This window comes from Cryptomeria japonica, chromosome 4 (assembly GCF_030272615.1).
Source record: "Cryptomeria japonica chromosome 4, Sugi_1.0, whole genome shotgun sequence".
Taxonomy (NCBI): Eukaryota; Viridiplantae; Streptophyta; class Pinopsida; order Cupressales; family Cupressaceae; genus Cryptomeria; species Cryptomeria japonica.
The window spans coordinates 642,444,159-642,588,337 of record NC_081408.1 but is presented as its reverse complement, the minus strand read 5'-3'; the positions used below and the strand labels follow the sequence as shown (position 1 = coordinate 642,588,337).

General features: G+C 36.4%; 2 protein-coding genes across 3 annotated transcripts; one reads left to right on the top strand and one right to left on the bottom strand.

The window, feature by feature from the left end:
* The first annotated feature begins 40,529 nt into the window (after positions 1–40,529).
* LOC131047685 (SAC3 family protein A) lies at positions 40,530–120,393 on the top strand. 2 transcript variants are annotated; one of them, XM_057981481.2, is made up of 13 exons: positions 40,530–41,143; positions 42,154–43,059; positions 44,423–44,905; positions 50,116–50,217; positions 59,928–60,028; positions 73,392–73,566; positions 73,799–74,302; positions 74,457–74,597; positions 78,473–78,532; positions 100,296–100,426; positions 118,722–118,855; positions 118,964–119,193; positions 119,288–120,393. In XM_057981481.2, exons 1-13 carry the CDS (start codon positions 41,078–41,080, stop codon positions 119,381–119,383), a joined length of 3,129 nt encoding a protein of 1,042 aa, XP_057837464.2. In that variant the 5' UTR covers positions 40,530–41,077; the 3' UTR covers positions 119,384–120,393. The 2 variants fall into 2 exon arrangements, with proteins under 2 accessions (XP_057837464.2, XP_057837465.2); XM_057981482.2 differs by lacking the exon at positions 40,530–41,143 and having other exon boundaries at positions 42,293–42,556; positions 42,706–43,059.
* Positions 112,074–114,892, bottom strand: LOC131875505 (uncharacterized). The gene is made up of 4 exons (XM_059220015.1): positions 114,795–114,892; positions 113,850–114,458; positions 112,261–113,711; positions 112,074–112,151 (listed from the first exon to the last, which is right to left on the bottom strand). Exons 2-3 carry the CDS (start codon positions 114,434–114,436, stop codon positions 113,471–113,473), a joined length of 828 nt encoding a protein of 275 aa, XP_059075998.1. The 5' UTR covers positions 114,437–114,458; positions 114,795–114,892; the 3' UTR covers positions 112,074–112,151; positions 112,261–113,470.
* Positions 120,394–144,179: the final 23,786 nt, after the last annotated feature.

The window sequence follows — 144,179 nt, the reverse complement described above, 5'->3', positions numbered from 1 at the left end:
ATCGAATGAAAGAGGAAAATGTAGTTTATATACTTGTCAATTAGGGTTGATAGACTGATTTTCCCGACCTTAGGCCGACCAGGAAAGATAATTTTCCAATTTGCAAACAAAAAGACCCGAGACCCCATAGGAGACGGGCCCAAAATAGGGCCAGCGACCAGGGCGCTGGGCGCTCTGGTCCCACCTCCCGGGTCAGCAGGGTGCAAAGGAGGTTCAGGCCAGGGTGCAAGAAAATGCAGTTTTTGGTGTCATGAGCAAGTTTCGGGGTCTCCATTCAGGTTTAACGTTGCGTCACCATCATGAAGACCCAAATGCGGTTGAAATTGCAAGTGTCGCAATTTTAGGACGCTACATTTAACCCCCACTTTAGCGGGAGTATAAGCGTACGCTCATACTTCCAGTAAAGTACAAGGAAACAACATTGAAAAAACTTTCACCACGTCAAGGAGGCAAGATACACCAAGCCCCCAATGGACTAAGGATCTTACGACTTCGATTGACAAGGTAAAAGGGAAGATCACAAGGGAGAACCATGACTGTCAGTAGCAAGGTTCCCTCACTATGAGTCATGCAAGAAAGATATCAAAAATTTTCAAGGCAAAGCTAAATTTGTCAAGAAATTTTCAAGTATCCTGAAAAGATATGAACGGGATGTATGCCCCCCTACGTTAAAGCGATCACGCACGCCTCACCGGGGGTGATTACTTTAAGGTAGTGATACATATAAGAAAATGAAAAAGGGAAAGGAGCACGTTATCACAAGGATTTAGCCCCCAAGTGTGAGATAAGCCCAAGGATAATAGACACAAAACACAAAGCACGAGGTGACTTCGCTTTCCTCGGGGTCAGTATGCTGTATGATAATTCATGTATATCATATGTATGTATGCATAATTGTTCTTCATTCCCCAATCAAGGAAGGTCACCTAGAAGAAGGGAACACATGTGTCTTTTGAGTCAACATGAGAGAGATCGAGAGATCTCAATGCTTTGCATCGTCCTCAAGTAGACAACACTAAGGACAACAAATAGAAGAATGAGAGTAACACATAGAAGAAGTAACGAAAGAGAGGAGGAGAGAATCTGCTATGCTAATGAAACTAGTCTAGCACGTCATCTACCCCCCCATCTTGCTAATCAATGTTTCGGGAAGGCAGGGAACACGCTAGAGGAGGAACATCCAACACAGCAGATGGAGCTATCACAAGATCCAAACAAGGGCTATGTTCATATCCCAAGCCGCGGTGTTCTTGTCTAGGAGCTAGGATAAGTGCTTTAGAAAATTCGTTAGATAAATGGTTATCAATATCAACAAGTTCATATTCACTATCAGAATGAATAGGAGAAGTAGCATTTTCATCATGAATAACATTTTCATCTATATCATCATCAAGATTTATAAAAATAGGATCTTTAACTCGCACAGGATCAAGACCATCATGCATCTTATCTTTAGGAGATTTCGGCTCAATTTCTGGCTGAGGAGAAAATGGAATAATGCTTGTTGAAGGTGTTTTTGGGGATTGCAAAGTTTGAGCTCTAAGACGACGCTTTCGCCGGCGTTCACGTGCAGAACGATTTCGTCTGGTCTTAGTAGGAAGTTGAGAAGATTGAGGAGGAGGAATGTTCTCATCCTTATCACTTGGGTGTTTAGGTTGTGGTCTCTTAGGCTGAACAATAGGAGAAGAGGAAGGTCTCTTCTCTCCATAAGAGGAAGGAGGAGGAACTGCTCCATATAAAGGAGGAATATTTGGTTTTGGAAAGAGACCAAGTCCATCATGACGAGGAGGGATAGGTCTACTTTTAGGAAGTTTATTAATCATAGGCATAGTCACATCCATAGGGATGGGTTGGGAATCTTCTTGAGGAAAGACAATAGTTTTATCTTTCAAAGGAAGAACTTCCTTCTCAAGAATGATAGGAATGTCAAGTTTGGGTGTTCTAGGTTCACTTAGAGATAGGATCATATCTATTTTCCACTTTTGATAAGATTTGAAAAGATGATCACTTCGTGGAGGAAGAGATTGGAATTGTTTAGGCCAAAAGTAATCAAGAGGAATGCTAGAAGTTCTTTCAGCTGGTTTAAAGAGACTATGATTGATAGTAACAACTTCACCATTATGGGGAAATTTCAAACACTTGTGAATAGGAGAAGCGATAGCATTCATGGAAGATAGCCAAGGATAGCCTAGCTTCACACGAAATTGTTCGGATGATGGAATAATAGCAAAGTCCACATCAAGGGATTTGTTATGGACCTCAATAGGTAATGTAATAGAACCAATTGCAGGAGAAGAAAATGCATCAAATAGTTTCACAACCACATCTATTTTGTCATAGATAACTTGATTCAATTGCAAAGTAAAAACAAATTCTTTAGTAATGACATTAACCATACAAGAAGGATCAATAAGCACTCCACGGCAAGGTGTGTTCTTGACTTTTGCAACTATATATAAAGGACCATCAGGTGCCCTGATAGTTTCACTGGAATCAAATGTGATGGATGGTTCTTTAGGGATTTTCTGTTGCTCTACAAAGTTAATCACATTCGGAGTCATGGACACAAGATCATCAGGTGAGACAGAGGAATCAGTAGTATCAATCGCATTAGAGGTATGAGAAGGTAATGGATCAGTGAAAATCTGAAGATTTTGGTTAGGAGGAGCTACAGATGTATTGCCTTTATCATTCACTCCAGAAACAGAGATAGTATTATTATCAATCAAATCTTGAATTTTCCCCTTTAAAGCAAAACATTTTTCAGTATCATGCCCAGGTTGACGATGAAATTGACAAAAAGATTTGTTATCAAAATAAGGTGAAGTAATCTTTGCAGGATCAATTTGCCTTATAGGAGGAAGAGTAAGCACATTTTGTTCCAATAACTTATTCATAATACTATGCAATGATTCATTCAAAGGAGTAAACTTTCTTTCTCTCTTGAAAAACTTAGAAATAGGAGACACACCTGATGCTGCATTCACATTGTTGTTGATGATGTTTTCATTGAATTTAATGGACTCTCTGTTCGGTTTAAACTTCCCAAATGGTTGTTGACTACTATCACCCTTATCACTCAGAGTCATAGGATGTGATTGTTCCATTTGACTCACAGTCAGTTGATAATTGTGAAGAGTTGCGCACAACTGTTGGAAAGAAGTAAACTCAGAAAACAGGAGTTTTTCTCTAATGTCTTTTTATAAATTAGAAATAAAGATTCTTTGAATATCATTGTCAGACACTGAAAAAGAAATTTGAGCATACAAATGCTTATATCTACCAATGAAATCAGTCACTTTTTCTTTAACACCTTGTTTACAATGCATTAAATCAATCAAAGTAACTTTAGGACTTATATTGTTTTGAAATTGTTGAATGAAAGCATTTGCAAGTTGTTCGAAAGAAGTAATAGAATAGGAAGGCAACGAGCAATACCATTGGAGGGCTTTGTCTCTTAATGTTCTAGTAAACAATTTTGCAAGCAACCTTTGGTCATAAGCAAAATCAGTACATATTGTTTGAAAGGTCTTAACATGTGTTAGAGGATCACCCTTACCATTATAAAGCTCCAAATGCGGAATTTCAACATGTTTAGGGGGAATAGCTCGAACAATGTCAAGAGAAAGTGGACTCGCAACATCAAATGTGGGCACACTAAACTTAGATTGATTCATAGAGGCAATTTGTTGCTGTAAAGAAGAGACAGTTTGTGCAAGATTGTTAATGGTCGCTTCAGTCGAAGAGTTCATATTAGACGTGTTACATTGTGATGGAGGTGTTATGTTATTGAAAGAAGGTAGAGAGTAAGGTGGTGGGACACTATTTATAGTTAGTCATAGGAGATGATTGGACAGGAGGAACACTACAAGGAGGAATGGAAAACGAATTGCCCCCTTGTGTCATATTCATTTGTGGTGATATAATAGGAACACTCATTGAAGGAATGAATGAAGAAGTTGGATTGAATGAAGGAAGAGGGTTAATTGAAGAAGAGGGATTGCCCCTATGACTGGTGATCATAGGAGGAATGTCTTGTGTTGAAGTAGTCATTATGTTTGATGTAAAAGTAGGTATACTAGCAATAGGAGTCATCAAAGGAATAGAATGATTGTCTTGAGTAGGAGGTTGTGTATAACCTAAAGTTTCAGCACAACTTTTCATAGGCATCACATTTGAATCCACAATGTGTGCAATACCACGCAAAATATCAATTCCATTCTTATCACTTTGAAGCATATGTTTTAGACCCTCAATTAAAGGAAGAGCTTGACTATCAGGGTATTCTTGAGACATCCATTGTCGAAAATCGTCAAATCCAATTTTGAAAGTTGTTCTACAGAAACCTCATGGAGAGCTTCTTCATCATTAATAGGATTAGAGGAATTACCCATGTCCTCATTAAAAAGACCATTCAAATTAGGTTCCATCTCCTTAGTAATTAAACCTTGGAAGGACTTAATTCTAAGGCTTCGTCTAACGGGAATAGTGTAAGTAGGACTTATTGTTGTAAAACTCATGCACTAGAGAGAGAGAAGATTTTGAATTTTAGAGGTAGCAAATTTCAGTAAAACTAGCCAATCTTCTAGATTTAAGCTGTTAAATGCAATCATGACAGTCTCCCGAAATTTCGGAAAAAATGTCCGGGATGGTGGCGCTCGGAGTGCACACGGTCCTCGCAACTTTTTTTGAAATTTGCAGGGATGAAAGTTATGATGATTTTACAGCTACCTGAAAAAATTGAGTGATTTTACGATCTGTAGATAGGCCAAATTAAAGTTGCAATCTCAAAATTGAACCCTACCCAGATTGTCGAAAAATGCAAAATTTGAATTTTGAAAAAGAGAGGGAAACTGAAATTTTGAATTTTATGATTTTAGAGGGAATGTTAAGAGCAATGCAAGTTTTGAAATTTGAAAGCTGTCTCAATTTCACGCAAAATTCAATTCTGAAAGCGGAAATCAAAGTTGTTGTAATTAAGCACTTAATTTCAAAAGTCACAAATTGCAAGAATTTGAATAAAGCACTGAAATTTCGAATGAATGCCAACGCACTTTTCAGATTTAGGATAGTAAGAAACACAATTTTGACATGAATTTCAGTTTCGACAATTTTTGAATGATTAGAAGCCTCAATCCAAGCAATCACTAGACCAACTTTGACTGTAATTTTGAAGGTGTTAAAATTGATAAAATCAGCCAAAATTCTGGATTTTAGCAGGAAAATACAGTAAGATCTCGCTCCCGAAATTTCGAAAAAAATGTCAGGGATGATGGCACTCGGAGTGCACACGGTCCTCGCAACTTTTTTCCAAATTTTTAGGGATGAAAGATATTGTGATTTTATTGCGGAATCCAAAGTTACAGCCGATTTGGAGGTGTTTTGATTAGTGAAATTATCAGTCAAAGGTTGAATCAAGAGGGTTTCAAAAATTAGGGTTTTGACACTTAACCACTTAATTTTCAAAATTAAAGCACAAATATGAATTGATAATTTGTAATAGAAGGACAGATCTGAAACAAGCATTAACAATTAAACATTTCACAAGTTTAATTACTTAAAAAGAAAATTTAGGGTTTTTATGCAATTAACCTCTAAAATTTTGCAAAAGATCAAACATGGAAATGTAATCAAGGAATCCAATTTTCAGATCTAACTATGAATAATCAGAAAGGATGTTCACGTCAGGTTCACCAAAATGTAAAGCGGAAAAAAATCGAACCCTAGTCGTTCTCCCCTCCCCAACTCCGAGGAGGGAGAAGGGAGAGTCACTAGGGTTGATGGTTTTCACTTAGGAGAGACTTTACATTCAAAAGAGGGGTTGAAACCCACAAGATCCAATCCCATGCAATGCAAGATTAGATTCTATATGAGTTTCAAGGGTTGTGATAGCAAGGATACCCTCTTTTGTAAAGAATGTAGATAGAATGATTAAGCTAGGAATGCATAGAAAGTGAGAAAGATTCGCTTATAAACTGAGTTAGGGATATAGGATGAAGCTACGGACCTGGAATTAGCAGTAAAATGTCGAGACGGCGCTATCCTGCAAATTTGAACAAAAGTTGACGGGACGATGGCGCCCGGCGTGCACACGGTCCTCCGAAAAATCTGTGAAACAAAGGGGGATATGTTCGTCTCTGCACAAGGATTCCAGATCTTCAATTTCAGCCGCGTACCTGCAACCTACACACAGAAAAGCGAAGACGATTGGGGGGTTAGGGATTAGGGGTTTGCCCTTAGGTCAAACCCCGGTTTTGGAATTAACCAAGAAATGAGAAATGCTGTAAATGTAATGTAAAACAAGTACTAGTACCTTGTTGTAAGGATGTTTGTATCCTTATATGCGAAGGTATAGATGTTGTTGTTTGTTGTATGTTGTATGTTGTAGCATGTAATGTGTTGTAAGTGATCTCCTCTTCAATGGTTGAATCCTTGTCTTGAATGCAACCCTTAGCCTTGAATGAAGACTTAGAATGATCAATTGCTTGAAGGAATGCTTGAATGCTTGAATGCTTGAGTATAGTTTCCACGCTTTTTCCATCATATCGAATGAAAGAGGAAAATGTAGTTTATATACTTGTCAATTAGGGTTGATAGACTGATTTTCCCGACCTTAGGCCGACCAGGAAAGATAATTTTCCAATTTGCAAACAAAAAGACCCGAGACCCCATAGGAGACCGGGCCCAAAATAGGGCCAGCGACCAGGGCGCTGGGCGCCATGGTCCTGGGGGACTAGGGCGCTGGGCACCCTGGTCCTGAAGGACCAGGGCGCTGGGCGCTCTGGTCCCACCTCCCGGGTCAGCAGGGTGCAAAGGAGGTTCAGGCCAGGGTGCAAGAAAATGCAGTTTTTGGTGTCATGAGCAAGTTTCGGGGTCTCCATTCAGGTTTAGTGTTGTGTCGCCATCGTGAAGACCCAAATGCGGTCGAAATTGCAAGTGTCGCAATTTTAGGACGTTACAGTAGGTTTTGTGAAGATCTAAATGTTACCGGTTTATGTCTTTCACAGTCTCACTGTGTTTTACCAGTAGTGCTCTAATTTAGATCGGTGATCATGTTTACCAGTTAGTGTAGTCTTTGTAGTTTAAGTTGTTAGAGAAAGTTTTTACCTATACTGATTCACCCCTCCTCTCAGTATCTATTGAGCATTTACTGTTCATCATTATTCATTAGCTTGTGTTAACTTGCTATATCAAAATCTAGGAAAATAATGCTCAAGTCATCATGGTTTAATTATACCATTGATGTTTGCACTCACTTCCCACATTTCAAAAGTTCAATGATGACAAAAAGCAATAATCCAATAACTGGTCTAGTCATAGTTTGCATTTCATTGCATTTGCATTTAGCTTGTATTTCATTCTTACATGGGATCCTACAAGCTCATCTTATCCAAGGCTAAATATATCATAGGAATTAATGAAGCATCATGACAAGTGTATACACAATCAGACTGATGACTCATCTCTCTCATGATGTTGTCAACCTAGCCCAAATCTTATGTTATCCCCTCAACAAAACAACATCAGCAAATCTAATTGGTCCTGCACCTGATATCAATGAGTCTGTCAGTTCTTTATCTAATCAATCTTATCAATTTTGTCAATCGATTACATCTGATCTATCTGATTATGTCTTACACATGATGTATCTTTCCTGAAACTAGACATTCAGATCTAGTCTTATACAGGATGTATCCTTCTTGAAACCAGACGTACTAATCTAGTCTTATACAAGATAAATGCTTCCTGAAACCAGACGCTCTGATCAACTTTGTCTTATACAAAATGTATCCTTCTTGAAACTAGACTAAATCTCAATAAATATTATCATATCAAATCAAGCTTTATCAATCAATCAAAATTGTATCATCGAGATCAACGAACTCGCATTTTCATCAATCAACATTGTAGAAATCAAATCAATTCTAATCGAGACACCAATCTCGCAAATCTCAATTAATCTCTCGAGGGGGCATCATCATACCACAATCTATCAATCAAGGACTAAGGCATCCTATCAAACTAGTATCATCATCAGAAAGAATATTATTCTTTGAATCAATGCGTCATCACACCTCACTTCAAAGAGGGGCAAAATGTATACACTTAAAAATGGTCGGAAGATAATTAATTGAATAAGCAATTATTTAATTAATCTCCCTCCCCAATTTAATTAAATTCATTAGCAATTTGATTAAATTCTCCCATTCATCTACTTATTAATAAATCTAAGGATTTATTTAATATGTTCATTTAAATAATCCCCTTTGATTAATTAATTCAAATTAATTAATTCTCCCCATCAAATTCACTTCTTCTAAATCCTTTAATTAATTAAAACAAATCAAATTCATGAGTTGTTGAAATTAATTAGCCTTTTCCTATTATTTGAATTTTTAAATTCAAATTCTCCTAACTTCTAACCACTCCTAAACCTAACCCATTCCATCTAACCCCGTGTTTGCCTAACCTCATCCTAGCTTGCACATCCTAACCACCATGTCCCCTTTCCTTGAACACTTTGCCCTCTCATGAGCAAAGATTTGTGACACTTGTTACTAAGTGTTCCCTTTCATTCGACCTCTTCTAGAAGCTTCTTGACACTTGTCACCATAGAGATGGCATTGTCCCCTTTCATCCAACCTCTTTGCCAATCACCTCCAATTTAACTATTGATATCTTCAAATCAATCTTGACCGTTGATTCCTGCCACCTCACCCCTAGCCTTGGGAAATCCTATAAATATACCCCATTTTGGAGTTCAAAAGAACCTTGATTGATTCATCTCATTTGCATTCAAGCATTGTTACTATAGGCATCTAGCTTCTAGTTTATCATTTTAGCATTGTTATCATGTTCAAATTTAGATTAATTGCATCTTCATTCTAGCTTATTTTCTAGAATAATCATGAAATCATGTAGCTTAATCATGCTATCATTGCTAGATCATGCATCTTCATCATTTAAATCCTCCATTTAAGTGTAGTCAAGTCACTGGAATTTGCATAACCAAATCTGAGAGCAAAATTCATACTCGCATTTACTAGGAGGCAATAGATCGATTAGCTATGGTTTTATCTTTCGTTGATTAATTTTCTAACCATTACTTGTAATGATTTATTGAGTGTTTTGTGTTGCAGTTGCAGTTATAACAGGTACACACTTCACAAATACATGACACTTACCAATGATGGAGTCAAGGGTTACCTTAGTTTTGTCAATAGATTTTAGCTCCTGAATGGTTGCAACTCAAATAGCATAGACTGGTAGCAGGGTTCTCAAAACCTTACTAATCACTGTGGCATCTTCCATTTTACCAACAGCACTCTTGATCGCACCAACTATCTCTTTTATCCTTTGACCATATTGTTGTATATTCTCACCTTCAGCCATCTGCATGTCATCAAACTTTCCTCTTAAACTCTCTTCCTTGGCAATCTTCACATGTTCATCACCGCTATAAATCTCTTCAATTTTCTTCCATACCTCATATGTAGTCTCCACACCATGGACATCTACATACTCTATATTAGACAAAGAACTGGTAATAGCCTCCAGTGCTTGATTGTTTTCTTGTTGCTCTTTCTTCTAATCATTAGTCATAATCCCACTAGGTGCAACATATTGAGTACCAACATGTTCCCAATATTGACTTCCTAGACTCTTAATATAAATTTTCTTTCTATCACTCCATATTCTATAGTTCTCTCTATTAAACTTTGGACCTTCCTTCTTCATCATGTTCTACAAGATCTTTACCTCAAGTTGTTAGGCTTAAACCTTAGAGGACTTGAGAAGCTCTGATACCAATTGATAGTATGATGAAAGAATAAGGATTTGATCAACTACTGAGAGGGGGGGTGAATCAGTAGATAGAAAAACTAATATAAACTTTCACCAATCTCAAAATCAACCTCTCAAAGTAAAACCTTATTTTAGATTGTTGTCCGTTAACATGACATATCAAAGTGGATAAAGTAGTTAAGCAAATCAACCATAGTAAACATTCACAACTTGACATGATATTTTTGACGTGGAAACCCAAATGGGAAAAACCACGATGAGATGAGACTCACGAGTTAACTATATGAACTCTTCTAAAGTTCGCCATGTTAAGAACCAAGCCTGTTAAAGCTTTTACAAAAAGTCTCGTTAAGAACAAATCCTTTTAGGGACCACCCAGTTAAGGGATTGACTATAATGCCTTATTAGAAGCAATACCCTATGAGGAGTAACCTTGGTAGAGGATTTGAAATCCAAGCTAATGGACCACCTGGTTAGAGGATTTGAATAACACTAAGCTTGTTAGAGCTTACTCGGTTAGGGGATTTTATTGTTGTAATTGTTATAAAACAACAGGAGTTTGTTGATCTATTATAATAGCACTACACTTGCTTGTTCGAATCCTTTTGATGCTCCTATATGCCTTTACACAAACTGTAGATACATCATCTGGTTTGACAACCACACACTCAACTAAAAATTTGCCAACTCTAAAACAAAACAACTTATTGACCTTATAAACAAATCACTAGGTCAATAACACAACAAAAACCTAATTCTCTCATAGAGATTACAAACAAGTCGATTCAAGTATGACCGTTGGATTACATAACAATCTCTGCACATCATTCAAGATATCCTTGACCGCTCCTTGATCACCACTTCATCGAACCTAGTAACTCATCATGCGGTTTGCATTACATGCAATATACTACACTTGCTCATTCCCAAGATAAAAACATTTATCTCAACGTGCCAAAAAACACTTTGAAACTCTTCTCATCCAACATGCATACGTGTCATAATCATTACCGCTCATCATCAGATCATAAACCAATACAATAAACTTCATCGGTTAGGGTTTATCAAATCAACAAGTAGGGTTTACCGGTTCAACTCTCCAATACTTAGCAATATCGGTTCACTCCACAAACTCACCTACTGGTTACAGTTCCCTTCACTAGCTCTTCCTACCGGTTACAAAACAAAATTATAACAACATCATTACCGGTTACAATTGACATCAATGACAACATAACATTTCATTAATGCAATCTTCATGCAAATGCCAACAAGCGGTTTTAATTAAATAAATAAGATTTATTCAATTAAATGGTTAAAGGGGATTTAATCAAACCTTAGTTTAATTAATAGGTTAGGCTAGAAGAAATAGATTTTAATCAAGTGTTTGATTTGATTAATAGGCTAATAGGGATATTTATTAAACCTTAGTCTAATTAATAGATGAATAAATGATGATTAAATGAATAAAAATCATTTAATTAGTTGTGCAAGTTTTAGGTGTCTACATTTTGCCCCTCTTTGAAGAGACGTGTGACCACATGTTGATTCAAAGAAAAATATTTGATATGATGTCATTGCCAACATTGTCGATATGATGCCCCAGATATGAATAATTGATTTGATATGAAGCTAGTGTCGATATGAGACTGATATGAAATTGATATGGAGATTCGATATGATCTAAATGGAAGTTTAGTCCCCGCACTTGAAAATCCTCAAATCCCCACTTGATATGAAATTGATATAGAGATTCGATATGATATGATTTAGTCCTTTGGCAATGATCAAATCGGAGTTTTTATGTTGCTTTAACATATTTTTGATTGTATGCTCATATCTTTGCACCTGCAAAAGAGACACAAACACACCAATGGGACATTGTATTAGAGATCAAAATCAACAAAACATGTTACTTAATCTAAACCTCTCAAAATCGTTTCATTGTCCTCTATCTCCAAGGATCTTCGAGATTCAAGGTAGCCCTCACTTGGAAGAGCACTTGATCTTTAAGATGACAACCTATAGAACGAGATTTGAATGATGAACTAGAATCTAAATGGATGCAACTAATATCCTAGTTGATTAGAAGATCAAAACTATTGATATGAAGATGATATGCAAAATGGAGGTGTGTTTCCAAATTGAAGGATTAAATGATCTAATTAAGCTAAGATCAAGATGAAAATGTTATGGAAATGATATGCAATTAAGCTAAATGATTATTCTAACACATAATATAAATCTAAACATGATGAAATTAGGATGGCCTAAATGCTTGAGAGAGGCACAATGAGAGCTCCTTGATAACCTGCAAAAAAAACTATAATAAGGATGCATAAAGTGGATGGATCCTTATATTGAAGAAAGAGGCTCTATTTATAGCGAAAAAAGAGAAATGGATGGTTGAGATTGAGCAATCTCAATAAGGGATAGGATTGAAAGTTATCAATCCATGGGAGGAATTCAATCCAATCCCAAGTTGACAAATGTCACCTTGAGATGGCTTGAGAGGATGCTAAGTAAGCATTAGGGGTAACCTCAAGAGATGACATCATTAGATAGTGCCATTATCCAATGGAGCATGCTATTGTCCAAGAGGTAAACTCTTGTAAGTTGAGGGATGGCCAAAGGGACAACCATCATGGGCTAGGATGATGTCTTGTAAGAGGCATTAAATGCTCTTTGAATACTTTGGAGGTTAACTTGTTGAAAGTTAGATAACCTTACAAGTTTGGAAGACTCAACAAGTTATCTTGTTGAAGAAGGTAAAGTCTTAAATGCATTTAGAAGACTTATTTACAAATTTGGAGAAGTGACTCCCCCAAATTTAGGGATGTGACATGATTAGAAGAATTAGGCTAATTAATGAGGGGTTAGAGAGGTTCTAGAAGAATGTTAGCATGCCAATTGGAAATGTAGGAGAATGCAAGTGGAGGAAAATAGGTATTTTAGATAAAATAAAAAGATTTATTTTAGCCAAAAAAGGATGCAACTTGCATTTGTAGGATTTTGCAAGTGGGGGGACTATTCACAAATAAATAATGATTTATTTAAATGCAAAGGGATTTTGAATCAAATGTAAATTCAATTAAAAGGGAAAAGGGGTTTTAATTAAATAAATAATATTTATTCAATTAAATGGCTAAAGGGGATTTAATCAAACCTTAGTTTAATTAATAGGTTAGGCTAGAAGAAATGGATTTTAATCAAGTGTTTGATTTGATGAATAGGCTAATAGGGATATGAATTAAACCTTAGTCTAATTAATAGATGAATAAATGATGATTAGTTGTGCAAATTTTAGGTGTCTACACTAATTATTTTGAAGTTTCTACAGATATTTGTCAAATGTTTCAAAGAATTTTTATCAAAACAATTCTATTGCAAAATAATATTAAAGAGTTTTATTTTGAGAGACATATTTTCTCCATACACTTCAATTTTGCTTTTATGCTCCTCTAATCAACAAATGCATTTTTTGTTGCTTCATGCTTTTCCCAAAGATTATAAGCAAGTCTTTTTATATTTTCAAACTTCTTATTTATTAGGCATATCATCATATCCAACTTAACTTGTTTTAGGTTCTTGACAAGTTACTCTTTCCTTTTTCTTTTTTCTAGTACTTCCTTCTACAACTTTCTTTCTTCAACAATAGGTAATGGAAGTATCATCAGAGGCATAATACCTATACCAACATTCAATCCTTCATTTAATAATAATATTTCTTGCTTCAAACTATCATTCTCTACTACAAACTTCTTCATTGTTGCTTTTGTGAAATTTTTTGAGTGTGTTGTTAATTTAAAAGCATCAATTGGGTTAGTCTCCTCTAACCTATGGAGTAAAAGATTTCTCGTTATTTTTCTTGGGTCCTTAATCACATCTAGTCTTTTATTTAGAGAATAAAGTGATCAAACTGTTAGGGCTTTGGTGTTAGGATCAAAAGATGATCCAAATTATATGAAAAATTCTCCTTCTTCACTTAGCTTTAGGTCAATACCTTCATTTCTTCTGATCTTGTGGGCTAAGATATCCCAACTAGGTAAGAGCTTACAACCACTTTTCCTAACTCGTTGTCTTCCCCTTGTTAGAGTCATGTCTCACATTCTTTCTTGACACTCTCCCAATATTTTGTAATTGCTTTTTCTAGATTCCTAGGGGTGGCCTCTTTTAATTTCTTCTGGATTTATTCCCCCTTCATCCTCAAAATGAAGTCCCTAAATTCTTAAGTATTGATGAATACTTCATATTCCATAAATTTTGCATTGTCCTTCACTAGTACACCATTAGAGAGTTGGCCAGATGGATCAAAAGTGATATATAACTTCTCAACAAGAGGATCGAGTACCACAATCATAGGCTCCTGCATCACCTCTACATCATTTAGGGTGGGGTATCCCACTCAACACTTTCATCTATTGAGATTAGAAGCAAGGGATGGTTGAAGACAAACTTGATACACAAGTGTCACATATTTTGGGCTTTTTAGCCTTGCTTCCTACAATGATGTTGAAGGGGTACCTGTCGAAGGAATATTTGTACCTCTAATCGGTACATTAGAAAACAATTTTGGCTCATTTAACAACATGACTCTATCTCTTTATGTAGATACCTAAAAATGTCTCATTAATTCTACACTAACTATTCGTCTATTTAATTAAGTAATTCTGTAATTATTTGATTAAACTAACTATTTCTTCTAATCATCGCCCTTCAACACTTCTAATTATTCTATTTATGTTCTCAAATCATTTTAATTAGTTAACCCTATTTCAAATATTAATTAAATATTAATTATTTAATTAATTGGGATTTATTCCTTAGTTAAATAATCTTTATTATTTAATTAAGCTCATTTCTAATGTTTAAATAATTCTATTTAAATTAATTAACTTATTCCTCCAATTCCCCAAATTATAGTTCCAATTAATTTCATCCAATTTCATTTCATTTTCTCCCAAATTCGAATTTCACATAATTTCATCTAATTTCGTATTTTCAAACTCACATTTCCCTAAATGTGAATTTCAGTTTAATTTTATGTGCATTTCAGCATTCGAAAGTCCAAATTCAAATCCAAATTGAAAATAAAAATCAAATTCAATTTCAAATTCCTATAGCACATGCTAAATCAAAACCGATTGATCAAATTAGTTGTCTAATCAGTCAACTCACTTAACTCATCAATCATCCTTTTTAACTCAAAATCAACTTTTTATGACTAATCCATCAATTCAGTCATCTCCCTAGTCTATTTAGTTCACTAATAAATCAAATGAGTTTACTAATCCATCTATTTAGTTCACTCTCCAATCAATCTAGTTGACTACTCAATCAAATCAATTAACAACTCAATCAACTCTGTTAACTGATCAATCTAAATCAGTTGTCTCCCAATCAACACTTGAGTTCTATTTTTCACCCCCTTTGTGTTGAAAATCTATAAATTCAACCTCTTTGCACATTTCACTCTAGAATCAGAGAATCAAAAGAATCATAGTCTTCAAACAATTGTCTAATCTATGCAGGAATCTCAATGCAATGTTAGACACAATGCACCACTGAGAGGGGGAGGGGGTGAATCAATGGTTCTCAAATATTTTCTTCTAGACTTTCTTTTGTGGATGACACCAGTAGGTAAATCAAGCACAAGGCAGACTTACCGGTTAGTGCAGAAAACTAACTCAACCACACACACACAAGGAAACATCACATAACACCAGTATATACGAGGAAAACCCAATGTGGGAAAACCTCGATGAACAATGTTGTTGGAGTCTACTGCTCCAATCCAACCTCATAGTAAAATATGGTTACACAATTTAGGGCACCAACCCAAGGAGCTACAACCCCTAACAGATTTGTGGGCTACAACCCAAAGGAGCACCAACCCCTGCACTGAGCTACAACTCAATGTTCACAATGAAAACTTCAAATACATAAGTTATTATCATGTTACAAGTGAATCTTGCAACCTTAACACCTATCTGACTCTGTCGGTGAAATACTCTTCCCTTCTATCGACTCGCTCTTCTTCCTTCTCTGTACCTGTTGCTTATCTACTGGATTTTCATCTCACACTTTGTACATCACTGGTTTCACACTTTGCTTGTGTGGTCACTACCAATTCTTCTCTCCAACCGGTTGAAAGCTTAAACCAGATTCATTATCCCTCTCTTGTTCATTAAGCACTCAGTTGATCTTGTCTCTACTTGCAAAAGTCTATAACTTCACAATAATGCAATATTCACTTTCTTCAGCAGCTTGCAATCTCTTAGGCCATTTTGCTTATAGCCCAGATTTCCTGCCAAACACAAATTTTAAACTTAGGTGGTTAGGGTTTCTTCACCATCCTCGAGGCAAACCAAATCCAATCAAATCTTGCAAGATCTAATCCTTCTGACATCTAAATGCATATCTCTGTCATAGTCATGTTTCCTAGATCATGCCCTTTAATCTTGGTGATTTACTTTTTACTTCCTCAGCAAATCCTTCGGTAAGTCACAAAAGATTTGTCGGGTTGTTTCCTTCATCACCTCAATCTTCTCAATCTCTTAGTTGTCTTGTATTTGTCATCCAGACCTCGAGCCTTAACCCTCGGCAATCCTTCTACAACACGTCCTGTGATTTGAGTGACTTTTCATTAAAGTTGACCAACCCCTGCAACTACTCCATCATTGTACATTCTATCCTTATCCAACCATGGGTTTTCCATGTTGACTCCAGGTCAACGAACTATCAGCTTGTCACTACCAGTTAGTCAAGAGATAAACATCGACCAACCCACTTTACCGGTTTCACACTTGAGTCGGTTTACCAACCCTTTCGGTCTCAACCATTCTACCAGTTGCCTTGCCATATCTGCTCTCATCTTGAGTTGTTGATGGACCTCAAATTGGTCTCCAGACTGGTGAATCCTAAGTATGCTTATTCCTGCAATGAGGAGGTCTTCTACAACTGCACCTTGCTTATTCAACCGGTAGACTTTCATACCAGTTACCACTCTTGATGACATCATGTCATCATTCTTCTCAAGGCTCCATCTTCTTTCAGTCAGGTCAGATTCCTCTGCTTACATCTATGCATCCTTTTTTCCTGATCAAGGATGTTCCTTCCTCTACCAGTTTGTCAGAGTGACAACCACTTCAGACTTCCTCTGACTATTCCTCCGAGATGACTACAACTTCTTCCAGTGGGGTCTTGTTGTTCTGCAACCTCACAACATACTGGTTCTTTGTTCTCTTCCAGCGTTGAAGTGATTCAGATAACACTCTGCCTCCTCATCACAAGCAACCGCTCACAACACTTCTCCATCTCATCACACAATTCAGACACCAACTTTTGTATAGAATGACCTCTGATGTCATCTTCCTTTTCTTTACCGGTGTCGGTGTTCAGCAACACAAGGTGATATCCAAGATATCACATCTTGTATTCCTACCTAACATTGTTGCGCAAACATCTCTTCTACCGGTAAACATCCCATACCGGTTGACATCAATGACAACACAATGCCAACTATCTCCCCCTTTGGCATTGATGTCAACACTTGTAGTATCTGACATACTATAGAATCCTTCTCCCCTTTGACACAATGACAAAGGGTGCTGTCAGAATATTATTTCTTCTTGTATCCACCTGTCATTGACAAAAAACTTTCTCCCCCTTTATCTTCATTGGATGTAACACTTTCTTTGACACCACTTGTTATCTAGTCAGTGGTGGTTACATTTTCTCAGGTCACGGTACTTGAGATGGGGAACTTGATCATCAACTGACACCCATTGGTATAATATCAATTGTTGATATGTCAGTGAGTATTATTCTTCTGCTGATCAAACTGCAACATCTTGTAGATTCCATCTCCTTCTGTCTGGGCAGTTAGCATTCTTACCGATTCAAGCAAATCAGCTCTTCATCATAAGACTTTTCATGATGAGCACTTGAACTCCCCCTGAGTTATGCATCTCAGGTCCTCATCTTCAGTTAGGTGCACTACCAGAACTTCATTCTTCACCATAAGTTAGTTTAGCTTGTATGAGTGATCATCTGATGATCCTTCATCTCCATTATAACCAACATAGCTTAAGACATGATCCTGGATCTACATAATGCCAGATAATGTTATCATCATGCCAGAAAAACAACCTGGTTAGCCCAAAAGCATGCATGCCAGTATGAACAATCATGGGGCCAACATATGTCATTCAGGTCTTTTCCAATACCACCTGAGACATAAACTCAACATTCTCTGCCATCGGGGTTATTGCAATGATTTCCAACATCATTGTCTTGTATAACCTGTAAATACCTATTAGGATTCATACCGGTAACATCCTGTACATACCAATTAACATCATATTCCAATTGTTAACCTTTACTCATTGAATCCTGCTGAGGTGATCCATCACTAATCAATAGATGTGTAGTCAAGAAGACACCTACACACTCTTGTCATCTTCTTCCTTTATACCAGCAACAACATGATCTTCTTGTTGCCTTCATTACTGAGGGGGTGAATGATGATTCAATGTGCATTAATCCCCCTAGGATTTTGCATCTCCTTTAGGCTTTAGGAGATGTCACATGTGCCTTGGATGCATAGTGTCGATTCACAGTCTTCTTCCTCCACACCTGCTTGATCTCATTCTTCTTCCCCTTTTCAGTCTGGGAAACAAGGTTTGCCTTCTTCTGCAGATGGGACCTGTCTCTTTTTGATCCTTTATAATGACCAAAAGTGGTGCCATAGTATCACACAACATTCATCCCAACTTCATGTTTGGGGAATCTTCTAACATACCGGTTTGACCATCTCCTCCTGTTACTGCTTCTTTGACTAGCAACAGGAACCAATGAACCTCTTACTCTTCCCAGAACGTATCTCCTCTAGTTCCATGCAGATCCTTGCCTTCCATATGCTTTGTTTTCACATTTTCGCAGAGCATGGCCATTTTGCTATCCTCCATGTAGCTGCAAGTTCCTCTTCCTACACTCAAGTTCTCTATGACCAGATCCATTGAAGTTATGACAACCACTCTTTGCATAACTGGGAGACAGAACATGCATGTATCTATTTTTGGATACATTCTTCCTATAAGCATGTCTTCTTTGAGATCCTATATTATCCTTTCTAGATCTCATTCTACACTCTCTTACCTTATGATCATAAGCTTTACAGGTAAAGTAGTAACCGGTAAATGATTGCATATGACTTACTTGTTTGCATTGCAATGCATGAGGAGATCTTGTCGGTTTTACATCCCCATCTTTTCCTTTTCGAGAAGAGGCCCATGGTTGTTAATTCTGATCATCTCTTCTATTTTATCTCTTCTTCTTCTCCCACACATGCTTCTCCTTGTGAGTAGTAGCATTTCTTTGCCCTCTGCCAGTGTGAGGTCTCTTTTGTTGCTTCCTCTTCCTCCTGCTTCTGGTGAGATTTTCTTCCACCATCTTCTCCTCACTTCTAGGCTTTGTGTGAGGGTACCTTCCTACAACATTGATCTCCATCTTTATCTGCAAGTCCACACCGGTTGTGGTCAGGTCAATCTTCTTCTGAGGAGCACATCTAACTGGTGAGCTCTCCTCTTTGTTTTCTTCAAGCAGCCACTGAAGTTTTCTATCTTTTATCTCTAGTTGCGAGGCTATATCTTCACACCGACGTACCTTGGTGTCTTTTGCCCGAGCCTTCAACTCTGAGATGCATTTCTCTAATTCTTCAAGGCATTTGACTAACTGGTTTTGTTCCACAATAGCAGCATTCTTAACTAGCTTGTATTCTCTTTTAACTCTATTGAGTTCTTCAAATGTATTTACAAGCTCTCCTTCAAGGTCAACTTCTTCTTCTCCCTCATCATCAAAAGAGACCAGATGGCAAGATCTTTCTGCCATGTCTTCCTCTTCATTATCATTACTGCTTAACATATCTTGTTGAGGAGAGGTGGTTGCCCAGCCACTTTCAGATTCTTGGGCCACCAGAAGTTGAGCACCTTCTATTTCACTGTTGCGGCAACAAGAAGATCCATCTTCCTCATTCAGATGAATATGAGATGTATCTCTCATATTTCCTTCAAATACAGGATCTACTGTTGAGGGTTCATTTCCATAAAGCTTCTTCAATCTTTCCCATAAGCTCTTTGTTGTCTTACACCTATCAACCTGTGAAGAGACATCACCACTGAGTGCACTGAAAATAGCCTGCATGGCTTATTCATTGCACAAGTTTCTTCTTTCTTCTACACATCCCGTAGGAAAACTGATTTTTCTAGGGAGACCATCAACTAATGACATCCATACGTCGAACCCTAAAGAGGATAAGAAAACTTCCATTCTAGAAAATCCAAATAAAAAAAATTGAGCCATCAAAAACTGAAGCATAAGTAGATGTTGCACAAACCATTGTGTCCATAGGCCCAAATCTACCCAAGTTAGAGAACACTCTTTTAAGTGGGAACCTAAGCTCTGATACCAATTGTTAGACACAATGCACCACTGAGAGGGGGAAGGGGTGAATCAGTAGTTCTCAAATATTTTCTTCTAGACTTTCTTTTGTAGATGACACTGGTAGGTAAATCAAGCACAAGGTAGACTTACCAGTTAGTGCAGAAAATTAACTCAACCACACACACACAAGGAAACATCACATGACACTAGTATATACGAGGAAAACCCAATGTGGGAAAAACCTCGATGAGCAATGTTGTTGGAGTCTACTGCTCCAATCCAACCTCACGGTAAAACGTGGTTACACAGTTGAGGACACCAACCCAAGGAGCTACAACCCCTGACTTTAGGGCACCGACCCAAGGAGCTACAACCCCTAATAGATTTGTGGGCTACAACCCAAAGGAGCACCAATCCCTGCACTGAGCTACAACTCAGTGTTCACAATGCAAACTTCAAATACATAATTTATTATCATGTTACAAGTGAATCTTGCATCCATAACACCTATTTGACTCTATCGGTGAAATACTCTTCCCTTCTACCGACTCACTCTTCTTCCTGCTCTGCAGCTGCTGCTTATCTACTGGATTTTCATCTCACACTTTGTACATCACTGGTTTCACACTTTGCTTGTGTGATCGCTACTGGTTCTTCTCTCCAATCGGTTGAAAGCTTCAACCAGATTCACTATCCCTCTCTTGCTTGTTGAGCACTCGGCTGATCTTGTCTCTACTTGTAGAAGTCTATAACTTCGCAATAATGCAATATTCACTTTCTTCAGCAGCTTACAATCTCTTAGGCCATTTTTCTTATAGTCGAGATTTCCCACCAAATGCAAATTCAAAACTCAAGTGGTTAGGGTTTCTTCACCATCCTTGAGGCAAACCAAATCCAATCAGATCTTGCAAGATCTGGTCCTTCTGACATCTGAATGCATATCTCTGCCATAGTCATGTTTCCTCGATCATGCCCTTTAATCTTGGTGATTTTCTTTTTACTTCCTCAGCAAATCCTTCGGTAAGTCACAAAAGATGTATCGGATTGTTTCCTTCATTGCCTCGATCTTCTCAATCTCTTAGTTGTCTTGTAGTTGTCATCCAGACCTTGAGCCTCAACCCTCGACAATCCTTCTGCAACACATCCCATGATTTGAGTGTCTTTTCATTAAAGTTGACCAACCCCTGCAACTACTCCATCGTTATACATTTTATCCTTATCCAACCACAAGTTTGCCATGTTGACTCCAACTCAATGAACTGCATGCTTGTCACTACCAATCAGTCAAGAGATAAACACCGACCAACCCACTTTACCGGTTCGCCAACCCTTCCGGTCTCAACCATTCTACCAGTTGCCTTGTCATATCTGCTCTCATCTTGAGTTGTCGATGGACCTCTCAAACCGGTCCCTAGACTGGTGAATCCTAAGTATGCTTATTCCTGCAATGAGGAGGTCTTCTACACTTGCACCTTGCTTATTTAACTGGTAGACTTTCATAACGGTTACCACTCTTGATGAAATCATGTCATCATTCTTCTCAAGGCTCCATCTTCTTTCAGTTAGGTCATATTCATATTCTTACATCTATGCATCCTTTTTTCCTGATCAAGGATGTTCCTTCCTCTACCAGTTTGTCAGAGTGACAGCCACTTCAGACATCCTCTGACTATTCCTCCAAGATGACTGCAACTTCTTCTGGTGGGATCTTGTTGTTCTGCAACCTCACAACATACTGGTTCTTTGTTCTCTTCCAATGTTGAAGTGATTCAGATAACACTCTAGCTCCTCATCACAAGAAACCGCTCACAATACTTCTCCATCTCATCACACAAGTCAGACACTAGCTTGTGTACAGAATGACCTCTGATGTCATCTTCCTTTCCTTTACCGGTGTTCAACAACACAAGGTGATATCCAAGATATCACATCCTGTATTCCTACATAACATTGTTGCACATACATCTCTTCTACCGGTAAACATCCCATACCGGTTGACATCAATGACAACACAATGCCAACATGCAATACCTGAGAGCCACCTACAAGCATAATTTAGAGAAGAGCAATGGAAGCCACGATGCAGGATGAGGGAGTTTCATTTATTTGAATTTATTCTTATCTTGTGTTAATTTCTATTGGTTTATGTTTGAAATTGCTTTGATACTTAAGGATTTGGTGATTTGTCCTTATTTCCTATTTCTGCATTAATGATTTTTAAGCATGAAACACTTTCCACAAGATCATCAATTTCCATGGAAGCACCCCTATAAAAAAGATCACCCTCCTTTCTCAACCTCTTTGTCTTCTAAATCCTTTCCATAGATCTTTTTTCTGGTTGACATGGCCCATGTTATTGCAATTTCTCAATACGTCTTCTAGAATGGATAATTCATGCCCATAAGCACCAATCTTATAAAATGTTCTAGCATTGTATATAAACTACTTTAGATCAAACATCCTTCCCACTACAAGTGGCAACTTGAATAATCAAGTTTTGCATTAGCAAGCTCATACCCTTCCTTAGAAATAACCCTAAGATAATAAAAGCAATAATACTAAGCATGAAATATGCCTTTTTATCTTTTTTGAAATGAAGCCTATCAAATTCATTTAATTGTCTCACAATTTATAAAAATAAAACTCACTAGGCACTGTCCTTGGTAATATGTGAGGGGCACCCTCAAATCCATAAACCTTGATTATGGTGTAGCCTTCATAGAGGTACCAATCTCCCCAATTATGGTCAATTTTCACCATTTTATAATTGTCCTTGGGTCTTAATAATCTCGTGATTGTATTAGATATACTCCAATTTGTGGGGTAGCCAAGACCTTTATATATGTCCTTGAAAAAGAATTCTTCAAAATACATGTAGGTTTTGTGAGGGAATCCATTGTCCCAAATGAATGTCCATTCTTGGACTTGGAGAAATCTACCTTATCTATTGTTGTCAACTCGAATGGTGGCTACCATATATTCATTTCCCATCCTCTATATAACAATATGTGACGTAGTAGAGAATACCATTTGAAGTACAGAATTGAATTGTCCTTCTTGACACTAGCTAAGGCTTTATTTATCTTTTCTTCCAATTATGTTTCATAGTAAAAAGGCCTTTTATTCTCATAACTTTGTACATCTATAGTAAGTACCATCAAATCCACAGGCACAAACGTAGGGGCATCAAATCCCTACAACTCATAGACTGCAAAATAGGTCTTCTCAAATATTCCTCAAATATGTCATAACTAAAAGGTGGCTTTTCATTCTTTGCAAACTTCTAAAACTTATAATATTTATGTGTCCTATGAGCTGGAAGACATTTGAGTTATAATCAAACTCATGTATTTCATATTCCTTGTTGAAAGATCCCAAATCAATGGGCATTTCAAAGTTAGGCTTAGGCCCAAAGACCTGACAGATATATTCCTTAGTTAATTTAACCATTGGATCACCCTCTCATGTGTAAATTATTTTCTTTTTCATGCACATAATTTTGTGGTAGAACTCTAACCAGTTCTACATTTACAAAAATATTAGGCACGACTAGCTTGGCCAACCCTAGTCTCCATGGAATGTAGACATTGTTAAATATATGAGCAACTGAGAGGGGGTTGAATCAGTTGATAACTTAAATATTTCTTTAATTTATTTCATAGATACAAAATAACCAATAGAATTAATGAAAGCAAATATAACATGAAAACTCATACATAAAACAGATCACATAATGAACACTAGATATAATGTGGAAAACCCAAGAAGGGAAAAACCATAGAGAATGTTAGTTCTCAATATATAAGACCGTTTAATGTTATTTTTACAAAGGGTGGCTCATTGCTAGAAAGGCTCACTATCGGAGGTCTCACTGCCCAGAAAGGCTCACTGTCGGAGGGCACACTACCCATAAAGGCTCAAAACTGAAGAAAGAAGAAAGAAAAGAGAATCCACCATTGAAACATGAACTGCAATACCAGAACTACTTTTGGTGCCTCTCAACAAGACACTTCGCATATCAACATCAATTGCATTTTTCTTTTCATTCTTGCACATCTTCCATATCTCAACACAATTAGATCATCTTCTTATATATACTATCTCTGGGAAATATAATCATCTAAGTTGGCCAAATAGAGATTTGAAATAGGTCATCACTAAACATTTCAGTGGTGGGAAGGAATGAGAAGTAGACCATACCACAATGCACTTCATTGATCCGATCAACACGTTACATCCATCACAAATATCAGACCCAAATCATGACTCATACATTACACAAATGCCACTGCTCATCCTCTAATTCTGATCATCCTCCAATTCCAGATTGAACCAAATACAAAATAACACTACCAATCTTAGCAAAACTAAGAATGAAACAAAGATACTCATGAATACAATTGATCAATACTATATTTGGTAAATAGAGAAATTTGGATCGCCATAATCATAAACAATTAGCACTAAATATAAACTATATAATATCTTTCAGAGCAGCAGATATTCCGAGAACACATATTCTGAATCACCAACTCCCAAAACAATATGTTGACATCAATTAAAATCATTAATGAGAACCATCAACATCACATTTGCAATAGATATGAATCTTCTTGAAAATTTTCCTAAAGTGGCACTTGAACAAGGAATGTCCATCAATTGCCAATATGCTCCCCTTTCAATTACATTGAATGCCTTCGAGTCTATCATCTTGAATACCTCACAAACCATTGCAAAAAACCCTCTTCCTTTTTATTATTTTTGCTGGTAGTTTACCCTTGACATATTCCTTAGATGAACTTGTTATTTTGATACTAGTTTTTTTTTTCAAATTTCACTCAATACAGGTTTTGCAAAAAAGCCCTAATCCTTTATATGAATAATTATACAATTTCTATCATTTCTCATCAAAGCTAGGGTTCTACTTCAATTTTATCAACAAATCTAGCCTCTTTATGTCCCAAAGAAAAAAATTAACAACCCCAATATTAGAAGAAAAGCCATAGATCACTTACTCGTTGTTTGACACCAAAGTCCACTTGATTATTCTACCAAAATCCTTCCTAGTTCACAAAAAATATCAAAATTCTATCTTCTTTGATCTCCTTGATATTTGAGAATTTCTTTGTTGCTCGAATTGTGAAAAAGAATCGTCAAAATCTAATTAAATCAGCCTCAATTGGCACCATAAATACCAACTCATGTAAACATTTAAACTGTTAGTGAACCATTGACAATTTTCCTCGTTGTTGATCTCAAAGATCTACGATTATCGATCATGTTCAAATTTCTTTGGATGAGTACCTTTTTTAATTTTCCATATTCCACCACATAGCCATTCTGTTGAATCACTGGAACCCTTTTGATGCTTCCATGAACTCTAAAGCTTCTACAAAAACACATGACTTTTCCCTCAAGTCCATCTTGGTACCCTTCACTATGTCACTAAGACAAGAATTATTCCAACGAACATCTTATAATGCTATATTTTTATGTATTTTTTACTGTGTTGGTTTTCAAATGAATCTCTATGTTCTATAATACATATTACCATTGGCATAATAATTTGTCATCTCCATTTATTAACCAATTAACTCCCTAAAATGGGCTATGTGGATAATAATGGCTTGTGACAAGAATTACACTGCATATGGAGAAATGATTGATGCTAAGGAAGGACTACAAAACAAACATGTTACCAAGATATCACAAAGACCTCATCAACCTGCCCATGGTTTTACTTAGACTACCAACTATTAGATTCATTTGATGCATTCTTTTTCACTCTTGTAAAAGACCCTACAATAAAGTTTATACTACTAATATAAGACCCTTGAGACCCAATACAAACTCCTTTAGCCTTTCAAAAAATCTAGACAACACACTAGCACAAGGATCTTTCACTTGTTTATTGTAGGAAACTACCCTCCAGGCCTATTATGAACACTTCACACCTAATTGACTCAAAGTATCTCAATTAAAGTCTTATAAAACCATCCACAACACCATTAGGGGTCCCTTGCAACGTCGATACTATTGTTCAACCCAAAGAAGGTGTTTTTTGACCATACCTTCTTCTTTTCATTAGCTTGTAGACTGTTACATTGAGTTTTCAAAGCTTCTGATAAAGATAATCTTTTAAAGTAAATAATTACACCATTTCCTTGTGAGGCATTTAATATCATGTATGTACAAACCTTCCCACCAATTTTCATGATTTTCCAACAATGGGAAGACAAGATATTAAAATAAACATGTCCACTATAAACCCTATATAGGGTTTTGGATTGTTCTTACAAAAGTGGTTATAACATGTAGATCTTAGTGAAATCACTTTGAACCAAACGAAATATTTTCTTAAGACATAGGAATAACTTTTCCAATTTGTTTTAGGTCTACACCCTTCCGTACAGGGCATGCAACATGTTTATTTTGGACTGTTCATGGGAAAAACTAGTCAAAGAGAAGCCCATGGTAAAAATGCTATATCTTACTCAAAACCTAAAAAAATGCATGAAACTAATTGAATTATAAATATGAGAGGCAGGTCCATCTTTTCCAATCACGTGCATGTTAGTACCAGATCGTACAAGTTTATACAACACTCATTTTTAGACTATTACACATAAAGAATACAGAAAATACAGTCTAGTAACTTTCCAAACAAGGTTCTTTTCATTCCCAATCACTTATGTCTTTCTTTTAGTTTACATGCTTATTTTCATTAGGTTACATCTCTCTAACTACTCTCAAATCGATTACCTCTTATCTTTTCAAAAAATGCTAAAATGTATACACTTTTGTTTACAACTTAGCAACTTTTCACCTAACTCAATTCTCAAACATGAAAAGGTACAAACCAAGACCCATATGATCTACATGGTCTCCCAATGTCTTATTGTAGACAAAATAAATCCAAAAATAAGGTTGAGGAACAAAACCCAACTCTTTTCAAGCCAAAATTGCATTAGGAAGTTCAAATTGGATTTGGGCGGGAAACTCCTTTTTGAATTCCTACACTCAATGACCCAACTTAACCTATTGAAATGGACCTCAATTATCCTCTAAGACCTATTCCAACCCCAATAATGGCCTTTAACATCAAAATGTATACTACAATGCATCACCAAGGGATGCTCTTGCATCATACTCCCCAGGAGAAAAAAAGAACTTGGGTTCCACCTGAGAGAAGAGCTACAATAGTCATTTGTACTTTGTGGCAAACTGAATATGGTCTTAATTCTAAAATATCCTCTTTGTTTCACTTTGAATTTCCTCCCTTAGAATGGTTTTTTCCTTTATTTTCCCACCCATTCCATCATTAAGTGAACTCTCCATCCCTTCCAATGATATCGGTATCCCTTTGCTTGCTTGTTGCTGCGTAGAAATTTGATTTGTTGCATCATCCTATTTGTGTTTCATAAGCTCAAATTTTTTTCCTTTAATAGCTTCCCCATCCCTTATGAAGTATAATTATTCAAGCTCTTGCATGTATTGATGCTAAAGTTGTTGGATTTATCTTCTTTCACTCGTACCTCCTTCTTCATGAGGTAACACAACCGATATCTTATCACACTCTAGACCTATACTTACTACTTTAGGTTGCATATTAGAGTGTATACTCATTGCATAAGGTCTCATACCTTCATTAAAATCTTCAAGTGAATTAATTATTGCCTTACTCAAACTAATTTCTTCAATTCTAGTTGCTTGCATGATTATCTCCTTTAGGTATTGTAGTCCGACTTGCTTTTTCAAGGGTCCACGAGACTGATTGTGTTGGCTTCCTTGGACTACAACATCATATGGTTGACACATGCACATATCATAACCCTATTTTTTTATTGGTGGAAGGCCTACAATCAATTCATTTTTACCTCCACACTCTTCTTCTTGGAGTAGCGAGACTATCTCATTCACAAACATTATTCTCAACTGCATATTAGACCTTGTATTTTCCTTATAAGATCTTATATCTTTAACTAAAAGGATACATACCAAGTTACTTCCTTCATCTATCCTCTCCATGCTATGAAATTGTATTAGTTTATGCTTTCTTTCATTTTTATACTTGAGATGAATCCCCCATGGCAACTCATCAACTCTTCCTACTATCATAATAGTCTTAGGGCTAATCATCACTGCAAAACCCATCTTTTCCTCTTCCTTTGTCTTTAGAAACTCATTTTCACCTAGTAATATCACACTTGAGCCAATCTTTTGGTCTTTATCTTCCTCTTTCAAAGGTGATAAGGTGTAAGAGACTCCATCCTTCTCTATAACATATTCATTCTCCCTACCATCATGCATTGTTTTTCTATCACATTTGTATGGTCTACCACGTAGCATATTGCACACATCCATAGGGATGATATCACACAAAACCTTGTCCTTATATCTCCCTATTTGGAACTCTACCCAACATTTTTCATTGACTAGTTAACACTTGTTGTCCTTTATTCAACCATGAGGCTTTGTAAGGTGTGGAATGTGGTGACTTTTTCACGTTCAACTTTTCTACCATCTCAACAACAACTAAGTTATTAGTGCTACTGAAATCAATGATAAATTAGCAACACTTATCATGGCATTTGAAAATAGTCTTGAATAGAGACTTTCTTTATGGTGGCTCCTTCTCCATGGGAACCTTGATCAATGTTCTCCTTATTAGAAAATATTCTCCTACTTCTGGCTCCTTTGTTTGCGGGGAAGAGTTTACACTTTCTTCATCTCCTCCTTGAGAAAATTGAGTCCTTTCATTTCTAAAAGTGGTAGTAGATTTCTCTTTTGGATACTCCCAAGCGTGGTGACCAGAAGACTTGTTACACTTATAACATTTTCCTATGAATCCATTGTATCCTTCTCTTTGCCCAAATCTACCCTTGAAGTTAGACCTTCTTCCTGTAAAATCCCCTCTTGAAATTGGTGCTTGTTCTTTTGAGATTCTTGACTCACCTTGTTCTCGTTGTGATTGTCCTCTATCATCATATGAACCTATTTCTCTAAAATTCCTTCCCCTACCTCTGCCTATCTTCTCTTATATTCTTTCAACTTCTCTTCAACCTTCATGGCTAGTTGATAGCATTCCTTAAGTATCCTAGGGCTTGTGAGACTCAATTCATCTTATAGGCTATATTTCAACCTATTAAGGTATCTCGCAACCTTATCAACATCATCCTCGAGGTGACCTAATCTGATGCTCACCATGTAGAATTCTTTAGTGCATTCTTTCACATCCATGTCCTTTTGCTTTAGGTTCTGGAACTTCCTATGCAATTGAGTAGTGTAGTCACTAGGAAGAATTTACCATTCAACTTGGCAACCATCATATCCCAAGTAATGATCTTGGCTTTTCCCTTCTTTCTTATTACTTCCTACACATCATCCCACCATAGGGATGCATGACCTTTCAACTTGGTTCTAGCCAACTTCACTTGTTGCTCTTCAGGCACCTCCTCAAACTCAAAGTGCTTGTCTAACTCCCCTATTCAATCAAGGCCATCTTCACCATTCAAGCTACCTACATACACTGCAATATTCATCTTCACCTTGGACTCACCCTTGACTTCTTTCAACAATATTTCCATCCTCGATTCATCAATATCCCTCTCATTTGGAGGTTCTTCTTGGAGTGGATTTTCCTCAACCAACCCTCTTCTTGGTCACTCATGTCTCCTGTGACCACTCCTCTTCTTTGATTGGTTTCTACTTCTACGAGTCTTGCTTCAAGGATAGTCCTCATCTCCCTCATTTCTCTAACAAAGGCTTCTAAAAAATGTGTGGCTATTCTCTTTGCCACCCTATCAACTGCATTCACTCTTGGAGGCATTCTTGATTCTTGATCCTGATTGTATTTATTGGATTTGATACCAATAATGATGCAAAGGAAGGATTGCAAAGCAAATATGTTAACCAAGATCTCATAAAGACCTCATCAACCTACCCATGGTTTTACTTGGACTCCCAACTATTAGGTTCATTTGATGCATTCTTTTGCACTCTTGTAAAAGTCCCTAAAATCAAGTTTAGAGTACTATTATAAGACCCTTTAGACCCAAAACAAACCCCCTTATCCTTTCAAACAATGTAGATAACACATTAGCACAAGGATCTTTCACTTGTTTATTGTAGGAAACTATTGGTGTAAATAATTATTCATCATGGATATTATTACACCTTACTTAAGTTTACTTAGGAAATGCATTTCATAGTAGTTTGGGTATGAGACACTTGGGTGTTTGTGCCACATTGGGATAGTGTGTGTAGGAGAAATTCCACCTTTTATGGTGTTGATCTTGTTGTTACACTCCACATTCAGTGGGCGATCCACCTCATGTGTTATATTATATTGTTTCTCCTACCTACCCATACCTATTTCCTACCTACCCTTGTTTCTTATTGAGACACATGTCATGTTTGTGTGCTCACATATACATATAGTCTTGCCTATATAAGCAGGCTCGTATTCATTGTATGTATCAATTAACGATCCAGTTGATCAGTATTTTCATCTTGATATAATATAGTTTATTTCTATCATATATTTTGTCTCTCTTATTTGTGCTTTCCATTGCCTCTTGATCTTGGCAAAATCTCACATGGTATTAGAGCCATTAGAGTGTCATTGGTTTGCTAATTGAGAGAAATTTGATGTTATTTGGGGTTTGTATTTTGGATCTTTCTATTGTAGGTTTTTATTGAAGCTTGATGGGTCAAATCTGAGGTCATCATTGGATTTAGGTGGTCCAAGAAAGCCAATTTTGCCTTTTGTTTCATCAAAATCAGACTTTGGAGGCCAAATCTAGAGGCATTTGAAGTTTGACATTGCGGCGGAAATTTTCCAGAAATTATAATTTTGCAGGCATTTTTCAAATAGTGACATCTCACTCATCCAGACTCGTTTTTTTGAGCAATGTTTTTTGTTTTGGGGTAGAATTTCATGATTTGTACAGTGGTGCAGGAGTTTTCTGATTTTTGGATACAGGTTTTCGGAACTCGATTTTTACAACTTTGGAGGCTTTGTTTGGGCTCATATGGACTCCTTTTCAGGTGCCATTTTTTTTGAAATTGCATATTTTTTCATCTACTTTCATAATCTGCCATCTGTTTGCAATGATTTTATATATAAATTGTACTTTCAATATTTGGCCATTTTTGGCATATTTGGTACTTGTATTTTGCTTGGATCTCAGTTTAGATCACTAGCAGTATTTGTTGAAGTCTCTTAGATCTCATTTTAAGAAGTTGTAAATTGAAATCAGAAGTCCACTTTGCATTGTTTTGCAAGTGGCCCATTGTATACGCACTAAGTATAAAGTGTCAAAATCACCATTTTGGGGGGATTTCTTGATTGAGTATTTTGGGGGGGTGTCTTGTGTGATTGTGCCTCTCTCTATCTTGTGTTTTTTCATTTTGGTGCTATGGGTTCTCCTAAATTTCCACTTTTAACTCCTCATAATTATGCATCGTGGAAAATTAAGGCATGGAGTAAAATAATGGAAAAATGACTCATTCATTATGTAAATGATACTATTACATCACCACTTGATCCTAAGGCTGATCCTAATGCTCAAATTGAATGGCTTACTAAGAATGCTATGGCACTTGGAACTCTTAGAAAGTATGTATCAGATGACCTCATTTTCACATTGATAAGTGTACAACAATTAAAGAGGCTTGGGATATTTTTAAGAAATTGTATGGTCAAGTTGATGAGATTAAGGGCTACAAGCTTGATAGTGAACTCACAACTTTGGATCCCAAGGATTTTGATACAATCCAAGATTATGTCACAAAAGTAACTGAGCTAAGAGCAAAGCTAAAGGATTGTGGAATTGACAGAAAAGATGCTCAATTGGTTTATAACTTGTTGGACAAGCTTCCTTCAGAGTATGCAACCTTTGTATCTAGCTTTCACACCCATAGGTTAGCTCAAGGTTCCTCATACACTTCTCCCTCGTTTGATTCATTCATGGAGATGTTGATACTTGAGCAATCTAAGTTGACCACAATGGGGATTCTAAAATCTTCAAAGTCACAAGCTTTGCTGGCTAACAAAGGGAATCAAAGTAATCAACGAAAATGCAAGAATCAAAAGCAACTTAAGTCAAAACAACAACAAGATGGAGCACAATCTTCCTCTCCACAACAAGGCGATTCACCATTCTCACCTAAGAGGAAATCATACAAGGATAATCTTTTTTTGTGGATATTGCAAGAAGTCAGGACACGATGAACATCATTGTTATAAGAAGGATATTGATGAGTTGAAGAATCTTCTTAAGGAGAATAGAATCAACCTACCTTCTAGAATGTCTACATCGGCTTCTTCTTCCAAGGATAAAGGAAAGGATCACTCTTTTAGGATAGATAAAGGAAAGGGACAAGCTCTTTGTGCTACTACAAGTCATGATTCAGGGAGATGGCTTCTAAATTCAGGGGCTTCTCATCATATGGCATCTTCGCAATCTATGTTTTCTACATTTGAGCCTTGCCACATGCCATAAATTTTGATGGGCAATCATACATACATGAATGTGATTGGGAAAGGATGTATTGCCATTGGGGATAACTCCTTCGATGATGTGTTGTGTGTACCCCACTTGACAAATAATCTTCTTTCCATCTATCAAATCACACATGGGGAAACTAGGAAAACTGTGGAGTTCACACCCGATTCAATTATCATTAGAGACTTAGAGAGTGGAGCTATCATTATGACTGGGGTGGTTGATCATGCATCTCGGTTGTACTCTTTTTCAGATTTTGGTCCTATTGATAAGGCTGGTTCTTCCTATGTTGATGATTCAGATTTTGAGGAGAACTTTGGGCATTTGAACTTGGGGATTCTCACATGTGACCCCATTCTTGAGCCTTGCATTTCATCTCCTTCTATTGATATCACACCACCTATTGCACCTAATGATGCAACTAGTGCGATAGTTTCACCTTCTTATGATTTAGTGCAGCAGGATATTACATGTCTTCCAGCTTCAGTTGATTGGGATGCCTACTTGACAGACATTGCAGGTTTGTTTGTGGACTCCTACATTGCAAATTTGGGAGACACCATTGATGACATTCATCTTCTCTTTGATGAAGATGATCCTTCTTTGATTGTTGCGAGGGATCACTCTGACCTTCTTGTGCATTCTCTACATGATCAATCTTTAGAGGTTGACATGATTGTGGATACTTTTGTACAACACTTGGAGGAGGTCTCTTTATCTTTCGAGGAGACATATGAGTCTTTGGATATTGTTCTACATTCATCTCCACTAGATCTTGGAGTGCCTTTTCAGCAGTGTGGCACAATTTACCACCTTTGGAGGGGGTATCTTTCAGCATCGACATGGGGACACTTAAGCAGCTTTCAGAGATTTCAATCATCATGAGGTTTTTTCATACATATTCCCTTCATGACTGGGAAGACTTCATGGATACACCTTTGGTTTTGTTTCTTCCTAAGGGGAGGAATGTTGTTCGACGTTTGTGGAGTAGTTTCTTCATACATCGAGCTTCTATCATTGGTGCAGATACGACATTGAGGGGGGGCTACCTAGCTTCTCTTCTTCTTCTTCTCTCATATGGGGGGGACTTTTTCCTCACATGGGGTTTTGTCCTTCACATACTTATATGAGAGTTCTTTGTATATGGTTTTCATCTCTCTTTTGGGGGAGGGTTTTTTCCCATTGGGTTTTTCTCTCTTTCCCCACTTTGTGAGAGATTTCATTGCATTGGTTTGCATGCATTTGCATTTGTACATGGGTACCTCACATGGCCTAGTAGTCGGGACCCATCTTGCATTGCTTAGTTGCATTGTAGACTTAAGTGCATTCCCCTAAGTTGCACTTAAGGGGGGGTGTTGGTGTAAATAATTATTCATCATGGATATTATTACACCTTACTTAAGTTTACTTAGGAAATGCATTTCATAGTAGTTTGGTATGAGATACTTGGGTGTTTGTGCCACATTGGGATAGTGTGTGTAGGAGAAATTCCACCTTTTATGGTGTTGATCTTGTTGTTACACTCCACATTCAGTGGGTGATCCACCTCATGTGGAATATTATATTGTTTCTCCTACCTACCCTTGTTTCTTATTGAGCCACATGTCATGTTTGTGTGCTCACATATCCATATAGTCTTGCCTATATAAGCAGGCTCATATTCATTGTATGTATCTATTGATGATCCAGTTGATCAGTATTTTCATCTTGATAGAATACAGTTTATTTCTGTCATATATTTTTTCTCTCTTATTTGTGCTTTCCATTGCCTCTTGATCTTGGCAAAATCTCACAGAAACTGCCCTCTAGGCCTATTGTGAAAACTTCACACCTACTTGACTCAAACCATCTCAAGTAAAGGCTTATCAAACTATCCCCAATACCCTGAGGGGTCCCTTGCAATATTTATACTACTATTCAACCCAAAGAAGGTGTTATTTGACCAAACTCTCTTCTTCTCACTAGCTTCTAAACTGTTACACTAAGTTTTCAAACCTTTTGATAAATATAACTTTTGTAAAACAAAGAATTATGCCATTTCCTTTTGATTCATTGAAGACCATGCATTTACAAACCTTCCCAACAATTTTCATGATTTTTTAACAATGGGAAGACAAGATATTAAATAAACATGTCCACTAGAAACCCTAGGTAGGGTTTTGGACTATTATTTTAAAATTGGCTATAACTTATGCAAATCTTAGTAAAATCACTCGAACCAAAAGAAATAGTTTCTTAAGACATAGGGCTTAATTTTCCAATTGGTTCCAGGCCTTCCTCCTCTAGTATAGGATCGTACAACATGTTTCTTTTGAACTGTTCATAGGAAAAACCAATCAAAAGAGTAGCCCATATTGGTAAAAATGTTATATCTTAATCAAAACGTAACAAAAAAACATGAAACTAATTCATTAGAAAGATAAGAGGCAGCCCCAACTTTTCCAACCACATACAAAGTCCATACCAAATCGTACAAACCCCTATAATGCTTGTTTTCAGACTATTACATAGGAAAATGCAGAAAATACAGTCTAGTAACTATCCAATCAAGGTTCTTTTCATTCCCAATCACTTATTTTGTCTTTTTACAAGTATACATGCTTGTTTTCATCAACTTACATCCCTCTAACTACTCTCTAACTGATTACCACTTATCTTTCTCAAAATGCTAAAATGTATGCACTTTTGTTTACAACTTAGCAACTTTTCACCTAACTCAATTCTCAAACATGAAAAAGTACAACCCAAGACCCATATGGTCTACATAGTCTCCCAATGTCTTATTGTGCACAAAAAAATCCAAATCTAAGGTTGAGGAACAAACCTCAACTCTTTACAAGCCAAAATTGCAATAAGAAGTTCAAATTGTATTTGGGCGAGAAACTCCAATTTTTGAATTCCTAGACTCAATGACTCGACTTAACCCATTGAAATGGAACTCAAGGATCCTCTAAGACCTATGCCAACTCAAAACATGACCTTGAACATCAAAATGCATACTATAATGCATCACTAAGGGATGCTCTTGCATCAATAATGTTATTTTAAACCTAGTCTATTCAATCTATTTTTAAATCAATTTATGAGAAGTTTTCTGAATGGAGGCATCATACCATTACTTATATATGTTATTAGTAGGTGAATCAGTTATCTAATAGTTACAAGGTGACAAGAGGTAGCTGGCTTATGCACCAACTAGAGAAATAAACATAATAATAATGAAGTCGTCATAACGTGGGCTAGAAATATATCAAATCAATGCCATATGGCTACGATTAATTTGATATGATAAAATGAATTCGTTGTTATCAAATAAATCGACCTTCATGGCTAGCTATATTGTGGTACATATAGAATTAACACAATGCCTAATTTACTAATCATAGCATGAACATGTCATTTTGTGATAAAGGATTAAACATTTGATTGAACGTACATAAGACATACATTATAAGGTAAGGTTGGGTTCTCAAACAAATCAGCCTCCATAGTTAAATCAAGGTATAGTAAATAAGACAATACAAACTACTTTTAATAGCTACATATACATATATATTCATCATGCAAGTATGTATACAAGAATGAAATTATTATTTATTGACATTGAGTGTTCATTTCTCAACATGTAATCAAATAACAATATCTATATCAAAGAGAGTTGTCACATTCCTATCATCAAAGCAAAGGTATACATAGGCACAAACATGGTATGCAAGTTTAATCTCATTCTCATATAATGCAATAATGTTAGTATGCAAGCATCATCAAACTTTTAGACACATCCATTGTAAATCATCCAAAAATGCAATTGCCACATGAAATGAAGTGGTGTGTGTTAGAGTAATTAGGACATTTATCTAATTATTTATTAATTAGTTCCTTTGATTGTTTTTTCACTTAAGCTAAAATTAGGTTCCTTTTGCTATCTATAGTTTGCTTTTCTTGCTTTAGTTCTAGATGTATTTAGCTTAATTTAGCTCTTATTTTGCATTTCTTTAGTTCTCCTAATTTTAGCATTAGGATTTGCACCTAGGGATCCATTCATCCTTTATAAGGATTTTTCATTCAATTGTGCAATAATATAGAATTCTCTAGTTGTTATAGAGCCTACAATCTTTGCTTGATCTCTTTTGTGTGATAGGTGTTTTGCTTGCAAATGAGTCTTGTCTCCTATGATTGATCATCAACTTCCACATGGCATCAGAGCATCATATTTGTCAAGTTCCTATACGTGCATACTTGAGGGATCCAACTTGAGGTGAATTTTATGTGCACTTTGGGCTCAAACGGAGGTTGCCATTGTGTTTGTAGCCTCTCAAAACCCTAAGATAGACTATTGTTTCGTCAAAATCCAAGTAGTTGAAATTTTGAGTCAATTTAGCTTAAGGCAAAAAATCAAAGCAAAATTTGAGGGTAGCTAGAAAATTTGGACATATTGGAGCAAAACGAAGGTCACCATTGCACTCAAGAGGTCCAAGAACCCTAAAATTGCCTATCAATTTGTCAAAACAAAGATTGAGCAAATTTGAGGCATTATTTTTTGGGGCATAAAAATCCATGTCGTATTGTATGGATCCTTATGGACATATGGCAATTTGTAGCCAATTTTATTTGAAAAAATCATAGGAAAAAATATTTTATCACCCTTTTTCTAATTTCAATTTTTTTTCATTGATATCATTTGGGTTCAAATTTTTAAAAAGGCTCATTTTAAAAAAAAAAGTCAAATTAAAGAAGGGGCATACTCTTTTTTGCAAAAGAGTATCTTTTTGATAGTAGTTGATGTCATCATTGCATCAACCTATTTTGGCAGTTCCACTAAATTTACCAGAGTTATATTTTTAGCCCTCTTTTGCCCTAAAAACCTACCTCCAGTTTTTTGTCCATAACTTCGTCATACAAAGTCAAAATTGGGCAAATGAGATGTCATCAAAAAGCTAGTTATAGCAACAATCTTCTTAAGGTGGTCGTTTGATCATATTTTGCAACAATTTCCATACCAGGTCTCCAAAGTGAGCCTTCAATTTTGCGCTCTTGGGGCCATATCTTGCACATCCAAAATCCGTTTTTTGACTTCCACACATCGTCAGAAATCTCTAAGAGTCCTCTATTAAGATCTGCAATAATTTTTTCTAGAATATTTATTAGGTACTTAGTAATCTCAATTTTTAGATGATGTCTTAATTTTGTGATTTCTCAGCCTATACAAGTGCAAAAGGGTTCATTTTTCTTATTGTTGGGGGTAGAATCCCCATCCTTCAGATTATTATATTGCTCTAACCATAGCCTAATTACAAATCCTTCTATTGAGAAACTCATCCCTCATAGCTATCATAGCTAGAAGACTACAATGATTAAATTGCTTTGGTTAGGGGTTTATGGTCTTGTTTAGATGAGACCCAACCCACTTTGACTCATGAGATTGAGATCATTCAGCGTAGGGATAAGATGGGTCAGGCTATGGGTTTGATTGGACTACATGTTTCAGATAGTCTCCAATTCTATATTTATTCTTGCATAACTTTGAGGGTTATGTGGCTCAAATTTGAGCAATTTTTTAGGGGTATTAATAAGTTTTGTGCACTTCAACTTGAGACAGATTTGACATCATTGACACCTAATTCATTTCCTTCTATTAAGAGCTTTCTAAATAAATTCAAATCCATCAGATCATAGTTGCAGGGTTGTGGCAAGCAGAAGATTGATAAGGAGTGCATCTTCCTGATTTTGTTCAAGCCTCAAGGCCAATTTCAATTCTTTGTTTCATCATTCTATTCCACAATGGACATGCTTTGGGTATTGCATTCACTATGTCTCCATTTGAGGTGTTTTGTGAGCTCTTGGCATGGGAGTAGGCCAAGATCTCATAACTTGATTCAATTTTTGGGCCAAAATCTCAAGCATTAGTTGCTCAGACTCCACCTATAAGAAAACAAAAGAAGAATAAGTACATTAAGATCAAGAGTTGGGATTGAAGTAAACAAATGCTTAAAAGTTTAAATAATAAATAATGATACCTAGCTCTAGTTTGGTGTTGAATTTAATTTTGTTAGGCGTCGACTATTGATTTTCCCTTGTACTAAAAAATTATGATCAACTACTCAAGTTCATTAAAATTTGTTAAAAAATATATTTGGTCACTTTTGTAAAAGTAATTTATGCAATTGCATAACTTAAAGTGCATATATCTAATGCTTTTGCACAACTTTAAAACTGTAACACAAATCTAATACGTTCTAGTTTATAGTCATGCAATATGTATTAAAATATAGATGTCATATGAATAATACTTTGATAATTATTGATGTGTGCAAAGGTGCTCTTTAATGTGCCCAAGATTGTAGATGTTGAAATATATTAGAGTTAGTCATTAAATACAACTACATGGTGGTAAATGAAACATAGCGAAAACAAAGAGGACCAAGATTACAATGTGAAATTTAAAAGTTAAATAATTGTTATTTTTGCAAATCACATATTTTTCTTAAATCACTTTGCAATTTTTTAATTTTGACCTTGGACAAAAAACGAGGACAAGAAATGAACAATATTGAAGATCAAAGTTTATTCTCAAGAATTAGAATAAATGAAAAACCATGGTTCAAATTATCTTTCCACTCCCAACAAAATTTACACCATTTATACATTCATTATTATATAAAGAATAACCAAATAAAATTAACATATGATAAGGAAAAAAAGTAAAATATACACCATTACATACAAAATAAGTTCTTAATCCACCCTCCACAAGATTCCAATTTTGTTAGTAATAGTATATGGAGACAAATCTTTGCTACACTTAAAAAAGAGTGACTGTGGGAATGTGAAGGCAATAATAAAATATAAGAACTTTAACATCCACAATGCTAAAGATAGCTTATATGATAATAGACCCTATATTTCAAGCTTTTAGATTTGTAGAATGACCTAGGAAGCTTGATGATGAGCTACCCAATTTTCGTAACTTTTTTCTCTTTGAACAAATCTTGGAGATCTTTTAGTGAAGTATCCGCTAAAATGTTTGCATACTTGAATTGAATATCATAGTAAGATTCTTACAATTCAATTAAGAACTAGCTCACACTAGCTTTGAAGTGAAATTGGGAGGTGGATGATGCCTAAAAAACAATGGGAGGGAAAAAATTATATCTTTCGGCATTTTCTACCTCCCTGTTTCACTTCAAAGATGGTGTGAGCTAGTTCTTAATTGAATTATAAGATTCTTTATTCTCCATGTATATTTGCCACTACATAAACCTTTTATTTATGATCATAAATATAATTAAATTCATTTAGATAATATTTTTTTCTTAATGATTTTCTCACATAAACTTAAACAATTTATCTACAACAAAAACCTTAATAATCTTTAAAAAAGTTTGAAGGTCGACACTATGCACCATTTATTTGACAAGGATAAGATCGACCGGATTACTAGCCTTCTAGTCAAAATCCAAAATAGAAAATCTGACATCAAAAGAAATATGAAAATAGTTTAAAACTTAATTCTCTCGATAGACCTCATAGAAATCATTAAAATCAATAATTCATTCATTTATTAAAGCATTGATTGGTCTTTACCCCTTCATTAAGTTCTACTTCTACCTATCTGCCCTTTTTACTTAAAAAGAAAATGAAAACGGGAACATCTTTTGACCACACTATTTTTACCTAAATTTCCCAATAAGTAGTTTTTTTGATTTGGCCGATTGATCGGAAAGTCAAGTCTTCGATATTATATACATATGATGCTGAGAAAAAGACGATTAACTGAGAAAACAAGTCTACAATATAAATACTTATGATGGTAAAATAATTAAATCCGTGAGGAAGGGTACGATAAATTTCTGTCATATGCCAAAATCTCCAGTTTTCCGAATTTTTTCCGACAGGAAAAATGCCATAGCTTGGAGAATTTCATTTCATTTCATGTCGCCTCCTCCCATGGACGGTTAAGCTTTTGGCAAAATCCCTTTCCCGTACAATAGATTTCTTTTAGCAAGGGAAAAAAAAAAAAAAAAGAAAAAAAAGAAAAAAAAACTTAACCTGCAAATGTATATAAGCAGAAATTTCAGTTGCATTTAAATTGTATTGCTGATTGGGTGGATCCAAAGGCATTGCCATTCGATCATTCTCCGATTTAATTTCAATCTTTATTTTGTGCCTTGCTCAACCTGAACCGACATTTAGCGCAAGTCAATCAGGGCACTCTTTCGAATATTCAGACAGATTTCACATTAAGCGGAGGGTTTTAATATCCGTGTTTACATTAGTGTGTATAGATTGTGTGTTTGTTTTAGTTGCAGGATGCACTGAAAATGGCAACCGCATCAGTGGCCGCTTTTGGAGCAACAGACGATAGACAAAATGTTCGGGGTTTTGAGGTATGTGCTTCAAATTAAATTTGGTTTCTTTTCAATTTGTTTTGTTCTGCGGCGAATTCGTCGATGGCGAACCAATCCGTTCTTTGCTTTTTGTTCAGTGAAAAAAGGCTTTTTCCACCAACAACTTTTAGCTAACCTAGCGCTTACGAAGCGTTTTAATTTTCTATCTCAAATACAAATCTCTAAACAATATGGTTATGTGATTATTTTTCCCCATCTGTTGTCCAAATGGGAACGTTAAATCAGTAAACATATGGAAAATCCCTCTACTGTACGTAGGTTCACGTAATTAGATCATTTGAATTTGGCACGAAATATTTCCTTGAGTATTTTGATCTCGAGTATTAGTGTGATTCAAGGTCAGGGCTTCTTTTTACTCTGCTACAGGGAGAGAAATCTACTTCTTACTTTCTGTAAATCCACAACCTGGATATTTCAAGAAAACTGACTTTGTAGGATTCTTTTGTTGCGTTTTATGAGATAACATGAACATTAAAACCATTAGAATATTTTTTTGTTTATCCTCCAGTTGTTAGGGATTTCCTTTTAAGCGTCAAGTTGTTAGGGTTTCTGTTGGGTACGCTTCATAATACAAATGTGAGGATTTGTTTTAAAGGAGATTAGAGGAGATTAGGTCCATAATCCTGACTTAATTATTTGGATCAGAACAACTGCACAGATAAATTGGATTTTATCTTCTGTTTGATGATTTAGAAGAGCTCTGATAATTGGTACCTTTTGTGATAAACGGTGTCTGCTAATGCTTTTGTGTGAACCTTTTTCTGTCTTTCACAAGGACATGTTTGTAGTAATTAGTATCGTTGATTTTTTTTGTTTGGGAAATTTCAGTTTGTAACATTGGCAAAATATGGTTACAATAGAAATATGTAGAATTTATTTGTTAAATTCACAATTACAGATTGTGCTTCTAATTAAATATAATATGTGATGCCTAGTATGCCACCTTGCTATTGATTTTTCCGTAACAGAATATTTCACTGAATCTGCAGCAAGGAGGGCAAGCTGTTCAGTCAAGCCAAGGGCAAGGATCTGGCGACACACTTTTGCCTCCTGCACCTCTTTTACATCCACCCATACCGTCGGGGCATGCCACAATGCCATGGAATTCATCACATCAAATGGATAGCAGCTCTGGAGTAGACAGTTCTAACATTCCAAATACAAGTTACTATCATCAGCAACAACCTTATCAGCACAATGCCATACCTAGTGCGCAAGACAGTCAAGCAGTTGCTAGTTCTTCTTCACCATCTGCCTCATCAAGCATACCATTAGAAAATGGATATGCTGGTGGTTATAGTGGATACACATCATCATACCCAAGTGCCTACAATCACTATCCATATGGGAACCCAAGTTACCCGGGTTACAATTATGGCTATCAGCAGCAAGGTAACCATCCTTACTCTCAGAATGTGGGAGCCTATCAAAATTCTGGTCCTTCATATCAGCCTAATAACTCGTTTCACAATGCAAGCTCATATACAGAGCCACCATATTATCAGAGCAACCCAACTTATTACAATGCTGATGTTTATCAGAACTCCGAAGGGTACCAGAGCACAGGCTTGAGTGGCCATGCAAGTTCATGGAGTGACAATGGTTATGGAAATTATGGGGGCTATCCAAATTATCCAGGTTTCACACCATCTGATCAGACTCAAGTGGATTACCAACAATGGGAAGAGTATTATAGACATTCAGGATCTGATGTCAGTTGTGCCCCTGGAACAGAATCCATTGTTAGTGGTAGCAAAAGTACTCCACCTTCTTTGGATTGTCCAATTCCAGGAGTAAGCAATAGTTCTGCCCCAATCACCCAACCACCTCCACCTGGTACGCAACAATCTTGGCAATCCAATATCAAATCTTACTGTGAGGCTCCATTGTCGCAGGTATGGTGGTAATCTTTCTTATAGTTTTTCTTATTTCATTGTGCACTATCCATTCACTGGGCAGAAGCTTTATTGTTTTACAACTGGGCTTTGACATAAACATTCGATCCTTGTAGTTGTAAGCATGGTTGGTAATCTATAACTGAGGACACAATACATTCATAATCCGAGGGTCTGGGTCTTTATGTGAATTGATTATTTTTTTTTGCATGAGATTATGATGCATTCTTTTGTAGTTTGTGTTAACATTTGCTTTGGATCTAGATAGCATGTTATCGTTGCTTAAATTTAAATTGAAGGGCCTAAGGTCTGCAGCAGTAGAGTCAATGTCTTTCCTTGTCAAGTTTGTTGTGTTTTGTTTTTAAGTGCTTTTTGATCATTATCAAAAAAAATGAAAGCATTCTTTTCTCTTGGTGTGATGTGACTGCTTATATTTATTTGCATCAAGTTACAAATAAAATGTCACTTTAACCAATTGAAATAAATAATATACAATATCTCATAATTATGGTCTTTTTATTCAACTGAGAGCAACTATGTCCAGTAACATTGCAATATTTATATTTTCAAAAACTCAAGGTTACATTTCTTGTTTTTATTTTTGTGATGTTAAGAGGAGTTAGGTGCGCAACTACAATTAAGTTGTTGCATTTTAGTGAATCTGGGCAACACTGTACGTACTTTTGGTATGTGGCAATATTCTCCTACCATACCGGCTCAAAGATGACTGTGTTTTTCTAGAGTTCTACAAATCAATAGTTAGTTTGTTGAGCATACTGCTATATCTCTTACATAACCGTTTTCTCTTGAGTATTGTCTTATCAAACAAGTTCTATCTTATTACAGTCAAGCGATTTTCCTCAATTATATCACGAATAGTTAAGATTATCCAACACATTTGCTATGCTAAACATTTGATTGTTGAACGTGTTGTTGGATGGAGGTAAAATTTTCTGTTATTTTGATAGTTGTGTATTGATTTTTTCACGAACATAAAGATATATTTTTTTTGATCTATAAGATCTTTGTAGGAAGACATTTTGTCAAATCTTTTTGGGATGAACTGTGTGGAAGCTAATCTGTGTCTTATGTGCAATGTTTTGAAGATAGAGCTAGCTCACTCCAAACGTCAGATTAAAGCATGATTAGCTTCTGTGCAGTTCATTTAGAGAAGATTTCATATAGAAAATTCCAAAGATGTAGTTACCTATCAATTTATGATGTATATGAATCCATTTTTTGATGCACTGTTGTTTCTTCTAGTGTCACTGATATCTCAAATATTTTGCCTCTAACTCTCAATTTTACATGCCACTATAACACTGGTATCATCCTACTGTCAATTTTTTATTTCTATGTACAGAATGTAAGCTCTGTTGGAGTAGTGGAACATGGCTATGGTGTCAAGGATTCAACCACAATCAGCAGCTACCAAAGTGAACAATATAATCAGCCAGGAGCTCTTCATTTTCAGCAGGTGCCACACAGACCCTATTTTCAACAGCCTTTGCAATTGCAAGTTCCTCAGTATCATCAGGTGCAAGAGAAGGAACATACATTAGCATCTCAGGGGCAAAAGGCACAAACCCTTACAACAGTTTATCAGGCTTCTCAGAATTTGACATCCTCAGTACAACCGATGTCAAGTTCTCAAAAAAAGATCGGCAAGCTTCAAATTCCAACAAATCCAAAAATAGCACCAAACTCAGCCTTCGGATTGAAAGATGTGGCTAAGAAGAATGCACAAGGAGCATCTCCAAGCCCCAAACCGGCATACACTAGTGTTAATGTAAAATCTATAAATCAGAAGGCATCATCAAATGATGTGGCTGATGCTATGCTCAAGGTAAATAAGTTCTTGTCAAGACAATTATTTTCATTTGATGTGCTAGAATAATGCTTTGCCTTTTGGTTGACCTATTGTGATGCAAACATAGTGATCCCTGATTGGAATAGACAGCTATGAAATTCAGAGTAATGGCTCCCAGACAGCTTTTGAATTTTCACTCTTAACAATTGGGTTTATGGCTGTGGGCAATGTTTTATGGTTTTGGTTTGAGATTTCATGGTATTCAAATGGTTGCCATAAAATTGATTTTCCATTTGCATCTAGTGTTTAAAGTTAGCTGAAGTTCAAATTTGCATTTTTGCCCATACTTTTCTTGATCTTAATTCGACAGTGCATTTGAAGTATTTGTTCTTTAATTTATAGTTAGAACTTTTGTATGGATCAGCCCCCAGTTGCTGTTAGGAATCTTCTATTGTCGTCTATGTTTTAGAAATTGGCATTGAAGTGGAGGAGAACTATTTATTTCCTTGTTCCTCATCTTTGAGTGGGATTCTTTTTTCTAAACAACAAATGTATCTGAAGTTCTCCTGTACTGTCCTTGTCCACTTCAGTGATTGTTGCGTGTTGACTATAGAAGATATCACGAGGCTAAATAAATTATTCAAACAAATTCACAGTGAATAAAGAGTAATTGCAAAGTTGTTAACACAAAAAAGTAAATTTAATCTAATTTGTACAATGTTCAATATAAAAGTTTCAACAATGCAACAAAGAAGAAGATCTGACCTCAAAAATGAAAGTAGTAATATATATAACTAAATTCTCAACAGGTGAATAAGGATGAAGGATTTGACTCAAAAGAAATGCAATCCAAATGTTTGAACTTATGTCCGTTTATATATGTTGCCATTTTTCGTGTGGATCCTTGATTGGGTTTGCATATATTTTTTGAGGTTGGGTTTGATTTGAGTTCTTCAATACCAAAAATTTATAAAAAATCATAAATATATAAATATTATATCTAAAAATAAAAATAACTACATAGCATACATTTAATAAAAATTGATAAGGAAGTTTGGAGAAGGGGGCACATAAGATAAGGAGAGAGACCATGATCTTAGGGCATAGAGTGTGTGGGCAGAGGTGCAGCCAAGAGACTAGGAACAATATTGAGGGCCAAGAGGATAGCAGGCCATGTACAGGCCACTGAGGAACACAATAGGGTAAAGAGAACAATGCCCCAGTGATGGCAGAAAGTGCCAAGAAGAGGAAGCAGTGCCTGAGACTGGTTGGATACCATGGAGAAAGAGAGAGGAGGCTACACAATTGCTGCTGGCAACGCGATCATGTGTGGAGGCTTGGAGAGCCAAGTTGTGCATAGCAGAACTAAGCAGGCCACACAAAAGGAATGTGAAGATCATGTGTGGAAGACAAGAAGTGGCAGACATAGTCTGTATTGTGTTGAGAACCAAGAGTAAGAGAGAAAGAACAGGGGAAGCATGAGTCCCTGAATGTCTGCATGTAATGAATGAAAAGCTGAATTATGTAATAAAAGTTTCATTTTGTTTGCTGTTCAAATGTTGTCATGGGTCAAATGTGTAATGTATGCACGAGTAAAAATTAAATTGCTAAAAGGGTTTCATTTTATATTGTGCTTGCTTGCTGTGGGTATTTGAATCTAGCTGCAAGTGGTTTTGCAGCAAAGAAAAGCTTCATTGTGTGGCTGTGGCTGAAAGTGTGTTGCTGCAGGTTGTGGTAGCCATTAGGGATTAGGCTATGAGTTGTTGTGGGTTGTCCTGTAGCATAAGGGAAACCCTATTGCTTTTGCTTTCTGCGTGTGTGGTTTCTGGGCTGTGTATCATCAGTGTGTTACCAGAGTGTCTACCCAAGTGGTATACCACCATTAGTAATTTGGTTTGGGTTTGGTTATGGCAGTTGACTGATTTCTTCCCCTAGTTCGTTAAATTTGGGTTTATTTGTACAAACAAAATTGAGTACAGAACATGGTTGATCATTGATAACTGATAAGTCAATTTTATATATTAAAGATGAGTTTAAAAGTTTGCATCGTTTAGTAATTAGTAGAAATGGAGTTTTCGGTGAGGAATGGGTTGTGGGAATTCTAGTTTTCCTTTTGTTTGTTTGCTGTTAGTAACTTAAGAGTCACTTTGTAGGGTTAATCAGGGTTAACTTTGTTAGGAATTGGATGCAGAAAATATCAATTAAATGCAAATAAAGATTAAACAAAGGAATGAAAAACACAGAAATATAACAGTGAAGGGACAATTTTTAACGTGGTTCACCCAAACTCGGGCTACATCCACCAAACATAGAGTCCAATATTATTATCTAGCAAATCGAATTGATTACAACCAGCAATCCCTTGCAACTCAATACTGCTGCAAAATGCTACAAAAAACTCAACGGAAAACCCTAATTTTTAGCCATTTTATCAACACTTATGTTTGTAACAAAAAATAGGGTTAGAATATGTCAGCCAATAGAAAAATAACTCTCGACGCCTTTATAAAATAATAAAAGTTGTACTCCCGTCACTAGGCAGAAGCTTATCTGTGTACTCCCGTCTTGAGGGCGCTGCCTCCAAACCCCCGTTGAATAATTTGGGGGGAAACTGTGCTGATACAAGTGGGGAAAATTTAACCTCCGAGTCTGATTAGGTTCCATATAACAACAATCTTAGGTTTCTTTACCTTTTTGCTGTGGGTTTTGCTGGGTTTGTTGGGGTTCTATCCGGGGTGAAACCAGGCCATATCTGGACTGGGACCTTCGTTATACCTGGGATGGATCCACATGGCTTAAGCAGTATCTGCAGCAAACTCAGGTCACATCTGGACTGGGATCCATAATCAATCTTGGTTCAGCCTGGGTGCATGAAGAACCCAGTATTACAACAAAAATGTAATGATTAGGGTTAGAGAATGAAATAATTTTGAATAATCAAGCTCCGTGTGAACACTACAATATGATTCTAGTAGACTTAACGAAATATAAACTCCTAAATGGGTTTATACTTTATACCAGCACTGTTTAGAAGTTTAGAATGGTCTGGTTAGAAGTTTTTTAACCAACAATTTGTCTTAACCAGAAGGTCCATGTCAAGTTGTTGAACTAAAACTTCCTTAATGGTTTTCGAGTTGAAATATTGAAAGTGTCTTTTATATGAGTTAAGCCTTTTGATTTTATAATTTATCTATCTCACTGATGTTTATGGATTTTGTCATTTTTAGAATTTGTAATTGGAATAAGGTTCTGAATCTATCTTTAGTGCTTTTTATAGGATTCTTTGTAGGGGTTGCCTCAATATTCTGCGTCTCTGATTCCATGCATAATTCTCTGACTATGATAAACTAGAGTTAACAGTTACATGGGCAATGGTTGAAAGTCTGTGCTTCTTGTCTCTACATGGGCATGGGTTCAAGTTCTATGCTTGTTGTCTCTTATTAAGCATTTTGAAATTCGCTCAGAGGCCCCAGGGAGGAGACATACATTGGATATCCAAGACTCATACTACAAAAGGCACTTTTTCAAACCATTGTAAGTCATAATTTTGAGAAGCTTTGACATCCTACCTGTCTCTTTGGAGCTCATGCTAAAATTTCACACATCTAATACTTTGTGCACCCCTCTATCGTTTGGTGTCACACATCTAATACCTTGTGCAGCTTTTCATTGCTGCTCCTCAATACCATTAGGGTCTCCACTCCCAAACACCCACTAGTTATTGGGATCTTGTGTCATATAAGAAATTTGATTAGAATGAGGGGTCTGGGAGTGGAATTACCCAAATGAAGTTAAAGTCGTCAACTTTTTTTTTCGTGTAATTCTACGGTTTTCTTGTTGCTGAGTCCGAGTCCAAGTTTTCATACTTTGGTAGTTCTGTTATAATCCCCTCCCATCTGGAAGTTCATTATGTGATGAAACAAGAGAAAAATCCTTTGGTGTTTGTAGTGTCATTGGTTTCTATGAAATCCCTGATTTTTTTGGGTATGTATCTTACAGCAAATTAGAATGATTTTTTTTTATTTCCTTGAAGTGCATCAGATTTTGAAATTTTTGTTTGAAGTTTGATGGCATAGAATGGAAGTGCTCTCTCCAGAAAATCCAAACTCTGACAGGTGAGGAAGACGCCAAAGTAAAACTGTAGTAAATTCTCTGGTGCATGAATGGGTAAAGGGCAGTAGTTTGTGAAATGGTTAAGTTTTTACAAATTGTTACGTTCATTTTTTTTGGAAAGGGGTAAGTGCTCTCCCTCTTTCTCTCTCTCACACACACAGCCACATACCACAAACACGTATAGAGACACAATTATTTATATTATACATACAATATCTGTGCACTCCTATGAAGGTCATGTTCAAAACAGTAGGGGAGTAGGCTTGTGTGCCTTGAAAAACAATGTGTAAATTTACTGGAAAAAAGCAGCCCCCTAATGTAATGCTTACATAAGGGATGCCTCACACATTGATTTGGTGCTTTGTTTGATGGTGACCTAAAAGAATTACCTTTGTCCTTTACGCAAATTTACTGCATATGTGACAAATACCTATGGGTTTATTTTGTTTACTCTGATAAATTTTGGAAACAAAGAGAAAGAAGTCAGGGAACGCCTGTCTGGGATTTTCTAGTATAGCAAACAGTTGTCACAAAAGTTTCATAAGCTCACAAATACCTAGCTGAGATTTCTAATGGCAAATACCTATGGTTTTATTCTGTTTACTCTGATAAATTTTGAAAACAAAGAGAAAGAAGTCAGGGAATGCCTTTCTGGGATTTCTTGTCTAGAAAACAGTTCTCACAAAAGTTTCTTAAGCTCACAAATACCCAGCTTAGATTTCTCATGACTCATTGAGAACATTGAGAACACATAAAAAAACTTATCAGTTTCCGAAATGAATTTCCTTTCAAGGTGGATGTTTCTTGTTATAATAGATGGCAACTTTTGGGAGTAGCTTATCGTTGGCTATAACATATGATTAAAAGTAGAGCAATTTGATAAATAATTACCATCTTAAGTAATAAATAATCATGACAATGCGACTAATAAGTGTACTCATTAAGTGTTTTCTAAATGATGATTCCAACTTTAACATTTGACAACAGTTTTGTAGCTTAAAAGAGAGTGAAGAAAAGTTTCACTCCAATTTCTTGTTTCCTTCCCTTGAATTTAGCCGTTACTTTCATCTTTCATTATTGGATATTGGCATTACATTTGTCATTGGGTAAAATGTTTTATTTTGTTTATGCAGCCAGGCATGTTTCCTCCTTCTTTATTTCATTATGTTGAAAGGGCTTTGGCTCGTTGTAAAGATGAAGCCCAAAAGACTGCTTGTCAAGATATAATGAAACAGGTGATATGCCCACCTTCCTTTTCAGTTTTATTTGATAGTTATAGTTCATATTGTATACTCTGTAATTATTTTTTGTTGTCTTTCTATTTTTCATACTTTTTTAGAAAATACTTTCTTATGATTTCATACTGTTATTTTTTAGGTTTAGTGTTCTGCTTCTTGTGCTTGGTTATTTTCATTTGAGGGCTTATCTCAAGAATCAGAACATCCAATGACAAATATGATTTCTTTTTTAAACTTGGATTTGGTAGTTCTGTAAATTAATATTGTTATGTTTGCATCATGAAAGGAAAGAATGCAAATAATAGTTTGAAGATTCCAAGTAAGAAAATATCTGATTTTAAGTTGTTATGCTTATAGTAGATGATGTCTTGAGTAAGCATCTTTTTCTGTGTGCAAGTCAATGTGTTCTTAATGGCAACTAGAACATTTTAGCAACAAATCTCAACTTTGTTACAGACTAAATAAAGGGTGTTACTGATAAATAAAGCTTAGGTTGCATGCCTACATTTCTTTTCTGTTTCTGTGATGGCTTCTCTGTAATTACACTTATCTAGCATCACTATTTCAACATGTTAAACGATGACTGTAATGTCCCCAATTTGAAAGGTGACAATTAATTAAATTGATTTTTATTAAGTTGTCAAAAATAAATAAAATACCCAATGATGACTTAATATTAATTTATTCAATTTAATAAACAATAAAATTATATCATAATGTCACTTTATTAAATAAAAAGTTTTTCAAATGTGGTCGGCCTAATATTCTAGAAGCTTCTTGGAGTTCTTTATAAGGAGATTGGAGGGAGGAAGTAAGGCATGCTTGGATTAGATATTTGATGAACTTTTGAGGATGGAAACCCTTAGAGTTGAAGGCGCGGATGGAAACCCATTCCTTCCCATGGAGTGTTTGCAAAGCAGCAGGCACTATTGAGTAAATTTGTGAAGTCTCCTTTGGAGATAAATTTGATGACAGTTCACGAAGTGGAGTTTTTGCCAGGTTGAGGTATTTGGTATTGAAATGTTATTTGAAAAAAAGATATTATATTCTCAATATTGCCATTGCCGTATTGCTTCTTGATTCCGATATATTACAGTGATTGAAAAAATAATATTTGTTGCAAAGAGTCTTTGTTGTGGTTTGATTTGTGATTAATGAATATTTGGCGAAGGGAAGAATTAGAGTTTCAGTTCAAATAATATTATTCTGAATATTATTTGGCAAAGAGTTTTGTGGGGCCCGATTCATATTTGGTATAATCACTATTAAATCTCCTTTGGTGTTGCCGTGGAAAATAAAGAGGGGAGCCAGGAATATCATTCTGAGCATAAAGATTTTCATCCGCCACAAATGTTTATTTGAGCTGTTTTAATAAGGAGTCTATTGGGTTGTGCCGCCTTCCATACTTGGAGCGGATATTTCATTTCTGATTGCAGGTCAGGTATCAGGGGTCTTTGCAGAACACACCAAGTCTGTGGAAGCTTTGCTTTTGCCTTCCAACGCAAGCAGTATTGGTCATCTCTGTCAGGTGATTGGAGTCCAGACATCATAAAATTCGGCCATCGCTGCACTCGCCACAGGCTTAAAGATATATTGGGTGGTTCCAGGTTAATCACTTATAAGTCTGCTAAATATTTTAGCAAATGTATTCACACCAGTAAGGTCTCATGATGTTAGATATCTCTATTGGGCAAGCAATCTGTTAGAAGTTACTATCTGTATATTTCTGCTACCGGATCATTATGTAATTGTTGAACTAAGGCCTGGGATGAAATACATACATTATTCTGAGTTATTAATCTGAACTCATGATGGGCTCTGTTTATAAGATCTGAGTTACTTGACATTCTCATCATGAAATTTGTTCTTGATTGGGAAATAATTATGTGCATATAAAATTTATGTGTTCATAAAGTTCATATCTTGAAGTCGGCATCTTTCAATGACATGTGCATCGATACAAGAACACATATGGCAGATACAATTTGGAAGGTATGTCTTAATTTATGTCTATAAGGTGACTTGCAAATATCACAATAATCTTTGGAAAGACATGGTCAAAATACAAAATTTTGTAATCATTAATTAACAGTATTACAAATTGACTTGGACAAGGTTATGGTGTTCTATCACATTTCCTATGTATGTAAGTACAACTTGAGTGGTCTTGATGGTAAAAGTGTGTACTGTATATTGAGGTCACATGTTTAAATTCAAAGGGGGTGGAGTTGGAGTTGTTCTTCTTAATGAACAACATATAATATATTAGGTAAACCAAAAAAACCCATAGAAGCAAATATCATTCTTGGGAATTTCTTGGCATCTTAAAAGATAAAGATATTTTCAATTTTTCAGTATATCATTGGAAAAATACTGGAAAAATATTGGGAACCCAAAAAAATGCAGTAAAATTAAAAGAGAGATAATGAAAGTAAACAAAAATGTACATCATTAATTGATCACAGTACTGATAAGGATTCTTCGGACACCGTACTAATCAAGAATGTATAGGTCACAATAATGACAAAATGCTACTGATCAGTAATCATAAGAAGATTACTAATCACAAAAGGAGTTATGTCAAAAGGCAATAATGATAACAACAATCTCAATGGATGCGACCTTATCAACAGCTGATCTGTAACAATGAAAATTCCCAAACAATTACTTCAATCATATAACTATTTTACAAATGTATTAACAACAACAATATCCATTGATGAGTAGAAATGATCGCTAGTCAATGACAGCACTGACATTCGTGACAGTAATAATGACAAGTCAAAGGATAGCATAATCATTTGACAGTTTTGTCTAGTAATGACCATGTTCATGAATCATGAATAATGACATCAGTGTTTGCTGTTATCAAATGCAACTGTCATAGTCACTAATCACAATAATGACAACAATGTTCTTGTTGTGACGTATTCACACATTGCCCCATTGCAAATGGGGACCCTTGCTTTTTGCTTTCTAGGGTTTGTTTTCTTGGCTTAGTCTTTTAGGTTCTTGGCTATTAATCTTTGCATTGGAGAGTTTCTAGAGAGCTCATTGGGATAGCAGGGTCTGCTTGAATTTAAGTGGGTCAGTAGGTGGTCTAGGTCAGGGTCTCTTTGAAAGCCTCCCCTTGGTTAGGCCTGGGTCTTGTTGCTAGGGTCGAGTCTTGATTGAGCTTAAGGAGGTCTTTGTGTCATGCTAGGAGTCTTGATTTTTGAGACCTATGTCATTGAGTTAAGGAAGTGAATGGAGGTCTGTGAGTATGTGTTCTCAAGGATTCTTCCCTTTGAGGGTTTGAGATTGGTCCAATTAATGAATGATGAAGTTCTTTTACTTCTAGGCATTGATTGATGTGAAACTGACCTATTTATCCTTAGAAAATTCCTAACAACCAAGCCTAGACTTGAAAACTTGAGAGTTGAATGAGGAATTTGAGTGATAGTGTCAATTTCGCTCCTGACCCTTCCAAAGGGACATGAGCGAATTCTTCCTTAGTTCTCTTTGCCCTCCTATTTTGGATGAAACCTTGCTTTCTAGTCATGATTGATGAGACGATGATCTATCTAGGCCTTGAGAATGAATTGAAACCTAGCCTTGGAAAGATAAGAATTTGAGCTTCAGAAGCAAAATTCGCTCCTGACCCTTCCAAAGGGTCTAGAGCGAATTTCCTTAGATCTCCTAACTTAGATCAAAAAACCTTGCTCCTACGCCTTGACTGAGTGAGGAATGACCTATCTATGCCTTGTGAGCAAGTTGGAATGAGATGGGATGAGGAAATTGAGCCTAAAACATCAATTTCGCTCCTGATCCTTCCAAAGGGTCCAGAGCGAAATTCCTAGAGGGGTATGTACCTTCCAAGGGTACACAAGCGAACTTGTCAATAGTTGCTCTTTGACTCCAAATTTGAGCAAGGAAAACCCTTAGGATGCCTTCCTAGCATGGACCAAGGTCAAAACAAAAGTAAAATGAAGGATAAATTGAGTGAAAATATGAAGTTCGTCCCTGACCCTCTCAAAGGGTCCAGAGCGAATTTTATCTAAGCTCCTGACCCTTCCAAAGGGTCTAGAGCGAAATCCTTCAAGGGACCTCTTATCTCACTCAAAGAATTGAACGAAACCCATTTCAAGTAGATTTGAGGGCGAATTGACTTGGTTGTGATAGAAGAAAGGTGGAAAAGACGAGTCCAAGGCAAGTTGAGTATGAATAGAGTCTAGAGAAGCAAATTTCGCTCCTGACCCTTCCAAAGGGTCCAGAGCGAAATCCTTAGAAGGACTCCCTATTTTGCCTAATGCACAGAAGGATCTTGTTTTAAGCTAAATTGATGGTGAATTGACTTGATCATGGTAAGATGAGGTTTGATAAGTTAAGTTCAAGGCAAAGTAATGATGAATGGAAGATGAATGGCGTCAAAGGAAGAATTTCGCTTCTGACCCTTCTAAAGGGTCCAGAGCGAATTTTCCTAAACACCTATTTACTCCTTGTTTGAGATCAAGATCTTCGTTCCTATGGCGTGGTTGAGAGAGGGTTGATGTATACTTGTCTTGAGAAGTGAATTGAAGGAAAGGAAATGATGAATTTGAGGCTAAATGACAAATTTCGCTCCTGACCCTTGGAGAGGGTCCAAAGCGAATTTCATTATAGGTCCTGTCCTTGGAGAGGGTCCAGAGCGAATTTCATTGTAGGTCCTGTCCTTGGAGAGGGTCCAGAGCGAAATTAATCCTAATACCTTCTTGTTGATGATTTAAGGTAAGAAATGCCATGTTAGAATCAATATATATCATGTATTTGTAATCATCTTTTGTTTGTTTGCAGGTCAATAAAATCAAGTTGGAGGAAGATCAGGCTAGGACAAGGGCGACCTCTTTGAGTTTCATCATCGTCAAGGATGCTTCAAATGTGTGAGAGAAGACTCAAAGTGCTAAAGACTTCAAGTGTTTAACAGTTGCAAGCAATGGAGCTAACCATACTCAAGGACTTCATTATACCACATTAAGAGATCACAAAATGTCAGAGGAACGGTCTTACAAACATTTCAAGGCGATATGAGCTACCAGAGAAGGAGTGACTTGACCATGACTTCCTATCACTCTTATGCAAAAACAAGAAGTCTTATCAAATTCAAGAGAGCCAAGGAAAGATACATCGTTCCTCAAGTACATCAAGGACAAAGGAGGATCGACCAAGGTCATCACAGAGCAAGTACCAGACAAGGTGGCATCCCAGTCACTATTCCTCCAATCAGAAGACTCCACATCAGAGTGTCCAGATTCAGTGAACCACACTTATGCACGGAGACACAAACTCCGGTGTACCTACCCCTGTTTCCTATTGGTTCTCACATATTGAATGTAATTTTCTCATTGGCTAAAGGAGTTTGTTATAACAAACCCTAATTAGGGTTTTCATCTTGTAATCTGAGCCATTGATTGTAAATCAATCTGAGCCATTGAAATGTAAAGAGCTCACTAAATAAAGCTTTGGCTCTTCATTTGTAAAGGCTAATAGTTAGTTAATAGTGGTTACAGTAGCTAATAGTCAATAAGTTAATAGTCAATAGAACAAAAGTTAGAGTAGAGTAGGAGGAGAAGGCAAGAAATTGTTGCCTTAATTGTAAAAGATTCCATTTTCATTGAAGATATGGTGAAATATGTTGTCCCTTTGCAATGTGCATGGTTTCTTGTTGAATCTTCATATTAGATGGTAGATAATTAGATTGAATGGAGAAAAATTGTTGAATCCACTCATGTGGAATCCACCTAGTCCATACCAGTAGCCTCTTACTGATTGTAAGGGCACCCTGCGTGGTCAACTAGCATTGAATGAGCTTAATCTCGAATTGTTATGTGTCTGTTGTTCATGCATTAACTTGAATGGTGATCCTTGTTTGATGGTGTATCGATTTGAACATATTCGAAGCATCCCTTAGAAGATTGCATTGAGTTGGTGTCGGATTGTTCAACTTGACGGTGAGACCTAACCCAATAGGACTCCACCTAGTCGTTCATCTATCTTCTTGCATTCTAGGTCATAGATTAGACTCTCTAAACCTTACACCTTTTGCTATTTCTTTATTCTCCTTGGTGAGTAGTTAGGACTTGAGTTTTAGCAAATCAAGCATTCAGGCATACAAATGTAAGTCCCCTTGTGATTCCAGCAAAATCACATCACACCAACAGAGCTTATCCACATGTAGAGACCCTACATACAAGAACCTTGGAGTTATTTCGATTGATTCAGCATTCGAATAACTTTGTTCAAGAGAGGATAAGATACCTTGGTATTTTATTTTGTATTCGCATGTGCATGAAAAACACATCAACAGTTCCGTATTCACCAGGTTTTCGAACTCAATTATACCAGGTGTCTTCACAATTGTAGATAACCATGTTTATTTCTGAAATAATGATGGCAGCAATTGATGTTGTCCCTTGGCAACTGATGTGACAGCTATTTATTAATGTCAGCTGGAATTTTTAACGACTACTTACACTTTTCAAGGTGTATAACTTGTTTATAAAAGTTTGATAGACTTATAAAGCACTGAGAGGGGGGGTGAATCAGTGACAACAAAACCAATATCACTTGAAACATAGACTGGTAAAGATAGTTGACCAGTTTACTTAATACTATGCATGCAATCCAAAATGATATAAAAACATCCACAACAAGTAAAACATCCACCATAACACAAGTGTTTATACATGGAAAACCCAACTGGGAAAAACCACGGTGAGATGGGACTCACAAGTTAACTATCTATAGAAATAGGTAACTGATCGGTTAAGGTCTACAAAGTGCTCTGCTAGGAGCGAATCATGTTAAAGATCCCAATGCCCTGTTAGGAGCTATACCTTGTTAAAGGTAGTACCCTGTTAGGAGTAACCTCGATAGAGGATTTCAAACCCAAACTAATGGATCACCTGGTTAGAGGATTTGTACAATGAAGCTTGTTAGAGCTTACTTGGTTAGGGGATTTAACTATTGTATTGATTAGAAAACAACAGGTGGTGTGATCTAAAAATAGCACATCTTGCTTGTATAGATCCCCTTTTGCTCACTTAATACTGCATCACCGACGTACTCTGCAACTCCTTTGATAAATCGCATCAACACATCACTTGTATCTCGCATCATGAAAATAGTTCATCACAATGTCAATATATAGACATTAGATCTCATGTCGGCTCAACAATTTCAACGCAATTTCCTAGGTGCAGTGTATCTGGACAATCTTGCATAACACATCACACATTACCGCCAAATCTGTCGGTTAGGGATAACTCATCACGACCGGTGATAACTCATCACACAATCAGTGAAACTGGTTGGAACACCGATTATGGTTAAGAGTTAATCACTTCCAACTCATAGACGGATTGTCCTCCATTTGCTTCCTTGTTGATCTCCGTTGAATCTCCAAGCTGGTATCATGTCATTCCTGCATATACCAGTTGTCTACATATATTGGTTAGACACCTTCAAACCGATTGGACTTCTCTATACAAATGATACCGGTTTTGCAATATAAAGACTTATGAGTAGTACCGGATAGTCTTAACTAAGATGACAATGACAATGTGAACATATGTGTGTGTATACATGTGCCATCAATGACAACACATAAAGTCATCTATTACAAAAATCATCATCAAGCCAACAAAGTTCTCTAGTAGAATGACCAAAAACTTGCAGATCTGATGCTTATATAGAAAAAAAACTAATTTACTGTGATATTACTAGTGACATATTACCAATAATTTATATTGGTGAAAATTTTGGTCAAAGATATTTTGAAAAAGTTGCATTTTAAGAAAATGTTAGGACCCTGTTGAGAAAAGATATATCAGAATATATCATGATATTTTAAAGTTATCTGCTTATATGGAAAATACAATCTCTTTGTGGAGTTCTTGCGTGGGGAGAGGGGGGTCTTATACACCAATTTGGTGTCTCGTTTGGTGGTGACCTAAAAGATTATCTTTACTCTTTTTTAACTCTTGATATACCATTTGTAGTGATTCTTTTGCGACAATGTCTTATGCAGGCTTCCTTCTAAATGCTTGAGTACTTTAAGTCTATCATGTTACATCTTTATTATATCATGTATGGAAGTTCTCTATGTTCCACAAAGCCTCAGAATGTGGTGACAGGTCTTGGGGATGGGGGGATGAATGGCTTAGATTTGGGAATGACAACTAATAGGAGTTAAGTGGCAAAGTCCCCAGCGAGGTTGAGGGGCAGCATCACCAAGCCCGAGTTAAGGCCTTTGAAACTGCAAAAATCTTCATGTATGGAAGTTGTCTATGTTCCACAAAGTCTTAAGGATGTGGTGACAGGAATTGGGGATGGGGGGATGAGTGGCTTAGATTTGTGAATGACAACTAATAGGGGTTTGGTGGCAAAGCCCCCAATGGGGTTGAGGGGCTGCCCCACCAAGCCCAAATTAAGGCCTTTGAAACCACACAAATCTTCATGGCACACCATTTTTGCACTCAAGTGATGAAGAGTTGGTTAATGTTCTCAGTTATGTTTTGCCCTCACTTTTCCTATCCTAATATTCTCACTCTTGCAGCCTTTACTTTGGAGCTTGCTGTTGCAACTTGCGTTTTTGCATTCTTGCTCAATGCCATTAAAACTTTATATTGATTTGATGCATAGTTCCAGAACTCGCTAGGACTCTCTAAGTCTTGGCGAGTCCCGAGTCGAGTGACCCTAGCCAAATCTCAGGGGCTCGGGACTCTCCAAGAACTCGCTCTAGGCAAGACTCACTAGAAACTACCTTTCTGCCGAGTCCTACCGAGTTTTTGCTAAGCCCTGAGTCAGGTCAGCCGTGCCGAGTCCGATTTGAAGTGAGGCTGGGATCTTAATTTATTACTTTTTGTGAGTGCTTAGGATGTGGGTGGGGTCCATAAATCATTGGGATTAGGATTAGGGTTAGTCATTCAAATATTAAAAACAAACCTGATTTTCTTTATTTTCTTTTTCAGCTTTTTGACTTAGGGACAACTGGGAGTTTTTGGTGCATTTGAGGGATGTTGGCAAGTTCCCTAAGGGTCCTAGGGATGTCCTAGCATCTCCTTGTAATCCCCAAAACAGGAGTACATCCCAAAAATGTCTCTCTTTAAGGGGAACCACCTAGAAATGTATTGTCTTTGAGGGAGACATCTTGGAAACATCCCTTGATAGGCAGCAATGGTGGCAGAATGTCGGGTGGATGTTTCCTAGGAGTACCTGCATCCTAGGGATGTCCCCATCCTAGAAATGGGGACATCCGTATGGAACATTGGAATTTTTTTTATTTGGCTACAATGTATTGTACATGCTTCATTAATGGCATTAATTTATGACTTTTCCTTGTTCTTCTGTAAAGGTATTATTTTTTACTGGAAAAAATTGCTCACAGTAAGCTTTTTGGGACCTTAGAAGGATCATCTATCAATTCTTAGTTTTATAAACCATGGTGGGTGCTTTGCAGTTCAATTACTTGAGTGATTATTCCATCTGATTTAAACATTGTTGTGGTCTACAGTTGACAAGGTTTCATGCAATAACTAATTTCTTGTTTGCTTTGGGTAGCTTTGTTATTTTAATATTTATATTAATTTCTGTCATTTTGTTAGCTAGTTGAAATTTGAGCAGAGTCTTGGGTATTTTCTGCATGGTTGTTTTTCCTATCTTCTTGATGAAATAGTTTTCTGCCTCAACAGATGATTACAAAAGCTTCTGCGGATGGTTCACTATTTACAAGAGATTGGGACACAGAGCCACTATTTCCTCTACCGAGTTCAAACATGGTAGCAAGCATGGAGTATGACATTCCCTTTCCTTCCTTTTTGACTTCCACATAGACTTCTTCTTGAACTAATGTGATGATATATTTTCTTATATAATGGAGACTGCTCAGATTTAACTTGAAAACAACAATTAACTATTTAATTGTAAAGCACTTCATGCAATCAGAGATCTTTGGTGTGTCGTAATGACGTCCTATTCTGGAGAATAAATCAAGGAAATGCTGATTTGTTCTTTAAGAATCCTCCTTAAAATTTATATATTTTGAAGGGACTTGTTTAGAATTTAGAAAGTATTGTTAAGTAAGGTTTTGAAGATCTGAGATTTGTGCAGTGCATGTTTGTTTGCCTTATTTCTGGATAAATCTGTATCAAGATTTTTTCTAGATAAAACCATATGGAAGTATATTATTTGTTCTAATTCTGCAAAAGATGTTTAAACTAACATGCTAATAGAATACTAAGCTAGAATGCTTATCCCTTTTATTTCTTGTTTTTTTTTCATGGTAAAAAGTACCAATATTAATTTCTTTTGGCACAATGTGTTCATCTGAAAATTTGGTGTTTGATTAACCAAGTTGTTGTAGATAATTGGTACCTCAAATTCATTTCATTTAATTTCCAACTGAGGCAATTACATAGTAGAAACAATAACTAAACCGTGCAATGTTTCACTTTCTGTGATGATTTTATTTTGATACATGAGTACTTTGCAAGACACCTGAGATTGTCTACAAGAAGTTTTACTTTTTTTTAAGCTTGAATATACTAGACAAAAGGTTGCAGATATGGCTGTTTGAAACATGTGTTGCATGATGGCCATTGGACCTTGAGCAGGCATTGCATGTTTAAGGATTAACCATAATTTCATCGAAAATATTTCTTTGTCAAAATGCCAAAAAGAACTCATTATCGTCTTTTCTGCGTGTTTTGATTAACAAGTCATTTCTATACATTGAGATGGTATAATGTAGTTTTGCTGATTCATATGTTATGACTTTAAATGTGGTCTTAAACATTACAATTTCAGTACTTTTAGTTGAGGATAGCCACACATTAATATATGAGTTAAAAATGGGCCATTTCTGCTTGTTTCCAATTACTGTTTTAATTAATAATAAATGCATATAGGTTCTGTTGATTTTTGTAAGCAAGCAATTATTATATTTGTATTGACATTTTCAGGGTCAGTCAGCAATGACTATTTTGGATGGAGTTTAAGATCTCTGCCATATTCTCATTTGACCTGCAAAACTGAATTTCGACTTTCATATCTTGTACCCTTTCATGCAATGATGCTTCAGTTATATTTGTTTTGTCTTTGCATGAAATACTGGATTCTCACTTAATTGTATTGTAGCACCATTGTCACAAAAATCATTGTAGGATTTTTTGTTCTTCTCCTAGATTTTGCAAAACTCTTAACCAAGCCGCTTGTGCACATGATCTTGTTCATGCAACATTCATCTTCTATACTTGATTATGCAATTGCATGCTACTTCTTTGAACTCCATGTAGCCAATCCACTTTCTAAAACAATGCCTTGCTGTCTTTTTTTATATCATAATTTTGCTAATTTGCATCGGAGTAGTCAAACAACAAAGTAATACATAAATTGAATAATAATGGATTCCATGATTCCTTGTTTCTTCACATGCTTGAGTATTCTCTATGTTGCTTGTAGATGCTTTTTGTAATGTCCCCTTTTCAATCAATTCGTGTTTATGGGACAAAAGTCCATTTCCCATCTACAGCAAGCAAAGCCAAGGCCTAAGAATGGTTCATTACCATCCCCTTGATGTTTGCCAATGTGTTAGAAGCTCCAAGGGCCCCCAAAATTATAACTGTGGGGTGTTTTCTAGTCACGTTTCTAAGTGTTTGCAGGTTGTTGGACTCTCGTAGTATATCATTTTGACATACCTTTTTGTCTAAGTGTGATTTCTTAGTCCTTGCCAGACTTCGAGAGTTCACCATCGTAGCATGCCCTTCTGGTTGACTTTTCTTTTCCTTTATGTTGTCAGAGTATTTGACTTATCCATCCAAGCATATCTCATGACCATCCCTTGCCTTAATTACTTTTTCAAGCTGGGCTCTTAGAGTTGTCTATCATCACTCTATCCTATCATTCCTTTAATCCAAACCCCGCTCTTTCCTTTGTCTAGTTGGGGTTTCGGACTTGTCCTTATTGTTGTGTCTCTTTCTTGAACTTTATCTCTGACCACTGATAAGAGTCATGAAGTGTCTTCGACTGCCAAAATGTGATTCTCGCCATTTTTGATTGTTCATCTTACGTACCTCTCAGCATGACCCTTAAATGCGATTAATGCCAGATTTGATTGTGCAACTTCGTTAGAAGGGATTTTGCCATTCGAAAAACATTGTTTAATTAAGGGGCGTGGATTGACTTGTACTTGTAGCGTGGGAAGATGAGGATGACCATGCTTCATTCATGTGGTGGTTGCATCCTTAGTTTCTTGGGATCTTGGTGTAAACTTTAGCCATTGCTTGAGGGATCTTGTACTAGTTGTTGATTCCAAAAGATATAGAGTGTGAATGCATTTATTGACAATCATGCATTATTTTTCTACACTAGCAAACCCTAACCAAAATTTTTCTTTTAAGTATTTGTATTCAACTGATTATATTTGAGGATTAGAGGACGAAAACACTTTGATTTCATGGATTGGAGGATGAAACCCCTTCAACCTTCTAGAAGAATCTTATTCAGAGTTCATGACTAAGCTTTCATGGTGGCACATCTCAACTTCATTGTGTCTGTGATTTCCAGTGAGTTATTGTAGATCCCCAACACAACTTTTACAACTATGTGCTATTATTGGAGTGTTATTGCAAACTAAGCAATGTAGTCATAGTTTATTGTTACGATTGGGTAGCCATTGTTAATATTTTCATTGTAGCTGTTGTATTCAAATTGATTATTGCTGTTATAGTAGCATTTTGAGCATAATGTAATGAAGCTCAAAATAATGAAAGGCTTTGCATTTGATTTTACATCCTCAGAAACATGATTTGCAATTTGGGTATTCGGAATTAGTATGCGTATGTGAACAATGGTTTAGGGAATTTCTGAATTTGTTAAAACCCGAAATTGAAGTTAGCCTTTATGGTGTCAATGAATGCAAAGTTATGTTTACAGAATGAGTTTTATGTCTAGAGAAATGTTAAATTTATCGTTTATCTTATTTGTGAACCTGATTTGTAAAATTAGGTTTTCAAGGTTATTATGCAAATGTGGAGATAATATTTTAGGCTTGTGCTATATTAGGGTAAGTTAGTAAATAAGAAATTTATCTATAGTATCAGAACATATCATTTAAAATCTATGTTTGCAGAGGATATTAAATAATATTGAAATTAATATCCATTGGGGATATTATAGTTGTATTAGAGCATTGTTAAAATTTGTATACTTGAAGCTTATTTGCCAAAGATATACATTGGGGACATTACAGCTTTCTATAGGTTCACTCATATACCTTGAAATCAATGATATTGCAAACATAATATCTAGCCTTGTACTTATCAAATGCATTAAGCTCCCAACCATACTTTGTTTATTCCATCTTCTTTTGGTGATCCATCTTTCATCGATTTTTCTCTATATGCAATTGGTGCATGGAGTCTTTTATAATTTAGCATATGAAATTTCTTCAACATATCTTGCACAAGTTTAGCTTGAAAAATAAAGATCCTACCATGAGGTTTCTGTATCTCCATTCCAAGAAAGTGCTGCATAAGGCCCGAATCATTCATTTCAAATTCTTTCATTATTGCCTCTTTGAAGTTTTCTTTATCTTGTTTGAGCTTCTTGAATAGATTAGGTCATCAACATATAGACATACATAAATTGTATCAATACCTTCCTTCTTGAAATATGGTGTAGGTTTTCTCGCTTCTCACATATACATTTGCTAAGAACCATGTATCTATTCTTGAATATCTTGCTCTTGGTGCTTGTGTTAAACATAGAGTGCTTTCTTCAATTAGAATCCTTCTTTGCCTTCTCACTCAGATCCTTGTGGCTGATGCACATACCCTTTCTTTTAAATGTAAAATTTTTAAAATGCACTCTTCACACTTTCCATCCATTTTTTAGTTGCTGATTGTTGACAAACAAGAATAACTTCTACAAGTGTCTGCAAATTTGAAATTTGTTTCTTAAACAAGGATTACCAAAAGATTAAATTATGTGATTGCACAAATCAATAATGAGAAATAGATCAATAAACTATATCAACGTAGGATTTATGTGGAGAAACCTTTTTGGGAAAAAATCTCCACACTAGAAAGATGACAACCATGTATTAATCTTCAAGTATGAAATACTTGCACACATCGACATTTTTTTTCATTATGACAACACTCTAGTCATACATGTGTACATATAATATAATATCATTATATAATCACTATCTCATGTTTCAAATTTATAGAGAAATAGAAGAGGAACACCGCAAATGGTTTTCCAAAAACAATGTACCACCAACCCATGGTAAAATGCAAAAAATTTCACATCTAAATGAAGAGGCTCCTTTGACAATAGTAAATGCAACTCCCAATGAGCCATGAATTACAGAAAATAACCTCCATACTAATAGATGGCATCTTTGACTTGTGACTCCATAATGGGCCATATCACAATGTAGGTGTCCAAAATCATCACCCATCTTAAATGGGATCCACCAAAATTTTTTAAGATGCTCCACTACTCAATTCTCATGCCCAAGCTGAGAGGTCTGCAAAATATAGGCTTGTAAACACCTTTATCAGTTCCATTTCATGAATGCATATAATAACTAATGTCAAGATTTTCAAGAAACTTAAATTATAAATTAATTTCTAATTGCCCTACATGTCCAAGGACACTTTCAAATGGAAGCGACTAATCTCCACATAAAATGGCATTCCGTACGATTTTCAAAATGTGCAAAACACAACGGATTTGGACGAAATTTTCAGCATGAAGATCCCCATTGCTGTAAAAAATGCAAAAAATTGCACAAAACATCGTCATGTTTTGCACGTCTGGGGATTTTTAAATTTTTTCTTTCAGTGCCATTTTATGTGGAGATTAGCCTGTTCCCTTTCAAATAGTGTTGGAGACACGTGAATAAATGATTGCAAGGTATGGCACGTTTTTTCTGCCATTCTCCCACTTAACATTATACTTTGCAAATGCATCCATATGTAAAATAAAAAACAATTAAGCACAAGTATTAAGGCCCATGGCTCTCTTGCATTAAGAGAACCTATACATGGTTATTGATTTCATAAGCAAATTTTGCAATATTATCTAGAGTGTCAACCTTCTCTAACAAGATCTTATCATTCTCAACTGTTTCTTGCACAAAGTGAATTGTAAATCAACATGCTTAGTTCGAGCATGATGCATAGGAATTTTGGTCAAACAAATAGCATTTTGATATATCTGATTTGAATAATCTTGCAATCAACATGAATACCTATACTTTGTCTTTGTTATCAAATTGCCTCCTTAGAGGCATGTGCAGCAGCAATATACTTTGCTTTTGTAGTGGACAAAGCAATCGTGGGCTGCCTTTTACTCAACCAACTCTCTGTACCTCCAAATAGAGAGAAAACATAGTCATTAAATGGACTTTGAGTATCCAAGTCACCTATGTAGCCTACATAAACAAATCCTTGTATGTCCAATGACTTGTTTACCTCATTAGTACCATGATAACACAAATATCTATGTACCCTCTTTATGAAAATCTATTGCTTTCTACCAAGGTTAGACATGCTCAAAATTCTCATTGCTTGGGTAGTAGTTGGTCTTGTGCCAATCATTGCATACATCAAACTACCAACAACATTAGCATAAGGCATGTTAAACTTTACATCAAAAACATCATTATATTTAGAACACATATCTAAACAAGTTTAGCACCAATTGGAAATGGAATACTCATTAGCTTACAATCATGGTATTGAATCATTGCAAAATGATTTCCCCATATTTGAAATGGCAATTGATTGAATGGATTGCAAAGGAGATGAAAGCTCCTTAAATAAACAATTGCAAATGATGTTTCTAAAATAGAAACCATCATGAACGAAAGCTAGAATAGAAAGTTTCTAAAACTAACTAAACTAACTTAAATACATAAATGACCATTATATGCTAAATATTAACAATATTACTTTAATATCCTCCCTTAATGGTCATTCTACTAACTGTTGAGACATGGACCAGCTAGGACTCGAACCTAGGATCTTTCCTACGCTGCTGGAGTGCTCTACCATTGAGCTACTGGCCCCTCTTGGACCAATCCATCGTCGGTCTGGGTGTGGCTTATTTCCAACACCAACACCCCCCCTTAAGCCACACCTCTCGTGTGCTTGGGGCTCCTAGCCTAGACCTGGCTCTGATACCATGTTGAGACATGGACCAGCTAGGACTCGAACCTAGGACCTTTCATATGCTGTTGGAGTGCTCTACCATTGAGCTACTGGCCCCTCTTGGACCAGTCCATCGTCGGTCCGGGTGTGGCTTATTTCCAACACTAACACTAACTACACCAAGTTGCCCCCTAAATTTCACAAACTTGTTTGGGCTTAGAGATTGATCTTCAGTTGGAACTTGCAACAACATGGATCCATCTTCAACAAGCTGTTGTATGAAGTGACAATGGAGTTCTACATCCGTTCGCTTGTTAAAGATTGGATTCTTGGCAAGTTTTAGCACCCTTTGGTTGTCACAAAACAAGGGTGAGATGCCATGATTGATGTAGACACTGATCGTCTTATCTTCAGTCGAGATGTTGTCTTTGATGAAGAACGATGACCGTTTTAGCTTTCCTCGTCTAAGGGTGAGATGTCCGTCTTCCATTTGGTTCGCCTGATGGGAGGGATGATGCAGATTTTGAATTTGATGATGCATTGCCTGAATTTCCTCTGGATGATGCTAATCTTCCACCTGTACCTGTTCCACCTCCCGTTCTACCTCCAGTTCCAGTTATTCCTCTTGCATTTGATGTTGGTTCTTCTACTCTCCAGCCTAAATGGTGGGCTAAGACCATCAATGATCTTTGTCTTGATTAGCTCAGTGAGGGTAGATCGTCCAGGAACAAGAGCAAACAACAGGTATACAGTAAATTTTGCTCTCATGGCCAACATTCATAGTATTTATGAGCCTTAGACATATGCAGAGGCAAAAGGGATTCCAGAGTGGGAACATGCAATGGACGCAAAATTCCAGAGTCTTCTGAAAAACAACACCTGGGTTCTCTCTGATCTTCCTCTACGGAAGAAGCCCATTAGCTGCAAATGGGTATATAAGGTCAAGTATCATGCAGATGGTACCTTAGATAAATACAAGACCAGATTGGTTGCTTGAGGATTCACACAGTTGGAGGGCATTGATTATGAGGAGACTTTTGCTCCTATTGCCAAGATGAGTACCATTTGTCTTCTTCTTGCTATTGCAGCTCAGTTTGGATGGAAAGTCTATTAGATGGATGTTACGAGTGCCTTTCTCAACGGTGAGTTGCAGGAAGAAGTCTACATGATGCAACCTCCTGGTTTCAAGGTTGTTGGCAAAGAACATCAAGTATGTAGACTCATGAAAGCACTCTATGGACTCAAACATGCTCCTTGAGCATGGTATATCAAGATTGATCAGTACTTAGTTGCTCATGGTTTTCAGCGTTGCCCTTTTGATAGTAATCTAGTAATTTGTATATCAAGCACTCTGGTGATGATGTTCTCTTTCTTGTTGTCTATGTGGATGACTTGATCATTATTGACAGTTCAGCCCATTTGATTGCAGAAATCAAACAAGACCTGGGCAAGGTTTTGGATATGACGGATTTGGGGCTTCTCCATTATTTTTTTGGTGTTGAGGTTTGGCAGATTGATGATAGCATTTTTATTTCTCAGTCTAAGTATGCCAGGAACTTGCTTGACAAGTTTCGAATGCAAGATTGTAAACCTGCTTCCATGCCTATGGAGACATGACTGAACTTGTCAGCCAAGTTTGATTCTCCTCCTGTAGATGAAACAATGTTCAAGCAACTAGTGGGTAGTTTCATCTATCTCACCTCCACTAGACCCGATTTTAGTTTTGCAATGCGCTACATTTCACGCTTCATGACAGACCCCAAGGCTGATCATTGGGTAGCAGCGAAGTGTGTGTTGTGTTATGTGAAGGGCACTTCTAACTATGGACTTCTTTACATTGGGAGTCACGATCCTAGACTCAGTGGTTTTACAGATTCAGATTGGGAAGTTCAGTTGATGACACGAAATCAACCTCTAGGTATGTGTTTAGTTTGGGATCTAGTGCAGTCACATGGACTAGTAAAAAGCAGCAGACAATGGCTCTCTCCTCAACAGAAGTAGAGAATCGAGGAGCAGTTAAGGCAGCTTGTGAGGCAGTTTGGCTTCGCCGGATGCTTGCGGATCTGCAAATATTTCAAGCAGGTCCGACTCCCTTGTTCTGTGATAATCAAGGAGTTCTCAAACTTGCCAAGAATCCCATCTTCCCTGAAAGAACCAAGCATGTGGAAACTCATTGCCATTTTATTCAGAAGCTTGTTGAAGACGACTCAGTTCAGTTGCACTATGTTCCAACTGCGGATCAGACTGCAGACATTCTTACCAAGTCTCTCAGCCCAGATAAGTTTGCTAAATTCAGGGGGCAGCTTGTTGTTGTTGACAAATTGACCATTAAGAGAGGGTATTATAATAATATTATTTATTATTATTTAATGGTCAATTATGTAAATATTGTAATTTTAGTTTCTTTCTATTTTACGATTGTTTCTTTTTAGAAACATTGTTGTTGTAATTCTATATAATGATCTTTTTGATCATTTGTAAATACAATTAAGTTTTTACCAATTACTTCTTATAATAGGTCCTCAAGCAAAATATTGTGAAAATTTTGTGAAAATGGCATCCCTGTCTTCAAGTTAGTCTCATTCTCTTCATCAAAATATATACATGAATTATAACATATAAGTTTAAGAAAGGAAAGCACTTTGAGTTATATTTCATGTATATATTGGCGGGATGTTCTAGAGTGGTTTAAGATGTCTAGGAGTTATAATGTAGATTCTAGGTTTTAGAAGATTTATAAATTTTCAGACCTAGTCAAATTTCAGTAATCAACAAGCTTCTATCAGCATTCTATCACTCTCTCTATCCCACTCTCTTTATCTCCCACGAACTTTAGACCTATCTCTCTCCCTATCACTCTTCCTCTATCCCCTCTCTCTACCTTTCTTTATCTTACCATCTTCTCTATCCCCCAAGATCTAGACCTATCTCTCAATGTCTCTCACTCCAACCCCCAGACCCGTGTAGGGGTGCTACCCTCAATCTTGTTTTTGTGTAGCTCCCCAAACTCCCATCAAACTATAAGTCTAAGCAAGTAGTAGGGCAACGATGAATCATGATAAAAAAACTCTACGTAATGCATATCCCTTGTTGCAAATCTCTGCATATTCATAGTCAAAGCCACAATCAAGACCCCTGCAAGGGGCAGTATGCATATCCCTTGTTGCAAATCTCTGCATATTCATAGTCAAAGCCACAATCAAGACCCCTTCAAGGGGCACTGCCCCTTGACCCCAAACCTCCACCCACCATTCCTATTTTTTATGCCATCATTTCCATGTTTTTTTTGTTTATTAGTTAAAAACTTTAAATTTCACGTAGTATACCAAAGTTTCATTTTCAATCCTTATACTTATTCTTGGTTTGCACTTTGCCCCCAAAGTTCCAAAGCTCTGCCCACCATTGTTAATGTTCAAATTTCAAATTTTCAATGCAATCGTTTTCATGTTTTTAATGTTTATTAGTGTAAACTTTACATAGTGTGGCGAAGTTTCATGTACAGTTCTTATCCTTATTCTTACACATCTTTTTATAGCTAATTTTTTGAGTACTATATGTATTTGTGCTAACCCCCTGCTGCTGTCCCTGTCCCTGCGTCCCTGCGTAAACTCTGTGGAACAATGATATAGCATGACAATGAATGTTGGATGATGTCTGTAGGAGTCTGCATGCCAACCACATTCCGAAAAGAATTTTTTTTTGTACTTCTCATACTATGACAAATACACCTTTGAATACCATATCAAGAATTTTGAAATTCATAATTTTTTTGAACAATGTAATAAGAAATCCAAATTATTGCTGTTAGTGTTAATTGTTATATAATTTATATCATCAACTATGAATTTGAATCCTGATATATTTATTGGTGTTATACTACAGTCATTGCTGCCACTGCTGTCATGAAAAAATTTAATCGCTGTTAACTGTCATGATAGATTCAACAGTCCATTTTTAATTGTTATGAACTATTTTTTTTTAACATAATAAAAATTTGCTTTTTTGTAGGGGATGCCTAGCTGTCCTTGGGTCAGGGTATTTTTGAGACGTTCCCAATCGCCTTGGGGATGGCTAGGCATCCCCTACATTTTTCCTGCCGTCTCTGATTTTGGGGACACGTTCCAGGACGCTTCTGGATTTCCTCAGATTCTGGGGAACAGCTACGGGATGTCCCCTAACATCCCCCCGTCCCCAAACGCCTCATGGGATTGGGATGGGAGTTTGAGGCATTCCCATGTAAAGATTTTTAGCTTTTTCTTTTTGATCCCAAGCTATTTCATTACTTACCATTTCTTTTCCTTTCCTAAAATGATTTGCATAGACTTCAACAAATATAGTATCTGGTAATATACTGCTTTCCCTATCTTGAGGGGAATAAAACTTGTTTAGTGTAAATAATCATGAGTTACTTTTTGCATCCAATTTATGACGTATCTCATCATCTATGTGAACATAAGTTAAGCAACCAAACACTATAAAATGTGCTACTATGGGCTTTCTCCCATATCAAGCTTCGTAGAATGTCCAGAACATATGGTCCATACTCTTTGCTTGCAACATATGTTCTTTCTTTATGTCACTCCATTTTGCTCCAGTGTATATGGTGCTTTTAATTCTCTTGATTCTATTCCGTGCACAAAATTCATTAAATTATTTTGAACAAAATTCATTGTTTCTATATGTTCTTTAACACTTTATATATCTTTCTCTTTCTTTTTCTACGATAGCCTTAAATGTCATGAATGCTTCGACTGCATCGCTCTTATTCTGAAAAAAAAATCCATATGTATCTAGTAAAAACATCAATAAATGTAATCTGTTATTTGTATACTTGTGCTTGTCTTGGATGTAGAACCACACAAATCTTGAGTGAATAAGCTCCAATGGCTGATTTTCTCTCCATTCACTTTCATTAAATCTGGTTCTTTGGTGTTTTGAAGTACAGAACCCTTGCACACTTAGTTTCCCTTTGCTTGAATTTATGGTAGCCTATCATATTTCTTTGATATGACATAGACCGTAGTTTGAGGACCCTCTAAGGACTCTCCAGACTCCCGAGTCCAGTTGCCATTGACTCCCGAGGTGAGTCCGGAAGAGTTCTGGGGAGTACACGTCCAAGGCTCCCCCCAGGACTCTCCGAGTCCCAGACTCAAGCTTCAAATGGCACTAATCTTCATGCCTATTGTAAGTGAATGCCTGGTTTGACTTACTAGGAATATATCTCACTAAGTCTATATATTGGCCCTGCATGCCATTATATTGTTCTGTTTTGACATATTACTGTGCCACTATTGTCTGGTGTTCACTTTTGCTAATTGTGCCTAGTCAAGGCGCTGTACACATCACCAGAATGGATAGACAACCAGTTGCTTCACCTTTGCTTAGTTGTACTAAATGGTTTGTAAATTCTAAATATAGATCTTACTTTCCACATGGCACTAACCTTTATGCCTATAGGAAGTAAAAGCAGAATACAATTTAATAAGGAACATATCTCATCAAGTCACTATGTATTGATCTTGTGTGCCATTAAATTGCTCTGTTCCAACATATTACAGTGCAGCTATTGGCTGGTGTTCACATTTGCTAATAATTGGCCTAGTCTTATCACCAACAATTTCTTTTACAAAATCGTATCTTTGCAGGTAGCTGCCTTCTTGATATTAGTCAATGTCACAAAATTTTGTGTTGACAGGATCGATCAGCAAGAGTCATAAATTTGAAACTTTCTCTGTACATTTAATTTTTATCTATTGACATAATGTAATTTTTAACTGGTACAACTACAACTTTACTTTCCAAGACATAGATTTATCTCTAGTGGATTCTGTGTGTTTAGTGATGACATATTTGTTGTATAATTACAAGTTATTGTTTTTAATAAGCAATCCAAGTATATGCCCACAGTACATTAAGAGGTGGTTCACAGGAGTGATTCATAGCACTGGTCAGAACCTTACAAGGTTTTGTCTCTCTGAACTACTCTTTTAAGCATGTTTCACCAATTTATAAGAGTTCTAATCCATGACTTGCTTAAAAAATACAAGTAGAGAAGACATTATTACCCTTTGATTCATTATATATGTATTGCCATTGATCCTATGAATGGATAAACTCAACCCATAACTTTTTATTGAATTACTTTTCCAATTATGAGTTATTACTGTTTAAATGAAATAGGGTTTACCTGATTACGGAAAGGAAAATACTGACTATGAAAAAAACATTCTCACTGGAAAATTGCAGTTTAATATCTCAACCACCTACATTTAATGAAAGCATCTGTAAAATTTGTAATGATGTAGAAAAATTTCTGAGGTCTTGCATACCATTTACAGTGAATAAAAATTCATGTTTCTTATCTGTCTGTCTCTGTCCATTTCTTATGGTACTTTTTGCGAAGCTCCTTTTGGTTTCCTCGTGTACTCTTTTTTTTATCTGTTGCTGTAAGGGGATCAAGTCATTGTTAAGCTGCGAAATATAAGATTGTAAATTTTTTTGAACATTTAGGTTGCTAGCAACTTTTAAATGTGCAGCCTTGTATTTTCTTACTTGTATTTCCTGGACTAACATTGTTAATTGGGTGGAAACGATTGTCCAAAATGTTAATAATTTCTCTTTCTTTACACTTTTCTATACTAAAAATTAGTAGTTGACATGGATTATATTGGGTGTCACAAAAATGTTACGTGGTATAGTGCTTAATCCTTAGGACACATTTTTCAAATTTCATTTGCTTGAAATTGACAGTGAAATATCTGGATTTCTGTATACACAATTTATGCCTTCTGCATTCTCATATCTCCTGATTGAGGTTGTGGTTGAAGCTGGAATGATGTTTTGAGTTAATGAATTTTTAAAACAAGTAAGGATAAGATTAGTTTATCTTTTGAATTTTATAACTAGAAGACTTTGGACCACTTATAGAACTCTCTTAAACACTTCATTTTGTCTTTAGACTCTTGATTTCTGATTGTAACTCTTGGCATGTGTCAGAAATATGCAGTGCTCTTTGACGGTAGGTTCATTGCAAAAATCTGAAAACAGCCATGGAAAGCGTTTCAAGAGCCGATGGGAGCCTGTTGTTGAAGAGAAACTAGAGAAGAAACATGTTCTGGCTGTAAATCATGAGTTTATCAAGGAGGACGTATTGAAAGAGGGCCAGAGTAAGGTAATTTCTTTTTATCATGTTGGTGTTGTATAGAATTTCTGAGATAGCATGACCATTTTCATTTCCATGGCTTTTACTGTTGTGAAGAATATTCTCCTTACAGATGGGATTCTTTGCAATTTTAATGAATTGTATGCACACTGGTCATCTTTGTACACATTTATTCATAAAGATTATGTTTAATTTTATTGCTTTCCTAGTAGATTAGATTAAATGATATTGCATGGCACAGATGATGCAAACATCCCTAGCCAAATGGAATACTATGAATGGAGTGTGGAACAAGTCCAAGCAATTACAACTGCAGGAGCAGTTTGATTCAAGCAAAATGCCTATGAGGCCATCAAAGAAGGCACGGAAAGTGGTTGATCAAGCTGCTGGTGGATGTGGGGATAATCTCAGTGATAATGAAGAGGAGGCTGGACAAGGAGGGCATTGTTTTGGTTCTAGAGAGTTGGCTGATACGCTAGAAGAAGAAAAACGGAGAGAAAGTAGGAGTAGACGCTTCGATAAGGGAAATGGGAGCAACATTACAAGTAGACAGCCTGGAATTACTGTGAGTGGAGCTGTAAGTGCTGCAAGAACTGCAAGTGCTTTACTGCTGGCAAGAAACTATGGAGATGCTGGTGGAAGAGCAGTGGAAGACATTGACTGGGATTCATTAACAGTAAAGGGGACATGCCAAGAGATAGAGAAACGCTATTTGCGGCTTACGTCTGCACCTGATCCAAACACTGTAATAGCCTCTTTTTGAGTTGCATCAGTTTTTGTCTTTTTATATTAAATTTCCTGTTTTCTAACAGTTTTGCAGCCAAGGATGTCCATTTTAGGTGTTTAGTTTCATTATATTATACTAATTACTTATGTTGGTTATACTCTATTCCTTACAGGTGAGACCTGAAGAAGTGTTGCAAGAAGCTTTGGCCATGGTGCAAAGTTCAACAAAGAACTATTTATATAAATGTGATCAGTTGAAGTCAATTCGTCAAGATCTTACAGTACAGCGTATTAGAAATGAATTTACAGCAAGGGTCAGTATGAGACTTGTATTCAAATTCTTTATGCTAGATATAGCATGCTGCAAATTAATGGTATTCCTTAGTTTTAGCTTCAATGCTTTTGATTGATAACATGGTAATTAGACTAGAGAAATGTCTATGAACATCTGTGATATTGTGTACTCAGCTGGTAACTCTTAGGATGAAAATCACCCCATAAATGGATTTTTGTTTCCAGTTTATTTAACATTGACTGTCTAAGAGGCTATTTTCATTTTCTGTCAAAACGTTTTAGGGCATGGATGTTGCAAGCAAGATAGAGGGATTACCCCCAGGGTCTGTCCCAAATCTTTGCTCTATCTTGATTTGATCTGCATGTTGCTGTTCAGTTTGCATCTGCAAATTACCTTTGTTTCTGAAAATGCATTAGGCAGTAATGATGTTGATGTATTTTGAATTTTGGTTTGTAGCTGATTATATTGTGTTATCTTTTAAGTTTTGGTGCTTCAATGCCTTGTGTTCATAGTGTGGGTGTGGGAATGAAGTAGGCGAGGAATGAGGACAACCAAAAGAAGTACCATATTCGTTCATAATTTTCAACATATGCAATTGTAAATCATATTTGTATGGTAGATTGTGGTATACTCAAACTGGATGGTCACCTCTCTACATATTTCCCTTTGATTAGAGTTATTTCAAACAACTCTCTCTTGTGCAGCATTGGCTTGATATCATTTTCATTTACAATTAGGTGGTGTTTTTGCAACATATCAAATCATATGATGTTTAATCATGATTCAACTATGTAACTTTGAGTCCATTTAATCGACCCATATTTCATGAGTAGTGGTTCACATGAAACCATCTCTCATGAGAATGAATGGTCTACTTAGCACTCATTGCATCTAGGTGATGCTCATAGGGGTGAAGCATCAAGACTTCTTGGAGGTGAACCTATCTCTCATGAGCATGAATGGTCCACTTAGCATTCATTGCATGTAAGTGATGCTCACAAGGGTGAAGCATTGTGACTTCTTGGGAACATGAATGTTTGACTTAGCATTCATTACGTTTAGGTGATGCTCACATGAGCAAAGCATTGGGACTTCTTATAACCTATTGCAACCCTTACATTTAATGATGGAATCAGATGAAAAAAAGTAATGATAGAACTATAGTAGGGGTGTGTGAAAAGTGAGATACGACTTGTGGTATCACAACACAAGGTCCACTCTAGGGACTTCAAAGGAAGCTACTTTATGTTGTGATTTTCAAGAAGGCCACCTTTTTATAGATAAACTCAATTTGCATCAGGGCTTTTATTGGGCATCACACTTTTGGTTAATCTCTATTGGCCTAGCTAGCTTGTCACAACTCTCATATAATCCACAATTGATTCATATAGAAATGTAGTGTTGAGTCATGTATTGTGTACCTTCTTTCATGATGGTCATAATGGATGGAAGTAGTGGCAATCTATCTTTTGTGTAGGGAAGATTGGTCTAGTAAAATAGTAGCTTATGAAAGGGATAAATAGTTTGTTTAGGAGAGGATACAAATACATAGTCTTGGGGTGTACAGCTTAGAGTACCATTGTTGTTATGACAAAACCACAAACATAGGTTCTTTTTGTTACTTCTTAGTCTCTAGTGATAGCACTTACAAGAAATGCATTAATTGTTTTAATTAAGGAAGAGATCCATAGGTTAGGGTCATGCCATGGTGGAATGGTCATATGCTAGTGAAAAGCCACTCTTTCGACATTGAAGGATATTCCTTGTTTGGATACATGCTTCACTTGGGTAGATATATGTTTGATCCCTTGTTATGACTGATTGAATCACAGCAATGCCTGATCTCCTTGGCATCAATTGATTGTGCTTATTAATGTGAAAACAAGTTGACTATGGCTTCTCACATTTCAAGCATGTTTCTCCCCCTCCATCTCTTCCTTGGCAAACAATTTCCCAAGTTTGAGTGATATAAGGTGAATAGGCTAAGTCCTTTTGGGCCCATCAATTCCAAAAAACCCAAAACCGGCATGACCAACTTGAGTGAGCAAGAGAGTAGTAGGTACAACCCCAAAGGCATATTGTAGGTTCAAGTTTCAACTATAAGTAGGAGGTGTGCCTTTCCCCAACTCTTCTCGACTCTTTATTCAATGAATTTGTTTAATGATGGAAGCCTTGATGCTTTGCACATGTGAGCATTTATGGTTGCAGTAAGTCTTGATGCTTCATCTTGGTGAGTAAATGGACCATTCATGCTCATGAGAGATGGATGATGCTTCACCCTTGTGAACATCACCTAGATGCAAGGAGTGCTGTTGATGCTTCACCCCTATGAGCATCTCAATGAGTGCTCTTGTGAAGTCCTGATGCTCCACTCGGTGAGCATCACTTAGATGTAATAAGTGCTAATTGGAGAATACATTCTCATAAGATATGGGTTCTTGTGAACTAGTACTCATGAAATTTGGGTAAATGAGTTCAACTCAAAAATTACGTTGTCGAATCTTGATAAAACATCATAATAATGACTAATAGAATCTGCGACCTTTCCTTCTTGTTTTTCAAGCCACAGACTTGCTTTCTGATTTAGCTGGATCTTAGATGTCTGATTTGATATAATTTATAAAGTCATAAAAGACTATTACTCAGAACTTGTAGATATGTATGCAAGGATTGTTGTGTGACAGTGGCAGCTAGCGTATCTCTTTTATGAATGATCTCGTGTCTATTTGGGTATGGTGCAAATTTAAATCCTCCCCTTACATGGGGCCAGATACACTATGTGAGAGAGACACCCAACTCTCTTTTCCGCCGTGTCTCCATCAACACAATACAATACATGATCTGCTCATATCTAAAGTATATATTCATGGAAGCATTGTGCTTAACAAGATTTGTCACAATGCACATGGTGTGGCAGACAGAAGTTCATGCCAAAGCAAGACATCCAAAACATAAGGGAGGTTGAGGTGAGCCAAAATTTGTGTCAGGTTACTTGCAGGAAATCTTTGCAATTCTTGAACTGTTACGAAAATTGTTTGTCAACAATTGGACTGTTAATTTGTCCAAGGATCCAAGCATGCAGGTGCTTGTTATCATCTGATATTATCCCAAGTACAGATTCAGTTGCAATATGGCTTATGGTATTGAAAGTAAATTAAATCCACTTAAACTTTTTAGTTGTATTTTCTTATCTATATTCATCTCTATTGTCATTGTCAATGTAATGAACATTATAAGTACTTGGTCTGACTAATCCTGGACAATGTTCTATCCAACCAAACCTGGGTATATTTTTTACATTAATATAATTTAAAAACGGAAAAAAGTTTAAAGCTAAGAGCATTTAAAACAAAAGTTTATCAAAATAAATTCCTATACACCAATTTATTTGTATTTTTAATTTTTTTAGTGAAGTCAAAATGCGATTTTGAATATTTAGATTTTTCCAAACCAAAACTAACTTGTTTTGAAATTCCAAACCTCCAAACCTTTTCTTCCTCTTAAACACATCAAATTTTTAGCATTTTGTTATTTTAATAGAATAATCTCAATAATGAATTGCCTTTACTTTACCTTGGGAATCTTCACCGAGGGTCAGTTTTAAAATTGACCCTCATGGTTGCTAGATGCAGTTAAGTATTATCAGTAAATTTTATTTTAGGTCTCTAAGAAATCTCATTACTTCAAACAAGATATGCCAATACACAGCTTGGAAGCATTGCTAGAAATGATGGCTCGTTTTAAATTATTTGATAATCCATTTTGATATGTCATGGTAGTCGATGGAAATATTGCTGTGGCATTGATGATCACATACAACATTCTGAAATTATAGAGATTAATTTTAGATCAATCTTGGGAAATTGACGCACCATATTTTGTATAATCATACAGGTTTATGAAACTCATGCACGATTAGCCCTGGAGGCTGGAGATATGTCAGAATTCAACCAGGTATGACCTACTGAATTATGTAGCCTGTGTTGATTTTTGTTACTTTTCCTGTATTACTGTTTTTAGTAATATCACTCAGTTTCATGGTTTAATTGTTATGTGAGCATAACATGCCTTGCATTTATCTTTTGGAAGTGCATAATTTTAGTCAATGAACTGGAATTTGATTGAAAAAGAAATTCTGAAATTGATAACTTAATCTGAAATAGAGAAATTTCATAACTTTTTCACGTGATGGGATATTTTTGATTGCTTCTAATAGAAGAATATGTGGTCCTAATTTGTTTCATGCAACTTTCAAGTGTCCTGAACATTCAAAGTTTCAAGCTCACAGTGTGTTTATGAAATCAGAATAAAACAAGGTCACCAGGAGACGGGGCTACTTGGAGCCTCCGGAAACTGGTACCGGTACCGGTACGGCTAATTTTCAAAAATAGGAGATGGGGGTACCTGGAGATGCCAATAATATAATTCAATAATCTCCAAAAAAATATCATGACATAGAACTTTGAAAACAAGAACAGTGGCAAAGTTTAACATTAACTCTAAAGTTTAAATACACAAATCAAAATGTCAAATGTCATTGTGTCAAAGAGTCAAAGATCTCAAAACTCACACTACATATCATATTGAAATTCAAAAATATTGATAGTTTGATGCTGGTACACAAACAAAAAACAAAATCAGAAATCTATAGTCTACTCTTCAATCTTTTAATCATCCATATCAAGGTCCTCAGCTATGATGCTCTCTAGACAATCATCACTCTCAAACTTAGGTTCCTCTGATGGTAGTAGAACTTGGGTAATTCATAAAGGCCATATGTTTCAACCGCTTCATCCATGATGGCTGCTGAATGATAGAAAACAATGTTTTTATTTTGTTTTTGACCTTTTCATGCGCCTTTGGTCAGAGGAGATGCGTGGGTGATGACTAGAAACCTGGTGGGAGATGGGGAGACAGCAAGAGATGTGGAAGTGAAGTCTCCGGCTTAAAATTAAGACTCAAGAAGCACGAAAAGTCTCCAAGACGCATCTCAGGTGGGGAGATGCGTCTCCAGGTTACAGAGAAATAAAATAATTTCCTTTGAATCTGCAGCCAAAAAAACATCTGTGATAGAAATTCCTTGGCAAGATCAAATAAATATAAATCGATGGCATGCTTAAAGTTCATTTTGGGAAAGTTCTATTGATTCTTTGGGTTTTGAAACTTATAGGAATTCAAAGTTTTACATTTTTATTAGAAATTAATTCACTGTCTAATTTTATAATACAAGATGCCCGACATCATCATATTTATCTTTTTTTGTAATTTATTGATTCTTTTGGTAAATTAATCCGATTTTACAATGTTTTGTACTTAAGTAGCCAGTCGTGTACCCAATCAAGTATAGTTTTGGTTTGGAGATAGGGCTGTCGTGGGAGCGGCTAGGGCAGATTCATACCATCTTGAGTTCCATGTGGGTACACCTACCCGCTCTTTGTTGTCACACGTTCCTTATGGATATGCCTGCCACATACCCCTAGGAAACTTGGGGTGGCAGGGCTGCACTCTGGCCACTCTTGTGGCGCTCTTGCAGTCAACAAGCTGGTTTAAAAAAATAAAATATGGCAAAAATGAAAAGGAGCATTTCATAAACATTGAAACACAAAAATCCCTAAAAAGTGCCTAAAACCTAAAACACACTTATTATGTTTGTTGTTTGACAAACACAGATAGTAAACCTATTTCACACAAGCTCATTCTTGTTATGCGATTTTTACATTTTGGAAGATGTTTTTCTTTCGAAGGAAAATGATCACAAAGTGCTTAGGGGACAAATATACCTTGCATGGAGGAGGTTAGGTATGTAGTTTAACAAAGTCTTTTAGTTTTTAACAAATTTTTTTCTAAATTTTTTTTTTCGGTAATAATTTATGTTTTATTGATATTCAAAAATAAAGTTCGCATAACATGTCTAACAAGTATCTGAACCAAAAAAAGGGCAAAATTGCCAACCCGATAACAACCCTACCAAAAATGCCATTACAAGACTACTCCACCATCCTGCCCAATTACATAAAAAAAACTGGCTAAACCAAGTCTAAAAAAATGCCAATCCAGAAAGGACACGTCACCACCAAAAAACGGAAAGCACCAACTCACTGGACTTTTCGCTGACGATTGTTCCTCACCACCCTGGCCTCTCTGTTCTCCATCGCCCTCGTCGGTCTAGGATGCAGCACCCGTCTCTGCCCATGCTCGGCCTCTGCCTTGGCCTGCGCAATGAAAACCTCCAGCACTTTAATCAAATAGCTTCAAAGCGTCCCATCCCCTTCTAGCCTCCTGCCTGCGGTGAAATTTACACATTCCCCTTGCCCATCGAAGAAAGAGGAATAAACCTGCATTGCCACCATTCTCTTCGGCCTCCAATCCCTCATGAGCATCAAACCCCACACCCGACACCTCCCATTCCATAATTGAGTCCATCCCTACCAGAAAATCTTCATGGACGATTGTCTGCATCACCTTCTTTATTGTAGCCGTGTCTTCTTCCAGCTCCAAACCTCAAGCCATGATAAGGGAGAAAACATCCATCTTTGTTTTAAACCTGAATTTGAGTTGACTGAAAGGCCCCCCGACCACAATTGCCTCACTCTGGGCTAACAATTCATCTAAAGATTTGAACATCTTTTGCATTTGACCCATGGTGATCTCCCCGAAGAAAGAGTAAACTCGTCTCCTGCTTCGAAGAGTGAAGTTGGCCTCCATGCTCGCCCCACTTCCCACTTCACCACCTCTCAAATTATATCTGTAAACTTCTCAGAGCTCTGCTGCAACTACAGTTATCTTCTCAATGAAACCTCGAGAAGGAAGGGAATGAAATAAATGCCAACTCATAAAACTAAAGAAACATCATTAACAAGCAAATCCGCTATGACATCGTACACTCAGTCCGCTATGACATTAATGTACGCCACCTGCTCCCTCCTCAAAGCAGACATTTCAAAAATCTTCCCATCTAAAATCACCCACTGCATTAAATGTGAGAGCCCACTTGGAAAGAATATCTGCCTCAACATTGCCAGTTCGTTAACATGGCTTAATTGGAAATACTCAAAATACTTCATCTCTTCGAGGGTTTTGTAGATCCAACCTTGTAAATGCCATGCCTCAATTCCTTTCTTCATTAATGCCAGAATGATAATCAGAGAATCTCCCTCTAAATGCACTTTTCTTGCGCTTAACATCTCACACATCCTAACGGCTAATAGCATTGCCGTTGCTTCAGCCAAATTATTTGAACCGTCCACCAACCTCTGAGCACCAATAGCCAAAGTTTCACCCTTCCAATTCCTCACAATAACCCCTGCCCTTGAAGGTCTTGGGTTGCCTTTAGAAGCCTTGTCAAAATTCACTTTCCACCATCCCTCCAATGGTCTCTCCCATTCAACAATCGAATGATCTTGGTTGGTAAAAGGGTTTATGGTAACAAGTGAGAATCGAACCGGAGTTGATGCGTAGCACCGGGATCATTAGCCTAACACTACGCCTCACGACTCGTCTTCACACCAACTCGGCTACTCATGCACCCTTAATTTTTTTCTAAATTTTGATGAGCTTTAAGTTGAAAAATATGATTTTTTTGGAAAAAAAAACAAGCTTCAAAATTATTCAAAATGTTTTTTGGTGTTTGTTTTGGACTTTTATTTGTTTATGCATATTGTAGGGTTGTTTTTTGTTTTTAAAATTATTAAATTTGCAGTGTTCCATGGAGGTTTAGGATGGGCAGACTCAGGGATGGGGGGACAAAGGGCCTAAGTTGGTGGGGGGGGGGGGAAGGGGGGTGATGCTGCTATACATATAGTACTTGAAAAACTAGTTATGAAAATATGATTACGAGTAGCATGAAAATATCATAAAGATGATTATTTAAAATGTAGTGAAGGGCACATAAAACCAAATAAAATTAGGTTTAAATTAGGGTAGATAAAACCAAAAAAATTTAAATATAAAAACACACTTTTTTTGACACCCAGGGACGAGAGACTTCCAGTTGGTCCCAAGATGCTCGAGGGATGCTTGGGTGTCCCCGAGATGTCTAGACATCCTTGACATCTCTAAACATCTTGGTGGTGGTTGCAGGACGGTGGGGGGATGCCTCACCCTCGTTCCTGCATCCCGGAGAGGTTGCTGTCCCAGAATCGTGGGGGCTAGTGGGGAAATGCATCCCCGTGTTTCACTGAAATTTTGTAATTTTTATGACAACAAATTGCAATCTATTTGGAATAGTCACTAGTGTAAGTTCAGTGGGTCTTGAAGCAAACAAACAATTTGAATATGATCAAGCATCTCATCTATGGAAATATGTTACGGTGCTTGAACAACTTCCAAGAGGTTGGTCTTTTATTTGGAATTTTAACTAGTGGGTGTTAATTTTAGTACTTTCAGATTGAATAAAACTCAGAAAATCAGAATTAGTTTTAACTAGGTTAATTAAATTTATTGTTTTCCAGATTTAAGCATAGTAAAGGAAATGAATGCATAAAGACAAAGCGCAGTTACCCTGGGAAAACCTCCTAGGAGGAAAAACCTAGCCAGAAAAGATCCTCAGATCTGATTATGGTTTTGAATTCAACTGATAATTACACACTTATCTGGAGTATAGATGTTGTAGTCACAAGGAAGATGACATAGAAGTCTACACAATTAGTTTGCTAATGGAGATCATGATTTGCAGTCCTCCTAATCAGATTTGCTGTGTGTAACAAGGGTAGCAGCACCTTTCAAGTAGTTCGCAGTCCTTCTATAGGGTTTGTTTGGGCCTTCAATGGAGTTCTCTATCTCTTGGTGGTGATCTGCTGCCTTTGATGAAGTTCTCTGTCTTCTATTAATGATCTGCTGCACTTTAATGTAGTTCGCTGTTATCAACTGCCTTGAATATATATTTTGCATCTTCTTGCAAAACTGAATGAATGATGTTATGTGAAGTATATGCTTTATTTATAGGAGTAGTAATAGTTCTTAATCATGTCGGCCTTCTTTGCAAATTAAACATATTAATTTATTTAATTCCTTTTAAGCGAATTGGATAGGGTCGGCCCTATCATGGAGGCGAGTTGGGTTTGGATGTAGCGTGGAGACCTTTTAGGTGGAGCCGAGAGGTTTGGGCCTAGCCCTATATGTTGGAGGCGGATTCCAATGTTGCCCAAGGCAATTGGAATCCGCTAGCCCTAATTACAAACAACACTGCCTCTTAATTAGGGAAGAGAATCATAACCATAATCTTCCATCTTGCACACAAGCAAGTATGAAACTACATAATCATGATCTTCCAACTTGCACACAAGCATAGACTGGATCCACCTTACATTGCCCGCAGAGGGTGGAGAGGATCTTTTCTACCATCTTACATTGCCCGCAGAGGATGGTCAACAATTACACTAATACCATCTTACATTGCCCACAGAGGATGGTTTAACAATTACACTTCTCTCTGAGAAGTTTTACAATACCATCTTACATTGCCCGCAGAGGATGGTTAATAATTACACTTCTCCTTGAGAAGTTTACAATACCACCTTACATTGCCTGCAGAGGGTGGTTTAACATTTACAATACCATCTTACATTGCCCGTAGAGGATGGTTAATTATTATACTTCTCCTTGAGAAGTTTTGTAATACCACCTTACATTGCCTGCAGAGGGTGGTTTGATACAACACATCGTATTATTGAGATTGAGACTCCCTTTCAATTAGGGTTTCATTTTCCATAATACCAAGTCTGTCCCTGAAGTACGGAAACTTCACTTTGGATAGAGGCTTGGTAAGAATATCTGCAACCTGCTCATCAGTGCGGATATACTTCAGCTGAATAGCACCTCTTTGCACCATGTCTCGAATGAAATGATAGTGAGTTTCCACATGTTTTGACTTGTCATGAAACACTGGGTTGATGGACATCTTAATACAACTCTGGTTATCACAGTGAATAACTGTAGGATCCCAAGCTTGACCAAACAGCTCTGCAAGAAGCTTGCAAAGCCACACTGCTTCTTTAGAAGCTACACTTGCTGCAATATACTCAGCTTCAGCAGTACTCAATGCCACTGAGGATTGTTTCCTGCAAGCCCAAGAGATTACTGCGAATCCCAAGCTAAAACAAATACCGGAGGTGCTTTTCCTGTCTTTGACGCTTCCAGCCCAGTCTGCATCAAAATAACCTTCCAAGGTTATTGGAGTGTTAAGTGGATACTTCAGCCCAAAACCAACTGTGCCTCGCAAGTATCTTAGGATATGCTTGGCTGCAACAAGATGAACATGTTTGGGCAAGCTCATAAACTGGCTGAGAGCATTCACAGCAAAACATATATCTGGTCTAGTGTTAACTAGATACATCAAAGAACCAATCAACTGCCGGTACTCGGATGGATCTGCAAATTCAGAGTTAGTTGCAGAAACACTTAACTTCTTTAAGTTAGATTCCATAGGAGTAGACATGGGTTTACAATCCATCATTCTAAATCTTTTCAAAATGTCAATAGCATACTTTCCTTGACTTAGAAAAATTTCGTTAGATCTTTGCCATACTTCTAGACCTAGGAAATAATGCATTAGACCTAAATCTTTCATTTCAAATTCTGAAGCTAGTTCTTTCTTGCATCTAATAATAAGTTCATCTTTACCAGTAAGAAATAAGTCATCCACATAAAGAACTAGAATTAGCATTTCATCATTGGCTACCTTAAAGTATATGTTAGAGTCAGCATCATTTTTACAAAACCCTAGACTTAGCAAGTATTTATCAATTCTTTCATACCAAGCACGAGGAGCTTGTTTAAGACCATACAGAGCTTTCTTTAACTTGCACACATGGGTTAATCTATCCTGAATCTCATAACCCTCAGGTTGCTCAATATAGACTTCTTCCTCAATGACACCATTGAGGAAGGCAGTCTTAACATCCATCTGATGTAGTTTCCAACCCCTAGCAGCAGCAATGACTATTATGGTTCTAATAAAAGTATATCTAGCAACAGAAGCAAATGTTTCTTCATAGTCTATGCCTTCCTTTTGAGAAAAACCACGAGCTACAAATCTAGCCTTATATTTTTCAATACTACCATCAGCATTATGTTTAATTTTAAATAACCATTTAGAGGAAACAACAGATTTACCTTTGGGTTTGGGCACAATGTCCCACACATCATTCTTGATGATTGACTGATATTCTTCATCCATAGCAAGCTTCCAGGCGTGATGACTTAAGGCTTTTTCAACGCTGCAAGGTTCAATTTCAATGAGATTACACATCAAAGAAACGTAGTTGGAGAATACCTGAGGTCTCTTAGCTTCATGGAAGGTGCCTCTGGGAGCAACAAATCTTTCAGCTTCTTGAATGGTGTTCCTTACCCAGAGAGGCCCCCTTTTGGTAATGACAATGTCACTAGGAATATCAGTGGGATTCATGGGTTCTGGAGGGTCATCATGATCATCTTGAGGAGGAGGTTGAACTTGCTCCCTCTGAATCTCAGGGTTAGAATCAACATTTATATTTTGATTGTCATTAGCTTCATCAATAACACAAGAACCTTTCGATTTCTTAAAAGCAATGTCTTCTTCAAATGTAACATCCCTACTTACCTCAACGTACCTTTGACCTGGGATGAGAATCATGAATGCCTTGGAGGATTCACTGTATCCAACTAGCATGCCTTTCTTTCCGGAGGGTTCCAACTTTGATCGCTTTTCCTTGGGCACATGAACATACACGAGACTTCCAAAGATTCTGAGGTGACTAATGTCTGGTTTGGATCCTATGAAGGCTTCTTCCGGGGTCATTTTCTTTAGGACACGATGAGGACATCTATTCTGGATATACACTGCTGTTCTAGAAGCCTTAGCCCATAGAAAGATCTGCAAGTCTTGATCGTGGATCATAGCCTTTGCAGCTTCCATAATAGTCCTATTCTTTCTTTCAGCAACACTATTTTGTTGAGGGTTGTATGGTACACAAAATTCCCTCTTAATTCCTGACTCAACACAAAAATCATAAAAGCTACCGGAGGTGTACTCACCTCCATTGTCAGATCTTAAGCATTTAATTCTTTTACTAGAGGAGTTTTCAGTTAATGCTTTAAACTCTTTAAATTTACTTAAGACTTCATCAGATTCTTTAGATTTCAAGAAGTAGATCCAAGTTTTCCTAGAAAAATCATCTATGAAGATTACGTAATACAGAAATCCACTAGGAGATGCTATAGACATGGAACCACATAAATCAGAGTGAACAAGTTCTAGTTTGTCTTTAGCTCTATTTTCACTTTTATGAAATGGACTTTTAACATTTTTGCCTATAGCACAACCTTTACAAGTGTTATCATGAATTTGACTAAGTTTAGGCATACCTTTGACTAATCTTTCAAGAGATGGAAGGGCTTGATAATGCAAATGTCCAAGTCTTCTATGCCATAACTCACAAGATTCCGGAGCCTCATTAATGAGGGCTTGAATAGGGTTAGTAGAGAGCTTATAAAGACTATCATATCTATGACCAATTATACGAGCAGATTTAAAATTAGCTTTCTTTGGCCAAGCAAGGACTTTTCCCTCAGAAAATGCAATTTGATAACCTTTATCTTCTAAAGCAGAAATGGAAATTAGATTTCTTTTAATTCCAGGAACAAACAAGATATCACTGAGGTGCAAGGAAATACCAGAATCTAAATTCAGGGAAGTAGAGCCAGAACCTTTTATCGAATAACGAGCGTCATCACCAATTACCACGTGAAGGCTGGTATCCTTTTCAACTAAGCCTAAAAGGTGATCGCAGTAACCTGTAATGTGTCTGGAGGCACCACTGTCAATCAACCATGTATTGCTATCTGAAGGATCACTGCTAGATAGAGCGGAGATGAATAAGAAGTCATCATTTTGTTTTGAGACTTCATTTAGGTTGGCTTCACTTTGGTTAGGGTTATTCTGACATTCTTTAGCATAGTGACCAAATTTGTCACATCTAAAGCATCTGACACGTGAGGTATCTCTTGGTTTCTTCCAAGGGTGTTGGGAACTAAATGATCTGAAATCCTTATTTCTTTTTGGATAAGGTTTCTTCCAATTTCCCCCTTTTTTGCATTGAGCTGCAAGCATGAGATGATCATCTACATGGGGACTTTTGGTTTGCCCCCTTGTGATGAGGCGAGACTCTTCTTGAATGCAATCATTCTTAAGGCGATCAAGGGAAGGCAACTCAGTCTTGCCACTGATAGTTTGGATAAATGACTCCCATGAGTGAGGTAGGCCATTTAGGGCAATCATGACAAGGTCTTTGTCTTCCAGGTTATGGCCAATTAAACCTAGCTGATTCTTTAATTCTGAAATTCTCATGAAGTAGGAAATAACAGAATCTTCTTTAGCCATTTTGATATTAAGTAGTTGCTGTTTTAAAGTAATTGCCCTACTGAGATTGTTAATTTCATATGTACCTTGTAAATGGCTGAACATTTCCCTTGCAGTGGTAAATGAGGCAATATAGGTGACTAGGTGGTCTTTGACTGAATCAATGAGAATCTTCTTGGCCTTGACAACATCCTTTTTGAATTGTTTTAGTTCAGCAACATCCATAGGCTCAGTTAGCTCTTTCGCTTCTATGAATTGGAGAAGATCTTCTTCCTCTAAGGCCAACTTGATTCGAACTTTCCATGCAGTGAAATTGAGATTCCCATCAAGCCTATCTTCAACTTTCAGCCCCATTGACCTGATCTGCAAAAGCTACATCAATCTGGAAATAAAGGTGTACCGAATTTTAAATCTGAAGATTTATCTAACCTATAGCTCTGATACCATGTTAATTTTAGTACTTTCAGATTGAATAAAACTCAGAAAATTAGAATTAGTTTTAACTAGGTTAATTAAATTTATTGTTTTCCAGATTTAAGCATAGTAAAGGAAATGAATGCATAAAGACAAAGCACAGTTACCCTGGGAAAACCTCCTAGGAGGAAAAACCCAGCCAGAAAAGATCCTCAGATCTGATTATGGTTTTGAATTCAACTGATAATTACACACTTATCTGGAGTATAGATGTTGCAGTCACAAGGAAGATGACATAGAAGTCTACACAATTAGTTTGCTGATGGAGATCATGATTTGCAGTCCTCCTCATTAGACTTGCTGTGTGTAACAAGGGTAGCAACACCTTTCAAGTAGTTCGCAGTCCTTCTATAGGGTTTGTTTGGGCCTTCAATGGAGTTCTCTATCTCTTGGTGGTGATCTGCTGCCTTTGATGAAGTTCGCTGTCTTCTATTAATGATTTGCTGCACTTTAATGTAGTTCGTTGTTATCAACTGCCTTGAATATATATTTCGCTTCCTTAGAATATATTTCGCACCTTCTTGCAAAACTGAATGAATGATGTTATGAGAAGTATATGCTTTATTTATAGGAGTAGTAATAGTTCTTAATCATGTCGGCCTTCTTTGCAAATTAAACATATTAATTTATTTAATTCCTTTTAAGCGAATTGGATAGGGTCGGCCCTATCATGGAGGCGAGTTGGGTTTGGATGTAGCGTGGAGACCTTTTAGGTGGAGCCGAGTGTTATTGGGCCTGGCCCTATATGTTGGAGGTGGATTCCAATGTTGCCCAAGGCAATTGGAATCCGCCAGCCCTAATTACAAACAACAGTGGGGTCCAGTTTAAGAGCACATATAGTTGAGTGAAAGTTCACTTATCTGTGCTAAAGTGGCCGTGGAATTAAAATATGGCATTCATCAGGGAACAAGAAAAAGTTGATGCCATGAGTGAGAGACCATAATTAAAAGCTCATCCTTTATCAAAGGAAACATCATTTAAGCCGCTTATAGATATTGCCAACATATTTTCTTGGAGACATCCTCTATCCGAGAAGATCCATCTCCTCGCAAAATAGGCCCATTGGTTAAGGTATTTCAAATTGAAACAAGAAACATTTCACTTGCTTGTTGCATTTACGTGAATGGTCTTCCTTTCAACTTGGTGAGATCACCACATTGGGGGCAATTGGTGGTGACAATCAATAATGCACTTTTTGGTTACATAATTCTTGGGTATGAAAAAGTGTGCATCACATTATTGCAAAAGATTTTCTTTTTTTAGAGACATCACTCAAAACAGTCAGGGATTCTTGGATAGAAACATGATTCTCCATTATTTTCGAGGGTGAAAGCAATATATACCATCATATGTCACAAGACATTTTATTTATGTCATATATATTTACATTCTAATGTGTTATTAATTTGCTTTTACACAACATTAGGTTGTTGGGACTCAAAGATTAATACAATCATTTTGAGATGACTTGTGAAGGTGAAATAGACATTGGGTGCTATGGTCATTAGTCACCAATGGAGTATTTGGAAGCAATTGAATTCAAGGAGGGCCTAATTGGTCAAGTCATTGAGCCTAGATGATGATTGATGGGCTTGTGTGGCCTATGTCTTGAGTTTCAACAAGCCTATCATGAGTATGATCAGGTTTGTTGGTACATATTGGCCATGTTATGGGGGAAATCTATGATGTCATTAACTCCATGATAGAAAAAATAAAGGTCATAATCTAAGTTGCCGGTTCGGGTTCGAAGAACCCGGTACGCCGGTACGACAAAATTTTGAAAAGGGGTTTGGGTTCGTTTGGGTTCGTTAGTACAAAAACATGTAAATTTTTTTTATATATATATATATTTTGATATTTGTGAAGCCTATAAGCATGAATTAAAATATGCATGTCACATAGCATCATATGAACAACAAAACAAACATAAACTTGTAATCATAGCATCATGATCATACCATAATTGATAATAGCATCATATACATCAAGTTTAATATCAAAATGACAAAATATTCAAATATCATTGTTTCAACTTTCAACAATATAAACTTAAAGTTTAATCATCAAATGGATCATCTAATTCTTCATCCTCCTCCTCCTCCTCCTCCTCATTGACATTGACATTACATGAGCCAATGCCACTTGCACTTGCACTATAAGTTGGCTCAATTTCCGAGTCATCAAGTGTCAATGCAAGAAGCTGAGAAGCAGGAGCATCCAAATCAGTATGCTCTGGCTCTATATCCCACATCTTTGTTTCCCCTTGTGTGTAGTCATGTTGTTTGTGTGAAAGAAGACGTAGGTTGGAATGCACATATACTAAATTTTCCGCTCTTTTTGATAGCAGCCTATTGCGCTTTACTGAGTGGATGAAAGAGTATGTGCTCCAATTTCTTTCTGAAGCAGATGAACTAGCAACCTATGAAGACAAAGTAAACAATTAAAGTTATACATTAATAAAAATAAAATTACTAGCAACCTATGAAGACAAAGTAAACTATAAATAAACTAAAACTTGTAAATTTAAAATTTTAATTAATTAAACTTACTTGTGATAAAACTTTTATAGCGAGGGGTTGTAGGTGTTGGAAGCATGTGCCATGGAAGTACCACCAGCTATGAGCATCTTTCTTGGATCTATGACGAAGTGCATCAACACTTAGACCATTCCCATTTGCGAATTCTATGAACTCATTTGTAACAACATCTCGCAAATCATCATCGGGATATAGTCTAAGAAATGCTGCCTTATACCCATCAGATACTTCTAGATCTCTCCATGGTGGAATCCTTCCTGGTTTATCAAGAAATTGATTGCTATAGTACTTAGGTGTCAAGGCATAGGCAAGAAGGTGCAAAGGAGTGGTCATCTTATTCCACCTCTCTACAATAATTACTTCCAGTTCTTTGAAGAATTTCTCCTGAGGATCATTCTCTTTTTCATTTATAGTGACCTTTATTTTTTCAAGCATTGAATCAATGCCATCATAAATCTCACCTATGCAAGGCCTATCCATGTCTGTATAGCGAATCATGCTCATGATGGGCTCAGTGATGCTTAGGAGATATGTAACAAGATCCCACCATTTCTCATTCAATATTCTATCCCTAATTTTTTCTGCCCTCTCATTGCTACTTTGCTTCCATACAGTCCAATTGGTGCTGATCACCATATTGCATAGTGCCACTCTAACTTTCACAAGTCGTCTTAAGACGATTGTGTTTGATGCAAAACGGGTCTCAGCAACCTATAACACAAATTAATGCCAAATGATTAAAAAATAAAGCCAAACTTTAAAGAAGAATACACAATATAGCTTACACAATGATATTATTAACATTGAAAATTCAAAAAAATCAGAAAATGTAAAATTAAATTACTATTTCACTTACCTTCAATAGCTCCAAATTTGAATAGGTTCTAAAAATCCCTTGAGACATGTGGTGGTTTGTGATGAACATCTGGATGTCCTCAGCCTCTGCATACACATCTTTGATCCATTTTATTTTTTGCCCAATCCTTTGTAGCATAAGATTGAGTGAATGTACCGCACAAGGTGTCCAAAAGATGTGATCATAGCGTTGCTCAACCAACAAACCAGCAGCTCTACAATTTTTTGCATTGTCCGTTATGACTTGGACAACATTGCGAGGTCCCACAGACTCAATGGCAGAGATGAGAATTTCTGCAATAAATTGGCCATCTTTTATTTGGCCCTCACAATCCACAGCTCTCAAAAACATTGCCCCTTTAGGGGACACCGCTATGACATTGATCAAGGGATGGTTTTTAGCATCTTTCCACCCATCTGAAACAATTGTTACACCTGTCTCAACCCATGAATCCCTTATGGGTTTCAATGCATCTTCAACCCTCTTCACCTCTTTCTCCAATAATGTTCCACGTACCTTCTCATAACTGGGGCCCTTATACCCTCTTGGTGCCTCATTAACACTTTTATCATTTGCTTCCAATATGGGGAGCGAACACCATTGAATGACAACCCATTTGCATAAATGCACCTTATTATATCTTGATCAGCATTGTCTCTACTCTCATTTTGGAATGCGGTTTCTAAAGGCCCCTTTGTTCTTTTACGTGTCAAGGGTGGTTCACTTTGAGGTTCATTTGTGGCAAAGAAGGGGTGGTCTTCTACTACAATACTGGGATTAGAAGGGCCTTGCATTCCCCTTGTTTTCTTTGATGCGGTTTGGTTCAATCTACGGGCTTCCCTCTCTTTTGCCGCCTCATGCTCCCTAATATATTTCATCACTATCTCATCTGGTATAGGTTTACCATTTTTTCCAGGGCATTTTTTGATGCCTCTTCCTTTTATTCCACACAAATGGCCTACCACCCGATAATATGAACTATTACGTTCAATATCACATCCATGGCATTTCCAACGGAATCCCCCACCTCCCGGAAGTTGTTTTATAATGTCCACATATTTCCATAAGGGAGAATTTGGATCATTTCTTTGTTTTGCAATTATTTGTTCATTGCCAATGGAGGAAGATGTAGATGCCATTCTAGTTCCTATGGCAAGAAATAAAATAAACATATTCAAAAACAAAAACTAAATAATGAAAAAAAATTCAAGTTTCATGTTTGAAAATTTGTGAAACAAAAAAAGTTGGAAAAAAATGTTTAAAAACCTACCTCTTGCAGCCAATGGAAGCTTGAAAATGTATGGAAATGATGCTGCAACACTTGTTGAAGCTTCTAAAATCAGTCTTCAACTCCTCCTCTTTGATCTTGGAAGCCAAATTTTCTTCAAACTTTCTTCAACCTGCTCTCATAAAAAATTTGTTTGCAACACAAATGAGGTGAAATGTGTCAATAAAGTGTTTTAGAAGTGTTTTTTAGGTTATGATTTTCACTTTTTAAAAGGTGGAACTGAAAAAAAATTAAAATTTGGTTTGTTTTTTAGCTTTATGGGCCACCCAGCCGCCGGGGTTCGCCTGGGTCCGCCCGGGTTCGCCTGGGTCCGACCTCGGGTTCGACTGGGTTCGACCCGGGTCGAACCCACCCTGGGTTTTTCGAACCCTGGTCGAACCCAGGTCGAACCGGACCCTTACCACGGACCCGGTCGAACCCGGACCCGTACCAGGGCGTCCCAGGGGTGAACCCGGTAACTTAGGTCATAATAGCACGAAAGGAGAATGACCTCGAAGAAACATTTTTTTTAAGTGGAAAAAACCATCCATCACTGTTGGAACAAGATGAACACACCATTGCATCTCCTTGTAAATGCTTTATCCCCAAAATATTAGTACAAAGATACTTTCTTTTCCAAGGACAATTGCACCATATAGAGATAGTGAAACTGTTAATGGATACAAATTGACATTCCAAAAAATCTTCTTCAATCTAGTAGTGGTGGATAATTTTAGGAAAGAGTTTGGCAAGTTCATCATGATGAGATCATATTATTTGCTATGTTCCGTGATGTTTCAAGGATGGGGACAGGGGGATGACAAGGGACATGTTTTGGGGATGACAGTCCAAGGGCCATCGCCATACATATGATTTTTCAAAATATATATAATAGAGAGAAAGAGAGAGATAAGTCAATAATGGATAATAACAATATCAATATATAAGTATAGCACTAGCATAACAACATAATAAACTTAAATAAAGTAGTATAAAGTATAAACTATAAAACAACACTAAAATTAATCATGAGATCCATTACAAGGGTTTGGGAGTGGAGACCCTAAAGGGTTTGAGGGGCAGCAATGATAAGCTACAAAAGGTGTTAGATGTGAGAAAAATCCATCGATAGAAAAAAATGCATTTATAGGGCAAAAGATGAAGCAAAATGAAAATGCATTTATAGGGAATTTTTTTTTTTTTTTATATTAATGCTAAGGGGGACACCTGACTGCCCCCCTAGATGTCCCCGATCGTCCTGGGGATGGCTAGGTGTCCTTGCACGGTCAAGGGACGTTTCCTACGTTTCTTGCAAGTTTTCAAAAAGGGAGGATGATATAGGGATGTTCTTGATACACCTAGGGGACAAGGACGCCGACTTTCGGGGTAGGGGACACATCCTTGTGTATCCTTGATTATTTGTGTGCTCTTCGAGACCAATACAAGAGAAATGCTCATATATAGTGGCACCTCCATGAGCAAGATTATTTGTTCCTCCAGCCTCTAGTAATCAAGATTCTATCCCAAGTAGTTTTTATTTTTTATTTTTTAACATTCGTAAATTTTAGTACTTATTATTCTTTTGTATTTTTTATATTTAAGTTGTATTGATATTCCCTCTAATTTAAATAGGTTTCAAGTTCTTTGTATGTCCCCTCTTTGAATAGGATTTAATCATAAATAATAATAATAAAATTAAAATACAAAAGAATAAAAATACATTAAAATTAAAATTTAATTAAGTTTAGTGAATGGTCAAAAGGCATAAAATGAAAAGTTGTGACTCCCTCAAACATGAGATATAAAAGAGAGAAGAGAACCTTTTGAGGGTGAAATTCTTCAGGGAATCAGAAGTGCAGATCTGGTAAGACAACAATGAGGAGGCATGAGCCTTTAATTGGATGTCTCTTTTCCTAAATATGTGTCTTTTTAATAAAATAGGATAGTATAAAAGGATATGGAATGAAGAGAACAAGAAAGAAGGAAGGATAGGGATTAAGGAAGGTTAATGGAAGAAGAAAGGAATGGGAAGAAAATAAGGAAGTGACTTTTAAGGGCAGAAATGATGAAATGTTGTGACCCTTTGATAGGGTGGCAATTATGAAAGGTTGTGACCCTTGCCAAGGGAAGGCATGATGAAGGGGTGTGACTTCTCCCTCACAATAGAAGGTATAAAGGGAAGAAGGTCCCATTTGAGGAGGGGAAGTACATTTGACATATCTTTGCCTGTATATATGTAATACATATGACAATTCCTTTAAGGAATTCCTATCCATTGGGCTATCTTATTTTGGAGGGGAGACATGGTACATATGAAGGATTGCAAGTTGTGAGATTTTGCCAAGATCTAGAGGCAATGGAAATCACAAATAAGAGAGACAAAATAGATGATAGGAATAAACTGTATTCTATCAAGATGAAAATACTGATCAACTGGATCATTACAAGATGTTCAATGATTTCCCGTACAAACAATGTAGATGAGCTTGCTTATATAGGCAAGGCTTATGGATATGTGAGCACACAAACATGACATGTGGCTCAATAAGAAACAAGGGTAGGTAGGAAATAGGTGTGGGTAGGTAGGAGAAACAATATAATATTCCACATGAGGTGGATCACCCACTGAATGTGGAATGTAACAACAAGATAAGTTCACAAAAGGTGGAAATTCTCCTACACACCCTATCCCAATGTGGCACAAACACCCAAGTGTCTCATACCCAAACTAATATGAAATGCATTTTCTAAGTAAACTTAAGCATAGTGTAATAATATCCAAGATGAATAATTATTTACACCAACACCCCCCCTTAAGTGCAACTTAGGGGAATGCACTAAAGTCTACAGTGCAACTAAGCAATGCAAGATGGGTCCCGGCTACAAGGCCATGTTAGGTACCCATGTACAAATGCAAATGCATGAGAGAGATGAAAACTAGATACAAAGAACTCTCATAGAAGTATGTGAAGGACAAAACCCCATGTGAGGAAAAAGTCCCCCCCATATGAGAGAAGAAGAAGAAGAGAGACTAGGAAGCCCCTCAATGTCGAATCTCCTGCAAGGATAGTCCAATGATGTTGACCAAAATACCTTCCCATAAGGAAGAAAGAGAGCCTATGCTGCACCAATAATGTCAAAGTGTGACAAAACCAGTTACCAAGTGGATGACGATGAATCACTCGTTGCAACAAAAATGAAGATCAGGCATGGAAACAACCTGCTTTGAGCATCATCTGGATACTCGTAAATAGCAGAAATACCGGTACAATCAAAGTCTCACGGGAGCCATACACAAATGTGTACAATCTAAGTCTCAACTGGAGCCATGCACCAAGTCTCACAAGATATTCCTAATCTACGTGTACAAGAGGATTACATCAAATAGTCAACAATAACAAGATACAAAGAGGTGTGGCACTTTATGATAGTACGAGTACAACATTGCTCAAGCAAGAGCATACAACATGATAGTGCAAATCTGGAAACATGAAAATGATGCCACCAAGAAGCCTTGTAGAATATTGTAGAAAAAGACGCCTCCGATTGGGATGTGGCCAAGAGATATAAAGGAGCAAATCAACCCCCCCTTGACTGCCGGTTGGAAGCATTACAAGATAGGTATGAAGTGACAAGAAAAAAAGTGTTCCCAATTTGACTTATTAAATGATGTTTGTGTTTTTAAAAGATTTTAAAAAATCTAGAAAAAACAATTTATTAAAGCCCATAAAAAAACTTTATTAAAAAATAAAGAAAAAAAATTTAAAAAAGGCGATAGTCATTTTTTTTTTGAAAAAGGAAAGAAAAAAAACAAAAGAATTTATTAAAGAGTTTATTTATTTTTATGAAAAAAAACTTATTTGAAAAAATAAGAAAAAAATTGATTTTTTTTTTTTAATTATTAAAAAACAATTTAAAAAAAATAAAAATTAAAAAAAATAAAAATAAATTATTGACCCCCCCAAAAAAAGATCATGTTGGCACTTGGAAATAATGGCAAAGTGGACTTCTAATTTCAATGATTACAACTTTTCAAAATGAGATATAAGAGACTTCAACAAATACTGCTAGTGATCTAAACTGAGATCCAAGCAAAATACAAGTGCCAAATAGGCCAAAAATGACCAAATACTGAAAGTACAATATCCACTCAAAATCACTGCAAACTAATGGCAGATTATGAAAGTAGACAAAAAATTATGCACTTTGAAAAAAAACGGCACCTGAAAAAGAGAAATCGGGATTTCATGATTTCAGAAAAACTTGTATCTGAAAATCAGAAAACTCTTGCACCATTGTACAGATCATGAAATTCTACCCCAAAACAAAAAGAATTGCTCAAAAAAAGGAGTCCGGATGAGTGAGATATCGCTATTTGAAATTTGCCTGCAAAATTATAATTTCTGAACAATTTCCGTCGCAACTTCAAACATCAAATGCCTCTAGATTTGGCCTTCGAAGTCTGATTTGGATGAAACAAAAGGCAAAACTGACTTAGCCATCAAGCTTCAATAATAACCTGCAATACAAAGCTCCAAAATGCAAACCTTAAATAGCATCAAATTTCTTTCAATTAGCAAACCAATGACACTCTAATGGCTCTGATACCATGTGAGATTTTGCCAAGATCTAGAGGCAATGGAAAACACAAATAAGAGAGACAAAATAGATGATAGGAATAAACTGCATTCTATCAAGATGAAAATACTGATCAACTGGATCATTACAAGATGTTCAATGATTGCCCGTACAAACAATGTAGATGAGCCTGCTTATATAGGCAAGGCTTATGGATATGTGAGCACACAAACATGACATGTGGCTCAATAAGAAACAAGGGTAGGTAAGAAATAGGTGTGGGTAGGTAGGAGAAACAATATAATATTCCACATGAGGTGGATCACCCATTGAATGTGGAATGTAACAACAAGATAAGTCCACAAAAGGTGGAAATTCTCCTACACACACTATCCCAATGTGGCACAAACACCCAAGTGTCTCATACCCAAACTACTATGAAATGCATTTCCTAAATAAACTTAAGTATAGTGTAATAATATCCAAGATGCATAATTATTTACACCAACACAAGTAGCTAGGAAGCCATGTCGGTAGGACACCCCAAGTGGGGCTGGGGGGCGAGAATGGAGGTTGTCATTCTGTGTTCTTGGGCTGGGTGGAATGGCTCGAGGCGCCTTGTATGTTCTCCCAACTGGTTCTCTGTAATGATGATGAGTTGGTTGGGTAGAACTTCAAAGGGAATTCCATATGTACATTTTGGATGTTACAGTAGTAAATCTGAATTCTATTTGTTCAATATCGGTTTATATGTTTATTTATCTTGTGATGCTAACTTGGTTGCAGGCCCTACATTAGGATATTGAGATAACAATTTCCATTTCCAAGCGTTATTCAAAACCTAATTGGGAAATTTTAGGGCAGATTAAGTAAGTCCCAGTAGGGGACATTACATTCTTCAGCTGAACGGACATACTCCTTTATCCACCTATTGAAGCATAACTGGTTGGTTGCAAGAAAAACAGAAGACTTGGTCTATGTCGTCTCCATGTTGTGCCTCCTATCACATAAGGAAGTTGACTACAAGGAAAGGGGAATGAAGAATTGGGACATAACCCTTGAATGCACCAACTGAGATGCATATATTGTAGAGCTTGCTCGAGTCTATGTAGATGATGATGAGGCTCTTATACATTATGTACCTAGTGGGAGTGGCACTCCATTTGCTCACGGTTCAGATGATGTTGAACCAAGCAATGACTTTGATCTCTATGCTCTTGATGAAGATTGAAGACCAAGATACAAATTTTTGATTGTATTGATTTCAAAATTTGTAATTGTAATGATTTTCATTTAAATTGTCTTGGGCATATTTGATATAGGACAGAATATTGAAATTTTGAACTACCAATTGACAATTTATCTTTATCACTATCATTGGTCGATGATGAAGTATCATACTATCAAAGATTCAAAGTATAATATTATATTATAAATTAAATGTATTTACAATTTCATATGTATATATAATTGTTTCCTTCTCACTCACTCACACACACACATGCATGCACGTGTCTTTGTGCCTATCATATGAATATTTAAAATTTTTGTATATATTTAAAACTTTCCCTATTTTTTATACAGTTGTCCCCTGGCCGTCCCGAAAAATGGCTTTTAAAATCGGAGACTTGGAAATGCATCCCCTGACCCCCCATCCCGGAAACTGGGGTAACGTAGATAAAATAATGAGAAATCTTAGCACTGAGTCCAATTTCATACATATTCATTGGTTCTTCTGGTCTAAGCCCTACTATAGATCCAACAGTGTTGCTTTCCATTCTTCATTACATGGTCTGCTCTCCCTAAGCTTTTTTGGTAGTTGCTTCCTTCACATGCACATCTGTACATCTTATGTTCTGTGAGGATTTTAACTATTTTGGGTGCATATACCCTCTATTCTTGGCTACATGCTTCATTGGTAGTATCTTTCTTCACCTGGATATCTTTACATGTTGTGTCATGGGGGTTTTAACCACTTTTGTTTTATACCATATCTTGCTTTGTTTCTTTGCCTTCAATTTTTTTAGTGTATAGTTACTGTCATTGCCTAGGGTCCTTTTACCCCAACTCTTCTCTATTTAAGCTGGCTGTACTTGTAGGTCCCATTAACATTCTTGGTTCATTTGTGGACATATAACACAATTTCTTTGTTTGCTTATTTCTTATAACAATCTGTCAAGATAGGTTTGACTGAGTGTTTTCTTCTGATACATTGGAGGCTTGAAAGATGAGCTGTTGAATCAGGATCTAGAGTCCTGCTCAGATCCTGTTGAAGCTTTATCGACCATGATGGAGGATGAAAAAATTGTTTGATCTTGCAATCATGAAATGATTTTAATAGAAAATTTTCTCTGGTATCTTATGTTTTTGAGATATAAATCTGGTAATACCATAGTCCTTAGGCTGAAAAAGTTTGCCAGGTTTTATAGCAGGAATTCATCTTAGATATATGTCTGTGTGATAATCAAATGTGCTGTTACATAGGAGATGTATTGAGGTATTTAATATTATTGATTGACTGTAGGGTGTATTGTTATGATAATGTTTTGCAAAACAAGCAAGTAAAGCTTGAAGTTGATAAAGGTCACAATAATTTTTCATCTTTTGACATTTATAAATGTCTCCAGTATCAGCTATTTCTGATCTAAGGCCTACATTTGGTTTTGCAGTGTCAATCACAGCTGGAAGGTTTATATGCTGAAGGTATCAAGGGCTGCCATCATGAATTTGCAGCTTATAAGTTGTTATACCGTTGTCTGAACTTGGGCAACACTCGAGATCTCTTGTCGTCTATGGCAAGGTGTTATGTCTTCCTCTTAATTTTTTATGCAAGGGGCTAGAATTAGTTTGTCATGATGAGTTTTTTTTAAGGAGTTCAATGGAGATTTTCTTCTCTTGTTGGTTTTGATATCCTGTTTTGTTAAACTTAAAACTACTGTATGCAATAATAGTATATGATATCCTGATGAAATTTTATGTGCGCTTTCTTCTTTGGTCGGTTCACTTAGTTTTTATATGCACTTGTACTTACACTATATTGTGAAAGGGCAAGGTTTTGATTTGTAGTGCAAATCATGTGGTCTCTAAGTTCGTGTTTTTTTTAATTATTTTTTGCTTTTTGGTGTTTCATTAGTGGCATATGCAGTGTCGTAAATAGCAAATGTTTGGACTTTTTCCTGTTATTTGTTTTATGAACCCTTGATATTCTAATATATATTTAAGTTTGGAAGTAGTAGTACAAGCCAAAGAAGCAAAAATCTTCAGAAAATCCCGTTTTTTTCTGAATCAGTTCCGTGGACGATCCCCCCCCCGCTCCCGCGCGAAAAAAAAAAAAAAATTCCAATTTTTTGCAAATCAATCCCATGAATGATTTTACCCAAAAAAATTCCATCTTTTTGATTGCAATTTTCAACAATTGTTTTGCATTTAAATTTCATCTAAAACCGTAATCAATCTCCCTCCAATTTGTGAAACCCTTGAAACTTACGAAATATTTTATGATGTAATTGCATGATATTTATAGGGATTGTCAAAAGGGAACTGGCTGGGATGTGCAAAAAAGGTGCAACTAGTTGCAAACTTGTAGGGAGTTGAGAAGCAGCACATTTGAGTCAAAAGGAGGCAATTTTACATTCTATAATTTCATGCAATATAAATAGTATTTACACAAAAATCAACCAGTGCATGCAAATAGATGAATAATTTGTTAAATAAAATTTTCAATGTGCACATCACGAGGACCTTTCAATTTCAATGCACAAAATAAAAAACATTAAGTCTCTTTTATTTTGGTGGGACTTCCATCCAAAGAGATAGTTTTTTACTATTATGATAGGTGAATGGTCTATATTCTGAGCTAATACTTTAGCTAACTGTTCATACTTCATATTTTGGGTCTATTTTGTCTTGCTTTCATTTTATCTATACTCGGATGTTGGGATTTTTGTCAATGTCTTCAGCATACTGTCACTCATGGTTTAGTTTTGTGTCTTCTTCTTATCTACTTAGAATGTTAAATAAAAATTTCAATGTACACATCACAAGGATCTTTCAATTCAAATCAACAAGATTAAAAATGTTAAATCTAGATTTTATTTTAGTGGGGCTTTTGTCCAATGAGCTAGTATTTTACTATAATGATAGGTGAGTGATCTATATTTTAAAATTATATTTTAGCTCGTTGTGTCTACTTCATATTATATGTCTACTTTATCATGGTTTAATTTTGTGTTTACTTATAATCTTGATTTTCTGCACAACTAAATTCTTATTGTGAAGATTGGTTGGTTATTTGGTCCAACCAACATTTGATGGTCTATCTTTTTCTACAATGGTAGCCTTGTAAATCAATTAGTTGGAAAGAAATAATTTGTATTCTTGGCTAAATGGCCTAAATTTAATGCTAGTTTAAGGTCCTTCTCATGTCATTGCTTTGCTTGATGAATTGACAATGTTATAGTTTCATTTTTTTACTTAGTCTCATTACTAGAAGTGAAGAGGTAATGTTGTGTAGGTCATCTTTGTCTTCATAACATTTTATCCTTCTCTCAAGTTGTAGTACAAAAACCCTTGGATGCATAAAAACCCTTGGCTGCATAAATTTTGCAGTGGGTAAATGTTTTATTCTTTTATCCTACTAGGATGCAAACATGCTTATTGTAGTTGTTTTGAGGTCTTAATAAGTTTTCATGGTTTGTTATGATAGTCCACTTTCTATGATTAAACGTTCTTTTTATATTAATAATAATTTGGAATGTAGTGTTGTTAGTAACATTTTACCATCCACTCACATCATACAACAAGACTAGAGGTTTACTCGCATATCATTCAGTGAACTGTTTTATTGTTAACTTAGCAATAACTTTATCAACTTCATACAGAACTTACCAAAGAATCATTTAGTAGCCAAGCTTACATGCTACATTGCATTCTTCTATTTTAGACAAACTTTTCATTTGGACAATTAATGGGTTAAATTCTATTTTATTTGCTCTCTACATCTCTATGCGATGGAAACCCTTCTAAATTTAAAAAACAAGCAGCTTTTGCCTCTTCAACGTTTTTTAAATTTTATTTAAATCTAATTTTTTCCCGTTTAAATCCCATTTTTTCAAAAAATCTTATACTTCTAGTTTGCCAATTTTTTCCCCAAAAGATTTTTGCTGTTATGGTACAAACAAACATCATTGGACAGTGCATTGCATTCCTATGAGATGGTCATATTCTATACTCATTTGTTTCCTTAGGTTCCTAAACAAAATACATTTGGTGCATAATTGTTGGGAGTATTATTTGAGCTTGTAATGGATTTCCAACTATTTGTAATGTTCATCACCAATAAATGAACATCATGTATAACACAACACGCGCATGTTTAGATGTTAGTTAATATAGCTTGTGCACAGATATGGAAGGAAATTAAACACATGGAGATCTTCCGATGGGATTTATGTTTTTGATGGTACTAGGGATTTGTGTAAGCTTTCTTATGTTTAGTTCATCTAAATATGAACTGAACACTGCTTGTTTCTTGTCACTTTAGTACCATCTTTTCATTAATAATGGAGCACAACCCTCTGTCTTTTCTTCACATGAAATATGAAAGCAACCCCCCCCTCTCTTTCTGTACTTTAAAGCAAATGTGAGAATGACCAAGTTGAACCCTACTAAGAAATACGATTGAAGATTCCAAGTAAGATCTTAGAAATAGCTTATGTAAGCTCATAATGGCAATAGCAAATATTTTTCATGTTGACTTGAACACAGAGACATCCTAATAGTTTGAAATGTGGTTTGGCATACAAGTCTTATAACTACTATTTATTATCTAGTGTGCTATGCCAATAGCAAAATCTATGGGCGGTTGTTGGTCTTGTCAGTGAAACTCTTGGACGGATGACAAATATTATCTACAAACCAGATTTTCTCATTCATGTGGTAATATGGTTTTACAATTGTTTTGGTTCAGTATGGGACACAAAAAACTATTGGTCTATTCCACTAATACATATAACACATGTTAATTGCACACAAATGTTTTATGGACAGCCAATTGTTCATTAGTATCAATTATTTCTTCCTCTTTGGAAAAGTTTCCAAGTGGCCTTCCTAATATCATGGGCACTTACAAGTTACAACACACAAATCACAAGGTAGCATATTAGAAAGGGCTACAATAGACATTGGGAATACTGGAAGGAAGGTGTCACCATCACAGTTGAATGTAGATAATATTTGCAGGTGGCTGACCATCATATAGCACTTGCATATTTTTCTGTCTGTTACTTAAGAAGGCAATGATTACAATATCATCAAGAGGAGGACAACTTTTACAGGTGGCTGACCATCATATAGCACTTGCATTCCTTTCTGACTGCTACTAAGAGAGTAAGTCAATGATTAACTATCATCAGGAAGAGGGAAGGTTTGTAGTTGCAATCATTATCCTTGTATTAAAATCAAGTAAAAACTCTTTTTTTGAATGAAGAAAACTAGGTTTGCTTCCCATTATGTCAATATTTAGAGCCATTAACATGTAACATGGCTGATATTTTCCTAGCACATTGCTCTGGCCATAATCCTTAATGCTGTTCAGCCTGTTGGAACACCTGTTGCATCTATATGTGTACCTAGGATGTGATATCCATATAGCATATTTGTATCTTTGAATTTTAGATTGGCCTTTCATTTCTTTGTTGGAGGCTCATTTCGAGTAGTGACAAAATCATCTGCTTTGATTTTAATTGTCAATAATCCCAATTAGTTATTAAGCGCATTAACTAATGCTTCTCTATAATTACAGTAGAATTATCTTATATGATCTATTGATTGATCACATAAATGCAACTATGTTGAACGATCTATTGAATCTTATATGATATATTGTTTATTATTTTACTACCATATTGCTCAACATTCAGTCCTTGGCTTTGTTGTTATTATCATATTGTTTTCATCATATTGTCTTTTACCTTGTTATCCTTTCCATTGCCCATTCTGAATTTTAATAGATTGTTGTTATTGTGTGTCAACTAAAGAAGACCACCTGTATTTCACCTATTGAAAGGTGGTTAATTATTAAAGACCTCCATTTTAGTGTATATGTAATATGTTAATTGGTGAACTTGACATGAATTTTACCTTCTCTTTTGGTTTGATTTAGCTGGTTTAGTTTCACTTTTACTTTAGGTCAAATTTGTTTTATTTTTAATTTTCTTTTTTTTTTTAAGGTCAAATAATTTCCCTACGAAAAATCTCTTCCTAATTTCCAACATGGATTTACTTGTCTATTTTTTAACCCTAGTTTTCCTCTTTAAATATTCATTGACTTTATTTATTCCCACCTCCATATTTCCAGTCTCCCACCTAAAAACCTCGACCAACTTCTTGCTTCTGTTGACAACTCCTACACAAAATCTTAGAAGAAGCCTATGGCCAAGCCACTATAAGACTATCTCATGTGTACATTTGAGTAACCCTATCATCCTAAACCTACAGTATCTTTTATTGGGATTTTTAAGGAACATGCCATTGAAAATAGAATCATCAATACACTCAATTCCTTTGTCTTCCAATTTACCATTAATGCGATTAGCCCTAAAGCTAACAAAACCATTTCACATCTATCCCACTCTCCTTTTTCTCCTAAATCTAAAGCTACCCCATCTTATCCATCCTGCACACCTTTAAGTGTCGTCAAGCTCAAACAAATGATGCCAATAAGCTGATTTTGTGAGGTAAGATACTTCTAGGCCACTCTTGCAATGGTCTGTTATCACAAAAGCTTGCACCCTTGCTGAGCTATCAACTCAGCAACCTTGTGAAACATGGAAACAACCCCGAAGTGTGGGACCTTGTGCAAGGGGGGTTGAATCTCCAGAGAAGGCCGACTTCCTTCTCAATCTCGGTGTAGGTGTTGAACCAACTCAACACTTCAAAACTTTCTCCTAATCCTATTCTAACAACTTGCAAAGGTAAAGGGAAGAGAGAAATGCTTAAAACAAAAGGAGGTGATGCACCAAGAAGAGATTGTTTCTCTCCCTACCCGAAATGACACAAAGAATCAACTGAAACACCCAAGAGATGCACAAACTTCAGTTGTATGAGTTACCCCAATGCATGTATGGAGGTTAGAATTCGATGAATGTCAAGAGGAGAGAAGGTTTCCCCCACAAGTCACACTCATAAATAAATTTAACACAGCATATATGAGAGAAGAACCACAAAACATACACCTATGATGAAGGTAAGGAAACATACACAACATTCATAAGTTGAAAGAAGGCAAGAATGGTGATTTCAATTAATTATAAGGCCAATGGCCAACTTACAGTTGCAAAATATAGAATAATACAAGAGAAGTGAGAGAGCATATAATAGCTCAAGCCAGCAAGGAGAGAACCTTTTACAATGAGGCTTAACAACTTTTATATAGAAAATTGGTTACAAGAGTGATCATGACCCTTGTGTGTGCAGGGAAATGTCAGTTTGGGAGTGTAGGTAAGTGCATGCACCTGACTTTTGTACATGCAAGCAACCTAGCCATACCCTGAAAAGGCAACCCTGAGAAGGGTGGATTGACTGACCTTCCAAAGTCAGAGCATGCAGACATGACATAAGTCACCACAACAAGCAATGGCCTCATACCTCTCTTGATGGAAATCTTTCCAAAATCATTAAATGCATCCTTGTGGCTCCACAAAAGAAGGTGCACAAGTCACAAAAGTCATCGGAGCATTTAAAGCTTTGAGTGTTGATCACGCCATCCGGAAGTGTTGCCAGCCGGAAAGAAGTCCGAGGACTTTGGAAACTCGGGTTCCCGAAGTGGGGAAGACAAGGAAGGAACTTCGGAACCTTGGGGTTCCGGAGTTTCGGAGAAGAGGAAAGAGATGCTAGGAAAGGGACTTAGGAACCTTGGGGTTCTGGAGAACAGAGAAGGACAACAAGGAAGGGACTTCGGAACCTCCGGAGAACAGAGGAGGATAGCAAGGAAGGGACTTCGGAACCTTGGGTTCTGAAGTTCCGGAAGGAAGTGACTTCGAAACTTCGGGGTTCTGGGAAAGAGGGAAAAAGGGGCTAAGGAAAGGGAGGAACTTCGAGACCTCAGGGTTCTGGAGTTCCGGTAAAGGGAAGAAGAGAAGGCAAAGGGAAGGAACTTCGGAACCTCAGGGTTCCGGGAAAGAGGAAAGAGAAACTAAGGAAGGAACTTCGGAACCTCGGGGTTCCAGAGTTCCGAGGAAAGAACTTCCTCCAGACAAGACAACACTTCACACTTCATAATTCCATTGCTTTTCTCTTTGATCAACTGGGGCAGCACCGGTACATGGATTGTATCTCTGATTGGTTCTCACTGATGGACCAAGGGTGTCATAAAATGACAACAGGTACAATTGCAACAACTTTTTATGGTTGCTTTCAAACTTGGGGGCACTACATGCTAACTGTCTTGACCTAGCCCACTCCCATATGACACCCTGATCTGTGAGTGGTATTACAAATTATGATATAGAACCAGTTAATGTAGCAGTTTGAGGTCTATGCAACTATGTGTGATAGGAAAATCTCTGCAAAAGGAAGCTACAGAATTGATTATTGTTTTTGAAAACTTACTAAGATTATATAGGCACAAACATGACCAATTTACAAGATTTGAAAAATCCTTAAAATAACCTGTTGGTTGGATGAAAAACCAATGGGAGGATAAAAACAAAACAAACCAACGACTAGTTAACTTGGCTAACAATGTAACTAGGAACGTTTGTACTTTTTACACAAGATAAAAACCAAAGAAGCAAACATCGGGAAAAAATCCCGATCAGTCGCGATTAATCGTGTTGATGTTTTATAGATTCGGTCGGAGAAGTCTCATATGTATAAGTAATGCATATTATCGTTGATATGAATATATATTAATATATGTAATAATAATAAGTGTCATTATTATAAATACGAATATCTATATATACATAATGAATATTTATTATTGTCTATACAAATCAGAATATGAGCACTGTATCTATAAGTATTGATTATATTGATCATTTCATTTGATCAATATGAATCGAATCTCCTCATGAAATAAATCCGATACATATCGCTGTGCATATCGACTTAAGTCGATCTCTTTCAAAGATGATTATGGAAATCGTTATTGCACGTAACAATAATGATTAATGATTTGAAGAATCGTTAAAATACTAAACGATAAGAGGAATCGGTGTTTGAATATTAACCGAATAAATAACGATTAGATATCGTTGTCTTGCATAAACCTTAGGTGTAGAGACATCTCAATGAAGAGGCATGTCTCCACGTACGTGGAGGCATGTCTATTCATCGACATGTCTCCACGTACGTAGAGGCATGTCTGTCTATTGACATGCCTATACCGTAAGGTATATATTATGGTGCAGTTCGAGTTTAATAAGGCAAGTACAGTAATCATAAGTGCAAGCCTTTCAGATATCGATCTGTCTCATTCAGCAAACTCTCATATAAATTATGCATCAAGTTGTGTTCCCTTCATATGTGTAGCAACCTGCATTCAAGAGTTCATTGACATATAGTTTAGTAAGAACTAAGTATTAAAAAAACAAACAAACTGTTTACATATCTAATCTGATCCAAACTTTAACATGGTATTAGAGCTAGTTTTAGGAAAAGATCTGATTAGATTTATAAAAGGGAAACAACCAAACTCCATTAAAATCTCTAGATTTCTATATTCGTCAAAATGGTGAGTGGAGTTGGGCTAGAGGACCGACTTGAAGGAGCTGCAAATTTTGTATCTTGGAAGTTTAGAATGATGCTCACATTAAAGGAACATGAATTAAACACTCTTGGGGAAAAGGCTTTACCCATGCCTGATGAAGAAGACGAAAAACTCCCATGGACAAGAAATGATAATAAAGCTATGAAACTATTGGTGGATGGAGTAAAAGATCACATTGTTCCTATTATCTCAAAATTAGATACTGCTTATCTAATGTTTTCAACACTAGAGAACATGTTTGAGATAAATAACACTAGTAGGATTCTTGCTCTAAAACAGCAACTACACCACATCAAAATGAACCAAAGTGAAACTATCACTTCATATTTCATGAGGATAACGGAACTAAGAAACCAATTATCTACTATTGGTCACACATTTGATAGCAAGGAGTTGACTATGCTAGCACTCAACGGACTTCCCACTTCTTGGGAATCTTTTATTCAAGGAATTAGTGCTCGATCCAAACTCCCCAAATTTGATCGATTGAAGACTGATTGCATACAAGAAGAATCTAGATTGATTACTAGAGGGATTGGAATTAACTCCCAAAATGAAGAAATGCAAGCCTCACAAAAGAGGAAAGAGGAATAACTTCAAGAAGAGGAGAGGTAAAGACTCAACCAGGAAGCAATCCTTCAAAAGGAAGAGGGACCTATCTAAAGTACAATGCTTTAGATGTGATAAATATGGTCACATTGCTGTAAAGTGTCTTGACAGACCTAAGCCTCAAGCCTCAATTGCTGAAGTCTGTGAGCCCAACAGAGACTCTAAAAGACTTGTATTCTACTCTACTCTATCCAGTCAAGTATCAACCAGCCTCAACACCTGGGTAATAAATAGTGGGGCATCTCGACACTTAGACACTATGATAGAAAAATCTGATGAGGAAGTCACAATTGGGGATGATTCAAAATTTCAAACTACCCAGTGAATAGGATTGGAACTTGTATTGTTCAACTAAAATCAGGCATTGCCCTTCAATTAATAGGTGTACTATTCGTACTAGGCATCAAACGCAACCTAATCTTAATATCAGCTCTTGAAGACAAAGGATATATAATCACCTTATGGATGTAAAAGTCTTAGCTTGGCCTAAGAACTCAACCATCAAGAAGGCTCACACCATTGGAGTTCGACATGGTTGCCTATACAAACTTTGCATCTCTCCTTCACAAGCACTTATTCATAAATCTTCTAACACTTGTGAACTATGGCATAGAAGATTAGGGCATCTTCATTTTTGTGCTTTACCTTCTATAGAGAAAATGGTGACAGGGATACCTAAGCTGACTCAAGAACATGAAGGAATCTGCAAAGGGTGTGCCTTAGGAAAAAATACCAAGGGCACATTTCATAATAGTGATAGTAAATCCAAAAATGTATTAGAAATTGTTCATTATGATTTATGCGGACCCATGTCAGTACCCTCCTTAGGAGGATTTTTGTATTATGTCATTTTTGTAGATGATTACTCTAGGAAGACATGAATATACTTTCTAAAGTGTAAAGAGTCTGATGAAGTCCTTAAAAGGTTTAAGCAATCCAAGGCTTTAGTAGAAAACACCTCAAGTAAAAGTATAAAGACTCTTAGATCAGATAATGGGGGGGGAATACATCTTTGAAAACTTTAAATTTTTTTGTAATAATGTTGGGATTAAGAGGGAGTTCACTGTTCCTTACAACCTTCAACAAAATGGGGTTGCAGAAAGGAAAAACAAAACTATAGTAGAAGTAGCCAAAGCCATGATGCATGACCAAAACCTTCACACCTCTTTCTGGGCTGAAGCCTCTAGTGCTGCTGTATATATCCAAAATAGATGTTCACATTCCTTTCTTGATAACAAAACTTCTGAAGAAGCATTCACTAGAATAAAACCAAACATAGGTCACTTAAGAATTTTTGGCTGTCTTGTTTACATTCACATCCCTAAAGAGAAAAGATCTAAATTAGAACCCTCTAGGAGAAAGAGAATCTTTGTTGGGTATAGTGAAACTTCTAAAGCCTATAGGGTCTATATTCCAGGCCAAAAACAAATTGAACTAAGTAGGGATGTAATATTTGAAGAGGATGTTGCATTGAAAAGATCTAAGGATGTTAATGAAACAGAAGATGAATCTCCTCAATACAGTGAAAAGGATCACTCCTCTGAGATTCAGAATGAGACTCACGAATCGATTGAAGGCAACACTCACATGGAACTTATGGACTATATGGTTGAACCTAGGGACACTAATGTGACAAAGAAAAGACCACTATGGGCCAAGAAGATGATTGAGGAGGCTGAAAATTATGCAGCTCCAAAAGGAACTTTTAGGGAAAGTAAAAGACCTAATAGATTCTCTAGCTACATTGCTCTAATGAGTGAAATCATTAATTCAGAACCTTCTACTGTTGAGGAAGCCTTCCACATCAAGCCTGGAAAGAAGCCACGATAGAAGAGTACGAGTGAAGCCGGATCGCAAAAAGAAAAGTTTGATCTATTTGAAATGAGAATTATAGTTTTGCTTTTAATTTTTCGATTAATATTTATAATTTTTATTCACATTATGCTTCGTGTGATTTAATATTAACATTAATATAAATTTCAATATTTTTAAAATAATTAATAAAATCACTCTTACATTTAAATTAAAAATAAAAAAAAAAGAATATAATATAATTAACTATTAACAATTAATAATGATTAAATATTTCAGTATTTAAATCTGAACGTAAAATTAGAATAATATATATAAAATATAATTCTTAACTTTATCATTGTGTATATTTTTTAACTATATTTATTATATTAAATATAGTTAAAAAATCAAAGAAACGGGACTCGGACTCGGCGCGGACTCGGCAAGGGTGACTCGACTCGGGACTCGGGACTCGGATCGGCTAGGACTCGGCAGGACTTGGCAAAGTGAAAAACCCAAGAAATTTAGTGATTTTTAAGGATTTAAAACTTGTTTCATGCACCCTTTATTAAACAAACCTTAAATACACAATAACATCATCAAATAGAAGTTAATTTGATCACATACACAAGTATACATCGATCACATTAGTATAAACGCAAATTGTAGCTGAAGGAAATAGCAACCAATAACCATAGATAAATAGTGTCAAATGTAAAAATATTACAAAACTCATGGAATATCAAATCCATGACATCAAAATTCAAATGTTCCAGTTCCACACATATATCAAAAGTAAAACAACTACAAGTCTATGGCGCAAAGGAGCCTGGGTCCTTCCTACGAAGGCGTCTAACCCTAAGGTAGGTCCTGGATGCATCAACAGCCATACTCTCTGCCCGTGACTCCATTCTACCCTCACAAACATCAGCTGTGTCTGGCTCTGGCTCTGGCTCTGGCTTTGGCTCTCCTCGCGCTCTAACCTCCTCCTCTGCCATGGCTACAACCTCAGCCTCTCTATCTACCTCGTCGATCCAATCTAAGTCCTCATCACCAAACATAGGATCTGTAGCCTCACTGATCCACTCAGATTCTGGATCAACCTCCTCTAGCGTGATCGGGGTGCTGTCATGGTCCATAACCTGTTTGTGTCTAAGACGGAGGTTGTAATGAACAAAGACTAGATCATTCAACCTCTCCACAGACAGTCTATTGCACCTCTTGGAGTGTATGTGCTCAAACATACTCCAATTGCGCTCACAACCGGAAGCATTGCATGGTTGGCTCAAAATACGAATGGCTACCTGTTGAAGATTTGGTGTTTTAGGACCAAACATCTGCCACCACCTATCTGAGATGAGAAAAAGGAAAACAAAATCAGCCTCATTTAATAATTAATAACAAATTGAATAACATATAATTAAAATTATGCTCTTAATTTCTTAAAATATACATTTTACTTGGCTGCATTTTTGTCCGATTTTCTTTGCAAAGCATACGAGAGAAGACCTCCCCTTCAGCATTAGAAAAAGCCTCTAGCTCCTGGACTATATTGCTGCTATGACCAGGCGACATTCGCTCTATCACTGAGTAGAGCCCACTAAGAACCTCCTCATCCGCCTTGAAATCAGGGCGGAAATGGAATGCCGGATTGAGGTAATAAGCAGCTGCATGAAGGGGCCTGTGAAGCTGGGTCTGCCATCTCCTGTCAATGATATCCCAAATGGGACGATACTTACTCTCATCCCCTTCATAGGCATATCTGATGCCCTCCTTGGCCCTATCCATGCCCTCGTATATGTAGCCCATTTTGGGCTTCTCCTCGTCAGCAACACGTAGGAGAACTACCAAGGGCTCAATGAACTGCAAATATTGTGAAACAATATGTAATATCAGTTAATGTAAGTGTGAAATTGTAAATGAAAATAAGCAAATAAAAGAAAAATACGAATAAAAATAAAAACTGAAAACTTAAAACATAAGGTAGAGATTAGAATGCTTAAAAATTTTACCTTCACGATCTCAGCACAAGGGGTCCAAAAGCCTGGCTCATCAAAAATGTATTTTGCAACATCAACTCCTGCAACACTTGTAGCATAGGATGAGGAAGTCCACTCCTCACCAACAAGCATACGTCTCAAAGCTGCCTTACTGCGAATCAAGGATTGCAGTGTGATGAAGTTAGTGGCAAATCTAGTGATTCCAGGACGAGCTAACTCCTTCTGCCCCGTGTATTGCCTCATTAAGTTAAGGACCCATGCATGATTGTATACAAATTTGCAAATATGTTTTGCCTTCTCTACATATGTCCTGATCCATGCAATCTTAGCAATGTCCTCCAACATGAGGTCAATGCAATGGGCAGCACAGGGAGACCAAAATATAGATGGGTGCCTCTCCATCAAAAGTTTACCTGCAGCAACATAATTTGCTGCATTATCGGTCACCACTTGTACTACATTCTCCTCGCCCACTTCATATATGACCTCCTCTATAACCTCACATAGGTAAGTGGCATTTTTAGAATGTGCAGAAGCATCAATGGACTTAATGAACATGGTGCCACCTGAAATTTGAAAACAAAGCAAAAACAGTGATCAATGATCATTCAATAAATCTCAACTCAAAAAAAAAATACGAATAAGAATCATTTAATAAAATTCAAGTTATTCAATCACCTGCAGAAAAAACAAGAAAATTTAGGAGCGTCTGATTTCTCCTATCAATCCAACCATCGGTCATGATGGTGCAACCCTTCTTCTTCCATATCTCTCGATGTTCCTCTAATGTGGCTTTTACATCAGCCACCGATTCTATCAAGATTGGGCCACTTATCTCGGAATCAGAAGGGGCTTTGAAACCCGCCCCACAAATAGCAATGGCATCAACCATGCTTTGCCAATAAGGAGACCTATCACAAATAAATTAAATAAGATAAGTATAAAATTATAAAATTAGAGTCTTAGACAATCACAAAGTCACAAAACAAATTAAGAATATTAACAACTTAAAAACTTAAAACAATCAAATAAAAACTAAAAGGAATTACCTGGCTGCGAAGAATGGAATATTGCAATAAAACCAAAATCTTCCAATTGCAGCTTTAGCCTTATTGTGTACCTCTTTGTTCCAAGCCATGCTCTCAAGTGAAGGTTGGGCACCAGAAGTAGTGCATGGCTCAAAATATGAATCCATCCTAGATTTACGAACTCTAGGACCAATGGTTGGAGTTGCATTGATACTACCACTAGCACTGACACTACCGGCAACAGAAGCACTAGCACTCCCACTAGGACAATATGAAGGCATGGAAGAGGCCTCTCCAACACAACCAATGCTCGCTTGAGCCAACTCCTCCCTTTGCCTCTTCTTTATTTCTTTTCGAGTCTCAAATGTTTCTAATAGCACTTGGCACTCACGAATAGCCTCAGGAAGTGCTTTTGTGCAAGGCTCTGCATCATGGCCACGTATGCCGGCAAGGTGGTATTTCAATCTATTTATGCCTCCATGAAAGATTGTTTTGCAAAATTTACATTTTGCCTCTCCTTTTTTTTGCCTAGGAAAAGGTTCTGTATATTTCCAAGCTGGATCTTTTCTACCCGGGATTGCTCTATGAGGAGGACTGGAAGTAGACATTGTTTTCAAAAGTTGAAGGTTGCTGCAATAAGACACAATTACAAAAAAAATGAATATTTGTCCATTGTTAAATTATAAATTAATACAAAAAAAAATATAATAGCAATGTTTTGATTTTGATACAAAAAACAATGTAATAGAATTTGCATCATTTTTTTCAAAGAAATTAGCAAACCTACCATGTAGATTGTTTTTTCATTTCAAAACATAAAAAAATCAGCAAACCCTACAATGTACATTTTTAAACAAAAAAAATGTACATTGTAGGGTTTGCTGATTTCTTTAAGTTTTAAGAAAACAAAAAAAGTGTAAATTTTGCTTATAAAAGACCAAAAAAACCAAAAAATATAAATCGTACCTCTTATAAGAAGGTTGAAATGAAATGCAACCTCTTTCCAATCCTCTCTAACAAGCTTTTGATGCACCAAATGCAAGTATTACACTGCCCCAATGTGATTTGTTGAAGAAATTTTACTCCTCCTCCTTGCTGGTTGCCCTACTATGCTCTCTTCTTTTTCCTCACAACTCACTCTTCTCCTCCTATTTTTTCAATAGAATGAAATGAGATGCCTTTTACAACTAAGCTAAAAATATAAATGAAAAAAAAAGCAAGCAAAACCATTTTTTAAATGTTTTTTTTTTGCTTTTTTCGGCTGTTTACGCCGGCCGAGTTTTGGGCTCGGGACTCGCCGGGTCCGAGCCGAGTCACCGAGTTCCAGGACTCGCTAGGACTCGGCCAAAACTCGCCGAGTCCGGGTTCGAGCCACCCAGGACTTGCCGAGGGTGACTCGACCCGTGACTCGCCGAGTTTTGGCGAGTCTTGGCGAGTCCTGGAACTTTGTAAAAAATATACTCACAATGATAAATAGTTAAGAATTAAATTTTATAAATATATATAAATTATAATGCTTAATTATTAATCATTGTTATTATATTTTTTAATTATTTTAATATATTAATCATGATTAATAGTTAAGAATAACAATGATTAATAGAATACATATGCCCTTAAATATTAAAAAATAAATTTTTTTTATTATTTTTGTAGATTTTTTACGTTTTTTTGTAATCCAATTTTTTTCCGATTTTTTGAAAAAATCTTATACTTTTGGTTTGCCGATTAATTCCCCAAACGATTGATGCTTCTTTGATAAAAACTATTAATATCAAAATTATGGCATAAGAAATTATTCCCTACTTGAAAAGGTCTGTGATATTTATTCCCCACCTACTCAAATGGTTGATGGTACTTATCTCCCATCCGCTCAAATTTGTGTGTTGTACAAAATGGCATTAACACTTCCCGAACACTACCAGAAGCTTCCTGAACCTTTACCAACACATCTCACCCCACTCTATGGCATAATTGTTTCTAGCTTTTGGAGTACTTTTGGACATATATGGCCTACATTTTCACCTCATACAAGTTAATCTTGCCCTTTATAATTTTATTGCATCTCACCTTGTCCTTCGTGCATGCATAATTCCTTAAGCTCTCACATCCTCAAATTCTCAGAACAACTGGCTCACTTCGTGTGTCTGCATAACTCCCCTATCTCCCCATTCACCCCATTCACCCTCTTTGCTTCCTACTCCCAATCCATCCCATGTTTGTCCCAGAAGATTCCGCTTCCCTTCTGTCCCTGCCCTGTTTTGTCCCTCGTTGAAACTTGCAAGTCTTATCTTTCATAGGATGTAATTCCAATTTCCAACACATTTTTTTTCTTTATGCTGGTCATCCACAGTTTCACCTTTCTCTTGACAATGTCTCAAGCTTGTCTATCATTGTATCTTCTACCATCAACTGGAGTTTGTCAATCTTCATCACATTTTTTCTTTCGCCTTTCTCTTATGGACACACTAAGGTTGTATTCAAGATTGCATTCCTTGATAAGGTGCAAGTCTAGGATTGTCTAAGTAATTAGATTAAATCTCCCTCTTGGTTAGGTGTGAACTTACTTAGTGTTGTCATTTTACAAACCCGTTGACGTTCGAAACCTATATGGAGGAAGAACAAAAATAAAAATGTCAAGGCAAATTTCAAAAGGCAAGAAGGAAAAAGCACAAGCAACAGAAAAGGAAAAGACAAATATTTAAGAGCCAAATCACCTTATAGGTGTGATGTCTTATGTACGCATACACAACTTATTGGCATGCCTTATCTATCTAGTCGAAAGTTCAAACTCCATACTTAGCCTTGGTTGAGAGTTGGAGAACCATAGAGTTGCAGTATACTAGTACAGTGGCTTAGGAGACTCCTTTAACTTATTGTGTTGCTTGGCTTTTCATGCAATTAGTTTTTCTTTGTTGAGCTGCACTAATCTCTCTCAATGCAATGCTGGCTTGATCATTTGATGAGATTTGATTGTAGGTCCCTCTCTTTTGTCTTTTAAGACTTGTGGTCTATCTTTTCATCCTTCATGTGATTCTTTATCTATCCCAATGTCTGTTGAATATTACTGGACAGGTTGGTGATATTCTGAGTTTTATGCCTTTTGCACGTTACTCACTGGGCCAGTGATGTTTGTTTTCTTTGTCCAGTCAACACTGTTCGTTGGGTCAACGATCTTGATCAAATCTGGAAATGAAAAGTTTTAAGGGTTGAAACCATATTTATAGGTTTTCCTTACCATTCTGAAAGAAGAAATCATATGATCTGCCATGACCATGTTTGCATATGCCCTTAGATGATAAGAGGAAAGAAGACTAGTAGCCAAAACTGGACTATTGAAGGTTCATGGATAGGTATTTGCTTCTGATGTATGCCATGTCTCTAGAGTTTCCAGCTTGTGGTTTAGGAGGGTTTCTTCTAAATGCCTTGACTTCACCTACAACTGCATCTCCACAAGTGCTTTTAAATCATATCTCTAATTTAATTTATGCAGATCTGATTTCTCATTGTATGCGTCGTATTTTGTTACCATATTGCTTTACATTTAGCCCTTGTCGTAACTGCGCTTCACCATATTATTTTTTACCTTGTTATCCTATATATTGTCCATTCTGAATCCTTATGGATTCTCATTGTTGTGTGTCCACAGAGAGAGGCCTGCCACCTTTTTACATTTTAGCAGTTATTATTAGACTTTCATCTTTGTGTATATACAATGAGGGGCCAATGATCTCAATCACTAAAAATTATGTGTTTACTAATTTTGAATCTAGTTTTAGTTGACTTGGATATTCAACTTTGAAAAGAGTAAAATATCATATGAAAAAAACTAGTACAGAATCAGTTTCTTAAAAGTATGTGTTTTCTAATTTTGAATCTATTTTAGTTGACTTGGATATTCAACTTTGAAAAGAGTAAAATATCATATGAAAAAAACTAGTACAGAATTAGTTGCTTTGTAGGATTTTTCTTCACTACCCTGTATCAGCATGGAAAGAAAATGTCTTTAGCTGTCACTCGTCTGGATTATAAGAATTACTACCCAAGGAGACAAAGCTTAAAAATACAGTTGTTCATGAAATACATCAATTGTATTAGTATACTGCCGCTTGATGCCTCTAATATATCTCATGCAGAAATATTAGTTGATTCTCATACTGTTGATTTTAGATCTATTTGGAGCTACTATACTGAGAGTAGAGTGAGTAGTGATGGTGATTAATTCAACATCAGAGGTAAAGTGAAATTTATTGAGAATTTATATGCTAATATATTTACTTCTCAGTAGATTTGGCGATAAAGGCAATACATATAAAAATAAAATGGTATAACACAGTTTTTGGCCAGGGAGATTATTTTTTTGTTTACTCCTTGCACTCAGCTACCCGTGGAAATACCTAAATACTTTATTGGAAATTGATCTTTAAGAAGAGGGTAGTTGCCTTGCACATTGGACCTCTAAATAGAATTATTCCCTCACTCAATAGATTCGCATCCTAATGAGTTATTTGTATGTAAAAACAAATTGTACTTCTGATATGTAAATAAAAATTCTTTCTGAAATCCCTATCAGATTAAATTATGTGAAAGTTTACTTGTATATGACAATAATATTTGTTTTCCAGAGACTAATAATTCAAATTTTTTTTCTGTCAACAAACTTTTGGGAATGACTCCACAAATAATTAATGGAGATGAATGTGTTTATTTGGATCATTATAAAAAGTCAACGAGAGCAATAATATAATAATTGTGCTGTACATAAGACTTAAGATGTCCCAATAGCTTGTGGTGCCATTGATTTCTGAACATGACAACTTGACTGATATATGGCCCATATAGTATAGTTTCTTTGTTCTTACACCTTGTAGTTTTCTATATTCCCTTGCTCAGGTTGTCAATCGATGCCAAAAGTGATGATGTTGTAAAGCATGCATTGGCAGTCCGAGCAGCTGTTTCTTCTGGAAATTACACCTCCTTTTTCCGTTTATACAGAACTGCTTCTACCTTAAGTGCATGTCTGATGGGTATGGATCTAAAATTTTTTCTTTAAATTTATATTTGAATTATAAACTGTTCTTTGGTGAGATTTATAGATATAATTTTGCTAAGTAGATTCAACTTCAAAATTGTAGATCTATATGTAGAGAAAATGCGGTTCAAGGCTGTCAGATGCATTTCCCGTTCTTACCGGCCAACAGTTCCAGTTGCTTTCATGGCTCAGATATTAGGATTTACAGATGCTACTTCATTCAAGAGTAGTGATGAAATTGATGGAATTGATGAGTGTGAAGAATGGCTGAGAGCACACGGTGCAATTGTTATCAGAGATAAGAGTACAGGAGAACTACAGCTCAATGCAAAGGTAAGCTAACATGATAAATTCTAATTCGATTAAATTTATATGTTAGGAGTGCCAAAGATTACCTCATTTTTCTAATTGTTATTTATCTGTGTAGGATACTGCCTCTAGTCTTTTTATGCCCGAACCTGAAGATGCTGTCCCTCATGGTGACGTATACCTTGGCCTCAATGACTTTTTTGCTAGGGCATAATTTTCGTGTACTGTGTCAGGCAATACTTCTATTTTTTAATCACAGGCCAAAATTAGTGGTCTAATTGATTTGTAATACTATAACTTTTTTGGTGTTTATTAATAACATCATGACGGGCCATCCTTGCACATGCCTGAAGTTTCTGGGGTGAAGCAATGGAGCTAAATCTTGCCCTGTTCTTTATCCTTCAAGCTCAAACAAACTGTTTTAAATTGTATCAATACAAAGAGAAGGTGAAAGCATGTAATCATAGCTGAGTTGGGAAAATCCATCTGGTTCTTTGGTATGTTAACAAGGAATGTAAAGGAGTTTAACTTAATGCAGCTCATCCTTTTACTGGATTGAACTTGCCCTTTTGGATCTTGCCAATATGATGAAACAGAAATATATGGCCCTGTGGGCTATATATGCCAGTAAAAGAATGCTTGATATGTGCTATAAGATGGAACTTCTGTATGCTTTCAGATAGGGAAACTTCAGAAGAGTTCTAATATGGTAGAAGATGCTGTGTGTTTTAGACGGCAGTCGGCAGATATTGCATATTTCAAGCACATGCACTTCTAAATTGTTTAGACAGATATTGAAAATTATTCCAATGGGAGCTAGACCTGGTAATATGTATGTATGACGAGCAGAGTCGGACACAGCATTGCTGAATTCTGGAACAAATTCAAGTGTCTTGTTTTATTGAATCTTAGAGTCGTGTAGGTTCCAAGTGCTAGGGTTTATGACAGGTTCTTTCCAAGACAATTGGTGAACGCTTAAAGCATTGTCATGACCCTAAATAGTTTTGGGGGTGTTTCCATAGAAAGCATTTCCACATCTTTTCTAATTAGGCATTAACTGGATGTGCGTATTTCATTCTTGTTCCTTAAATGGTTCGATAAAGCAATTGCACCCATGTAATTGGCAGCCTCTGCTCATCAGGCCATGCATACATTTCTGTTATGTAAGTTTTTAATGAACTGTAAAATATGCAATCGCAGTTGAAATTCATTTGATACACCAAATTTTTTTATCTCAGAAATATTAAAGTGGGGCAGCTTGAGGAAGTTTAGATATCCGTTCTCTATTAAAGCAAATTCCCAATATTAACCTTTCGCTGGGGATGTTTTACGGAAATTGTCCCAAAGAAATTTCTACAGAATAACCTTGTTATCTTTATCATGGAAAACTTAATGTGCATTTTAGATGTACAAGAGACACGTGATCCCATTTCATGCAACTGGAGTTTAAATTCATTTGAAATGCCAAACGTTTTAATCTCAGAAATATGAAAGTGGGGCAGCTTGAGGAAGTTTAGATATCCATTCCACAGCAGAGCATATTCACAGTATCACTATATAACTGGGGATATTTTATTGAAAAAGTCTCAGAAATATTGTAGACATACACAAGGCGCATGTGACCTCATTTCATGATTAACAATATCTATTGCATTTATGGACATGCTGAGCTCAATTTCTGAGACATGCAAAATCTCAATAGAATGCATGATGATCTTGCTGAAGCTATTCGGTGGCAGGCAATGTTTATTAATGCGCATTTAGATGTACACACACCAAGTCATATAGACTTAATTGTAATCAGACTTCCAGATTTTCATTTAAGGGCATGGATATCTATTTGTGAGATTGGCAAAGCCGAACCAAATGCTTTATGCTCATGCTGAAGGTATTTCGTGATAGACTATGTTTTCTAAGTGGCCAAGGAATTAATTGTAAAAAGACGGCTAAATAGGCTCCTTTAGTATAGTGAGATATATGCAATTATGATTATGTGATGAAAAATAGCTCTATGGAATGCATTTATTGATAATTATTGGGTGAGTGATTATTGGAAGTCTTTGGTTACTGGTAATATTGAGCTTTTCTCTTGTGCGAAGGGTTTTTTCATTGCTTCCTTTAGTTCTTTTGATGATCGTGACTTGGTGCTGGGCAAGCTGTGGGCTTGAGGAGTTAACTCTCTCTTGGTCAAACCCTGGATAGTTTCTTTTAACCCTTTTAGGCTGGGGTCTTATGGAAGGGGGCTTCCTAAAAATTAGAGTTGGAGCTGCTGAGATTTTTTAGGAATATTTTAAAGTTGGTAGTCCCATGAATTTTGTATTGACACTTTAGCTTAAAAATTTAAGGATGTTGAAGGAACTTTTGCTGTAAATAAATTTATTTTTTTTCTAAAATTTAGATGATTGACAAATGACATAAAATATTCCTAAGCTGGTGGGGCAATTTATGGCCTCATCCCATTTACACCTCCTTAAAATGACAAGTCTAAAGAGTAGGGGCTCCTATTTTTTGGGAAATGATTCTAAATAATCTTCTAATAGAAAAATAATTTCATCATGGGATCACCTCTTCCTTGAAAATAGAGCTTAAGCCCCCTCCATGGGACCCCTGCTTTATTGAACCACCCAATGTGAGTCCGATGTGGGTTTGCTTTCTCAATCTTCCTCTTCATTTTTGGGAGCATTCTTGTTAGAGGCCATAGGAAACTTTTATCGACCAAATCCTTAAAGTTTGATGATTTCATGTCCTTCATGGGTCATTCTAATTTTGTTCGCATTTTACTTGACATTGACATCTCTATGCCTCTCCCTATGGATGTGGTTCTTATAGTTGGGGATCGGCCATGAATTCAATCGCTAGATTATGAGGGTCTCCCCTTTCACTATCGTAGATGTTTTTCAATTGATTATTTAGCTTCAAATTGTTCTCTGTCATTGTAAAGGTGCTGATACTTGGTGGAAAGATGGTAGTGCTGATCATTTGATTGTCAAGGCTCCTAATTCTGATGACTTTTCACACGTTGATGATGACTCCTTTTAGGATGAGGTTGTGCCTTTTATTTCCGCCCCCCTGGATTCTATTGGTGTGGCCTCCTCCAGCCTTGAGGTTTTTACACCTGCCGCTTCTGTTTTGTAGCAACAGTCTGCTACAGGGGTTGTTTTGCAACAATAGTTTGCTCCGGGTGTTGATAGACACGATTTCCTCGCTTGTTTCCTCTTGTGATGATCTTCCTAATAATATTATTGCCTGGATTGTTGTTTGTCGTAGGCATAAAGGTCGTCTTTCCTCCCTCTCTCTGTACCCCACCAATCTGTTTCGTGTTGAGTTTTGGGTGATCCTCCCCACTAATGAGGTGGGTTTTGCTTTTGTGTTGTTGTTGGTTGGATAGGCCTTTTAACAATGATCTTTTGTTTTGGTGTTATTGGCCTGATTTGACCCGAGCTTGTATAGGGTCAACACCCTTGTTTTGTTGCTTTTAATAATAAAAAAATAGTATCATATGAATGCACCTAATGTAACATATTTTGGTGAACATAACACACAACATTTGAATTTTTTTTAAAGTAAGTTTTTAAAGTTAGAGGCCATGTGTCAAGTCTTTTCAGATATCGTCAAAAGAGATGTTAATTCTTAGCTAAGTTAGATTCCCATAAAGGGATCAGTGAAGTGAAGTTTGCTTTGAATCTAAGATCCAAGTTTTAGATAATTGTCGTACACAACTATTAGTTTTAACATGCCTTCGGGTATATTCCACAAGACTCCATAGATGTATTTTTAAAGCTTAACTCTAGGTTGTTTAAATGTTTGAAAATCATGATGCATAAATAAGTCCTAAAATTATTCATCCTATACCTTGGATATGAGATAGTGGGCTACACTAAGGGTTTGTTCTTTGTAGCTGGTGATTCAAAACATTGTATTGACACTATTTAAAAATGGAAGTAGTATATTTGTGAGTTCATATACCAGATATAGCATGTATAAGTCTTTATATGCTACTTTATGTGGCTAGATTTTAGTATTAGTAGTTTGAATATGAGATCATTGAGTAGTTTTATAATATTACACACTAGTGGGGTGTGATAGATGTTTAGAAACTCGAAGTCTTTGAGTTGTAGGTCATAAGTGATTTATAGATTGTAAGATTTTGTGAGTATTGAAACCAATTCTCTTAGTCCAAGAACAACTCGATCAATTACACTTGAATTCCCACCCAAAATGTATTAAAATATTAAAAAAATTGTAATTAAAAAATAGTTTCGGCTAATTTCAACATTTTGACATCAATTGTCCCATCATGATTCTTTTTTTGAGTTAATCTTTTTGATATGCTCTAGGAACACTTTTTTTACATTAGGGCGGTCTACCCCACCCATGCACCTACCCTATTGTGATCATCACTTTACATATATCACTTCGGCATACAACTTCATCCAACCCCAAAGATCGTAATCAACCTCACCAACATGGCTCAAAGTAAATCCTAAGATTGAAGCTTACATATTCAACATCTAGACCAAAGTGGCTTCTCTCACTAAGAGTGTTGATAGCATTCAATAACAATTTGTAGGTTTCAATTGATAAGCTTGGAATTCTTACCCAAAAGGTATTAAAATTCCTAAAAGTCCTCACTAAAAAGAGTTTGGGTCAAAGATTAACCTTTTTTTTGTGATTGTATCATTGTGATCCTCTTTATCAATTAGTCTTTTTGATATATATGTCTAGGAATCCTTTTTGTTATTGGGGTGGTGGTTCACCTCATCCATGCACCTATTCTATTGCAATTGTCACTTCACATTGATTATTTTGCCATTCAACTTCATTTGCTTAAAAAAAAATCGTGTTTGACATCAACAACGTGGATTGATTACTTTGCCATAAAACTTCATCCACTTCAAAAAAAAGTGTGTTCAACATCAACAACATGGCTCCAAAGGTAGTTCATTCTCTAAGCTCTTAGAATGGCAAAGGAAATTGATTTGACTAAGATAAAAACTCACATAGAATTCAACCATCTATGTAACCATCCATTTAACACACATATAGAAGTAAATGTGGAATGTGAAAATAAAAGCAACATGTTCATCTGTAGTAGAATATTCCATGGAGATTTAAATAAATGTTGAAACTAAATTGAACAAAATTAGGCATGAAAAAGGAATATAGAAAGATAAATTGAACATTATTAATTGTTAGGTCCAACTAGGAAAGCTAATGTACTGAGAGGGGAGGGGTGAATCAGTACTTCAAAACTTTTCTTCAAAAACAATCTTACTGATAAACATAAATTGTGTATAGCTGATCTCATAATATATAATGTTAAAACATAATCATAGAAATAACATTCATACACATTTCACTCCATAACTCAAATATTTTGGTTACGCAGAAACTCTTTGTTAGAGAGAGAAACTGTGGTGGGGATGACACCCACAACTTCACTACTGCAATAATAAATGTTGCTCAGTTAGAGCTACATGTTTAGCTATTTCTGATAGCTTACTCTGTTAGGAGTATCAAGATCTTTAGATCTACCTTGCTAAAGGATTTTACAAACACTTTTACAAAATGTTGTACCTGGTTAAAGGCTTTACAATTTATAGACTTTGTTAGTGTCTTTTACCCTGTTAAAGGTTTCTATTACAACTCAAATAATTCAATCAAAAATCTTTACAAATATCTGCAACTTCACATCTGAAATGTTATAACAGACTCTATATGCTCAATATGAAATTACTTTGCTCATAGCATACCTCGGTAATTGATAAATCAACTCCGTGACCTCTTCTGTATACTCTGTCCCTTAAACTGTTTTCTGAAAAACCTTCTCGGTGACCTCTGAATATCTCTGTCACTCTTCACATCTTATCTTCTCTCATGATTTTCATTTTCAAATCATCAATCTTCCCTTCTTATTAGATACTCAAATTACTCCATATATATAGATCTCTGAGACGGTGATCTTGTTCATACATCGATCATACAAACATGTTTTATCAAATGAATAAACATAGAAATTATTTCATTGGATAAACTTTCTCAAAATCATACAAAATCTTTGAATGCAATTTCCTATGTAATAACGGTTCCCTGTTCTCGAATCTTGTAACACGTTTCCACATGTGTCTAGGTTCATTGAATCTGGTAACACGTTTCCACTCGGTTCAGATTAACTCGATATACCTTCTTTGCTGCTCGGTAGGCATAGGAACTTTACTCGGTAGGCAACTCGGTATCTCTCATCTCGGTGACTAGCCTTTCTTCTGTAACCGACAACCTTAGTACATATTGACCGAATATTTCGGTATTATTAACCGACTAGAGTATATAGGATGACTTTGGACATAAAACTAATGACAACTTAGTAAATAGTAACAATCTCCCTTTTTGACATTAGTTTGGTATGTTTGACAAAACTCCTTTCAAAGTCATAACACAAAATCTATATACTTACAAAATTTGACTGAAATGACATTATATACATTTGTTCAAATACATACTTCAAGTACATACTCCCCTTATCAATACGTTGTACATAACTTGATTTGCATGCTCTTGATGTTCCATGCTCCCCCTGTCAATGTCACTTGTACACTCGGTAGATAGTATAAACTCTGTACACTCAGATACTCTGTATACTCGGTACACTCCCCCTTTTTGACAAACATCAAAACTAGTTACCATTAGGTGGGGGCAACTAGTCAAAAATAGATTTATACTTAGTACGAGCGTCTTTGAGAGCGTTGGTAAGTGCATCCTTGACACTTTCCATTAAAGAATTCTGAGTTGTAATATCAGCTGACAGTGAAATCAAACAATCTAAACTGCTTCCCTCTGTTTGAGTGGATAATTGTGTAGCTCGGTTGATCTGCTCTTGAACGGATGATAAATGGGGAATAAATAATGTTTGAAGAGTCATGATATCCATCCTTATTTTGTGCTCTTCATTCCGAAGTTCTAACTGTTGAGCCATAAGAGTTTGTAGTTTTGTATAAAAATGTTGAATAGAATTGGGCTTGGTAGTCAATGTATTGGAGAGATCGGTAATCTCTTTTTCAATGACTTCGGTCTTATGCTTGATATCTTTAATAAAGAATGAAAATGTACATAACTTCTGGAATAAATAAATAATGTGCTTGAGTTGAGGGGACAACTCAGCAATGAATCCAACAAGGTTGACTTTACCTATAGCAATTGCTTTCTGCACTTCTTCAATCATCTTGGTAGTTAGCTCTTTTTCTTTTAATTTGCTAAGGTATTCTGATGCGTCTACTCCTGATGCTTCTAATTGAGTGAGTAGTTCATCCAATTGCATATGGATGGCAACATCTTTATTTACGGTAGCTTCAGGTAGCATGTCTGTTAATAATGCTTTGACCTTTTGTAGTACTCGGTTCTTCTTTTGAATAGCTATCTATTTTTCTTGTTCTGCTTTGGCTTTACAAAGCTCTTCGAATTCAATAAGTGCTTGCCCTTTTAGTTTTGAAATGTCAACATTCGGCAACACAATAGGCTTTGACAGATCTACCTTAAAACTGTGATTCTTTGCTTTCTTCTCTTTGGATGATGATGCCTTCACAGGTTGAATGAGTACAACGACTTTAGAGGCTTGTTCTTCCTCGGTATGTTGCTCGGTGGAAGCAACACTTTTGTCTGTTTCTGTAGCCTCTGATGTAACCTTCGGTGTTTCCTTGCTTGGGGTCTCAGTGGCAACAGTTTCAGTGTTTGTAGGTGCTTGAGAAGTTTGCTCGCTTGTGGCTTGAGAGATAGATTCACCTTGTGTAGCCTTTTGATCCTCTTTACCTTGTTCTGTGTCCCGAGGTTTCTCGGTTGACACTTGTTGAGTTATCGGAGGATAGGATTTAACTTGTTCCAAGACTGATTCACTTGATACCAGTTTGGCATAGGCATTTCCTTCTATCATCTCTTCTTTCCGTGCCTCAGTGTCCATGACATCTTCATCTAGTTGAATAGTTGAAGCAGGATCTTGCTCGGTGATGTCAACTATTTTCACTTCACCTTGAGGCTCTTTACTCTGAATTTTGAATATGTCTTGCCATTTTTCTTTAGTTTCCTTCTCTACTTCAAGATAAAGACCATTGATCATTTTCAAGGCCCTTTGCTTTACTTGAAAATTTGTCTGGTAGTTTTTCAAATGATTTCTTATATCATCTACTGACATGTCTGGAAAGAGATGTACCAAAACTCTTTCTCTAATCTGTTTCTCCGAGTCCATAGCATATTTCCATCTGTTGTCAATATGAGAGTACAATGCTTTTGGAAGAAAATCAGTTACTTCCAATGGAACTACTCAGAATTTGAGAAGTGTACACACTACTGACTCTTCTATTTGCCTCTTCTCTTCTTCTATTCGGGAGTCATATTTTACATACCTAAATGATCCAAATCCTCCATATTGTTTCAATTTTGCACAAAAATTGTCAACACCGTGTACATCTTCCTTTGTTCTTTTAACAATCTGAAATTTATTTGCATCTTCAAATTCTGTGTCACTTGACTCCTTATTCAAAATGAGTCTTCTGGTCGACTTTCTATAAGTCTTTGTAATTTTAGGCAATTCAACATTTTTCTGCCTCTTACCGAGTGACACAACAGATGATCTAGTGTTAGGTCGCTTAACTGGTGGAGTCGGTGATACCTTACTTGTATCCTGTTTCTTTCTTTTCAAAATTTTGGCCTTTGGCAACTCGGTGCTTAGTGTAATTGCAGCTTCTTGAGTTTCAGATTCTTCCTCGATTGTAAGTTGATCATTTTTCCTACCTGCTGGCTTAGTAGGTGTGGAGGTAGAACCTTCTCCAAATTTCTCAGTTAAAACTTTGATCATTTTAGTGGCTTATCTGGTAGCCTTTGGTACCACAATGCTCATTTTTACTTTTTCTTTTACCTCTTCGTAGGTACCATACCTAATCTCGGTTGAGTGCCTTGGAAGTGCCAAAAAGGCATCTATCCGTTGTTGAGTAATATCAAAATCAATCTCATAACCCATAGGCGGTAAAGATTGAGTTCTGGGTTCTACTGCATTGACATAACAATAGTCGGTGTCCACTTCAAAACATATAGTATCCTTATATTTTTCCACTAGCTGAGGTGGGATCCTGTACCTATCATGCATCTTGTCCTGAAATTTGTTAAAGTAATCATCCTTTATCTCATTGAAATTATCACCTAGCTAAATGATAAAATCATTTATTTGATGGGTGATTGGTCGGTGTAATTCCCAAACGATGTTACCGACTGAAGGAAAAAACTTCTAAAAATAGAAGAACATACACACTAAGAGTGACCCAAACTTTTTTGTGTTAGTAGTGTTATTCTTCTTAGGTTTCTTTATTGTGTTGAGATTTTCAAAAAGGTTCTTCAACAATACTTCACATAAATCAACTTTCATACCCTTTTTCACAATTTTATAGGCCAAATCTATAGCTACACACGATACACTGTTTTCTCTTGCCGATTGGAAGAAACAATAACCAATGACTCTAATTGCAAACTTTAGTTATGCATCAGTTACATTATTCAACTTAAGACCTCTGCAATCAGACTCAACTCCGGTTAAAGTTATCAATTCCTTCTGTGAAATCATCTTCTGTGCTCAGGCATGGTCAAATATAGGGTATTCGGTTATCAAGTGAATAATCTCCTTGGTGATCTTGAACGGTTGATCCTCTAACCACATAAAGTCGTCATGCACTTTGCTCAAGACAAATTTGACCCATTGGGGTTTGAAAACTCGAGGATAGGTTAGGGCTTCAGTCAATCCCTTAACTTTGATATGCTCAAACTTACTATCCAGGATTCTATCGGTTCATAATTCATCATACATGTCCTTAATTTCGGTATGACCTAGCTCTTCAACATGACACTTAGTATAAAATCTGACATCTTCAACCAATAGAACCCTATTCGGAATAAGAGAATGCAGTTTTCTCATCGGGTTCGGATGCCACTTTGGGAGGTAAGGAATACTTTAGTGAGGGCTTCTCAATAGTCTCAACTACAACAGGTTTCTGCATCTTGGGAGCCATTTCAAACTTGGATTTCTACTAACGAAATAGCTTAGGGTTTCAACTAACCAGAAAACGCTTTCAACTTAGTAAATATAATGCAAATATTCACAACTGATATTGACCGGTTAACTTTCTTGAAAATGCGGTTAAGATTGTGTGAAAATACCTTGAAATTCGCTCTGGAAATGTTTGATCGCCTTTGATTCGCTTAACTCTGCTCTTTGAAAACTGGTAAGTGTAAAATGACCGCACAAAGAACTTTAAATACACCCTTTACCTTATCGGGCTTCGTGTAGTTAGGTAAGATGAGCATTAAATGCACTCGGTTCCACTAAACCGACTATCTTCCTTATATGCTTTTACCGACTAGACAGGTTTACTGCATTTACCGACTTCTCTGATACTTCAAAAGACTAGATAGTATTTAAAAATGTTATTGCATCTTAGGTATGCAGATTTTGGAATTGTGTTCATGATTAAATAGGAACTGATAAGATCTAACCTTGAGAAAACACAGTCCCTTCATACCTTTATGATTAATTCGAAGTAGATGCACCTAACTCGGTAGGTAAGGTTCTTTCTTCATTATTTGACCCATTTTCCTTCTTTTTCCAGATTTTTTGTAATTTGATTCTTATCTCTTCAGTATCTCCTCTGGGTTGATCTCTGCAATCTTTAGCCAAGTGTCCAACTTTGTGACAATGAAAACATGCCATTCCAGGATTTTTCCATGATCTTCGGTTGTTCATTCCAAACCTTATCATACAGTTGGCACTTATATGTCCATATCTTCCGCAACATTCACACCATATCCTTGTATTGTAATCCCATGGTACTACAGTATATTGTCAGTTAAGATCTGTGTGAGTTCGGTAGCTTCTAGTATTTGCTCGGTATGAAGACCACATATAGTTTTTTTGCTTAAACCAACACTTCTCGGTATTGTGTCCATATCTATTGCAGTTTTTGCAAAACCCCTTGAATTTTGCCTTCTGATAATTGCTAACAGACTTTGTCCTACATTGATTAGATGTGTGACCATACTTATTGCAATTGTAACAATAACCATCAGACCTAGTGACATTCGGTTGCTTACCTTTTCTTATTCGGCACATGTTGGCAGTATGTCCTTGTTTTCCACAGTAATTGCAAATAGGCTTCTTATCTTTCAACTTATCTTTGTTTCCAGCCTTCTTTGATGATTCTCCTTTCTCGGTGGTGTTGATTCCTTTGTCGGTAGAGTTGTTTCTTTTGTAACCGAGTCTGACAGATTTGTTGGGTGATCTTATGTTTAGTTGCTCATCCAACATTCTTGACGCTTCATAACTTTTCTTCAGTGTTTCTTTTGACTTCTTTTCTGCTTCAAGTTCATTGGTCAATCTTGATAATTCAAGTTTCAATGCTTGATTCTCATTTTCTTTTAGATTTGCTTCATGATGTGCATAACCCAATTGATCAAATAGATTATGTTGAATTCCAATCATCCTTGTGATTTCATCATTCTTTTCAGACACCAATGCTTCTAGATGTTGTTTTTCTCTTTCTATATCTCTTATGTTATCTTCAGCTGTTTTCAATGCATCAAGATTTTCAGTCATCTGTTAGAGAGAAAAACTGCGGTGGGGATGACACCCACAACTTCACTACTGCAATAATAAAGGTTGCTCGGTTAGAGCTACATGTTTAGCTATTTCTGATAGCTTACCCTATTAGGAGTATCAAGATCTTTAGATCTACCTTGCTAAAGGATTTTACAAACACTTTTACAAAATGCTGTACCTGGTTAAAGGCTTTACAATTTATAGACTTTGTTAGTCTTTTACCATGTTAAAGGTTTCTATTACAACTCAAATAATTCAATCAAAAATCTTTACAAATATCTGCAACTTTACATCTAAAATTTTATAGCAGACTCTATGTGCTCAATATGAAATTACCTTGCTCATAGCATACCTTGGTAATTGATAAATCAACTCGGTGACCTCTTCTGAATACTCTGTCCCTTAAACTATTTTCTGAAAAACCTTCTTGGTGACCTCTGAATATCTTTGTCACTCTTCACATCTTATCTTCTCTCATGATTTTCATTTTCAAATCATCAATCTTCCCTTCTTATTAGATACTCAAATTACTCCGTATATATAGATCTTTGAGATGGTGATCTTGTTCATAGATCAATCATACAAACATGTTTTATCGAATGAATAAACATAGAAATTATTTCATTGGATAAACTTCCTCAAAATCTGACAAAATATTTGAATGCAATTTCCTATGTAATAACGGTTCCCTGTTCTCGAATCTTGTAACACATTTCCACATATGTGTCCAGGTTCATTTAATCTAGTAACACATTTCCACTCGGTTCAGATTAACTCGGTATACCTTCTTTGCTGCTCGGTAGGCATAGGAACTTTACTCGGTAGGCAGCTCGGTATCTCTCATCTCGGTTACTAGCCTTTCTTCTGTAACTGACAACCTTAGTACATACCGACTGAATATTTCGGTAGTATTAACCGACTAGAGTATATAGGATGACTTTGGACATAAAACTAATGACAACTTAGTAAATAGTAACAATTAATATGGAAAGGAAGTGCTGAAATAAATGTGTTTTTGGTTTGATTTTATAATATTTTATGATTTTAGAACACTTGTAAGTTGACATAAATGGAAAATAAATAGAAGCAATCTAATCACAACACATCAGAAAAAACACCTAGAAAGGAAAACCCACAAATGAAAAGAACACCTAGAAATCACCTTTTGTGGTAGGGTGGGCCAAACTCTCCTAGAGGGGCTTATTTAAGCTAATGTAAGGTTACATGAATTTCCTTCATGTTTGCATTCTAATGGGACTACATGCTAATCGATTTATAGAGAAAACATGTGATATATGTTAACTAGAAAAATATGAATAGATGAATGATTATCTAATGGCTCTTTTATAACTTCGAGCCTCATTCTCTAATCTAGTAACTAAAATTAAACCGAAGGTTTTAACTGATGGAAAAATCAACAATTTTGAGCTTCCTTTCCATATTTTATTCTTGAGACCCATGATCTCTTTATTCAATAGAGGATGCAAGGAACTTAACTAGGAGATTACTCTTACTGACGATAGGAGGGGATGCATATAAGCTACAATTAAGGGAAAGTTCCTTTGATAGAAATTCCATTTATTTAGATGGCTTGAATTTGATTGGAATAAATTGCAAAAATCAAAACTTTAGGTAGTTGGAAATTCTTATTCTTGTGTGACACTTGTTAAGGCTGAAGTTGGTCAAGCCATCATTGGTATGTTTAGCTCATCGTCTAGAATGCTATACTAAAACGCCATGACTTATTCTAGACACTCTACCATTTTGCAACCTTGTCTAGAGCTAGTTGTTTTTCCCTTATGATTGGCTCCAAAGATATTTGGAAGGCTTAAACCTTGGATCTTGCAATTGAGTTATCATAAAAACATAGATATGCATTCATGAAACAAGAAATCAAAAAATTATTCAAGCATATTCAACCATGAAAGAGTAATTACTTAAATCATATGATCTATTCATTCCTACAACAATTAAAGGTTTTTTAACAACGCATAAGTATACCAAGTCTTTAAAATAGAGAGAGATGTAGCAATATTATATGAAAATAAGATATTGTCATCACACTACCCTTATTTATTCTTTTTTTTTGGCATTCTCTTCTCTCTTCATGTTGGCCTTTTCATCCTTTCCTTACAATTATTAACCTCTCATATTTATATGTGTTAAGCATTGCATTTTTTCAACTGAACTCATTTATTATCTCGATGAGGGATCATTTAATATGATTTGAAATATTGAAACAAAAATAATTTAATTTGTAGTTTTGTTAGAAAAAACCCTTACAAAAATTTATGGGTTGCTAAGCCATAATATTTATAATTCAATAGTAATTTAAACATTTTCAATTTTTATGGAGTTAACTTTCAAGACATGATGGCTAAGGTTGATTACTCATAAAACTCTCCCTTTGGTTCTTGTTCAACAAATAAGGCCTCACTATTTTGGTAAGGAGTATACTTTGATTGCACTATTTTTCTCCATTTGAATGTGTCGCAACTACTCTTAGCCAATGGTATATTTCGTGTATAATAACATTTTGGTTATAGAGAGACAAATTGATTTTCTTAAGATCTCCTAGCTCACTTTAGCGAGGGGCTCTATGAGGATCTAGAAGACAATTTATTTGAGTTGGTCCAAAAAGGCATTGGTCCAATTTATAAAGCAATGCATATATGTTGTAGGGTCCAAAAGAAAAGAAGCTTGGGGGTTATTGCCAATCCATTTTATTGAGACTCAAATTCTCTTACAACATTATCCTCCTTCAACTATGCACAAACTCTTAGATCAACATCATCAATTGTTTGAGGAACCCGAAGAGTTGATTTCTTAAAGGTTACATGACCATTTTACTTCCCTTATTCTTGAGATTCTATTCCCAAACATTCCTCCTTATTCTATCCTTTTGAGCAACAAAAATAAATTTGGGAAGATAATTAAGGAGCTACCCAAGAGTTGATTTCTTAGAGGTTACATGGCCATTTTACTTCCCTTATTCTTGAGATTCTATTCCCAAATATTCCTCCTTATTCTATCCTTTTGAGCAACAAAAATAAATTTGGGAAGATAATTAAGGTAGGTATCGTAAGGTGTAGTTTTAGTTCTTATTCCTCCATTGTGTTAATAATCATTAAAAGGATGGTGGATAGTGGATGTTCCCTACTTTTTGGGAATTAAATAAATTGACCAAGGATTAGTTCCTTATTTTGGTTATCAATGATTTGTTGGATGAGCTTTCTAGGACAATTTTTGTTATCGAGCTAGATCATAACTCTAGATGTCATCAAATTCAACTCAAGCAAGAGGATACACTAAAAACTATATTCTAGTTGCATGGTTACTATAAATATTTGATGATGCCTTTCAACTTGACTAATGAGTATGATGAGTAAGGCGTTCCACCACTATCTTCACAAATTTACATTTTTTTTTATCATTCTTCATTAATATTAATAAACCTATTGATTACTCTTAAGAATTTGAATATTTCTCTAAAAATTCTATAAGATTAGTCCCTTTTTGCCTAGTGCTTTAAATGTGTCTTTAGTATTCAATAGGAAAAGTGTCTTGGTTGCATTGTTTCATAGGAGGGAGAGAAGGTTGATCTTGAGAAAATTGAGGTAATGTAAGAGCATCTTATACCCAAATCAATTAAAGCTTATGAGTTTACTTAGGCTTGATAGGGTGTTACCATAAGTTTGTTTAGAAATATGGTAAAATTATAAGTCCTTTGACAATACTTCTAAAAAGGAGAACATTTGTTTGAAATGACGAAGTTGATTTAGAATTATTTATATTCAAAGTATATGTGTTCCAATCTAGTTTTGGCCACTCCATATTTCAATAAACCATTTATTCTAGAATGTGATGTATACATGTGAATGCCAATTTAGTGAAGAAGGTTGACTATTAGCCTTCACCAACAATCAATTGACACGATGCAACATGACTAAATTCACTTATAAAAAAGAGTTGATGACTATTCTCCATGTTTTTCAACAATGTATACCTCGTGGGCTAAACATTTCAAACTAAAACTGATGATCACAGCTTGAAATGTTTTTTTGTACATAATTGATCCTCTTGCAAACAACAAAAGTGGGTGACTAAAATGCAAGGTCATAATTATGTGATCATAATTAAGAATGGAAAATAAAATGTTGTAGTCAATGTGCTCTCACACAAGTATTAGTAGAAAGGTAGAAATTTTTCTCTTTTAGTGTTAATACCTACTTGGATAGAAGAGATTAGTTAGAAATGAACAACTCATTAAAAAATTAAGGCTATTAGATGTTAGTTGGAACAAGACCTCTATTATTTTGTGGGATTTCAATTAAAGGGACAATTACTGAATTCTCAACCACCTCTACTTGTGCCCTAACTCCCAGCTCAAGCCTTTGTTGCTCATGGAGTTTCATACTTCCCTTATTGTTATGTGATTTCTTTTGTGATGACCTTATGTAGGCTATAATAACTTTAGTGGTAAAATGTGATGTTTTTTAGCACAACAAAGGATAAACTACAAAACTAGTAGGATTTCTAAAGATTCTTTTTCATGACATGGCCTGGGTAGATATTTCTATGGGTTTCATTTTTGAGATTCCGAATTTGGTTGGTAAACATGTAATTTTGGTAGTTGATCAATTGCTTAAGTATGATCATTTTTGTGCTTTACCTCACCCTTACATAATGACTATTGTAGCTGAAAACTTCACAAGTTCATACTTTATGGTATATTGAACTCCATTGTCAGTAATTATGATCTTGCTTTCACTATAAATTTCTAGTGGAACTATTTAATTTGTAGGGCGTTGAATTGAACATGAGTTCATTTCTCATTCTTAGACTAATTGTCAAATTAAGGTTGCCGATAGATGCCTTGAGAGTTAACAATGTTATTTTATGTTTGAGCAACAATTCAATAGATTAGGTGATTGCCTTCCATTGAGTGGTGATATAATACCACTTATCAAAGTGCCTCCAAATGACCCATATGAGGCCCTCTTTGATCAACTCAACCTTCTTTTTCTATCTATATTCCAATTTATTTCAAGGTTGAAGCAATTATAGCTCTCTTGTTGAATTGGAGGAGATTCTCAAGGTGCTTAAGGACAATTTAGTGTAGACACAAAACCATATGAAACAATGTGCAAATTAGCATAGGATAAAACATACTTATGCAGTTTTTGATTAAGGCAAAAACAGGTTTTGAAGGGACCCGAAACCCTTTACAATCAAATTTTGAATGGATTTGAAACCCTCAACCAGAAAGTTGTCCTAAAAAAAGGAACATGAAAGCGCCAAACAACCATGGGTAAAGAAGGCATCCATAGCCCAAAAACGTGGGTTTTAAAAAGGGTTCCCACAACAAAAAAACAAAGCTACAAAAATAACAGCTAATACCCAGCCTAAGACTGACCTCCAAGCAAGAACCATAGAAGACATATGATGATTCTCCTTCATAGAAGACATATGATGATTCTCCTTTACTTCTTAGCCCTACTTTCCCTTTTAACAACCAGACAAATCTCTCTTGGATCATTTGAAGACATTTTTCAATTTCTATATTGATCTCTTTCAAATTTGACAAAGGATTCACGGATCTAGGAACTACATCTGGATCCATTAGGTTTTATAATAGTCACTGAACCATTATTTTTTGACCATGCATCTTATTGTGTCATAAATTCATTCAAAAACATATGCAGTCACTAATTTTCGGAATCATACACACTTCTCACCATATTTCTGACTAAAAACTTATTTCAAAAACATGAAGTATGCATACTGCAAATTTCTTTTCCTTTCTATGGTGACTGTTTCACCTTATAAGGAACATATAATTTCATAAAAACCTTGGGGAATACTTGATAAATTTGCTGCTGCTGTTCACTTCACCTCTGACTGAAAATTTGAAGAACTCCTCCAAATCTTTGGTTCGTTCTTACATAGTCGCCACCTCCCTGAAGAGGAATAAAACTTTACCACTAATCTTCACTTTGAACACTTTCAGATTTCTGGGTCCCACCACACAACAGAGTCACACACTATTTTCAAATTTCTTAGCAACAAAATTTTTCAAGGTATACACTTCCAAATCTGAAAATGACTTTCAAATTTCTAAACTTCCAAGACTCTTCCCCAAATGAATTTTGGCACAACTCTCAGATTTGATTCAACATGAATTATTATACCACTTCCCCAGCAGAGTCGCCATTTTTGTTGTTCACCAAAAGTGATAACCCAAGTATACCTGCAATCCTTCTATGAAATGGCCAATTTCAGTCTATGAAACACATCAGGGCTTGGACAACATAACAGAGGACCCTAATTGATCCTCCTGCACTTCAGGTTCTGCTAGACCTAGGGGGGGACACCCTTTTTGATGCACTAAATACAACATTTACAGACACATAATTGCATCAACACTAAGCAGATAGATCATTTCACAAGCTCAACATGTTAGGAAACATTACAGATTGGCTAGATCTGTACAAACAATAGGATGAAAAAAAGCTTGGAAAGAATGGAACACAAACACCCCTAAACATGAAGGGAAATTAGATTTATCTTTTAAAATGTTTGATCTGAAAGACATCCCCAAACTTGTCAAAGACCAGTGCATTGTTCATTGGGCAACAGAGTCACACACAAACTATAAATGAAACTTTATACTGCAAATCCATCTTCATTATTAAATATTCATGCATTTAATGCCTTGCATAAATGCATTACTCAGCTCACTCACAGAAAATATCAAATCCAGACATTATATTCCATTATTCATGATTTATTACAGAATTTAAATTCTTCCTTAAAGAATCCCTGCAAACAATCACAATTACCTCCTTGAGATAACAAATCTCATCCTCCTTGAGGATCTGATCTGAATATAATGAAAATACAAATCCAGAGACAACTTTTGTGTGAATTTGTGCATTGCCTTACATACACAAGAACCTGCAGCTAAGAACACCTATAGCAAAGAATTGAACTCCATTACTGAAAGGATAGCCCTGCTCTGTACAATCCGGAAGAATACTCAGAATTGGAAGCCATGAAAAAATGGAGCCATTCTCCAAATTTCTGGAACCCTTACAACTGAGAAGAATTGGGAATAAAAAGAGAGAGGGAACCAAATTAAATCTGCAACTGAATTGCCAAGTGTCTCATTTCTAACTGAATTTTGTTCCCGTGGAAATTGCTTCCAAAATATCACACATTTGTCAAAATTAACCTCATTATCGGATTCCTTATTCCGAGAGCTTTCCGGCAATATATAGCGCTTTATATTTTGGCCAAAATCGAGACCTTGGGTGAATTAATTCCCCAATGTGCTCAGTCATTTAAATTTTTCGAAATCTAATATAGTTCAAACTATATCATTTACTCATTTTAAATTTGACTTTTGCCTCCCTTTGGTCCTGATGCTTTGCCACGTGGCAGGATCTGATTGGTCGATGGGGTTGATCAGACGCCACCTGGGATGACACCTCATCATTGCCACGTCATCTGCTTTGTCACTGCCACTTGGCCGCCACGTGTACACCACCTCAATGCCACGTCATCGCCACCTAGGTGCCACCTCTGCGCCACCTCACTGGGACCCACCTGCTGGACCGTTGACTATACTTGCCACCTGGCTTTCGCAAATTCGCAGGGTGTAACTCGCATGCATCTTCCTTTCACGAAATAGCGCGCACCGTTGATCCATCTTGAACCTGCTCACTCGTTAACCCGACCTTTCTCTACAAAATTCCACTTGTCTTCCTCGAGAAGCGTGCATGGGGTCCACTTGGTCGTCGCTTAGTCACCTCCTCTATCGCCTCGGGATGCGTGCTCACGTGTGGGCCCACCTTGGGTGCCATCAAGCACCATCCATCAAAAGCCTTTACGACTCATTATAGATGTGTGCGTTATTGCTTTTAACTATTAAAGAAGACCTACGCTCAGCCAATGTGGGATAATGCGATTAAGCCTGGTAACGCACTTTGAAGCAATTTCTGGGACTTTCATGGCTGGCAGTGCATTTTATTGGAGATTTTAAGGAAGTTTTCAATGCCACAGAGAGGGAGGACTGGCCTTCATTTGCTAATCTTCTGCACTCTTTAAACTCCAACGCCATACATGCCAATTGCATTTGATTCTCAACGCTGCCTCTCCATAACTCCACGCAGGGGAATAGTATTACATTTGGCATTATTCCATGTTTCAATGGCATTTATCACCAATCACGTGGGAGGGGACTTGCTATTTTATTCATGCTGAAGGAGAGAAGACACCACGTGATCATTTGGAACTGCAAGCTGCTATACACCATCACATTGCATTTGCCCTTTCACTGACCAGAGACTTTCACGTGGGGAAGGAGGTTTTACACCCAACAAACTGCATTGTTTTCTAAAAAAATACTCAATCCTCTCACATGGCACGCAAGAGGAGAACAACATTCTGACTTGCAATGCCTCTACTTTGAAACTTCAATGCTGCCTTTATGGCCATCCACACCTAGGGGAAGTCTGTGGCATCTTACCTTGCCAAATATCATTTGCATAAACCTATTTTAATGCCCCTTTTCAACAATCGCGCAAGAGGGGAAACTGGCAAATATTTGTTGTGGAAGTTTTTTGGCATTCCATATGCCATTGGCAATTTACTTAAGGTTTTCAATGCTGCTGTAGCTTCTAACAGTCTCTCAAACCTTCATACCACATAGAGGATCATTGCTAATTGCAGCTCCATTGTAAAAGCTTTGAAGTTTAAAAAAAAAAAATGCTGCCTGAGCATCACGTGGGGTGAGGGGGAATTGCTACAGTTACAATTTGCTGTTGGTTTTCAACTCCATCAGCACTAATTTCCTCCTCTCATCTTGCATTTATTTGGAGTTTTTTTTTTTTGAATGCTGAATGTTATATGACTTCTGATATCATCCCCTTCCATCATGTTACCTGCCATCATTGCAATTGTATAAAAAGAATTCATACTGCTGCTCCTCCACCATTCTTGCAAAGGAGAGGATTAGCTCCACACTTTAGATACCATGCATAGGGAAGATGCCAGGAAAAGTCACGGCATTGGCAACACACTTGCCAAATGCATTGCTGAAGAATTGTATTTGCTTGATGATTTCAATTTATTTTCCCAAATTTGCTCTCTACATAGTAGGGAAGACTAAGGAAAGGAGATCCACACCACACTTGCAATCAAAGAGCACACATGAAGACCCACGTACCACACTCCAGCTACCATAATGCCATTGCATGGAGTTTTTGATGTTTCAAACATCTATTCCAAGACCATCGGCTTCCATTGCATAAGTTTAAAAAAAAAAAAAAAAGATTGGAATCTCTAATACACCACTGTAGAACATTCAACCTTGAGTAAGCCAATAGCATTAATCACTTCCTCGATTATGTCTAGAAGTTGAAATTCCATGAAATGAAAACCATTCTGTCACAAAATTAATGCGCAGGCATGAGCCAAGTTGGGCCCCAAAGTGGGTCTGAGTAAATTTTTTTTTGTTTTCAAACAACTAACTTCTGAAATGCTTCACGGACCTCAAACATACCTCTGGAAACGATCAGCATCATTTTTGGATCATTAATCCGCATTTTACAACCTTCAGGCAATTACGCCACAATTTTCACATTTAATCACGAAGACATAATTTTCAAACCTGTCAAAACACCTTTTTGGAGCTCGCCATGTGACAGGCATGTACCCTGATATACAAGGATGACTTCTACCAAACGGTTTCTCAAGAAAAGTCCCGAGCAAAGAGATATTAATTTTTGAAAATGCCCAACTGGCTTTGTCGACACTGCGAACCTGATGAAGTCAATGTCCTGGCAACACATGACACCTTTCTCAAAAATATCAAACGACCTCCGTAGGCCCTCAAATTTGAAATATAGGTACCTTTAAGTACATATTAAAACTTTGAATTATCAGTTCGATCACCAGACTGACAGGATGCAAATGGAGCGCTCACAAAAATGGCTACATTAACTAATATTGCACTGAAAGTACGGATAACTGCATTTGATGGCAAAATGAGCTCTTTTGAAAACCGATCAAACAGATTGACAGAGGCTTGAAATTTGAAATGTAGCTCATCATTTATACCAGTAATAACCTGGAGCAAACATTATGGCATGACGCTTACTGAGGCAACTTTTACACTTATGCAAAATAGGGCTCCGACTAGCTGTCGAAACAGGGACTTGCCAAACCACACAAACTGCAAACAGATTTGGCTTTGAAAACTAAGCAAATGGATTCGTTAGGACTTGAAATTTTGCAGACTAACTCACATTTATGCATAGAATTGAATCCACTTTTCACTTATCCATGACAATCAATAGGGAAAAAGATGTAATCGCTCAAAGTGGGCTACTCAATAAAATCTGCATTTGATGCCTAAAATGCACTTTCAGATCACCCCTCAAAATGAGTACCTCATAAACTTATCCAAATTGAATTCTGAAAGTTGCACATCACTGAATAGGCCAAATGAAAGGTGTGGGACATGAATCCTGAGCCTTACCCCCTGAAAATCAACTGGATCCATTTTGCCCTCTCGCAAACTAGGCCATTCAAACTGACTCATTTAGGTGCCTTTCTGACATACATAGCAAAATTTTGAAATGGGCCTCTAAACTTGACTCAATTTTAATCAGTCCCAACAGTGGCTCTGACTGGGGATGGTTGATTGCAAGATCAACACAAGAATCCAGATATCTTTGGTTAAGCAGACCACCGAAAAGACGGGTCATTCTTCTCTTCTCATCTCATTTCAAAAAACACGACATCCTTATTCTACCCAAACAACAGGGCACTTTATTGAAAACCACACAACTGAAGCAAAGCAACTATACAAAATATACAACTTATAAATGGCCCCAGGCCATCAAAACTGAAATGAATTCTTACCTCTTTCAAACACTTGATTTTTGTTTCCACTAACCGTAGGTAAGTTGAGATCATCATTCCAATCTGCCTGATAAAAAACACTTCCACTTCTAATTAGCTGATCACATAAAACATAATCAGCAGCATGTTCATAATCATGATATCTCTGAAAATCAAACACATGCTGAAAGGACTGATCACTAGGTGACATAAGAGTGCCATACTCTTTACCATTTTTTCCCAGCTGAAATGAAAAGTAGTCTAACTCATTCTGAAAGTTGAAAACATCAGGCACATCTATATTACTAGTTTGCTCAAATGATGAACACTCCTCCATAATGATGGCTTGCAAACTAGAGAGGAAAACTTCCTCATAACATGACTGCACTTCCACTTGCTGATCACATTTTCTATTAGCACTTTGCACACATGAAAATACATGATTCTTACTTGCCAATGGTTCATTTCCTCCTTGAAAATCTGAGAAAAATGCCCCAGATCTGTCATGTCTTCTAAAAGGTAGATCCTCATAATGCATATCAAAGCCAGAATTCATATCAACATATGAACCTTCATTATCATACCTATCAACCATATATGCATTATCATTTTGTCTATCAAAAATAGGAAGAGAATCAACATCATATGTATCATTTTTTACACCCTAAAAAACATCATCAGAATCAAAACATATACTGAGTGGGTATGAAAGATTGGGCACATTTTTGAATCCACATCTCTGAAAATCAGCAGCTAAGAGTTCTGAAATTTGCTCACTACATAGTGAACCTCCTTCTTCATTTTCCTTGGCTTCATCCTCTAAGCTATAAACATTGTCCCAATCTAATAAAGGTATTGGATCTGCAGTGCTCATGTCCCTATGCGCATTTATTTCATCATCACAACAACTTGCATCTGCATCATATCCTTTATCACGCTGCTCATAATGTGTTGCTACATGTTGCAACATAGTTTCATAACTGGAGTTGCAAACATATTGTGGATTTAAATCAACAACAAGGTGATCTACATCATTAGCATCTGAAACCTCAACGGGCTCATGATTAGTTGAACAATCACTGTTCGCACAAATTTCTTCTCGCTCTGAATACACATCTAAACTGTCACACTGAGAATAATCACGTTCAACATCATAGGAGGTACATCTACTCAGGGGCTCATCTCCTTCATTATTTTTAATCTTGTGTATATTTTCAGATTGGTTACTTTCAATCATATCTATCCATTCTTTAATAGATTCAACACATTCTTCTCTGAAGGCAGTAGACCAATTAACTGAGTTAGGCTCATAAAGCTCTAAGAATATCTCAATTAAAACAGACTCAGGGGGTCTATTATCAGTTGAAAGCTCATTCAATGCAACTAAAAATGTTTCATAGAAGACATATGATGATTCTCCTTTACTTCTTAGCCCTACTTTCCCTTTTAACAACTAGACAAATCTCTCTTGGATCATTTGAAGACATTTTTCAATTTCTATATTGATCTCTTTCAAATTTGACAAAGGATTCACGGATCTAGGAACTACATCTGGATCCATCAGGTTTTATAATAGTCACTGAACCATTATTTTTTGACCATGCATCTTATTGTGTCATAAATTCATTCAAAAACATATGCAGTCACTAATTTTCGGAATCATACACACTTCTCACCATATTTATGACTAAAAACTTATTTAAAAAACATGAAGTATGCATACTGCAAATTTCTTTTCCTTTCTATGGTGACTGTTTCACCTTATAAGGAACATATAATTTCATAAAAACCTTGGGGAATACCTGAAAAATTTGCTATTGCTGTTCACTTCACCTCTGACTGAAAATTTGAAGAACTCCTCCAAATCTTCGGTTCGTTCTTACATAGTCGCCACCTCCCTGAAGAGGAATAAAACTTTACCACTGATCTTCACTTTGAACACTTTCAGATTTCTGGGTCCCACCACACAACAGAGTCACACACTATTTTCAAATTTCTTAGCAACAAAATTTTTCAAGGTATACACTTCCAAATTTGAAAATGACTTTCAAATTTCTAAACTTCTAAGACTCTTCCCCAAATGAATTTTGGCACAACTCTCAGATTTGATTCAACATGAATTATTATACCACTTCCCCAGCAGAGTCGCCATTTTTGTTGTTCACCAAAAGTGATAACCCAAGTATACCTGCAATCCTTCTATGAAATGGCCAATTTCAGTTTATGAAACACATCAGGGTTTGGACAACATAACATAGGACCCTAATTGATCCTCCTGCACTTCAGGTTCTGCTAGACCTAGGGGGGGACACCCTTTTTGATGCACTAAATACAACATTTATAGACACATAATTGCATCAACACTAAGCAGATAGATCATTTCACAAGCTCAACATGTTAGGAAACATTACAGATTGGCTAGATCTGTACAAACAATAGGATGAAAAAAAGCTTGGAAAGAATGGAACACAAA

Bases quoted from the DNA above. Each gene is read 5' to 3' on its own strand.
- LOC131047685 (XM_057981481.2), top strand. From the start codon at position 41,078: ATGGCAACCGCATCAGTGGCCGCTTTTGGAGCAACAGACGATAGACAA. The intron at 43,060-44,422 runs GTATGGTGGTAA...TTCTATGTACAG, and splicing joins GTGAGGCTCCATTGTCGCAG to AATGTAAGCTCTGTTGGAGT. The intron at 118,856-118,963 runs GTATGGATCTAA...TCAAAATTGTAG, and splicing joins CTTAAGTGCATGTCTGATGG to ATCTATATGTAGAGAAAATG.
- LOC131875505 (XM_059220015.1), bottom strand. From the start codon at position 114,436: ATGTCTACTTCCAGTCCTCCTCATAGAGCAATCCCGGGTAGAAAAGAT. The intron at 113,712-113,849 runs GTAATTCCTTTT...TATTTGTGATAG, and splicing joins ATTCCATTCTTCGCAGCCAG to GTCTCCTTATTGGCAAAGCA.